The sequence below is a fragment of the Lissotriton vulgaris genome, chromosome 3_1 (assembly GCF_964263255.1).
Source record: "Lissotriton vulgaris chromosome 3_1, aLisVul1.2, whole genome shotgun sequence".
Classification (NCBI taxonomy): domain Eukaryota; kingdom Metazoa; phylum Chordata; class Amphibia; order Caudata; family Salamandridae; genus Lissotriton; species Lissotriton vulgaris.
In genome coordinates this window covers 1,328,844,297-1,328,988,475 of record NC_141689.1, presented here as the reverse complement: position 1 = coordinate 1,328,988,475, position 144,179 = coordinate 1,328,844,297, and positions in this window count along the sequence as shown.

Below are 144,179 nucleotides of genomic sequence, written 5' to 3'. Positions count from 1 at the left end.
GACATGGCCATATGCTAATCAGTAAGACCCTGTGCCTCAATGGAACAGTCCAGCCCGAACTGCCAAGCCACGTCTTCCCTGGACCGGAAACAAGCATCCTGGGACCTGTTTCGGGTTCATAACTCTCATCAGCCAAGCTATCTTGAATCCAGTGGCAGAGTGAGCAAGGGACCCACGTCTGGGCATACCCTGCCAACTTAGGGTGAACAACGCGATACTAAAGGGAATAATGGACGGAGCGTTTGAGTAAATCAAACACTCACCCCTCAGTCAATTGTTCTGAGTTTAATACATCATCATTCTGTAGCTCACTCTAACACCCTAGTTCAGACATGGCCATATGCAAATCAGTCTGACCCAGTGCTCATGGGAACAGTCCAGCCGGAACTGCCAAGCCATGTCTTTCCTGGACCAGAAACAATCATCCTGGGATCGGTTTCGGGTTCATAACCCTCATTAGCCAGGCTATATTGAATACAGTAGCAGAGTGAACAAGGGACCCACGTCTGGGTATACCCTGCCAACTTAGGGCGAAGAACGCGATAACAAAGGGGATGATGGACGGAGCGTTTGAGCATTTCAAACACTCACCCCCAGTCAACTGATCTGGGTTTAATCCATCATCATTCTTTAGTTCATTCCACTACCCCAGTTCAGACATGGCTGTATACAAATCATGGGATTTGTATATTTGTAATCGACGGGCGCGTCGATTGCGCGCCAAAGGCGCGCCTAAGGCAAGCCCGTTTGCGCCCGTCCGCGACTGGCCGGGTCTAGGGGCGCCTCACTCTGCCCCACTCATTACCTACACCCTGGACCTACTTCGTAGCTACCAGGGCCCTTGGCCCATCTCGGCCACAACAAACTCTCGCATCTCTGCTCTTGGCATAACTCCCCCCACCCCCCTTCCTTGCCCTTTTCCCACAGTCGACACTTCTCCCACGATCTGTAAGTCTGCTCCTTTGCCAATCCCTAAAAACTTCACTGCCTTCTACCTTAATACCCGGTCTGCTGTTGCCCACGCGCACGAACTTTCAGTCCTACTGGACCTTCATGCTCCTGATCTCCTCTTCTTAACCGAGACCTGGTTCTGCGACGACTCCCTCCCTGCCCTTCTATCCACCTTACCGGCCTCCTACTATGCCCTCAGGGCGGACCGTTCTTTAGGCAGAGCCGGGGGCGGCGTGGCGGTCATTGCACGTACCGATCTCCCCTTTCAAATTCTATCCCTACCTACCATTGCCACCACCGAATTTCTGGTGATTCGCACAGTCTCCACCTCTCCCCCCCTAACCTGTTTCCTCATCTACCATCCCCCCCAGTCCCCCCTACAGTTTCTCCCCGACTTTTTGGAGGTCCTGGCCACCATTACAGTCAACAATTCTTCCATCTTGCTCCTTGGCGATTTTAATTTCTGGCCCTCTGATCCCGCCGAATGTCCGTCATCAAAGGAATTTTCCCGAAACTCTTCACTCCCTCAACTTTATATCTCATGTTCACTCCCCCACCCACATTAAAGGTCATCGGCTTGACCAGATCTGGTCCCTGAACTGCCCTGTGGAATCACTTTCTATTTCCCCTTGCCCTTGGTCTGACCACCACCTGATTTCTTTTCTCCTCCCTATTCTTCCCCCAGCTAAGCCCCTTCGGCCCAAAAACACCTGGGTCCGATCATGGGGCCGTGTCAACCTTGAGAATCTCTCCTCCCTCCTTACCTGCTCTCTTCCCTCTCTTCAGGGCCTTACCACCGCCTCCCAGGTTGATGCCATAGATCAGTGGCTCTCCTATAGCCGCGACTCCGTTGCCCCGCTCAAGCGCATTACTTCCAAACGCGACAAAGACGCCAATCGGTGGTTTAATAATGAGCTTAAAACCACCAAACTAACAGTTCACCGCGCGGAGCGGGCTTGGAGGAGAAACTATTGCCCCACTTTGAAACTGGAATACACCAACATCCTGAGCCAGTACAAAAAAGGCATCTTGGAGGCTAAAACATCCTATTTCTCCTCCAAAATTTTAGCAGCAGAGAACCAGTCCAAGGAGATATTTACCATCGTCCATAACCTGGCGTTCTCGGACAGAACTACTCTAAAACCAGCCCCGTCCGAAGATCTCTGCCTCTCTCTCAATAATTATTTTATTCACAACATTTCTACCATCAAGGCCAACATCCCTCCTCCTTCCCCATCTTTTGTTGATCCTCAATGTCCTCCCCCTAAAGGCGCACTGACCACCTTTCCCCCTATCACTCGGGAAAGTCTGACCTCTTTAGTGCCCCTGATCAAATCTGGCTCCCCGCTCGACCCCTGCCCTGCCCACATCCTCCGTCACATCTTTGTTTCTTGCCCAGACCCTCCCCTTTACCTCCTCAACAGTTCCCTTTCTCAAGGCATAGTCCCCAGCTCCCTGAAATCCGCGGTAATTGTGCCCATTCTTAAAAAACCTGGGGCAGATCCTTCTGTCCCGGCCAATTTCCGCCCCATCTCCCTTCTGCCATTTTTGGCTAAGGTGCTCGAGCGCCATGTCACCTGCGCTCTGAGTTCCTTTGTGGAGAAGCACGGAGCCCTTGCCCCCCGCCAAGCCGGTTTCCGCCCCGCACACTCTACGGAGTCCGTTGTCATGTCAGTTCTTGACACCCTCAGGGAGGGTATGGACACCAATCAGCACCAGGCCCTTGTGCTCCTCGATCTCTCAGCCGCCTTTGATACGGTGGATTATAACATCTTACTTTCCCGTATCAGGGCGGCGGGGATCGGGGGGCCTGCCCTGGTCTGGTTATCCTCCTTCCTGAGCGACCGCACCCAGGCTGTCCGCCTGGGTGACTTCACAGCGGACATCCGGAAAGTTCAGTGCGGGGTCCCTCAAGGTTCCTCTCTCTCTCCCCTCTTGTTTAATTTGTATATTGCCCCTCTGATTTTCTCTCTTCAACAGATGGAGGTCGCCGTATTTAACTATGCGGATGACCTCCAGCTAGTCTTCAATCTTTCTTCTCCCTCTGCTGTCCTTAATTTTCAAACTGTCATGCTTCATATCAGGGACTGGATGAACCACAACCACCTTAAACTCAACCCTGATAAAACCGAGCTGGTGTTGACGGGTGGTTCATCCAGTCCCTGGTCCCCTCTTTTTTGGCCCCCCTCTCTTGGTCCTTCTCCTGTCCCCTCCTCCTTAGTCAAAACTTTAGGCATAAAACTTAACTCTCAACTCACCCTTCACTCCCAGGTTAGCTCTGTGGTATCTTCTTCCTTCCTCTCACTGCGTACCATACGCAGGGTGTCCCGCTTCTTCACTTTCTCTGCCCTCAAACTTATCATCTTGGCCATGGTGGTGTCCCGCCTGGACTATGGGAACGCCCTGTATGCCGGCATCCCTGCATACAGTTTGCGTCGCCTACAACAGATTCAAAACTAGGCGGCTCGCCTAGCCTTCAATCTCCCTAAATTTCACCACTCTACCCCACTTCTGAAATCACTTCATTGGCTCCCCGTGAGAGCTAGAATTCAATTCAAGCTCGCATCCATCACTTTCCTGGCCCGATCGGGTTTGGCACCAGCCTTCATCTCCTCCGAAATTGTCTCATACGTCCCCACCAGGGCTCTACGTTCCTCCTCCCAGTCCCTTCTCACCATCCCACGCTTCCGGAGAAAGAAGTTGGGTGGATCCAAATTTGCTATCCTTGCCCCCACCCTCTGGAATTCCCTTCCCCTCGAACTTCGCTCCATCACCCTCTACTCACAATTCCGCAAATCCCTTAAAACCCACTTATTCACAAAGTCCTTTGAATAAATGCTCCCTCTGTCCTCCCTATTTCTAACCTCAGTTCCCGTTAGCTATAGCGCCAAGAAACCGCTGGTATACGTGCGCTCTAAAAGTATTTTCAAACTCAAACTCAAATCAGTCTGACCCTGTGCCTCATGGAACAGTCCAGCCCGAACTGCCAAGCCATGTCTTCCCTGGACCGGAAACAAACATCCTGGGACCGGATTCCGTTTCATAACCCTCATCAGCCAGGCTATCTTGAATCCAGTGGCAGAGTGAGCAAGGGACCCACGTCTGGGCATACTCTGTCAACTTAGGGCGAACAAAGCGATACCAAAGGGGATGATGGATGGAGCATTTGAGCAAATCAAACACTTACCCCCAGTCAACCGATCCGGGTTTAATTCATCATCATTCTTTCCTCCACCACCCCAGTTCAGACATTGCCATATGCAAATCAGTCTGACACTGTGCCTCATGGGAACAGTCCAGCCTGAACTGCCAAGACATGTCTTCCCTGGACCGGAAACAAGCATCCTGGGACCGGTTTCGGGTTCATAACCCTCATCAACAAGGCTATCTTGAATCCAGTGTCAGAGTTAACAAGGGACCCACGTCTGGGCATTCCCTGCCAACTTAGGGTGAACAAAGCGATACTAAAGGGGTATATGGATGGAGCGCTTGAGCAAATCAAACACTCACCCCCAGTCAACTGTTCTGGGTTTAATCCATCATCTTTCTTTAGCTCACTCTAACACCCCAAAACAGACATGACCATATGCAAATCAGTCTGACACTGTGCCTCATGGGAACAGTCCAGCCTGAACTGCCAAGCCATGTCTTCCCTGGACCAGAAACAAGCATCCTGGGACCGGTTTCGGGTTCATAACCCTCATCAGCAAGGCTATCTTGAAAACAGTAGCAGAGTGAACAAGGGACCCACGTCTGGGCATACCCTGCAAACCTAGGGTGAACAAAGCGATACTAAAGGGGTATATGGATGGAGCGCTTGAGCAAATCAAACACTGACCCCAGTCAACTGATCTGGGTTTAATCCATCAACATTCTTTAGCTTATTCTACCACCCAAGTTCAGACATGGCCAAATGCACATCATTCTGACCCTGTGCCTCATGGGAACAGTCCAGCCCGAACTGCCATGCCATGTCTTCCCTGGACAGGAAACAAGCATCCTGCGACCAGTTTCGGGTTCATAACCCTTATCAGCCAGGCTATATTGAATCCAGTGGCAGAGTGAGCAAGGGGCCCACGTCCTGGCATACCCTGCCAACTTAAGGTGAACAAAGCGATAACAAAGGGGATGATGGACAGAGCGTTTGAGCAAATCAAACACTCACCCCAGTCAACTGATCTGGGTTTAATCCATCATCATTCTTTAGCTCAATTCACCACCCCAGTTCAGACATGGCCATATGCAAATCAGTCTGACCCTGTGGCTCATGGGAACAGACCAGCCCGAACTGCCAAGCCATGTCTACCCTGGATCGGAAACAAGCATCCTGGGACCGGTTTCGGTTTCATAAACCTCATCAGCCAGGAAATCTTGAATCCAGTGGCAGAGTGAGCAAGGGACCCACGTCTGGGCATACCCTGCCCTCATTTGGGGGATTGTTAGGGCATACCCTAACATTTTGGGGGAGCTGCTAGAGAAGCACAGTCTCCCCCCTGCACGAAGAGGAAAGTCCTACCCTAAGTGTCTCGGGGATTGGAGAGAATAACCCCTCAAAGGATGCATCTTAAACCTTCTGGGCTGGAACTTTAGTTCTTCAGCTGAGGGTGATTGAAAAGTGCTTCATGAAGTGAAGGGCTAAGTTGGGGCTGTCTGGAAGAAGGCATCCCCTGGAGATGAAGAGGTGTAATTGCACCACAAATGCTTTTACAAATGTTATTCCTTATAGAGGGACTGAAGGTCATGTCTGATGTGAAGTACTGGTGCAAGGTGATGGCATACGCAAAGTGGGGGGTGATGTATCAGACATTACTGCTAGGGTGTTTGGCTTTATTATGCATAATCCTGTGATCATCTGTGATGCCTTTAGGGGCTGTAATTGCAATGCATCGTTAATGATATTCAAATGTTATGAATTTTGTCATTCTAAAGTGTGCGTCAACATGTATTCTTGCTGTTGCACTTAGGTTGAGGTGCCAGGTTTTTAGGAACCCGGTGGTGCCAGGGGTAACACCCGGGGACCTCTGAGTTCTCCCTGTTCCGGACCACAGAAACACAGAGTCTTATAGGTGAAGTCAGAGACCAAGTTTTATTGGCTGCAACCAAGAAACATGTGTTCTAGAAGTATGACAGCACGGGCCGTAAGTTCTCAGGAGACTGTTCGTTTTTACAGAACCAGCCTTCTCCTTTTATATACGATATTACACTTCAGGCAAGAATTCTTGAGTTTATGATATGGTAATAGACATATTTACACAATAAAGCAAAGAGCGAAGTCATGACGGCCAACCCATAGTTTAGATGTCCAGTTTGTGATAGATGACCCAGCCCAGCCCGGAATTACAATCAGATATCGATGAAACCCCAATAGAACAGGGCACCTCCTTGTCATTAAACTGGCCATAAACAAGGAACATGGACAGGTGTATGTCTGCAGGAAACATGGTCTGTAGGTGGTGAATGGTTTATGGCATGTTGTGCTTTGATTATTTCTTACTCGGCCACTGGGCGAGGAGCTGCCCAAACAGATTTGGCTGGAGGCGGTAGAGTCAGTTCGGCCAGGTCATGGGGAAGTCAAAATGGAGTCCGAGGGTTTGGAACGGAAACTATGATTTTAAGGGTGTTAGCATCGCCCAATCATGACGCAAATGCACAGGGATAATGTCCTAATCATTACCGGTCTGCTGATACCAAATTCGTCATGGTACGATGAGATTTTGTGACACGAGTGTTGGACCTCGGTACCATATTACAGCAAGGTCCGGAATTTCAGAACCACAGACCCTCCTTTTGCCCTCATATTAGGCAATAACTCATGCTAATCTGAGTCCAAATCTGTATTGATGAATTCATGGAGATGTTGCTGTAGCATCATTCTGTTGCTCAATTCGTCCCTCGACACAGGCTTCCTTGCACATGAAGTAGCACAGAGGCCACATATTGCAGGAGCGCACTGCACAAACAGGCAGAACATAAACAGAATGGCTAAGATCATCCCAATGAAGATCAGAGTTTTCCATCCCCAGGCAGATATCAGTTCCTAGAACCACCCGAGCAAGGACCAATCCCCTTTTCCCAAGTGAAGGGAATCAGAGATTTTGTGTAGTTTGGAGATGGCTTGGTACACCGTCGGAGCATTATCAGGGATGAAAATGCAGCAACTGGATTGGATCACTCTACATACACCACCACGGTCTGCGAGTATGACATCTAGGGCAACCCTGTTTTGAAGGGTCATAAGTCGGTCCGATTGAAGCTCGGCAGTCATATTACTAAGGGCACCGGCCGTCTCAGTCACGGCGGATTCAACTACCCTTGTTAACTGGCGAATGTTCCTGCTGTTCACCATAGGCCCCCAAAACGGCAGAAAACCCTTTGTGAAGTCCCCAAACTCTTGACTCGCAGTGTCGTCTTGACTCACGACACCCCTAACTGTCCTTGTCCGATGGTAATATGCCCCGGCCGTGTAGGTGGGTGGCAGCAGAAACGAGATAAAACATGTGCCCGAGAAGTCAGGTGGCAACCATGTGTATGCTTTGTCATGGCAGACGAAGTATGTACCCTTAGCCGCTAAGAATGGAGGGGAAGTTCGGGATGCGAACACATACGTTTCCGTGCATACGCTCTTCCCCAACTGTGCTTTCGGATCCCTACCAATACCTTGCAGACATAGGTGACCTCGGTGGGGTACTACCCAAACTGGGGAGGATTTCTTCGATTTCTGGCTCTCACTTAAGGAAATCCCATATTTGGTGATGTTCCACCTACTGTACGGGGCAAACTCATCTTTGGGAATCGTTCGATATGTGTCGATATCCCTGCTCATATTCCTTACTCCTGCCACTAGTGCCTTGTTGCTGGAACTGCTCCCTATGGGACGCGGTGGATATGGTTCTTTGGCGAACAGGAACATTGTCTGGAAAGCCCACAGAGAACCATAATAACTGAATGGTAGGACAAAGTACGGGATGCCCTTATCGGTCGTGTGTGGCATAAGTCCACATATCCAACAGTTCGATGTGTTCATTATAGACTGGTGCTGGTGTAGGAGCTGGATGAATGAGTTATTTACAAATTCTAGTCTTCTGGCCGACTCCTGTTCAGGCAGAGGGTGAAAGGAGTGTGTGGGAACAGTAGGAGGAGGTGTGGGCTGAGTGTTATTTACAAGGGTAACTTGGAACGTGGATAGAGTAAAGCTAATCAAGAACATCGTTATGCTGCACAACAGTAGAATACATATTATCAAGAATCTCTTTTTGGCCATCACGGTGCATATTTGCCTTTTAAAGTTCATGGGTCTAGCAGGCCTCTCTACCCTCGGGAGCTCCATCCTCTAGTTGCTGCCCGTGGTGGGAGTTTGATTCTGCCAAGAAGTGCGCTCTGTCCAGTCCGGGGTAATTCCCTCAGACCGACCAGAACCGTTGACCTAGGCGTCCACAGCTGCACTCCTCAGACTTCAACCGCGGCCCTAGCAGCAGAACCGGATGGCGGTTCGAAAATCAAAAATGAGCAAGTTCCCTGGGTGAGAGAGCTGTAAAATCAAAAATAGTTCTTAGGGGAAAGAAAGTCACATAAGTTCACTTTTATTAGTCCTTTTTTCTCGACCTCAGATTATATCGTTGCTTCCCAGGTACGGTGTGGTCTTTAAACAATGTTTCAGGTTCTGTAGTGTCCAACTGTATTGACGGTGGCACAAATCCTTGCAAAATACGATCACTCTCCTTTTCTGTACCAGTTCCTTTCAGTCGTGCATCGCTGAAGAGTGCAAAGCGAGGTACAGCTTTGGTTTCAGAGTCAGCGATTCCGTCCTGGACCCATCGGTCATATGGAAGAGGCAGAGGGACCTGTTTACAGTGGGTCCCGTGGATCCAGTTCTTCTTTCCTTCCACCCGAACGGCTGATCTTGTGGAAAGAAGGACGAGGTACGGTCCGGTCCACCTAGGCTGCTCGTTGTTTGTGCGTTGAAAATTCTGCACCAAAACCCAGGTGCCGGGTTCAATGGAGTGACCTGGATCATCAGAGGCTGGCGGAGAGGAACTGTGAACCTGTTGGTATAAAACACATAATTTAGTTGTCAGTTCGTGTAAATAGTCAAGCAGTACAGGGTGCTCTATTTCACTGAGCCTCCTGGGCCTCGGTACCCCCCATATATTTGCTGGGCGCCCGAACACGATTTTGTGTGGGCTAAGTCCCAGTCTAGAATGGACAATCATTCTGGTAGATAGGAGTGCTAAAGGGAAGGCGTCAGGCCACTTAAGACCTGTGCTGGATTGGATCTTGGCTAGTTTGAGCTTAAGGGTGCCGTTATAGCACTCTACTAGACCTGCTGATTGGTGGTGCTTTGCAGCGTGAAATTTCTGGTGGATGCCTAGACATTCGCACACTCTCTTCATCACCCGTCCCACGAATTCACTTCCATTATCACTCCAGACCATTCTAGGCATCCCAAACCTAGGGAAGAATTCCTTGACAAGGGCTTTGGCAGTTGACAAGGCAGTGTTGTCCTTGAGGGGGTACGCTTCCAACCACCTGGAGAAAGCGCAAACAACAACAAGCACGTATTTCAGATTGTTGCACCTCTCCATGTGGATGAAGTTGAGCTGCAATACCTCGAACGGGTACGTTGGAGGCGCAAAATGACCAGCAGGGGTTGGGGTTTCCCTACCGGGATTGTACTTCAAACACACCACACAGTTCCTGACCAAATTCTCTGTGCATTTTGGGATACCACTATTCTGCCATACTGGGGCCAACAGTTTACAGATTCCTTTCGCACTGATTTGTGCCATTCCATGGGCCATTGTCACCACTGCGAGTACATATGCGTCGGGTAACAGCCATCGTTGGTGCTCTGACAATTCGACCCAACAACCATTCGCATCCAATCTTCCCTTGCTTTCTCTCCATTCATTCACCTCTTTTTCAGTGGCATCCGCTTGTATGGATTTCACACTTTCAATAGTGTCCTCACACATACCCACATCAGGGATCCATCTAGCAGGACCTACAACATACATCCGACTCATTGTGTTCCTTGCAGTCTCTTTCGCAACCTCGTCGGCAAATGCATTCCCACGACCAGCATCATCTTGAATCTTTCTATGTGCACTGCACTTTACAATCGCCACTTGTAGCGGTAAGGTCAGTGGCTCGAGGAGCTCGTTAACTAGCTGACCATGTTGGATTCTCGCACCATGTGACGTCAGGAACCCACGTTCTTGCCTCAATCGTCCAAAACTATGGGCTACGCCAAAGGCGTATTGGCTATCCGTATACACATTCACTCGCTTTCCTTCTGCCAACACACATGCTCTTGTAAGTGCTATTAGCTCGGCTGCTTGCGCAGAATTCTGGGGGATGCGTGCGGTCTCTACAATAGTGTGCAATGTTGTTACAGCATATGCTGCAGTCGTATCACCATTTGGCAACTTGAAGCATGAACCATCAACCCATAAATTATCATTACATTCAGGAAGGGGTGTGTCCTGCAAGTCTACTATCCCTTTTGTCTCTTCTTCCGCCCTGAAGCAGCAATCGTGTTTTTCAACCTCATCTGTCTCTGCCGGAATAGGTAATAACGTGGCGGGGTTAAGTGTATCACACCTCTTTATGTGTATGTGGCTGGCTAACAATGTCAGCTCATAGCTGGACAGTCGAGCACTAGTTAAATACTGTGTCTTCGTTCTGTTTAGTAAAATGTCTACTGCATGTGGGACCATAACGATCAGAGTATTATTCATGACTAACCCAGCAGACTGTCGAATACAGACAGCTGCTGCAGCAGTGGCCCTCAAGCAACTTGGTAATGCCTTAGCTACAGGATCTAGAGTCGCGGAGAAATACGCGCATGGGCGCTGTTTATCTCCAAAGTATTGTGTCAAGACTGATAATGCGCAACCTTCCTTCTCATGGACATATAATGTAAAAGGCTTACTGTAGTCGGGGTTGCCCAACACAGGAGCCGAACACAATGCTTCGCGCAACTCATAGAAACTTGTCTGACAATCTTCAGACCAAGGCATAGGATTGGGTGTGTCTTTGCAGAGTAGTGCCAGCAAAGGTTTGGCCAATAGGGAGAAATTCGGTATCCATTGTCTACAGTACGATGTAATGCCCAAGAAAGCCCGAACTTCTCTCTGTGTCCTTGGGGCACTCAATCTTGCGATTACCTGTATTCTTTCTGGGGTCAGTCTCCTTCCCTCCTTCGATAAGATGTGACCTAGGTAGGTCACTTCTTGTCGGCAAAATTGTAATTTTGGAAGGGAGACTTTGTGCTTCAAGTCACATAAATGACGCAACAACGACAGTGTGGCTTGCTTGCAAATTTCTTCAGTATCTGCAGTGATCAGTAGATCGTCTACATACTGATTCAGAGTCGCACCATCAGACAGAACAATCGTATCGAGTTGTATTTTCAGAGCCTGACTGAATATGGATGGACTCTCACAGTAGCCCTGAGGAGCGCGTTTGAGCGGAAGCTTCGTCCTCCTAAATTTAAGCCAAAAATGTCTCTGCTCTCCTCGGCGATCGGGATGCTGAAGAAGGCATTCTTCAGGTCAATCACCGAAAACCAAGTGGCTGAAGCTGGAACCATTGTCAATAAGGCGGTAATGTCGGGGACGACTGGAAACTGCGGTACAACGATCTTATTTACTTCTCTAAGATCAATCACGAATCTGTATACAGGAGGCTGTGAAGGATCAGTACACTTTAAGACAGGCAAAATAGGACTGTTATAAATGTTGCCTGTTATTTCCTCAATGACGTCATTCTCAATCAGATCGTAAATAATCGTCAACAACGCTTTCTCATATTCGCTAGAGATCTTGCATTGTGGAATACGTGGCAACCTAACATTGGCTTTCAATGTTATGACATACGGTGCTATCTCTAAACAACCTACATCATTAGAACCAGTAGCCCAAAGTATATCCGGGAGGGATGACAATTCAGTCGGAATATCTTCCTTTGACAAATACATTGGGGTAATCACTTTCTTACCAAGGGTAAGTTGTACTCCCGAAGGAGAACAGTACAAAGTCGCATAAAATCTCTTTAACAAATCCAAACCTAACAAATTTTCACCACAACCTGTTGTAAGGATGAGGGGTGCTTCTAATTCGCATGGGCCAACAGAAAGGGGCATAGGACTAGAGATCGGGTTTCTAACAGGGGCGCCAGAGAAACCTACTGAAATATTCATTTCGCCAGAAAAAGGTGCGCCAGGAAGTTTTGAGTGCATAATAGAACTTTTCGTAGCACCAGTATCCAGCAGAAATGGCTCTGACACTCCTGATGTAATCACCTCGACATAAGGTCCATTCTGATCTACTGGAACTGAAACAACTCCCTCTCTTTGTCCATGGCTGTCCTAGCAATTATTGCTCTCATTCTCGTTTTCTGCGTAATAGTCATCAGCATAGTACTGAGCTGACCTAGAAGACGCATTATTCTGTTGATCAAAGCTATTCATAGAATTCTGAGGCGGGAAAGAAGTGGTATTCTGGGGGAAATTTCCACGGCTCCTACCTCTAGTAGCCTGTTGAACACCTCTACTTCCTGCACCGGAAACACCATTTAGACGTCGCTCTAGAGCTGGACAATTATTTTTGAAATGACCCTCTTCTTTGCAATAAGCACACTGATTCGGGCCATACGGAAAACGCTGATGGGAAAACTCGTTTCCTTGCGCGTTCCTCGAATACTGCTGTGGTTGTTGATAATTGGGCTGACTAGGTGTGCGAGGCGGGTAGGCTTGCTGGAGAAGAGCTTTGGTCTTTAAATCTTTAGTCTTTTTGTCTGCCTTATCTAGCTCGTCCTTGCGCCTATTTTCGTAGTACTGGGCTGTGGCTAAAATCTGTGCTGACGTGGAAACAGCCCAAGCACTCTCTGAATCTTTCAATTTATTACACAGTTCAGGAAGCAAATTATGTACGAATTTGTCTAGGAACAATCTTTGGCCACCTTCGGTAGCCATATCCTGACCACTATGATCGACGAAAGTCTCTTCAAATCTCGTGAAAAAGTCAGACACATTCTCATCTTTCTTCTGCTTGCACGCAGATAACTTATCCCAATTGACACGCAATTCAGGCATTAAGGTCTTCATGTGTGTGATAATTCTACCAGGAAGTTCAGCTATTAAAGGCTCAGGTTTAGAACCACCAATTTGTCTAGCATCCGTAGCAGCAATATTAGCCCAAGAGTCACCTAGTTCTTGATCATGATCTGTATGGTGGATCTTACTCCATAAAGGCTGTGGAACGACGTTCCCAAACTGCATTTCTACATCTGCTAAATTCATTATACATGAGCTGGCAGTCTGTGATAACTCCTTATAATACCCTGCGGGATTTTTACGTGGATCGGGTAATGTCTGCTTGAGTGCTAGCACTTCAGATCTTTTCCAGTGGACATGTACCCATACACGCTGGAAATGCGGTGGAACAGGTGGATGCGCATTCGCATCACCTTCCCTCCAAACTGGAGGAACCTCTCTCATGGGGTACTGTCGTGCCTTTTTCCTACCTGACAAATCATCCTCATACAGTGATCTAGACACATTTCCCTTACTCCTATGGGATAATAACAGGTCTATTGCTTTTTCAACATTGGCACCCACAATCATGCCTTCATAGAATTTGAAACGCATACGAAATAATTCCTGCATTTTGCGTTTGGGATAATTTGTTTCCAAATCTTCGCAAAGATATACACACATGTCTTCGAATACATATCTCTGAATGGGTGCATCCCATTGTCGGAAAACTTCCATAACAGACTGAACATCGTATTTAACTGTGTCAGTAACCCATTTACGTGCTAACTCATTCAGCACTTCTCTTTCCTCATAATCAGGCAGTTGACTACGCAACTGTCTACGTCCTGTTTTGGGGGTCGTTTTAGGCGACCCAAAGAAAGGTGAGAACAGACCAGTGACAGTACTTGCCACTCTCTGTCGAACGGAAGGAGAAGCTTGCGGAGAGGCAGACGCGCCGGAAAAGACAGGCTGATGTAAAAAGGAAGTTGAAGCAACAGCAGAAGAAGTCGAGGCAGTGGCAGAAGTAGTATCAGGATAAATAGTTGGAGCAGTAGGCAAGGTTGTATAAGAAGTAGACGGAGTATGTAGCAAAGGCGGAGGCCCTTGAGAAGGCTGTGCCGGAGAAGTAGGAACCAGCTGAAGAGGAGCTGGTGCTTGTGCAAGAGCTGCTTTTCGTGCGCCAGGGCGCGGTATAACGAAACGCTTCGGGGGTCCAGTAATACTCGATGTATATGGGGGTGGTGAATTCAATAAATGGGACATTAATGGATCTTTCTCGGATGTTCCCTTTGAATCTTGTCCTTCATGGGGCAACATCGGGTAACATTTATCTACTGTTAGTTTCTTGCTTCTGAGCATTTGTTCATTTTCCTGCTCTTCCTCATTATCCCTGTATGCGATGGCGGCTTGCACCATCGACATACCTCTTTTATTCTTCTTAGCTAGTTTTATTTCTTTCTGTTTGGCTTCTTTGCGCCATAAGCGAAAAGAGTCAAACATCGCCGGCCGGGCTTTCTTCTTAAACAGTTTGACCTCGAGGTTGTCTAAAACTTCTGAGTCAAAACTACCATATTGGGGCCATTTTAAGACACCATCCTTGCGGGTGTATTTTATCCATACCTCATTATATGTGATAGGGCCTACTCCGTGCTTGATATATAATTCATATGTTGGAGTTCCAATCGGAGGAACCGGACACGAATCCTCTAATCGGGAATCCTTACTACAACCAAAACAAAACAAGTTTCCAAGTCTGCTAAGACCAGGCATCTTTGCTCACTAGTCTAGCTTCAAACTTCAAGGGATTATCTAACTAAGATATTTTTCGTGAATAAACGAATCCCTCGGTTTTGGCGCTTGCAAGTTCCAAACAAAGTGTACCTCAAGGATACCAAAGACTAAGAACCAAACTAAGGACTAGGAGACGCTCCACTTATACTTAACTGAAGTATTGAAGATCGGTGACGTCACTTAGAAGACTCGTCTATCGTTTCGCTCTACCAAGAATCACTGGGTCCAAAACAGGGCGATAGTCAGGGCAGCAGTCCTTCGTAGCCGTCGGGACGCGGGGAACCTCGCAGCAAAGACCTTCGGAACCACGTCGACATACAGGGGTCGCTGAAGTGGCTGGCCGTCCTCTGGAATTTTCACACGAAGCTCCTCACGAACATCTGGCTTGGACCGTCACCGCTTGATACCCCCCCGAGTTGGGCGCCAACTGAGGTGCCGGGTTTTTAGGAACCCGGTGGTGCCAGGGGTAACACCCGGGGCCCTCTGAGTTCTCCCTGTTCCGGACCACAGAAACACAGAGTCTTCTAGGTGAAGTCAGAGACCAAGTTCTATTGGCTGCAACCAAGTAACATGTGTCCTAGAAGTACGACAGCACGGCCGTAAGTTCTCAGGAGACTGTTCGTTTTTACAGAACCAGCCTTCTCCTTTTATATACGATATTACACTTCAGGCAAGAATTCTTGAGTTTATGATATGGTCATAGACATATTTACACAATAAAGCAAAGAGCGAAGTCATGACGGCCAACCCATATTTTAGATGTCCAGTTTGTGATAGATGACCCAGCCCAGCCCGGAATTACAATCAGATATCGATGAAACCCCAATAGAACATGGCACCTCCTTGTCATAAAACAGGCCATAAACAAGGAACATGGACAGGTGTATGTGTGCAGGAAACATGGTCTGTAGGTGGTGAATGGTTTATGGCATGTTGTGCTTTGATGATATCTTACTCGGCCACTGGACGAGGAGCTGCCCAAACAGGTTTGGCTGGAGGCGGTAGAGTCAGTTCGGCCAGGTCATGGGGAAGTCAGCTAAGGTGGACGTGTCCTTTCAGATCAAGCTCGACCTTAATCAATTGACTTATATGAGGGCAAGGCATAAGATGGATGCCGTTCACAAAATGGAGTCCGAGGGTTTGGAACGGAAACCATGATTTTAAGGGTGTTAGCATTGCCCAATCATGACGCAAATGCACAGGGATAATGTCCTAATCATTACCGGTCTGCCGATACCAAATTCGTCATGGTACGATGATATTTTGTGACACGAGTGTTGGACCTCGGTACCATATTACAGCAAGGTCCGGAATTTCAGAACCACAAGGTGAAGATCCCAGACTGTTAGTCCTTAAGATGTAGAGGTGCATACTGTATGGTCAGTAGGAGATGCTCAGTCAGGGTCATGTGTCACCAAGGCAGGTGTACCCCTGCTTAATGCTTGTTGAGGTAATGGGGGGACGCCGCTGGGATGGTGCCAGTGCGCAGGGCCCTCGCTCCAGGTTATGATCCACTAACTGCATTGGGGGCAAGATGATGTGCATACATGGGAGTGGTGGTACTAGACCCCACCCCCCCTTGCGGGAGGGGTGGAGATGTTATGCAATGCCACAAAGTAATTCCAACAGCTTATGTGTATTTGTAAATTGGTGCATAGTATGGAGTAGTGTCTGTGTATAATAAATGTACTCTTACTTTTATAAAGCAAAGTACAGACTGGACAATCAATTATTGAGTGTTATTTCTGCGCACTTGCAAAAGGCAATTACTAGCCCACACCACCTACCTTGAGTAAGCCTTAGACTGCTCAGCAACGCTACCCTCTGAGAGTCAGGCGCTAGAATTGGGTGTTTTGGTTCCCGGTGAAGGACAAATGTGGTCATGGTATTTGTGCAGACCTCACAGATGCTGCCTCGTTTTCCAACAGTCATGAACCAGGAACCGGTCCCAGGATGCTTGTTTCTGGTCCAGGGGAGACATAGCTTGGCAGTTTCTGGCTGGACTGTTCCCATGAGCTACAGGGTCAGACTGATTTGCATATGGCCATGTCTGAACTATGGTGGTGGAGAGAGCTAAAGAATGATGATGGATTAAACCCAGATCAGTTGACTGGGGGTGAATGTTTGATTTGCTCAAGCGCTCAATCCATCATCCGATTTGGTTTCCCTGTGAGACTGTAGGCAGTTTCATGGAGCTCAGAAACCCTTCCAATTCTTGGTCTGGACTGTGCCCTCTAGATTGGTATAACTGGGTGAAGTGGTCTGTCAGGGCCTTGTGTATCTCGCGCTGTGTATATACTAGTGCCCCTTCCGGCGTGCGCATGGCCCCTATCGGAGCGCAGTTGTTTTTCTGTCTTATCAACCAGGCAAGCAGTCGGCCCACTTGATCAGCTGATGCATGAGTGCGAGCTGTGTGTGCTGTGTAATTATGGCATCTCAATCGCTCCAGTAGGTCTGCAAGTTCTGAGCGCATCTTCTCCAGGTGCTGCAAATCCTTCCCCTTCCCCTCCCCCTCACATCCCCAGGAGCTGGGTTTCTAATTTTGTGCGGGAAGACATCAGCTGCTTACGTATGCTCCACGTGGCCCGCAGGCAGTGCCCTCTGATCGTCACTTTAAAAGCCTCCCATTTTGTGACTGCATTACTTGCTGGACCCTCATTTAGTTCCAAATATGTGAGGATGACTGTCCCTAGCGATGAGCGGAATTCTGGATCTTCTAACACAGCTGTTTTGAGACGCCATGTGGATATGGGGGGACGGTTTGCCCCCCAGTGGAGCTGCAACCACAGGGGATTATGATTGGAATGCGTCCGACCAAGGTACTCTATCATCATAATCATAGGGAGTAGTGATTGGGAACTCATTAGTCTATCAAGACGCACATGTAGGTCATGTACTTCTGAGTAATAGAAGTAGACATGTTTTGTAGGGTTTAAGAGTGTGCCAAGAGTTGCAAGCCAGTGCGTAAGTGCCTGGGCATTAGACATGGCGATAGTTTTATGGAGTGGGGGGAATGACCTGTCCAGATCAATGTTGAGCTCCGAATTGAAGCCTCCTCCCACCATCCAGGGGAGCCCAGCATATGTTGTCAATGTTTGTGATAGGTGTGTAAGAAAGGAGGGTTGGTCCACATTTGGGGCGTATATAGAGCCTAGTAAAATTGTCTGTCCATTTAGCCTTCCTCATAGAAAGGTGTATTTACCCTCAGTATCAATTACGGCTTCCTCATGTGTAAATGGGACTCCTGCTCTCACTCTGATTAGTGTGCCTCTCACATGTGCTGAGTATGCAGTGCCGAATGCCTGTCCCCTCCAACGCCTGCGTAGCCACTCCAGTTCTATTTGGGACATGTGTTTTTCCTGTAACAGGGCAATGCCGACTGAATGCCTGTGAAGGTATTGAGTATCGTCACGTGGGTGTTTGCATGTCCCCTATATTCCGTGTTAGTACGTTAACTCGTGCCATTGCAAACATGCACAATTTTTAAGGAGATCAGGCGCAAACACTGTGTTATGAAACATTTGTCATATGTAAGTAGTTTCGGGCTGGTCTTACGTAACCAAAACATCTATTCAACTGTTAACACCTTAGCTGCGTGTAAACATTTCTCCCCAGTGCTGCGCTGTCCATTAGAACTAGTGCTGAATGGACGTTCAATGGTCGTGCGCAGCACTGGGGAGGTAGCGCTGCTGACGACCATTGGCCGTCAGCAGCACTTAAGGGGTTAACATCATAACAACTGGGGCGAACTCTGCAACAATGTCCTGCCAAACTGTGTGTCTAACATTTAACTATTCCAGTACAGTGCCTGGTGGGGGTGTGTATGTAACGTGCGCTCAACTACAGCGTTTCCAATCCCTTCATGTTCAATAGCTTCACCATCCGGTTGCCAGCAAGGTCAGTATGTGGGTTCATAGAAGTACAGGATGTATGGGCAATGAGTCGTGGAAACAGGTATGCGAGGTGTCCGTGGCTACGTTGCATGCCTCTAGAAAGGAACTGGACTGCGCACCGCATATGCTCAGGAAGACATCGCAGTCGCCCCTCTGGTGTAATATCGCTACACTGACTCTTGACCAGTTTAGGAGCGCTCCCCTCCGACCTCTGAACTGAGTAATATGTAATATGGCTGTGCTCCGCTGCAGGGACTTAGACACCGCCTGTCTCTTACTTTGGTGATTAGTTTAAGCATATAGGGAGACGGCACACAGTGTGTCGTGCCAGACCATCACTGGTCGTTCACAAAATTCTACGCAGCAGTGTATGCACTATATTGAGCTCTTACCCCAAGTATTTGTGTGGATTTGGCGTGAGATACTCTGCGCATTACCTAACTCCTAGGCGCTACCCATGCCAACAGCCCACATTTATATACACAAACAAACTTCATGAATAAGTCTCTACTTGCATGCACTGTCTCTGGGAGTGTTCATAGTGATGGTGTCTATTCATTTGATATCATCAGCAGTCTGCGGAGTCACCACTGGTAACCTCACTTCGTCATGATATTCAGGCCCCGGAGACGACGAGTCACTAACCACAGTTGTGTCAGTCGAGCACTCGTCCCTGTGTTCCTGATACTGTGCTGTTCCAAGTGCCGCAACTGTGTCTAAAACGTCCTGTCGCTCCATCCTAATTCCCTCCGGGCTCTGCGCAGTCTTTGCCGGTGCTGTATTTCCCTGCTTCTAGCGTCTCCCCGTCTGCGAGTTCTATTGCCAGTCGCCTTGACAGTGTTTGTGTCAGAAGGGCACATTCCCGCCCACAGCCCAGACTCCTCCAGCCAGTCCCTGGCCTCCGCAGGAAAGTCAAAGAAGCAGACTCCTCTTTTCATAACCACTCTCTCCCTGGCGGGGAATAGTAGGGAATAGGGCAGTTCTAGCTCTCGGAGCTGGCGCTTCACCGCTGTCTAGTTGCTTCTGCATCTCTGCACCAGCGCTGTATAGTCTGGGTACCTCATAATCTGGTTCCCACCCACCATGAGTTCCACAAGTTTCCGAACTTCGCTGTGAGTAGTTGGCCTGGTATATGATGACCACTAATTCTAGTGAGCACCTTGTACCAGTCCAAACGACCCTTATGTTGATTGGTTGTAAGTCAACCTTATAGACCAGCTATCCTAATGGTAGCGTGAACAAAGCAGTCTTAGGCTAAACTCAAGAGGGCATGTGAAGCCAGCTGTTTTACCATATGCAATCCCTTTCATACCAAATGAAAGGACACCACACAAGTTATATATTTGTGAGAAGTTGGCCTGATATATGATGTTTCCAATTCTGGAACCACCTTGTATCAGTCCAAACAATCCCTTATGGTGTCTGGTTGTAAGTCAACCTTATAGACAAGCTATCTTAATGGTAGCATAGACTAAGCAGCCTTAAAGGCTAAACTCAAGAGGTCGTGTTAAGCGAGCTGTTTTACCAATCACAATCCTGTAATATCAAATGAAAGGACACCACACAAGTATATATTATAAAAATATATGTATTTATTACTCAAGATAATCCCCAGTACTCTTTATGAGCAAAGGGGCACAAGCGTTTAAACAAAAGCACAGTATAACATATGAAAGTTGCACAAGTATGGATGAGGGCGGGTGGCCAATCAAACCATATATTAAGAAAGTGGTATAAGAGATACCAATCGAACAGTGGTTAGGCCTAGGGCCTAGGGAATCGCTGGGAACAGTCGGGACTAGCAATGCTGAAGTCGGGAAAAGCCCGCGGGATTCGGGTGCAGCGCTTAAAGCTCACGCATGCACCAATGTTAAGTCAATGGTGCGTAAAAGTTACACAAATAGAGTTTAAGGACACTTCCGCTGAACCTAGAAGGACAAAACTTTAGACACAGACCCTAGAGGTGTGTACCAGTGTGGGAACACCGGCGTTGCAATGTTACCTCACCCACAGGAAGCGGGTGCATAGGGTCGAAGTGGCGTCGGGTTTTGTCGCGCAGGTTTTGGGTGCTTGAAGCTGAAGATGCTGCAGGCGATGGGAAGGAGAAGTGTCCGGTGGGATCCAAGAGTGGATCGGAGTTGTAAAGTACCTGAAAGCAGAGGGGACAGAGTCTGGTTCACTCAGCAGTGACCAGGGTGGAACCAGGACGGAACCAGGCAATGTCGGGCGCAATCAGGTGGTTGTCGAGGAGCTTCTCTCCGCTGCCACGTGGGCTCTGGGGCATCGGGGCGACGTCCAGGAGCGGGTCATGAGCTGTCCCACGCAGGCTCTCACCGTTGGCGCTGTCGGCTTCAAGATTGGAGCAAGCAACACTTGGCAAGAGCAATCCACGCGGGTGCAAGTCTGGAGCAACCAGAATCACAAGTCGGTTTTAGGTTTTCGTCGGCACAGGGGCCACAAGCCAGCTGGCAAGTGACCGGGCCAACGCGTTGAGCCAAAGAAAGCAGAAGGGCCCCACGCCGCACTCGTCGAGTATAGAGGGGTGAGCTTCGGTGCAAAAGTGGCTCAGGGCTGGGGCTTCTCAAACCCCGGTGTACAGCTTCGAGGGTCACTCGTGGGCTGCACAGTCAGCGTCTCGTGGTCTTTTCAAGATGGCGTGCCCCACGCTTCCAATCGGCTCCACGGGTCTCAGCTCTGCAGGGACTGTGGATCGGGCTGTAATAAGGCAGGCAAGCTTGATCTCTTCGATCTCTGTCGCTCGAGTTCCGGCGGGAACTGCAGCAAAGCAGACGTCGAGGTGCTGGATGGTGCCTGTTTGCACAGGGTGGTCACTCCTTGACCACAAGGGAGATTCTTCAGTCTTCTACGTCGAGTAGGATGTCGAAGGGTCCCGAGTTTTGTTTCTTATGTTTCATCAGGATAATCTGAGTTGCATTGGCACTGCTCCCACTCTTATTTGAATCTGGTGGGCGGGATTACCTGCTAGGTCCCCTCCTATGGGTGGGACCCAGGAAGGGGGTGGATACACCCCTTTCCTTTGATCCAGGCCGCGCTGGGACAGGGGCTGATGTGCCCCAGAACCGGTTTGCCCGGATTATGCAAGGGGCAGCCTTGTGCGCCCCAGTCAGTGTCTGGTTTCTTTCAAACCTCCCTGCTACAATCCACTATCTCCTGTCTGGGGTGGTGTAACACCTCCCTGCAACAGGAAAGCCTTTGTCCAGGCCTCCTCTGCTGAGTTTCGGTCAGCAGCAGGAGGTCAGACTTGTGTCTGTGGCAGAAGCATCCATTTTGTGGATCTGAGGCTCTTTTAAAAATCAACCGTGTTTCAGTAAAGTAACATGTCTTCTCCCTCTAGAGGGGTGGAATGCTATCCCCGTCGACAGGACTGTCGAGGGGATAGTATTTCAATTTGTATGACACCTTACACGGCATGTTTTGATAAAGCCAAACCAAAGTTGCTATATAACCGCGAGGATTATAATGCACCTAATAGTATATGGTTTGCCATTATCCCGGAACCAGCTTAGGGAGTTGTTCCTGACAGCTGTAGACAGGCTCAGCTCATGCTCGAGCTCCATCTCACATTAAACCACACACTCTGCCTCCAGGATTGATAAGGCCTTCCATAGGAGTGGCTCACAGGTTTATATGTGTCCAGTTAGGTTAAGATATAGGTATACTATATCTAAGCAAGAGGTGATTACACCAACTTGCCCGAGCTGAGTGATCAGCCAGTTGTGTCAATTTAAGAACCAGCCTGGGGTGGCAAAAGATATGCTGCAGCCCCTGGTAGGCCTTGGTGGCACCTATGCCCTGAGCACCTACAGTGCCTGGTACAGGGGCTGACAAGGAGTCCATTTCCAATTGTGGTATGCACCTATATCACATGTTTTACGAATTTAGAGAGAAAACAGCAGGCTCGGGGTCTCATTAGCAGGCCCACAGCCTCAGTAAGTCAAAAACCAGTGAAGCAAAAAGCAAAAATTTGGGGTGACCATAGGATAGCAGACCCTACCCTCCTACACAACCCCTCCCCCCCCCCCCCAAACGCAGGGACATTAAACTTAACCTTGACCAGATAAGTCTTCATGTTCTAAGTGGAAGTACCTGGAGAGACCATCTGCATTACTATGGTCAGTCCCTGGGCGGTGCTCCACTGTAAAGTCCATCCCCTGTAGGGAAATGGACCACCTGAGCAGTTTGGGATTTTCACCTGATTTAGCCACAAGAGGGGCTCATGGTCTGTCTGAATTAGGAAGTGAGTTCCAAACAAGTATGGCCTCAACTTCTTCAGGTCCTAAACCACAGCAAAGGCCTCCCTCTTAATAGCTGACCAACGTTTCTCCCTGGGGGTCAGCCTTCTGCTAATAAAAGCAATGGGCTGGTCTTGACCATCTACATTAAGTTGTGAGAGCACAGCTCCCACCCCAAACTGAGAAGCATCTGTCTGTACAATGAACTGTTTGGAGTAGTCAGGACTCTTCAGGATAGGTGCAGAGCACATGGCCTTCTTCAGGTCGTCAAATGCCTTTTGACAGCTAACTGTCCACTGAACCTTTTTTGGCATCTTCTTGGATGTCAAGTCATTTAATGGTGTCACAATGGACCCATAGTTTTTCACAAACTTTCTGTAATACCCAGTCAGGCCCAAGAAGGCTCTGACTTGTGTCTGGGTAGTTGGAGGAGCCCAGTCCTTTATGGTCTGGATCTTGCTCTCCAGTGGTTGAACCTGACCCCCACCTACTAGGTGGCCCAGGTACACAACCTTGCTCTGCCCTATCTGGCACTTAGTAGCCTTGCTAGTCAGGCCTGCCTTTTGCAGGGCCTCCAGAACCTTCTTCAGGTGGATCAGGTGATCCTCCCAGGTGGAGCTAAAGACAGCAATATCATCTAGATATGCTGCGCAAAAGTCATCCAACCCAGCAAGGACTTGATTCACCAACCTTTGGAAGGTGGCAGGTGCATTCTTCAAACCAAAGGGCATTACCACAAACTGATAATGTCCACTAGGGGTAGAGAATGCTGCCTTGGCTTTTGACTCTTCAGCTAAACTGATCTGCCAGTAGCCAGCTGTCAAATCAAATGTGCTCAGAAACTTGGAAGAAGCCAATATATCAATGAGCTCATCTGCTCTTGGAATGGGATGTGCATCTGTCCTAGTGACAGCATTGAGACCTCTGTAGTCCACACAAAACCTCATTTCTCTCTTTCCATCTCGGGTATGAGGTTTTGGCACAAGGACTACTGGGCTGGCCCATGGGCTCTCTGATGGCTCAATCACTCCAAGCTCCAACATCTTTTGCACCTCAGCCTTTATACAATCCCTGATATGGTCAGGTTGCCTGTAGATTTTATTCTTGACAGGCAGACTGTCACCAGTGTCCACCTCATGGGTGCACCAGTTAGTTTGACTGGGTGTGAGTGAAAACATGTGTATGTGGGCTTGCAAACCTGTCTGCAGTCCACCTGTTGCTGCCCAGTGAGGCTGCCTGCCAAGGCTACTCCATCAACTGAACCATCATCAGGGTTCTGGGAAAGCAGGTCTGGGAGAGTGTCACTCTCTTCCTCCTGTTCCCCATCTGTGGCCATGAGCAAGCTCATTTCCTCCCTGTCCACAAATGCTTTCAAACGATTTACATGGAGCACCCTGTGGGGGTTCCTAGGGGTTCCAAAGTCAACCACATAGGTGACTTCTCCCTTCTTTTCAACAATTGGGTAGGGTCCAATCCATTTGTCCTGGAGTGCTGCTGGGGCCACTGGCTCCAACACCCACACCTTCTGCCCTGGCTGGAACTCAACCAGAACAGCCTTTTGGTCATGCCAAGCTTTCTGTAATTCTTGACTGGCCTCCAGGTTTTTGGATGCTCTCTCCATGTATTCAGCCATCCTGGAGCGGAGACCAAGTACATAGTCCACAACATCTAGCTTAGGCTTTTTGAGAGGTAACTCCCATCCTTCCTTCACCAAACATAGTGGACACCTCACAGGGTGGCCAAACAAACGTTCAAAAGGGCTGTAGCCAACCCCTTCTGTGGGACCTCTCTGTAAGCAAAGAGCAAGCAGGGTAAAAGGGTGTCCCATTTCCGCCTAAGCTTCTCTGGTAATCCTTTTATCATTCCCTTGAGGGTCTTGTTGAATCTCTCCACAAGCCCATTGCACTGTGGCTGATAGGGTGTGCTAAACTTGCAGTTTACTCCACACTCCTTCCACATTGCCTTTAAGTATCCAGACATAAAGTTGGTACCTCTGTCTGAAAGAACCTCCTTTGGAAAGCCCACTCTTGAGAAAACTGCAATGAGGGCTTTTGCCACAATAGGTGCTGTTGTGGTCCTTAGGGGAATTGCCTCTGGGTACCTGGTGGCATGATCCACTACCACCAGTATAAATCTGTGCCCAGATGCTGTTTGAGGATCCATGGGACCCACAATGTCTATTCCAACTCTTTCAAAGGGTACCCCCACCACAGGTAGTGGTATGAGGGGGGCCTTTGTGGTGCTTCCTGACTTACCACTGGCTTGGCAAGTGACACAGGAGCGACAAAACTCCTTGACATTTTCTGACATATGAGGCCAGTGAAAGTGTGGAACAAGCCTGTCCCAGGTCTTATTCTGGCCTAAGTGTCCTGCAAGGGGAATATCATGGGCCAAGGTGAGAAGGAAACCCCTAAACTTCAAAGGTATAACCAACCTCCTGGTGGTACCAGGCTTGGATTCTCTAGCCTCTGAATAAAGGAGTCCATCATCTCAATATACTTTATGGGCACCTTGAGCATTCCCTGCAGCCTCAGCAGCAGCTTGCTGTCTGAGGGGTTCAAGTGAAGGGCAATCTAATTGGGCCTGCCCCTGGTCTGCCCTTGAGGGTCCCCCTGTACCCAGAAACTCAACCTGATTAGGCTCAAGTTCCACAGAGACAGTCTCCTCTTGGACTGCAGAATCAGCTTCCTGTGAAGGCTGATCCTCAACCTGGGGCAAGTGGGAAGGCACAGCCTTAACCCTCTTGCTCTTTCTCTTGGGTTGTGGTTGGTCTATTGTTCCAAGATCCACCACTGGTTCAGGAAGGCACTTCTTAGCCTGAGTCCTTGTCACTGCAAGGACATGTGCTGAAATCCCTAGCATTTCTGCATGAGTCCTGTACTCCACTTCTGACCTAACTGAGCTTTCAAGATCATTGCCTAACAGACAGTCTACTGGGAGGTCTGCACTCACAACAACTTTCTTTAGGCCATTTACCCCTCCCAAGGAGAAGTTCACAACAGCCACACTATGTGTAGTAGTGGAGTTGCTTGCATTGGTCACTAGGTAATTCTCACCTAGTACAATCTGTCCAGGGTCCACAAAGTCAGGTGTCACCATAGTGACACTGGCACATGTGTCCCTGTAGGCCTGAGCCAGTCTCTCATTTATCAAAGGTGTCTGCCTATATTTGCCCAGGTTACTGGGACTCACTGTAGTGGACAAAGATAAGTCCACATCATATAGGAGAACTGCCCGAGTAGGGACTCTGACTAGGCCAGATTCCATCTCAGTGCCCAGGGTTAACCCTACTATACCCTTTGGCTGTGTACCACCACTGCTAACTGTACTAGGGGGTGCAGGTGCTTTAGGAGCTGCATTGGTGGGGACTGGATTTTTCTTGGTGCATTCACTGCCCCAGTGTGAAACTGATTTGCAGGTATTACACCAAGGTTTCTTTGGGCCATCGTTCTTCTTTTTCTTGTTTCCATTTTGGGAACCACCCTCCTTATTACTAGTTTGGGGGCCTGAAGACTTCTGGTCCTTTTCTTTATCTTTCTGATTCCCACCCTTCTGGTCTGTTTTCTTCTGGTCACCACCTTGGTTCTGGGGTTTCTGCTTAATCCTTGTTCTGACCCATTTGTCTGCCTTCTTTCCCAATTCTTGGAGAGAGGTCAGATCAGAGTCAATAAGGTATTTATGCAACAGCTGGTTCTGACAGTTATTAAGGATCTGCTCTCTCATTATAAGATTGTACAATCCTGTATAGTCTGAGACTTTACTTCCCTGCAGCCAACCCTCCAGAGCCTTAGTGGCACAATCAACAAAATCAGTCCAGTCCTGGTTCTGTGCTTTTTGGGTATCTCTGAACAACAACCTGTATTGCTCAGTGGTTAGGCCAAACCCTTCAATAAGAGCACTCTAACTACTACTCTAACTACTTTTAAGGGGGCTCCCTCAGGAGTTTTTAAAGTTTTCACCTTACCAGGGCTACTAGTTTTGGTGCCCCTAATCTGTTGATGGGGGTGCTTTATTTGACAGGAGGCCCTCTGGGTCTCACTGTCCTTCTTGTCCTCTGCAGCCCTGGGCTGACTAAGGCAAGGTAGAGAGGGGCAGGTTACCTGCTCCAGACTGGGTCCCACCTGAGAAGGGTCCACTGCCATCAGAGGCTCTGTCAGGCCAGGCCTAACAACCTCTGGGGCAGTTCCTTCATCAGGGGTAAGATCAGTTCCCTGAGGAGGCTGATCCTGTCCTAATGTCTGGTGAGGGGAAGATTTCTCTTCCTCCTCCATGCTCTCAGTTTGGGTGGAGTGATCCATCATTTCAGGCTTCACAACACACATATCTGTTTGAGTTTGCGCTGTGGCCATCACAGCCCCAAAAACCTTTTCAGGAGGAGACTCAGTTTGGGTTTCTGCTGTTATCATAACAGCTTTGCTATTCTGTTTAGGAAGAGCTTCTGCTAAAGATGGGGCTGAGTCTTGTACAGCCCTACCAACCTTTTCAGGAAGGACATCTTGAATTGGGGCTGTAGCCATTACAGCCCCACTAACCTTTCCATTGGCATTTACCATTCTAGAATGGATTTCCTGTTCAACCTCAGCCCAGGCTGAGATTTCCAAATCATTACCTAGTAGACAGTCTACAGGCAAGTTTGGTGACACTGCCACTCTCTTTGGGCCAGTGACACCTCCCCAGCTGAGACTTACTACTGCCATGGGATGATTGGTTTGTATTTCATCAATGTTTGTTACTTGGTATGTGGCACCAGGTAAAAGTTGCTTAGAGAAGACTATACAGTCAGCCACCATGGTGATGCTAGCCCCTGTGTCTCTAAAGGCTTCAACTTTCAAACCATTGATGATGGGTTCTTGTCTATATTTGCTCAAGGTATTTTGGCAATCAGAGACGTTAGCAAACCCCATGCCAGTCTCATAAACAAGATCATTTGGTGATGGGGACCTGGATAGGCCAGGGTCCGCCTGTGCTCCAAAGGTAAACCCACCCAGATTTCTGGGGGTGCTCCCACTTCCTGGGGGATTACTGCTGACAGTAACAGGAGGTGTTGGAGTGTTTTTTGGAGGTATATTTTCTTTAATGCCATTCTTGGGACAACAGCTGTCTGTTTTCCAATGGCCAACCTGTTTACAGGCATGACAATAAGGCTTTTTCTGAGTTGAAGAAGTGTCTTGGGACCCACCCCCATCCTTGGAGTTTTGGGGCCCTGGAGAAGTCTTTTCTTTACTTTTATCCCCACCCTTATCTTGAGGCTTGGTAGACTCCTTCTTCTGGTTATTGTCCTGATTCTTAGGCCTAATCCTGGTTCTGACCCATTTATCTGCCCTCTTTCCCAATTCTTGGGGAGAGGTCAAATCCGAGTCCACCAGGTGCTGGTTCTGACAATTACTTAGGATCTGCTCCCTCATAATCAAATTATACAATCCTGAGAAGTCATGTACTTTTCTGCCATGTAGCCAACCCTCCAGAGCCTTAGTAGCACAATCTACAAAATCAGTCCGTCCTGTGTCTGTGTCTTCTGGGTGTCTCTGAACTTCAACCTGTACTGTTCAGTGGTTAAGCCAAACCCATCTATTAGAGCACTCTTCAGGACTTTGTAGTTTTTAGCATCCTCATGTCTGACAGTGAGGAGCTTATCTCTCCCTTTCTCTGAAAAGGAGTACCATAAGATTGCTGCCCACTGTTCCTCAGGAACCTGCTGTACCATGCATGCTCTCTCAAGAGCAGTTATCCACTTGTGCATGTCATCCCCTTATGTGTAGGGGGGCACAATCTTTGTCAGGTTTCTAGTATTATAGGACCTGTCTTTCTCTCTAGGAATATTGTTGCTGCCACCAGTGGCATCTAAGCCACACATTTTCTGTTCCCTTGCTAAAGCAAGTTTAGCTTGGGCCAGGGCTAACTCTTCCCTCTCTATCTGGAGCTCTACAGCTCTCATCCTGGCCTTATGTTCTCTTCTCTGGGGGGAAGTCATTCCCCTTTGAGAGGTTCTGGAGACACTAGAAATGTGAGAATCCACTGAGGGAGATCTCACCCTTCTATTGCCTGGAACAGTTCTGCTTTGTACGTGGGGGGGGGGGGGGGGGGGGTTGCTGGCCCTCTCCATTTTCAAGTAGGTCTAAGTTGGTTTGGCTAAGCCTCCCCACATGTACCTGGATATCCCCTTGATCTGAATCTTCATCATTATGTGGTTCAGGATCCACCTCATTCTCAGGGGTGCTATTCTCATTCTCTTGGGGTTTCACTCTATCTCCTGATCTTAAGGGAGCTATGCTAGCTTGCTCAAGGTCATCCTTCTCCAGGATGGCTATCAGGATAGGAATGGTAGGGTTGTGACCCTTTTTCAGCCCCCTTACAGTACACAAGGTACTCAGGTCTCTGTGGCCGAGGGTGTCATATCTGGAAGTTGCCTTGGTAAGGTCAACTGTCACAGGCAGAGAGCCAGAGGCTACACCTGTGTCAGACATGACTGCTAGTGAGGTGCAAGTGGTGCACTTACCTACACTAAGTGTTTTCCTACTGTACCTTGCTAGTGAGTTGTAGTCAGGGTGTGCTACTGCCTTTAATCTACAACTACTAAGTTCAGTAGAACTTAAATATGCTAAGCTTTTGTTTATATGTACCTGAGGTACTTGATGTGATCTTTCAATTTGATAAAAAGATTGCAATGGTAAAACAACAGCAAGCTCAAATCCACACCGCTGCGCACCAATGTGAGAAGTTGGCCTGATATATGATGTTTCCAATTCTGGAACCACCTTGTATCAGTCCAAAAAATCCCTTATGGTGTCTGGTCATAAGTCAACCTTATAGACAAGCTATCCTAATGGTAGCATAGACTAAGCAGCCTTAAAGGCTAAACTCAAGAGGTCGTGTTAAGCGAGCTGTTTTACCAATCACAATCCTGTAATATCAAATGAAAGGACACCACACAAGTATATATTTTAAAAATATATGTATTTATTACTCAAGATAATCCCCAGTACTCTTTATGAGCAAAGGGGCACAAGCGTTTAAACAAAAGCACAGTATAACATATGAAAGTTGCACAATTATGGATGAGGGCGGGTGGTCACTCAAACCATATATTAAGAAAGTGGTATAAGAGATACCAATCGAACAGTGGTTAGGCCTAGGGCCTAGGGAATTGCTGGGAGCAGTCGGGACTAGCAATGCTGAAGTCGGGAAAAGCCCGCGGGATTCGGGTGCAGCGCTTAAAGCACACGCATGCACCAATGCAAAGTCAATGGTGCGTAAAAGTTACACAAATAGAGTTTAAGGATACTTCCGCTGAACCTAGAAGGACAAAACTTTAGACACAGACCCTAGAGGTGTGTACCAGTGTGGGAACACCGGCGTTGCTAAGTTACCTCACCCACAGGAAGCGGGTGCATAGGGTCGAAGTGGCGTCGGGTTTCGTCACGCAGGTTGTTGGTGCTTGAAGCTGAAGATGCTGCAGGCGATGTGAAGGAGACGTGTCCGGTGTGATCCAAGGGTGGATCAGAGTCGTAAAGTACCTGAAAGCAGAGGGGACAGAGTCTGGGTCACTCAGCAGTGACCAGGGTGGAACCAGGACGGAACCAGGAAATGTCGGGCACAATCAGGTGGTTGTCAAAGAGCTTCTCTCCGCTGCCACGTGGGCTCTGGGGCATCTGCAACGTCCAGGAGCGGGTCACGAGCTGTTTTAAGCAGGCTCTCACCGTCGGCGCTGTCAGCTTCAAGATCGGAGCAAACAACACTTGGCAAGAGCAATCCACGCGGGATTGGAAGATTGCTTCTCACGCGGACCAGGAGGGTCAGAGCGGGTGCTCCTTTTCAGAGGAGCGGGTGCAAGTCTGGAGCAACCAGAATCACAAGTCGTATTTCAAGTTTCGTCAGCACAGGGGTCACAAGCCAGCTGGCAAGTGACCAGGCCAACGCGTTGAGCCAAAGAAAGCAGAAGGGCCCCACGCAGCACTCGTCGAGTGTAGAGGGGTGAGCTTCGGTGTAAAAGTGGCTCAGGGCTGCGGCTTCTCAAACCCCGGTGTGCAGCTTCGAGGGTCACTTGTGGGCTGCGCGGTCAGCGTCTCGTGGTCTTTTCAAGATGGCGTGCCCCACGCTTCCGGTCGCCTCCATGGGTCTCAGCTTTGCAGGGACTGTGGATCGGGCTGTAAGAAGGCAGGCAAGCTTGATCTCGTCATTCTCTGTCGCTCGAGTTTCGGTGGGAACTGCAACAAAGCAGACGTCGAGGTGCTGGATGGTGCCTGTTTGCACAGGGTGGTCACTCCTTGACCACAAGGAAGATTCTTCAGTCTTCTACATCGAGTAGGATGTCGAAGGTGTAGGAGAGTAGGGTCTGCTATCCTATGGTCACCCCAAATTTTTGCTTTTTGCTTCACTAGTTTATGACTTAATGTGGCTGTGGGCCTGCTAATCAGACCCACAGCCTGCTGTTCTCTCTCTAAATTACTGCCAATGCACTCTAGGTGCATTACAAATTGGATACTGGTTCACCTTATAGGCCCCTGTAACAGTGTACCATAGGTACCCAGGGCATAGGTGCATCCAAGGCCTACCAGGGGCTGCAGCATGTATTGTGCCATCCCTGGCCTGGCCTCCATATTTGACACAACTGGCTGATCACTCAGCTGGGGTAAGTTGGTGTAATCACCTCTTGCTTAGATATAGTCTCCCTATGTCTAACCTTAACTGGACACATGTTAACCTGTAATCCATTCCTATGGAAGGCCCCTGCAATCCTGGGGGCAGAGTGCGTGGTTTCATGTGAGATGGTGCTCTAGCATGAGCTGAGCCTGTCTGCAGCTGTCGGGAACAACTCCCTTAGCTGTTCCGGGATATTGCCATACCATATACTCTTAAGTGCATTATAATCCTCGCGGTTATATGCTAACTTTTGTTTGGCTTTATCAAAACATGTCGAGTAAGGTGTCATACGATTTGGAATACTATCCCCTCGACAGTTCTGTCGACGGGGATAGCATTCCACCCTTCTAGAGGGACACGACATGTGCATAGCGTTAACCCCGGTTAAAGTTAACCAGAGCCTCAGCATCACAAAATGGATGCTGCCACCACAGACACAAGTCTGACCTCCTGCTGCTGGGAGTCCTTCCAGCGAGGGAGGCTTGGACAAAGGGTTTCCTGCCTTGGGATGTGCGAGCACCACCCCAGACAGGATTTTGTGTATTGGGTAGGACAGGGCTGAATAGAATCAGACATGCCCTGGGCACACAAGGTGTCCCAGTGCATAAGCCAGTCCAAACCGGTCCTGGGACTTTCCAGACCCAGGCCTGGCGAGGAGCTGGACAAAGGAGAGGGGGTGTAACCGCCCCCCTTCCTGGTCCCACCCAGAGTAGGGACCTAGCAGGTGATCCACCCCTCAGATTGGGAATAAGAGTGGGAGCAGTGCCATAGCACCTCAGATCATCCTGAAATCAACTTTAAATTAAGAAGACCCCAGACTTCGACATTCTGCTGCACAGAAGACTGAAGAGCATCTCCCTTGTGGCCATGGAGTGGCCACCCTGTGAACACAGGCACCATCCAACAACTCGACGTCTGCTTTGCCGCGGCCTCCTGCCAGAGCCCGAGCCAGAGCCTGACAAGACCCAGACTCCCAGACTTCTCACAGCCCGATCCACAGTCCCTGCAAAGAAGGGACCTGTGAAGGCATCGAGAGACGTGGGACTGGACCTCTTGAAAGACCCTTGAGAAGCTGACTGCGCAGCACCCGAGGCACCCTTGACGCTGTGCTTTGGGGATTAAGAACCCCTACCACCGAGTAGCCCTTGCACCGAAGATCAGCCCCTCAGCATCTCCATGATCTGCGTGGGGCCCTTTTGCATTGTGCCACTCGATGCGCCATCCCGGCCACTTGCCACGTGGTCAGCGGCCATCTTGGCGACTAAACCTACAATCTACACTGCGGGTCTGGTTGCGCCAGACTTGCCCTCACTCCTGTAAAAGGGAGCACCCGCTCTGACCTTGCTGGTCCGAGTGATAAGCCTTTTTCGATTCCCATGTGGCTTGCATTAGCCAAGGCCTGTTTGCTCCGATCAAGTTGTCGACACCGCCATCAGCTCGAGCCTTTGTGAGACAGCTCGTGACCGATGCCTGGACGTCCTCGACCTTTTCGTGTCCATGTGGCTGCAGAGAGAAACAACACCTCATCGCCTGTTTGCACCAGACATCGCCTGGTTCCATCCTGGTTCCACGGTAGTCACTGGCTAGTGACTTTGAACATTAGCCCCTCTACTTTCAGGTCTTCACCACTTCAGATCCACCCTTGGATCCACCAGAACTCTTCACATCGAGCCGCCTGCAGCATCTTCAGCTCCAAGCACCATCCACCTGCGTGACGAAACCCGACACTACTTCGCACCTGTGCACCCGCTTCCTGTGGGTGAGGTAACTCATCAACGCCGGTGTTCCCACACAGGTACACACCTCTAGTGCCTGTGTCTAAAGTTTCACTCTTCTTGGTCACTCGGAAGGTTCCTAAATAACTAACTTTGTAACTTTTACGCACCATAGACAATGCATTGGTGAATGCGTGCACTTTAAGCACTGCACCCGAGTCCCGCGGGCCTTTCCCGACTTAGTCACTGCTAGTCCCGATCAGCTCCAGCGATTCCCAAGGCCCTAGTTCTACTTCCTTTTCGATTGGTATCCCTTATACCACTTTCTTAGTATATAGTTTAGGTGGCCCCTAGGGCTCATCCATATTGTGCAACTTTTGTGTATTTTAACTGTGTTTTGTTTTAACGCTTGTGCTTCTGTGCTCATAAAGAGTATAGGGGATATTTGGAGTTAATAAATATATATATATTTTCAATATATATCTGTGTGGTGTCCTTTCATTTGGTATTCAAGGGGGTTGTATATGGTAAAACAGCTTGCTTCACATGCCTTACTGAGTTTAGCCTAAGACTGCTTTGTCCACGCTACCACTAGGATAGCTGGTCTTTAAGGTTGACTTACAACCAATCATCATAAGGGTTGCTTGGCATGGTACAAGGTGATCACTAGAACTAGTGAGCATCATATACCAGGCCAACTTCTCACATTGGTGAGCAGCGGATTGGGATTTGAGCTTGCTGTTGTTTTACCATTACAATCTTTGAGAGTATCATTTGAAAGATCATACAGGTACCTGCTAGGTACATATAAAACAAGACTAGTATACTTAAGTTCTACTGAACTTAGTTGTTGTAGAGGATAGGGAGTAGCACACCCTGACTACAACTACTAGATAGGTTTAGTAGGTAAACACCAGTGTAGGTAGATTGCAACATATCCACCCACACTAGAGCAATGTCTGGAGCAGAGGGTTCCACTGGGAATGTTTCTGTTGAGAGTGACCGTCCAAAGGCACCATCCAAATTTGCTATATTCTTCTTTAAGGAACTAAGGCAGTTTTGTGCCTTAAGAGGTCCAAAGACAGGGCCATCCCCTACTACAGACCACCTTAGAGAGCTCTTAGACCAGTCTGAGGCTCTAAAGACCTCTACAGCAGACCCCACAGGGAATGCTGATGGAGGCTCTCCCACTGAAGATGACAATACTGACCGCCCTGTCCCCATAGTCCAGGTAGATGAGGATGACCAAGTCACTGGAGCTCCTCGGGTAGATGAGGAGGAGGAAGAAGAAGAGACAGAAGGGGAGAGCAGTGATTCTGATGATGGCAGAAATAGTCAGGTGCTAGTCAGCAGGCTTAACCAGACTAACTTAAGTGTATTTGGGACTGAAGCAAGGATGACCTTGCCCAAACACCCAGGTGGACTTAACAGGGAGCATAGGAGGAGGAGGAATCACTCAGGTGAATCCAATACCTCCCAGGCTTCCAGAGGTTCTCATGGTCACTCCAGAAGGGAGATGACTAGCCCTCAGAGAAGGGAACATGAGGCCAAAATGAGAGAGGCTGAGCTTAGGATCCAGAGACAAGAATTTGAAGTTGCCCTGGCCCAAGAGAAACTTGCTAGAGCAAGACAGCCTAGAGAGAGTGGGGTAATAGAACCCACTGGTGACAGCATTATCCACAAGGATAAAGACAGGTCTTGTGATAACAGAAGCCTGAGTAAGATTGTGCCCCCCTACAAAGCTGGGATGATATCCACAAATGGATGACTGCACTTGAGAGAGCCTGCAAAGTACAACAGATCACTCAGGAGCAGTGGGCAGCAATCTTGTGGCTCTCCTTTGAAGGTAGAGGCCGAGACAGACTCCTCACAGTTAGTGATGGGGATTCTAGAACCTACCAGGTCCTGAAGAGTGCTCTGATAGATGGGTTAGGCTTAACCACTGAACAGTACAGGTTAATGTTCAGAGACACCCAGAAGACACAGACTCAGGACTGGACTGAATTTGTTGAGTGTGCCACTAAGGCTCTGGAGGGATGGTTGCTGGGAAGCAAGGTTACAGACTATGAAGGATTGTACAATTTGCTTATGAGAGAACAAATTTTAAATAATTGTCAGAACCCGCAGTTGCATCAACATTTGGTTGACTCAGATTTGACCTCTCCCCAAGAATTGGGAAAGAGGGCAGATAAATGGGTTAGAACCAGAGTTAAGCAAAAGAACCAGAACCAGAACCAGGGTGGTGACCAGAAGAAAACAGACCAGAAGGGTGGGGAGCAGAAAGCTAAAGACCAGAAGTCTTCAACAGGGCCCCAAACTAATACAGAGGGTGGGTCCCAAACTTCCAAGAAGAAGAAGAAAGAAGGTCAAAGAAAACCCTGGTGTAGTACTTGTAAAAACACCTCTCACTGGACAAGTGAGTGTAAAAAGGGTGGAGCCCCCAACACTGCAGCCCCTAAGGCACCTGCACCCACTAGTACAGCTAGCAGTGTTGGACTACAAACTAAGGGGGTAGTGGGTATCACCTTGGGAACTGAAGGAGATTCTGACCTAGTCAGAACCCTTACACAGGCTGTTCTGATTTGTGAGGGGGACATAGATTTGGCCCCTGCCATGAGTCCCAGTAATCTGGGCAAATACAGACAGACGCCTTTGATTAATGACAAAGTGGCTCAAGCATACAGGGACACATGTGCCAGTGTCACTATGGTGACACCTAACTTTGTGGACCCTGGACAATACATGCCAGGTGATAATTACCTGGTGACCAATGCCAGCAATGTCACCACTACACATAGTGTGGCAATTGTTAACTTTTCCTGGGGAGGGGTAACTGGCCTAAAAAGAGTTGTTAGGGAACTCCCACAGATGGATTCTGTTGGGCACAGCCAAACCTGGGACCCAAAGGGCCCAAACCTGAACTGTCCCTCCAGTAAACCAAAACAAGGGACCCAGCCTCCAGCTTTAGGTAGCCAGAGGTTGACCCTGAGAGCACAGTGCAACTCAGTTGAAAAATAAAAGGCACACATGGTGGAAGATAATTGGAGGAAGCTGAGCCCTAAATTAGTGGAGCCTCACTTCAATACTCCATATCCAAACCAGCCTTTAACTTTGCATAAACACACCCAAGGTAGTGATTCCCTATGGTGGAGACCCTCTAATACCCCAAGGGTGCGGGACTGCTTAGTGGACCATGAGACAGGGGGTACCCATGCTAGTGCAGGTACTTCCTTATATGGCCACTCAGGCAATATAGGCTTACCTGGACAAGGTTAGCCTTATCTCCTTTCGTTTGGAGGGGGGGGGGGGTTGTGTAGGAAGGTGGCTACCTGACTATGGTTACCCCAGATTTTTTGCCTTGTGTTTAGCTGGTTTCGACTTAGTTGGCCTGGTTCCCTGCTAATCAGGGCCCCAGGCTATCTGCTCTCTCTGTAAAATGGATTCAATGTACCCTAGGTGCATAACTAATTTGGCTTGGGTCACCTTATCAGCCCCTGTACAGAGCACTATAGGTGCCAAGGGCATATGTGCATCCAAGGCCTACCAGGGGTTGCAGCATATCTTTTGCCACCCCTGGCTGGCTATCCAAAATTGACACAACTGGCTGATCACTCAGCTGGGGCAAGGTGGTGTAATCACCCCTTGCTTAGATATAGTATGCCTATATCTAAACCTATCTGGACACATATAAACCTATAAGCCACTCCTATGGCAGGCCTTAACAATCCTGGAGGCAGAGTGCTTGGTTTTATGTGAGATGGTCCTCTACCATGAGCTGGGCCTGACTGCAGCTGTCGGGACCAATTCCCTAAGCTGTTCCGGGATATTGCCATACCATATACTATTAAGTGCATTATAATCCTCGCGGTTATATGTTAACTTTGGTTTGGCTTTATCAAAACATGTCGTGTAAGGTGTCATACGATTTGGAATACTACCCCCTCGCCAGTCCTGGTAACAGGGGTAGCATTCCACCCCTCTGGAGGGGTACAACATGTTACTTTGCTAAAATGCGGTTGATTTTAAAAAGGGCCTCAGATCCACAAAATGGATGCTTCTGCCACAGACACAAGTTTTACCTCCTGCAGCTGACCGAAACTCGGCCAAGGAGTCCTGGACAAAGGATTTCCTGTCACAGGGAGGTTTGAAAGAAACCAGACAGTGCCTGGGGAGCACAAGGCTTCCCCTTGCATAATCCTGTCAAACCGGTTCTGGGGCATCCCAGCCCCAGTCCCAGCGTGACCCTGGACAAAGGGGAAAGGGGTGTAACCACCCCCTTCCTGGGTCTCACCCATAGGAGGGACCTAGCAGGTAATCCAGCCCACCAGATTCGAATAAGAGTGGGAGCAGTGCCAATGCAACTCAGATTATCCTGATGAAACATAAGAAACGGAAATCTGGACCCTTCGACATCCTACTCGACGTAGAAGACTGAAGAATCTCCCTTGTGGTCAAGGAGTGACCACCCTGTGCAAACAGGTACCATCCAGCACCTCAACATCTGCTTTGTTGCAGTTCCTGCCGGAACTCGAGCGACAGAGATCGACGAGATCAAGCTTGCCTGCCTTCTTACAGCCCGACCCACAGTCCCTGCAGAGCTGAGACCCGTGGAGGTGACCGAAAGCGTGGGGCACGCCATCTGGAAAAGACCACAAGACGCTGACCGTGCAGCCCACGAGTGACCCTCGAAGCTGCACACCGGGGTTTGAGGAGCCCCCGCCCTGAGCCACTTTTGCAACAAAGCTCACCCCTCTATACTCGACGAGTGCTGCGTGGGACCCTTCTGCTGTCTTTGGCTCAACGCGTTGGCCCGGTCACTTGCCAGCTGGCTTGTGGCCCCTGTGCTGACGAAACTTGAAATACAACTTGTGATTCTGGTTGCTCCAGACCTGCACCCGCTACTCTGAAAAGGAGCACCCGCTCTGTCCCTCCTGGTTCGAGTGAGAAGCAATCTTCCAATCCCGCGTGGATTGTTCTTGCCAAGTGTTGTTTGCTCCGATCTTGAAGTCAACAGCGCCAACGGTGAGAGCCTGCATGGGACAGCTCATGACCCGCTCTTGTACGTCGCAGATGCCCCAGAGCCCACATGGCAGCGGAGAGAAGCTCCTCAACAACCACCTGATTGCGCCCGACATTGCCTGGTTCCGTCCTGGTTCCACCCTGGTCACTGCTGAGCGACCCAGACTCAGTCCCCTCTGCTTTCAGGTACTTTACGACTCTGATCCACCCTTGGATCACACCGGACACTTCTCCTTCACATGGCCTGCAGCATCTTCAGCTTCAAGCACCAACAACCTGCGTGACGAAACCCGACGCCACTTCGACCCTATGCACCCGCTTCCTGTGGGTGAGGTAACTCAGCAACGCCGGTGTTCCCACACTGGTACACACCTCTAGGGTCTATGTCTAAAGTTTTGCCCTTCTAGGTTTAGCGGAAGTATCCTTAAACTCTATTTGTGAAAATTTTACGCACCCTTGACTTTGCATTGGTGCATGTGTGTGCTTTAAGCGCTGCACCCGAATCCCACGGGCTTTTCCCGACTTCAGCATTGCTAGTCCCGACTGCTCCCAGCGATTCCCTAGGCCCTAGGCCTAACCACTGTTCGATTGGTATCTCTTATACCACTTTCTTAATATATGGTTTGAGTGGCCACCCGCCCTCATCCATATTTTGTGCAACTTTCATATGTTATACTGTGCTTTTGTTTAAAGGCTTGTGCCCCTTTGCTCATAAAGAGTACTGGGGATTATCTTGAGTAATAAATACATACATTTTTATAATATATACTTGTGTGGTGTCCTTTCATTTGATATTACAGGATTGTGATTGGTAAAACAGCTTGCTTAACATGACCTCTTGAGTTTAGCCTTTAAGGCTGCTTAGTCTATGCTACCATTAGGATAGCTTGTCTATAAGGTTGACTTACAACCAGACACCATAAGGGATTGTTTGGACTGATACATGGTGGTTCCAGAATTGGAAACATCATATATCAGGCCAACTTCTCACAACTGATGAGTGTCAGGGTCTGGCCGAGTTCACTAATTCCTGTCTGAGCTGATTAATCCCCGTCCGGACTATTTGTTGGTTCACACCATTCTTTTCTGAAGGTTATCTTATCTGCTTTCATTCGCTGCACGTCTCATGCATTCTCCTGTTTCATGACTGTCTTTCTAGGGCATACAACTGTGTTTTCTCTACTTGTAAACTGAATTGTGTGGATTCACTTGTAATTTACTTAAGGGGTCGAGTAACAAACATAATCACGGGAACTTGGGTTACTTTAGACTTAAAGTATTGTCTACAACATTTGCTTATGCCTCGTGCTCTTGTGTGTTTGTATTTTGCATTGTATTGTACTGTATATAAGCCTGTGCGCCACGGAGTTAAGTGGCAGTCTCTTTTGAACCTCGTTATATCAACGACTTCTAAGACCACTATACTAGCTGCAGCTAATAAATACGATCTTCTACGCCAGACGAAGAGTCCGTGTCTCTGTATTTGACAAGGCAGGTGAATTCCGGGGATTTAAGGTATACCCTGCGCCGCCGAGCCTTAAGGCTACGGTTCTCCAACTGGCGCCCAACTGGAGTTCTGGACTTTTTGGTTCCGTCCAGAGGTGTCAGGGAACAACACCCAAAGACCCCGGAGTTCCACCTGCCTTGGTGCACAAATGAACAGAAACACGGGCTTCTCGATGGTGGCGTCAAAGACCAAAGGTTTATTACTGCAGGGACACAGAAGTCACAGAAACTACGCATGGGCAGTAACCAGGAGCCTGTTCAAATTGTACAAAGTGGGTTGCTCCTTATATACTAAATTTTGGCCTTCAGGCGAATTCTTCACATGTTGGTACATTCCCAAAACCTTTGTGTCATAAACAATAAATATTTGGCGTACACAGGAACCGTTGATAAAATCTGATACGAAACATCTACGAAGAGGGGTTCCCACTAGTTCATCACAATCCCTTGTCAATATTGCATTCAAGAGCCGGACCGCCTCATCGTAAATTTCGTTACCTCCCCCTAATAAAGATTCAGAAAGAAAGGAACGGAGCCAGGTGTGGAAGATAGGAAAGCGGGATAAGAGATGCTTGTGGGTTGTAAATGGGCAAGGCTACCGGCTTCGGCCGCCTAATCGTGATCAGAACAATGGACACGAAGACCAGTTTAGCAGGACTGGCCTCGGGCAGAGGAGGCAGCCTTTGTCGAGTCATGCAGCTACAGCGTGATCTGGTTTAAGGTGCACGTGTCATGAAAGAGGTGAATCTCCGGCTAAGGCTACGTGTCCTTAATCGAAATGAAGTGATCAGAGGTTATTGCGTATGTGAGGGCAAGAAACACAAAATGGCTGCCATGATCTAAGATGGGTGCCGTGGGTAGATCAGAAATGTGTTCATAAAAGGAGTGCTCTTGCTCGTAGCGTAGCGAAAACACCAGGGTATGCTAAATGGATCATTTGCGGTTCGCTGATACCAATATTATGTATTTCCGACAAATTTGAAAACACGGGTTCAAATCGTCACGGAACCTCAGACCCTCCTTTTGCCCTTACATAGGCAATTACTCAATCTATGTCAGAATCCAATTCTATGCTCATCAGGTCAGTGACATGCTGTTGTATCATCATCTTTTCTCGTGCCTTTTCTCCAAACGCAGGTGGTTTTCTGAGACAAGTTGCAGCACAAAGACTACACAGAGCAGGACCACACTGGATAATCAGGCAGCATGAGAATAGGAATACTAAGATGACACCAATGACCATTAGAACCTTCCATCCCCACGCTGAGATCAGAGTCCAAACCCACTCCATAAAGGACCAGTTTCCCTTATCTACGTGTATAGAGTCGGAAATCTTGTGTAGCTTAGAGATCGCCTCATAGACTGTTGGAGCATTATTAGGAATAAAGACACAGCAGCTCGATTGGATCATTCTGCATACCCCACCTCGATCTGCAAGTATAACGTCTAGAACCATACGATTCTGCAACGTCATGAGTCTATCCGCCTGAAGCTCAGCTGTCAGATTGTTAAGGGCACCAGCAGTTTCGGTAATAGTAGATTCAACTACCCGTGTTAGCTGACGTATATTTCTACTATTGGCCATAGGCCCCCAGAACGGGAGGAAACCTTTGAAGAAGTCTCCAGCTTCCTGACCAGCGGTATCTTCCTTGCTGAAGACACCTCTCGCTACTCTGGTTTTGTGGTAATCAGATGTAGCAGTGTACGTTGGAGGTAACAGTCGAGCAATATAACATGAACCTGAAAAGTCGGCAGGCAACCATGTATAAGCTCTGTCTCGACAGATGAAGTAGGTACCCCTAGCAGTGAGAAAGGCAGGGGAAGAGTTAGCCGGAAACACATAAGTCTCTACGCACTCACTCCTCCCTAGCTGAGCTCTCGGATTTCTCCCATTACCTTGCAAACAGACCTGACCTCGGTGAGGTACGACCCAGATTGGAGTTGAGCTTTTACGCTTGCTTTCTCCTAAACTAAGGCGATACTCTGAAGTATTCCAACTTAAATATACTCGCAATTCGTCTCTAGGGTATGATGGAGTATTATTGACGTCCTTGACCATGTCAATAATTCCCTGGACTAAGGCTTTGTTGGCAGAGTTATATTTAGTGGAACGTGGTGGACGTGGAGGATAGGTTTCAAGGGCATAAGCAAAGATGGTTTGAAGGGCCTGAAATGATCCATTGTAGCTGAAAGGCAAAACCAGATAGGGAATACCTTTATCCATAGTGTGGGGTATCAAGCCACACACCCAGCAGTCTGTAGTGTTAACTACCAGTTGGTGTTGGTGCAAGAGCTGTACAAAAGTGTTGTTAATGAATTCTGAGCGTCGGGCTTGCTCATGTTCGGGAAACGAGTGAAAAGAGTGTATAGAAGAGACAGTAGAAATAGCAGGATCAAGGGGAGGTACTGTAGTAACTGGCACAAAAATCAAATTTATACTAAAGACGATCCCACCCACCAATGTTGCTAAAATAATCAAGAATGTAATGGCACATTGCATCAAAAAGCATTTGCTATGAAGAATTCTATAAAGTCTGTTTCTGCGAACATAAATCACATTTTCTCGTTGCAGCGCAGGAAGCTCCATCTTCTACAATCCGCTCGCGACCACTGATGATGTGTACGTAGATGAAAATGCCTCTATCAGCCCTGGGAGTTCCCAGAACCAACAGAAAGATCGACCTTGTGTCAGACCCCCGCAGATTCAACTAGGCACACAGCCACGACCCTACGGCTACCCAGACGGCAAGGCAATTTTAAAACAACAAAACAATAGCAAACTTCCTGGCTGAAGGCAAAAAGTTCAATATTTCAAAACATCACAGTATGCAGTTGCCTGCTTTATTTGTCCATTTTACGGCTTCGTAAGTAATATCTTTGCTTCGCAGGTACTGTCTGATCAGCAAAAAGCGTTTCACTGGTAACTGTTGTAGTGTTCAAGTTCGCAGATGACAGAGTTCTTTCTGATGCAGGGGACAAATGTTCAGTGTTCAAAGGAGTCTTTTCAGAAGGAGAGTCAGAACTTGGAGTGTCGGTGATCAATTCGGCATCGCTGAAAGGGATGAACTTCGGCGTGTTTTCAAATTCGGAGGAACCAATTCCCTTCTTCACCCAGTCGTCGTAAGGAAGTGGCAAGGGTACACGCTTTACATGTGACGCGTGCACCCAGTGCTTGCGTCCGGCCACACGAACTGCTGTCCTCGTTGAAAGTAGGATTTGGAAGGGGCCGACAAATCTCGGCTGAAGGTTCTTCGTCCTCGCGAAGTTTCTGATGACCACAAACTCGCCTGGTTTCAGCTGATGCCCTGGACTCTCCAGAGGCTTTGGCAAAGCATCGAAAACCTGTTGGTGAATAAGACTCAATTTAGCAGTCAAGTCGTAAAGGTAGTCTATCAACATAGGATATTCTAGAGAACAAAACTTTTTAGGCCTCGGCACACCCCAAATATTTGCCGGACGGCCAAAAACTATTTCATAGGGGCTAAGCCCCACTCTAGAATGTACAGTTGCTCTCGTTGATAACAAGGCCAAAGGAAGTGCGTCTGGCTAGGCTAAACCTGTGGATGCTTGTATTTTAGCTAGTTTCAGCTTGAGGGTGCCATTGTAACCCTCCACTAAACCAGCAGACTGGGGATGGTTCGCACTGTGGAACTTCTGTTTCAGCCCTAGGCCGGCACACACACTCTGCATAACTTTCCCTATAAACTCACTTCCGTTATCTGACCATACAATCCGTGGCATTCCATACCTAGGGAAATATTCCTTGAGAAGAATTTTGGCAGTTGATAGAGCAGTGTTGTCCTTTAGTGGGTATGCTTCTATCCACCTGGAAAAAGCACAAACCACCACTAGGACATATTTTAAATTATTACAGCGGTCCATGTGAATAAAGTCTAATTGAATCACTTCAAAAGGGCAGGAAGGAGGAGCGAAATGACCAGCTGGAGTTGGAGTTCCCTTGCCAGGATTATGCATCAAGCACACCATGCAATTTTTCACCACTCTCTCTGCACACTTACTGATCCCAACATTCTTCCAGACCGGAGCCAACATCTTACAGATTCCTTTAGAACTTATATGCGCTACTCCATGCGCCATCGTCACTACTGCAAGCACATACGCATCAGGCAACATCCAACGCTGCTGTTCTGTCAAATCAATCCAACATCCATTCGAGTCCAACTTGCCCGTACTTTCTTTCCATACACGTTTCTCTTCCTCAGTTGCTTCTTTCTGAATCTCTTTCACACTTTCCATAGTATCCTCACACATTCCAGACTCAGAAATCCATCTTGCAGACGTAGCAACATACATTCTGCTCATCGTGTCTCTAGCTGTCTGTTTAGCAATTTCATCAGCAAAAGCATTCCCGCGACCAACGTCATCCGTGATTGCTTTATGAGCACTGCACTTTACAATCGCAACTTCAGTCGGCAAGGTTAGAGATTCCAACAAGTCGTTAACTAGCTGACCATGTTGGATCTTGGTCCCATGGGACGTAATGAAACCTCTTTCTCTCCACAAACGGCCAAAACTATGGGCCACGCCAAATGCGTACTGACTGTCTGTAAACACATTCACTCTCTTTCCCTTAGCTAAAACACACGCTCTCGTTAGAGCTATTAATTCTGCAGCTTGGGCAGAATTCTGACTCACTCTTGCAGTCTCCACAATCGTCTTCAAAGTCGTTACTGCGTAAGCAGCAGTCACATCACCATTCTCCAATTTAAAACATGACCCGTCCACATACAGCGTACCATCTGGATCGGATAACGGAGTATCCTTCAAGTCAATACGTCCTTTTGTCTCTTCCTCCGTTTTAAAACAGCAATCATGTGGCTCGGAATCACTCGACTCTTGATCAGTCGGCAACAGTGTTGCTGGATTCAATACATTACATCTTTTGATCTGAATATGACTCGCTAGTAATGTCAGCTCGTAACCAGATAGTCTCGCACTGGTAAGGTGTTGTGTCTTCGTTCGGTTCATGAGTGTATCCACTGCATGAGGAACCATGACCACTAGCATGTTGTTTATCACCAAACCAGCAGATTGTCGAATGGAAGCCGCAGCTGCCGCTGTAGCTCTCAAACAACTAGGCAACGCTCTGGCTACTGGATCTAATGTTGATGAGAAATACGCACAAGGGCGTTGTTTATCACCAAACTTCTGTGTCAGAACACTCAACGCGCAACCGTCTCTCTCGTGAACGTAGAGCGTGAATGGCTTACTGTAATCAGGTGTACCCAATACAGGAGCTGAACACAATGCTTTTCGTAATTCAGTAAAACTCTCTTGACATTCATCAGACCATGGCACCGGACTCGGAACATTTTTCCCAGTCAAGGCTACCAATGGTTTCGCTAAAAGAGAAAAATTTGGGATCCACTGCCTACAGTAAGAGGTAATACCTAGAAAGGCACGTACTTCTCTCTGTGTGCGTGGAACACTCATCTGTGTAATTGCTTTTATTCTTTCTGGGGTCAACTTCCTTCCCTCCTTTGACAAGAGATGACCTAGGTAGGTCACTTCTTGGCAGCAATATTGCATTTTGGAAGGCGACACCTTGTGATTCAAATTAGACAAATGATGCAATAAGGAAATTGTAGCTGCTTTGCAAGTTTCCTTGTCATCGGCAGCCACTAGAAGATCATCTACGTACTGTACTAGGGCAGAACCTGGAGGAAGGACAAAGGAATCTAACTGGCTTTTTAATGCTTGACTATAAATAGATGGACTTTCACAATAGCCTTGTGGAGCTCGTTTAAATCTGAAACTTCGACCTCCTAAACAGAAGCCGAAAATATCTCTACTTTCTTCGGCTATCGGAATGCTGAAAAAGGCATTCTTTAAGTCGATAACTGAGAACCATGTGGCTGTAGCAGGAATCAATGTTAGCAAGGCAGTAATGTCCGGAACCACAGGAAACTGCGGAACCACAATCTTATTAACTTCTCTGAGGTCTATGACAAACCTGTACACTGGAGGTTTTGTAGGATCAGTTCGTTTCAAAATCGGTAGTACAGGACTGTTACAGACATTTCCTCTAGTTTCTTCAATCACATCTTTCTTAATCAAATCTTGCACAATCAATAAAAGTGCACGCTCTCCTTCACTAGATATCTTATATTGAGGAATTCTTGGAAATTTTACATTTGCTTTCAAAGTTACCACATACGGTGGAATTTCTAAGAGACCTACATCATTAGGACCAGTCGCCCAAAGAGAATCAGGGAGTGAGCGTAGCTCTGGCGGGAGTGCATCCATTGACAAGTACATCGGAGAGGTGATATTTTTACCCAACGTGAGTTGTACTCCTTCCGGAGAACAGTACAATGTCGCATATAGTCGTTTTAACAAATCTAAACCAAGCAGATTTTCATTACAACCTGTCGTTAAAATCAGGGGTGCTTTCAATTGGCACGGTCCAACAGAAATAGACAGAGGACCAGATATCGGGTTGTAAACAGGGGCGCCTGAAAAACCTACGGAAACATTTGTTGAGCCGGACAAAGGTGCGCCAGGGAGTTTCGCATGAATGATAGAACTTTTTGCGGCACCAGTATCCAACAGAAACGGTTCGACTACACCTGATGTTGCTACTGCGACATAAGGCCCACTCTGATCCACTGGAACTGATACTACTCCCTCTCTTTGTCCATGGCTGTCCTAGTACCCATTCTGCTGAAAACCCTCATCTATTTCACAATAGTCCTCAACAAGATATTGTTGAGATCTATTTTGCTGAGTAGACTGTCCATTTCGTTGATCAAAGTGATTGGAGGGACGATCATTCGTTTGTGGAGGCATAGCACCTCGTCCTCGACCTCTAGAATTCTGCACAAAACCACCACGACCTCTCTGAGCTGCTGCTGCATTATTTTGCGCTAAGATCGGACATTCATTTTTATAATGGCCCTCTTTCTTACAGTACGCACACTGATTCCACTGATATTGAGGTCTCGATGAACTATAATCTGTCCTTTGGTACGAACCTTGCTGCGTATTAGATTGATTCGTGCGAGGCGGATACGCCTGCTGCAAAAGAACTTTAGTTTTTAAATCTTTCGTTTTCTTCTCTGATTTCTCCTTTTCCTCTTTATCCCTATTTTCGTAGTACTGTGCAGTCGCAAGTATTTGCGCAGTTGTGGATACAGCCCACGCACTTTCTGAGTCTTTTAATTTATTGCATAATTCAGGTAACAAATTATGCACAAATTTATCGACAAACAGTCTTTGTCCTCCTTCTGTGCTCATGTCCTGACCACTATGATCTACAAAAGTCTCTTCAAACCTCGTGAAGAAGTCGGAGACACTTTCGTCTTTCTTCTGCCTGCATGCGGACAACTTGTCCCAATTAACACGCAATGCGGGCATCAGAGTCTTCATTAGATCAATTATTCTACCTGGAAGATTAGCAATTAGGGGTTCGGGTTTTGCACCACCTATTTGCTGACCATCTGCTGCAGTGATAGCTGCCCAATCACCACCTAAGGCAGCTTGATGATCCTCTCTACGAATTTTAGCCCAAATTGGTTGTGGAACTACATTGCCAAATAACATATCGATGTCCGCTAAGTTCATTATACAAGCCTCAACTGTCTGTGTTAATTCCTTGTAATATCCAGCAGGATTCTTACGTGGATCTGGCAAGGCCTGCTTCACCGCTAGCACTTCAGCTCGCTTCCATGGAATGTGTATCCACACTCTTTGGAACTGTGCTGGAACAGCTGCAATACCAGCAACATTATCAGCTTGCACTGCTTCGCGCCAAATTGGAGGAACCTCTCTCATAGGATATTGGCGACTTAGCTTCGTTTTTCCTTTCTCTAAATCTCTCGGCGAACGAAGAGATGGATCATTCCTAAAACTTAAAATAAGTTTTATCGCTTCTTTTATATTATCACCCACTATCATTCCTGCAGCAAACTCTTTCTGAACTTTAATTAAATCTTCCAAATCTGATTCAACATCATCTTCTTCTATTTCTTCACGTAACAACGAGCACATCTCATCAAAGACATACCGTTGCGTTGGTTCCTTCCACTGCATAAATGTATCTAGCACATCTCTCGTACTATATCTTCTACTCTTCGAAATCCATCTGAGAGCCGTGGAATCTAAAATTCCCCGTTCCTCAGCACTTGGAAGCTGACTACGTCTCTGAACAGAGTCAGGAGTAGGAGTCTTAATTAAAGTTTTATATAAAGGAGACAGCATATTAGTAACAGAATCAGTGATTCTTCGACGAACAGAAAGTGGAGTTAACACACTCGCAGACGTAGAGAACGCAGTAGAGGTAGGAATAGACAAGGGAACAGTAGGAGTATCGAGAAAAATAGTTTGTGGAACAGTAGGTGCAAGTGACACAGATATAGGTATAGAAGTCGGCAATCCAGGAAGAGGAGGAGCTGTAGGAACATTCACATTGATCACAGGAGGTACGGGAACTTGATTCGGAGGGACAGGAGCAGGAACACCAGGTTGTCCAGCAACCGGCAATTGAACATTTGGTACAAGTGGAGCCGTAGCACCTTGTGCATACGGTGGAGGTGACCGTAACAGATAAGACAACAGAGGATCGTTTTCGGAATCCTCCAGTATCTTAGCCATTTTCGATGGCAAGGCAGGATAGCACTTGTCAATCGCTAAATTATGCTCTCTAATGGCCACGTCTATGGCCTTCTCACACTCGTTAGCCTGCAACTGCTTAGCCGCTTGCTCTAGAGTCAACTCTTCTTGTTCTTTCTGTTCTTTCTTCAACCTTTTCATTTCTCTCTGTTTGGATTCTTTTCGCCAGTAACGGAAAGAATCAAACATTGCCGGCCGGGCTTTCTTCCTAAACAATTTCGCTTCTAAATTGTCGAGAATCTCGGGTTCAAAACTACCATGCAGTGGCCAACTAAGGACACCATCCTTCTCAGTGTAACGGACCCATACCTCGTTATAAGATATAGGACCCACACCATGCTTACAATATAAATCATATAGGGGAGCCCCAATCGGAGGAACCAGACATGAGTCCTCCAATCGTGAGTCACGGTTGTAACCAAAGCAAGACAACATTTTCCGACTTACCATTTTTCAGTCCGGAACACAAAACAAACAAAACACAAAACAGATATGTGCACTTAAACCAAGAATTTAGGCCTACCAAAACGAACTGTTGTATCGATACCCAAACTAAACCAAATAGATTATCGTAACCAGAACAACCGGTGATAATCCTACCAAGAACCAAACTAAACCAAGAACCAATCAAGGATTTTAACAATCCTCACAAAGTAACCAGCTAGCTATCACTAAATACTTAACTGAGTCACTGAAGACGTCACCAAGGAGAAACCCGTCACGTTTCGCCGTACTAAGGACTGCACCTCGGGTCCAAGACAGGGCGACGGTCAAGGCAACGGCCCACTGCAGCCGTCCTGAACGGGAACCCTCGTGGAAGAGAACTTCGGGCCACTTTTGCGATATGCCGGGATCGATGAAGTGGGGCGCCTCCCTCAGGAATCTTCACACGAAGCTTCTCGAACTCTTCAGGCTTTTGGACCGGTACCGAATGACGTCGCCCCACGTTGGGCGCCAATTGGAGTTCTGGACTTTTTGGTTCCGTCCAGAGGTGTCAGGGAACAACACCCAAAGACCCCGGAGTTCCACCTGCCTTGGTGCACAAATGAACAGAAACACGGGCTTCTCGATGGTGGCGTCAAAGACCAAAGGTTTATTACTGCAGGGACACAGAAGTCACAGAAACTACGCATGGGCAGTAACCAGGAGCCTGTTCAAATTGTACAAAGTGGGTTGCTCCTTATATACTAAATTTTGGCCTTCAGGCGAATTCTTCACATGTTGGTACATTCCCAAAACCTTTGTGTCATAAACAATAAATATTTGGCGTACACAGGAACCGTTGATAAAATCTGATACGAAACATCTACGAAGAGGGGTTCCCACTAGTTCATCACAATCCCTTGTCAATATTGCATTCAAGAGCCGGACCGCCTCATCGTAAATTTCGTTACCTCCCCCTAATAAAGATTCAGAAAGAAAGGAACGGAGCCAGGTGTGGAAGATAGGAAAGCGGGATAAGAGATGCTTGTGGGTTGTAAATGGGCAAGGCTACCGGCTTCGGCCGCCTAATCGTGATCAGAACAATGGACACGAAGACCAGTTTAGCAGGACTGGCCTCGGGCAGAGGAGGCAGCCTTTGTCGAGTCATGCAGCTACAGCGTGATCTGGTTTAAGGTGCACGTGTCATGAAAGAGGTGAATCTCCGGCTAAGGCTACGTGTCCTTAATCGAAATGAAGTGATCAGAGGTTATTGCGTATGTGAGGGCAAGAAACACAAAATGGCTGCCATGATCTAAGATGGGTGCCGTGGGTAGATCAGAAATGTGTTCATAAAAGGAGTGCTCTTGCTCGTAGCGTAGCGAAAACACCAGGGTATGCTAAATGGATCATTTGCGGTTCGCTAATACCAATATTATGTATTTCCGACAAATTTGAAAACACGGGTTCAAATCGTCACGGAACCTCACAACGTGGGTCGACTTCAGCGGTAGCAGTTGAGCCCGAGGGTCATGAGGAGCCCCGAAAAAAATTCCTGAGGAAGCGCACCACATGATCGACCCCTGTATGTCGAAAGTGGACCGAAGGTCCTCTACAGCACGGCTACTCCTTTCTGACGGCTGCTGACGACTGCTGGCCTGACTTTCGCCCTGCCTTGGACCCTTTGATGACGTTTGGTAAAGCGAGACGATATACGAACCTTCGCTGGTGTAGGATGATCCTTAGTTAAATATTTGGTGGGTCGCTCCCACAAACTTTGTTTTGTTTTGTTTTTGGTTTTTATTCAGTTGTTGAAATACCTGAAGCCAAGGGGTGAGTACGTTTGTGCTGTTTTGTTAATTCATACCCCTTGTTGTTTGTGAGCAGTCTAGAGAAGTAACGATGCCTGGAGTGAGTAAGTTTAAAAGAATTTGTTGTTTGGGTTGTACTAGGGATTCCCAGTTGGAGGATTCATGTCCGATTCCTCCAGTTGGAACTCCCACTTATGAGCTTCATTCAAAACATGGTATTGGTCCCATTACCTTTAATGAGACATGGGTCCGATACACGAGAAATAGTGGAGTTTTAAGATGGCCTCAAAATGGTAGTTTTGACCCCGCCATATTAGATAATTTGGAAGCGATTCTGTTTAGAAGGAAAGCCCGGCCGGCAATGTTGGACTCTTTTCGCCTTTGGCGTAAGGAAGCCAAACAGAAAGAAATTAAGCAAGCAAAAAAAGATAAGAAAGCACAAGATATGTCAGTTATACAGGCTGCGCAGCAGTTTAAAAATAATGAAGTAGATGGTGCGAATGAGATACTGGAAAGACAACATCGCATGGCGATAGATAGATGCTATCCGATGTTGCCTACTTCTCCGTCAGATAAAAGTAAGGAATTGGAAGAAGATTCCCTAATGTCTTGTTTATTGAATTCACCTCTGCCCTATGTCCAAACTCCTAACGTACCTCCATTACCCCCTCCTGTTGCTCAACAAGTGGTTGCTCCATTTCCGGTTGTTCAGCAACTGGCTCAACCTATTAATGTTACTTTGCCTGCCTCTGCTCCGCCTTCACATTCTGTAATTCAGCCCCCACCTTCTCTACAATCCCCTGCTCCTGTTCCTCGATCGGCTACGTCTCGGTCTCCGTTGCCTTCTACATCTGTCATGTCTCCTGCTCTTTTGAGGGATTCTCCTACCTCACAGAGGAGAATAGCAGATGCTGCCTCGAACTTCTACTCCACTTTTCTTTGGTCCTTGAATATGTCTCCAGCTTTTTCTAGACGACAATCTCGTTGTCAACTTCCTCTTACGGACGAGAAAGTAGTTTTGGGATCTATTGCTCGTAAATGGATTGAGAAAGGACTAGAATATAGTACAGAGGACATTATGAGTTCTTTTCATCAGTGGGTAGAGCCCACACAGAGATATGTTTTTAATGTTATGTGTCAAGCCCTTATTAAAGTATGGGAAGATATGGAGTTAGATTCAGTTCCTTCGGAGCTTTTGAAGTTACAAGCTGATTTTGATAAAGGTTTTATTGTAGGACCACAAGTTGCAGACGCAGTGAATAAACTTGTTGCGTTTCAGGGCATGTTTCTTTCCCTGACTCTTTCCGAGACTGATTCTGTTCATAAAAAGGGTATTAAGAATTATCCGATGCGTGAAGTTCCTCCCGTATGGAGATAAGAGGTAGTTGGTCCACCACAGATACCTGCCCATTTCCAGCGTATATGGGTCCATGAACCCTGGAAAAGGTCTGAAGTATTGGCGCTTAAACAGACTCTTCCGGACCCTCGTAAAAATCCTGCTGGGTATTATAAAGAATTGTCTCAAACAGTTGAGGCTTGTATTATGAATTTGACCGATATTGATATGCTATTTGGAAATGTTGTCCCGCAAGCATTATGGGCGCGTATTCGTAGAGAAAATCATGTTGCTGAATTAGGTGGTGATTAGGCTGCTCTTAGAGCCGCCGATGCAGGTCAAGTGGGTGGTGCGAAGCCCAATGATCTGATTACTGCCTTACCTGGCAGAATAATTGAATTGATGATGACACTGATGCCTGCGGTGCGAGTAAATTGGGATAAGCTGGCCGCATGCAAGCAGAATAAAGATGAAAGCGTTTCAGATTTCTTCACTTGTTTTGAAGAGACGTTTATTGACCATAGTGGTCAGGATCTGAGTGTAGAGGGTGGTCAGCGATTGTTTGTGGATAAGTTTGTATATAATTTACATCCCAAATTATCGAATAAATTGAAGAGTTCCGTAAGTGCATGGGCTGTTTCTTCCCCTACTAAATTATTGGCTACTGCACAGTATTATGAGAATAGAGATAAGGAGGAGAAAGAGAAACAAGAGAAGAAAAATAAAGATCTGAAAACGAAGGTTCTTTTGCAGCAGGCTTATCCTCCATGTCATGCACAGTCTCAGTTTTCTCAACATCTGCAGTTTCAGAAGGTGTTCCAGAAGCCTGAGTCTTTTGTACCGCGATCTTTGGTAGGTCCTAATCAATGTGCGTACTGTAAGGAAGAAGGACATTTTAAGAATAGTTGTCCGGTTTTATTACAGCGTAATAATGGGATATCTGCTCCACGAGGTCGTGGTAATTTTCAGTCAGGATCTAGAGGTAGAGGACGAGGTGTGTCCCCTCAAGAGCAGCGTTCTTTCCCTCCATCTGCGACGAATTTCTTTGATCAGCAGAGAGTTCAGTCTGCGCAGTATTATAATGATGATTATCGTGTTGAAGATAGGATTGAAGATTTCCATACTGAATAGGACAGCCAGGGACGAAGCAAGGGAGTTGTGTCGATTCCAGTAGATCAAAAAGGACCGTATGTTACTGTCAATGCTATGGGTGTTTCAGAGCCATTTCTTTTGGATACTGGTGCGATGAGAAGTTCTATTATTCATTCTAAACTCCCTGGGGCACCTTTGTCTGGCTTAATAAATACTTCTGTAGGATTTTCTGGCACCCCAGTTAGTAATCCAGTTTCTTGTTCCTTGCCTGTTTGGATTGGTCCCTATGAATTGGATGCTTCACTTATTCTGACAACTGGTTGTGGTGAGAATTGGTTGGGTCTGGATTTGTTGAAAAGGCTACATGCAACATTGTATTGTTCCCCTTCTGGTGTGCATCTTACATTAGGGAAGAAATTGACATCTTCTATGTGTTTATCCCAAGATCAGTTTCCACCTGAGTTGCTCTCTCTTCCTGAAAGTCTTTGGGCTACGGGTCCAAATGATGTGGGTCGTCTTGCGATCCCACCGTATGTTGTCACAGTTAAAGAAAACATTAGAATGCCACGCATTCCCCAGTACCGTATTTCTAGCGATGGTGAGTAAGCGCTTTTGGCTATTGTTGATGACTTTATTCAAAAGGGCGTGGTCGAAGAAAGTAGAGGCAATGTTTGTAATAGTCCTGTTCTCCCAATTCTTAAGAGAACTGATCCTTCATTGCCCACTGCTTATCGATTTGTTATTGACCTTAGGGAAGTCAATAAAATTGTTGTGCCATAGTTTCCTGTTGTTCCAGACATTTCAGCTTTATTGACGATGATTCCTGCTTCGGCAGCTTGGTTTTCAGTGATAGACCTCAAAAATGCTTTCTTTAGTATTCCTATTGATGAAGAAAGTAGGGATATTTTTGGTTTCTCTCTAGGTGGCCGAAGTTTCCGATTCAAAAGAGCACCTCAAGGTTATTGTGAAAGTCCCTCCATCTATAGTAAGGCTCTTAAGTCACAACTTGATGCTTTTTCCTTGCCTCCAGGTGCTTCGCTCATTCAGTATGTGGATGATTTGTTGGTGGCTGCTGATACGGAAGACGTGTGTAAGAGTGTGACTGTTGCGTTGTTGCATCATTTGTCTGCTCTAAATCATAAGGTGTCGCCCTCTAAGTTGCAATATGCCCGCCAAGAGGTTACCTATTTAGGTCATCTCTTGTCGAAGGAGGGACGGCGATTGACCCCTGTGAGAAGTTTTCCTGATATATGATGTTTCCAATTCTGGAACCACCTTGTTTCAGTCCAAACAATCCCTTATGGTGTCTGGTTGTAAGTCAACCTTATAGACAAGCTATCCTAGTGGTAGCATGGACTAAGCAGCCTTAAAGGCTAAACTCAAGAGGTCGTGTTAAGCGAGCTGTTTTACCAATCACAATCCTGTAATACCAAATGAAAGTACACAACACAAGTATATATTATAAAAATATATGTGTTTATTACTAGAATAATCCCCAGTACTCTTTATGAGCAAAGGGGCACAAGCATTTAAAAAAAAGCACAGTATAACATATGAAAGTTGCACAATTATGGATGAGGGCGGGTGGCCACTCAAACCATATATTAAGAAAGTGGTATAAGAGATACCAATCGAACAGTGGTTAGGCCTAGGGCCTAGGGAATCGCTGGGAGCAGTCGGGACTAGCAATGCTGAAGTTGTGAAAAGCCCGCGGGATTCGAGTGCAGCGCTTAAAGCACATGCATGCACCAATGCAAAGTCAATGGTGCGTAAAAGTTATAGAGTTACTGTTTAAGGAGACTTCCGCTTAACCTAGAAGGATGAAATTTAATACACATACACTAGAGGTGTTTACCAGTGCGGGAACACTGGCGTTGTTGCGTTACCTCACCCACAGGAAGCAGGTGCATAGGGTCGAAGTTGTGTCGGGTTTCGTCACGCGGGTTGTTGGTGGTTAAAGCTGAAGATGCTGCAGGCGATGTGAAGGAGAAGTGTCCGGTGTTATCCAAGGGTGGATCAGAGTTGTAGAGTACCTGAAAGCAGAGGGGACAGAGTCTGGGTCACTCAGCAGTGACCAGGGTGGAACCAGGACGGAACCAGGCAATGTTGGGCGCAATCAGGTGGTTGTTGAGGAGCTTCTCTCTGCTGCCACGTGGACTCTAGGGCATCTGTGATGTCCAGGAGGGGATCAGGAGCTGTCCCACAAAGACTCTCGCCGTCTGCGCTGTCGGCTTCAGGATTGGAGCAAACAACACTTGGCAAGAGCAATCCACGCAGGACTGGAAGATTGCTTCTCACTCGGACCAGAAGGGTCAGAGCGAGTGCTCCTTTTCAGAGGAGCGGGTGCAAGTTGGGAGCAACCAGACTCACAAGTTAGATTTCGTAGTTCATTGGCACAGGGGCCACAAGCCAGCGGGCAAGTGACTGGGCCAACGCGTTGAGCCAAAAGAAGCAGAAGGGCCCCACGCAGCACTCGGTGAGTGTAGAGGGGTGAGCTTCAGTGCAAAAGAGGCTCAGGGCTGGGGCTTCTCAAACCCCGATGTACAGCTTCGAGGGTCACTCGTGGGCTGCACGGTCAGCGTCTCATGGTCTTTCCAAGATGGCGGGCCCCACGCTTCCGGTCGCCTCCACGGGTCTCAGCTCTGCAGGGACTGTGGATCGGGCTGTTAGAAGGCAGGCTCACTTGGTCTTGTTGGACTCTGTTGCTCGAGTTTTGGCGGGGACTGCAACAAAGCAAATGTCGAGGTGCTGGATGGTGCCTGTATGCACAGGGTGGTCACTCCTTGACCACAAGGGAGATTCTTCAGGCTTCTACATTGAGTAGGATGTCGAAGGGTCCAGAGTTTTGTTTCTTATGTTTCATCAGGATAATCTGAGTGCGTTGGCACTGCTCCCATTCTTATACCAATCTAGGGGGCTGGATTACTGCTAGGTCCCCTCCTATGGGTGGGACCCAGGAAGGGGGTGGTTACACCCCTTTCCCTTTGTCCAGGGTCGCGCTGGGACTGGGGCTGGTGAGCCCCAGAACCGGTGTGACCGGATTATGCAAGGGGAAGCCTTGTGCTCCCCAGGCAGTGTCTGGTTTCTTTCAAACCTCCCTGCTACAATCCACTATCTCCTGTCTGGGGTGGTGTGACACCTCCCTGCGACAGGAAAGCCTTTATCCAGGCCTCCTCGGCTGAGTTTCGGTCAGCAGCAGGAGGTCAGACTCGTGTCTGTGGCAGAAGCATCCATTTTGTGGATCTGAGGCTCTTTTAAAAATCAACCGCGTTTCAGTAAAGTAACATGTCTTCTCCCTCTAGAGGGGTGGGATGCTATCCCCGTCGACAGGACTGTCGAGGGGATAGTATTCCAAATTGTATGACACCTAACACGACATGTTTTGATAAAGCCAAACCAAAGTTAACATATACCCGCGAGGATTATAATGCACTTAATAGTATATGGCATGGCATTATCCCGGAGCAGCTTAGGGAGTTGTTCCCGACAGCTGCAGACAGGCTCAGCTCATGCTCGAGCTCCATCTCACATTAAACCACGCATTCTGCCTCCAGGATTGATAAGGCCTTCCATAGGAGTGACTCACAGGTTTATATGTGTCCAGATATAGGTTTAGATATAGGTATATTATATCTAAGCAACAGGTGATTACACCAACTTGCCCCAGCTGAGTGATGTGCCAGTTGTGTCAATTCAAGAACCAGCCAGGGGTGGCAAAAGCTATGCTGCAGCCCCTGGTAGGCCTTGGTGGCACCTATGCCCTGAGCACCTATAGTGTATGGTACAGGGGCTGACAAGGAGTCCAGTTCCAATTGGGTTATGTACCTATAGTACATGTATGTGAATTTAGAGAGAGAACAGCAGGCTGGGGGTCTGAATGTGAGAAGTTGGCCTGATATATGATGTTTCCAATTTATCAAAGGCGTCTGCCTATACTTGCCCAGGTTACTGGGACTCACAGTAGTGGTCAAAGATAAGTCCACATCATAAAGCAGAACTGCCTGAGTAGGGACTCTGACTAGGCCAGATTCCATCTCAGTACCCAGAGTTAACCCTACTATCCCCTTAGGTTGTGCACTACCACTGCTGACTGTACTAGGTGGTGAAGGCGCTTTAGGAGCTGCAGTGGTAGGAACTGGATTTTTCATGGTGCATTCACTCCCCCAATAGGAAGTGGACTTACAAGTATTGCACCAAGGTTTCTTTGGGCAATCATTCTTCTTTTTTTTGTTACCATTTTGGGAACCACCCTCCTTATTAGAATTGTGTGGGCCTGAAGAAGACTTCTGGCCTTTTTCTTTATCTTTCTTATCCCCACCCTTCTGTTCTGTTTTCTTCTGGTCACCATCATGGTTCTGGGGTTTCTGCTTAATCCTTGTTCTGACCCATTTATCCGCCTTCTTTCCCAATTCTTGGGGAGAGGTCAGATCAGAGTCAATAAGGTATTGATGCAACAGCTGGTTCTGACAGTTATTAAGGATCTGCTCTCTCATTATAAGATTGTACAATCCTGTATAGTCTGAGACTTTACTTCCCTGCAGCCAACCCTCCAGAGCCTTAGTGGCACAATCAACAACATCAGTCCAGTCCTGAGTCTGTGCTTTTTGGGTGTCTCTGAACAACAACCTGTGTTTGGTTAGGCCAAACCCTTCAATAAGAGCACTCTTCAGGACAAAGTAGTTTTTGACATCCTCAGGTCTAACTGTGAGGAGCCTATCCCTCCCTTTCTCAGAAAAGGTGTACAATAACATTGCAGCCCACTGATCCTAAGGAACCTGCTGTACCATGCAGGCTCTCTCAAGAGCAGTCATCCATTTGTGGATGTCATCCCCTTCCTTGTAGGGGGGCACAATTTTTGTCAGGTTTCTATTATCATAGCCCCTATCTTTCTCTGTAGGAATTATGCTGCCACCAGTGGCATCTAATCCACACAATTTCTGTTCTCTTGCTAAAGCAAGTTTAGCTTGAGCCAAGGCTATCTCTTCCCTCTCTATCTGAAGTTGGACAGCCCTCATCCTGGCCCTATGCTCTTTTCTCTGGGGGGAAGTCATTCCCCTTTGAGATTCCCTGGAGACACTAGAAATATGAGAGTCCCCTGAGGGAGATCTCATCCTTCTATTGCCTGAAGGAACTATTTTATAGGATCTGGGGAGGTGCTGGCCCTCTCCATTCCCATGTAGGTCTAAGTTGGTCTGGTTAAGCCTGCCAACTTCCCATTCACCTTCGCCTCACTCAGAACCACCTAGCATTCAGAAAGCAACTTAAAACCTGGATATTCGACATGTAATTCCCACCCTTCTTCAAGCGCCTTGAGACCCTCTGGGTATGTAGCGCGCTATATAAATTAATTGACTTGACTTGACTTGACCCCTCTGATTCTGATCAGACTCATCTACTTTTGAGCCCTCCTCCTCCTCTTTTTCTTCTTACTCCTCCTCTGGGGTGGTCTCATTCTCAGGGGGGTTATTCCATCTCCTGTGTCTAAGGGAACTGCACTCTCCTTATCTAAGTCATCCTTTTCCAGGATAGCTATCAGGGAAGGAATGGTGGGGTTGTGACCCCTTTTTACCCTCTTGCATTGCATAAGGCACTCAAGTCTTTATGGCTAAGTTTGTCATAGCTGGAAGTTGCCTTGGTAAGGTCAACTGTCACAGGGGCAGAGCCTGAAGCTCCTCCTGTGCCAGACATGACTGCTAGTGAGGTGCAAGTGGTGCACTTACCTACACTAAGTGTTTTCCTACTGTACCTTGCTAGTGAGTTGTAGGCAGGGTGTGCTAAGCCCTTTGATCTACAACTACTAAGTTCAGTAGAACTTAAATATGCTAAGCTTTTGTTTATATGTACCTAAGGTACTTGATGTGATCTTTCAATTTGATAAAAAGATTGCAATGTAAAACAACAGCAAGCTCAAATCCGCAGCGCTGCACACCAATGTGAGAAGTTGGCCTGATATATGATGTTTCCAATTCTGGAACCACCTTGTATCAGTCCAAACAATCCCTTATGGTGTCTGGTTGTAAGTCAACCTTATAGACAAGCTATCCTAGTGGTAGCATAGACTAAGCAGCCTTAAAGGCTAAACTCAAGAGATCGTGTTAAGCGAGGTGTTTTACCAATCACAATCCTGTAATACCAAATGAAAGGACACAACACAAGTATATATTATAAAAATATATGTATTTATTACTAGAATAATCCCCAGTACTCTTTATGAGCAAAGGGGCACAAGCGTTTAAACAAAAGCACAGTATAACATATGAAAGTTGCACAATTATGGATGAGGGCGGGTGGCCACTCAAACCATATATTAAGAAAGTGGTATAAGAGATACCAATCGAACAGTGGTTAGGCCTAGGGCCTAGGGAATCGCTGGGAGCAGTCGGGACTAGCAATGCTGAAGTCGGGAAAAGGCCGCGGGATTCGGGTGCAGCGCTTAAAGCACACGCATGCACCAATGCAAAGTCAATGGTGCGTAAAAGTTATAAAGTTACTGTTTAAGGAGACTTCCGCTTAACCTAGAAGGACGAAATTTAAGACACATACACTAGAGGTGTGTACCAGTGTGGGAACACTGGCGTTGTTGAGTTACCTCACCCACAGGAAGCGGGCGCATAGAGTCGAAGTTGTGTCGGGTTTCGTCACGCGGGTTGTTGGTGCTTGAAGATGAAGATGCTGCAGGCGATGTGAAGGAGAAGTGTTCGGTGTGATCCAAGGGTGGATCAGAGTTGTAGAGTACCTGAAAGCAGAGGGGACAGAGTCTGGGTCACTCAGCAGTGACCAGGGTGGAACCAGGACGGAACCAGGCAATGTCGGGTGCAATCAGGTGGTTGTCGAGGAGCTTCTCTCCGCTGCCACGTGGACTCTAGGGCATCTACGACGTCCAGGAGTGGATCACCAGCTGTCTCACGAAGGCTCTCGCCATCTGCGCTGTTGGCTTCAGGATTGGAGCAAATAACACTTGACAAGAGCAATCCACACAGGACTGGAAGATTGCTTTTCACTCGGACCAGGAGGGTCAGAGCGGGTGCTCCTTTTCAGAGGAGCGGGTGCAAGTCTTGAGTAATCAGAGTCACAAGTTAGATTTCGTAGTTCGTCAGCACAGGGGCCACAAGCCAGCGGGCAAGTGACCGGGCCAACGCGTTGAGCCAAAAGAAGCAGAAGGGCCACACGCAGCACTCGGTGAGTGTAGAGGGGTGAGCTTCGGTGCAAAAGAGGCTCAGGACTGGGGCTTCTCAAACCCCGATGTACAGCTTCGAGGGTCACTTGTGGGCTGCACGGTCAGCGTCTCGTGGTCTTTCCAAGATGGCGGGCCCCACGCTTCCAGTCGTGTCCACGGGTCTCAGCTCTGCAGGGACTGTGGATCGGGCTGTTAGAAAGCAGGCCCGCTTGGTCTTGTCGGACTCTGTCGCTCAAGTTCTGGCAGGAACTGCAACAAAGCAAACGTTGAGGTGCTGGATGGTGCCTGTATGCACAGGGTGGTCACTCCTTGACCACAAGGGAGATTCTTCAGGCTTCTACGTCGAGTAGGATGTCGAAGAGTCCAGAGTTTTGTTTCCTATGTTTCATCAGGATAATCTGAGTGCGTTGGCACTGCTCCCATTCTTATACCAATCTAGGAGGCTGGATTACCTGCTAGGTCCCCTCCTATGGGTGGGACCCAGGAAGGGGGTGGTTACAACCCTTTCCCTTTGTCCAGGGTCGCGCTGGGACTGGGGCTGGTGAGCCCCAGAACCGGTTTGACCGGAATATGCAAGGGGAAGCCTTGTGCTCCCCAGGCAGTGTCTGGTTTCTTTCAAACTCCCTGCTACAATCCACTAACTCCTGTCTGGGGTGGTGTGACACCTCCCTGCGACAGGAAAGCCTTTATCCAGGCCTCCTCGGCTGAGTTTCGGTCAGCAGCAGGAGGTCAGACTCGTGTCTGTGGCAGAAGCATCCATTTTGTGGATCTGAGGCTCTTTTAAAAATCAACCGCGTTTCAGTAAAGTAACATGTCTTCTCCCTATAGAGGGGTGGGATGCTAGCCCCGTCGACAGGACTGTCGAGGGGATAGTATTCCAAATCGCTGGGAGCAGTCGGGACTAGCAAATCAAGGGGCTGGATCACTTGCTAGGTCTTTCCTATGGGTGGAACCTGGGAAGGGGGTGGTTACACCCCTTTCCCTTTGTCCAGTTTCGCGCCAGAGCTGGGGCTGGAGTGCCCCAGCACCGGTTCGAACTGGGCTATGCATGGGACGCCTTGTGCGCCCCACGCAGTGTCTAGTTTCATTCATCCCTCCCTGCTACAATCCACTATCTCCTGTCTGGGGTGGTGTAACACCTCCCTGTGACAGGATACCATTTGTCCAGGCCTCCCCTGCCGGAGTTTCGGTCAGCAGCAGGAGGCCAGACTTGTGTCTGTGGCAGCAGCATCCATTTTGTGATGCTGGGGCTCTGGTTAGATTTAACCGTGTTTAAGCAGAGTAACATGTATTCTCCCTCTAGAAGGGTGGAATGTTACCCCCGTCGCCAGGTCTGGCGAGGGGGTAGTATTCCAAAGTGTATGACACCTTACACAACATGTTTTGATAAAGCCAAACCAAAGTTAGCAAGTAACCGCGAGGATTATAATGCACTTAAGAGTATATGGTATGGCAATATCCCGGAACAGCTAAGGGAGTTGGTCCCGAAAGCTGCAGACAGGCTCAGCTCATGCTAGAGCACCATCTCACATAAAACCAAGCACTCTGCCTCCAGGATTGATAAGGCCTGCCATAGGAGTGACTTATAGGTGTATATGTGTCCAGATATAGGTTTAGATATAGGTATACTATATCTAAGCAAGGGGTGATTACACGTTCTTGCCCCAGCTGAGTGATCAGTCAGTTGTGTCAGTTTGGATAGCCAGCCAGGGGTGGCAAAAGATATGCTGCAGCCCCTGGTAGGCCTTGGATACACCTATGCCCTGGGTACCTATAGTACACTGTAACGGGGCTGATAAGGTGACCCAATGTCCAATCGGGTATGTACCTAAAGTACAAGGACGTGAATTTAGAGAGAGAACAGCAGGCTGTGGGTCTGATTAGCGGGCCCACAGCCACATTAAGTTGAAAACCAGTGAGGCAAAAAGCAAAAATTGGGATGACCATAGGAAAGCAGACCCTACTTTCCTACATTCGCGCAATACTGCATCTCTGTTCCTGTAGTTCAGGAGTCTGAAGAGAAACAGGCATGGCCGGGTTACCGGTGAAGGTCTTTGTGCCGGTACCCGATGCGCCCTCTCAACTGCAAACTGCAACAATTGCGTTCCTTGGGGCAGTATGGGGAGGAAATTATTGCGGTAGGAACACCCTTCCCCATCATCAACTCTATCCTCCAGCGTGTGCATGAGATCAAGGATGTCCTGTAGGGCAGCAGTGTGGCTCTGGGTGATAGGCTTTTGTTCCGGAGGTGACTGATTATGCAGGTTGACTTTCTCAGCTAATTTACGGTGGTCCACCTGTAGCAAGGTAAAGTCTGAGGTGACCTTATCAATCCTGGATTCTAGGGAAGCTCTAGTTTGCTCCAGCGTGTTACCAATCTTTTCCACTGCCACCAGTACTGAGTCTATTTTGGCCAACAATACTGTGTTCGCCGAATCTGCAGGCACCTCTCCTCTGGCGCGCAGTAGCTCCAAGCTGCTTGCGTGCAGCGAACCCTGATGCATATTGGCACATATGCGGCCCATCACTAGCTGTTATGCAGTAGGCATCCACGTCCAACAGGTGCTTGCTTCACTCTACTTCACTGGGCTGCGCCACGCAGCTCAAAGCTGTGGTGTTTTGGTATGCTCCTGGTGATTAACCCAGTTATCAGGGCTTCGCCGGGAGTCCTCAATGTGCCCACACTGATTGTTCAAGGGTGACTGATAGTGAGCTTATAGTGGGGACGAATCGTGTCTTGAGCCCCAGCACGGCGTACGAGGATCAGCACTGTAGTCACGGGCGCCTCACAATATGTGTACCACCGACTTAGGAAATGGTCTCCACTTTCGCTGCACCCGTGCTGCTCTTCCAGTGGTGAATTGGCCTCACGGCGGGAGGGGATCAGTGGTTTACTGCTTCTAGCGCCACCCACGACGGCCTTTATAACAGCGCAGGGTTTCTCACAAAAGTAGGGTGATCGTCTCCCCCACCACGAAGCGCAAGATCTTATGTTACTCTGTAATCCCAGCTAGTGATTCCCCTGTTGTATCCAACTGCAGGTCGTGTACAGGTGATCATCTGATCACACCCGTTGCTGTGCCACCCTGGGATTTGAGGGGTGCTTACAGGGGGACTCCCCTCGCACCATCACTGGTCATCTTACAATGGTGCCCTAGGTGGTGAGTAGTGTGTATAGGGCCCAGATGCTCAACTCTCGTCACTGGGTGGTGGATGGTCAGCCATATATCATGCAGCAGGTGCAGGTGCCCCGTTATGGCCTTAGGCCTATCTGTTGGTGCTTAGATTTCCAGTAGCGTTGGGCTTGGCCTCTCTGTTGCCCTGAATGCTTTGTGTTGGGGATTGGAGTCTGTGGGCTGGAGTGGGTCTGTGATCCCTTGCTACAGCGTCTTCAGGCCTGTTCAGCCTGCACTGCTCATGGAGTTAAATATCACTGAAGTCAGCTTTGGAGAGTCTATTTCTGGGGGCCCCCTCCGGTGGGAGCGTCATGTACAGGCCACAGATACCGAGCACTCACACCACCCTACCTGTACACTGTACGCGCCTTACAATGTCCAGTCAGGGTCCGCTGTGACTCCCCCGGTTGCAGTGGTGATCTGTGGCAATCGATGACCCCTTTTAAGGCCCCAGCCTCCTCGTAGGCGAGGTCAGGCGTTCAGGTCTGCAGGCGCATAGATTCGATGTGACGCTTAGACTTCACTATGGTTTCCCTTGTTGGCGGCGGCGCACAGTGCTAATTGGCGTTATGCAGATGCGCTGTTGGAGGCCCCGGTCTCCTCATAGGCTGCAACCGGCTCCTCTCGTAGAGGAGGTCGCGGTGGGAGGCAGCGGTGCTGGGTGTGAGGGAGTCTATGTGCCGCTTAAGGAGTGTCTTGTGTGGGCGGTCGTATACCCTTCTGGGCAGTCAATGGGGAGCACTGCATCTAGTCAAGGTCCATCTTGGCTGAGTGTGCAGTAGGGAGCGGCTATTTGCAAAGGTGCTGTCAGAGGCCACGAGATCTTCAACAGCCGGGATCGGGTTCTCCGCGCAGATGGTGCCGCAGTGTGAGGCATCGGCCTTCCGGTGCAAGGTAGGCTACTCTCCGCCTGCAGGGTGCTTTATGAGGGCGGACGCATGTCTTGGCATATCCGCTGTGCTTGTCACTGCCAGGTGATCATTGGGGAGTACAGGGTTCATGCAGGGTTGTCCCGCTCCAGCTTTCGGGGAGCGATCGGTATCCCCAAATGGGCGCCGCTGTGCCGCCCCGTTCACAAGGGCTTCATTGGCAGTGGGCGGCTGTACGTTCAAATCAATGCGCACTTCTCTCAAGCGGTGGCAGTGGAGATCGGTCTGATCGGCTACTGCCCTTGCTGGGTTCTTCTCCATGTTGCGGCCGGGTGTGCAGGCTGCAGAGCTTGCAGCGGCAATGATGCGAGCTCTGAACGTCTGCCAGGTGACTACAACATTGTTTCAGGAGCCGCAACTCATCGCTCACCAGATTCCGCACTTTCCAGGTTTGGATGGCACAGATAAACGAGTAACGAAGGGTTTATGGACGGAGCTATAACCCTCGCATGTGCCTATTCCGTGGAGACCCAAGCATACATACCTACCGGTCCCCCGCATCCTGCTGTTGCCAATGGTGGGAAATAATGTCAGCCAACAATACTGGTATTAGTGGTGGTCGTTGTTGGCCGCAGTTTATTAATAACCAAAGACATATTAATACCACAAACTGGTTTTAAGCAATCTTCCATTTTGCGAACAGTAATCATCAATCATACATGTCATATTTACAAATTATGACACCATCTTGTGATAACAGGTGTCAGTCTTTTTGTGCCCTCCTTAGTTCGAAAATGGGACTTGTACACAAACCAGTTTGTTGCCAGTCTATTGGTGCTCCAGTGGTTGGTTGCCCACGCCTTCTGCGTGTTGCGGAGGGGAGCTTACCTGTCGGGAGTTAGGTCCCCAGCTCGCTACCATTTGCGCCCTGCCGTCTGGCCGGGTCTGGGCCGCGAGTGCCGTCTCCTCCTGTTACTCCCCTCCTTTATGCCGCCACGTCACCCTGCCGTGCGGCATTCAAAAGTGAGTGGCCATCCTCTTACACACCGCCCGTCGGTGTGTTTTCTTAGCCAACCAGTGTAGGATTTCCGCTGACGCCCCTTCCCTTATCCAGCACTGCGACTTTGCTGTTCCTTAGGTGTGGGTGGGTGGGCTTCAGTCGTTGTTGCTGTCGCGCCGTTCTCCCAGCTCCTCGAAGGCGTTGTGCTTCTGCTGGGAGGGCGGCGTCGCTTAAATCCTCTTGGGCCCTCCATGAAGGCCTCAGGTGAGCCCCCCTGATTGGGGGGTTCAAATAACGCCAGGTTGACCATTGGGCGCCCTCTGGGGGCGCCCGGGTCAAGAGGTCACTTCTGGTCGGGTGGCTGGTGCGCACCCCGCTTCCGCTGGTTCCTGGGCGCATCAAGGCGCCCAGAACCAGTTTACCCCACTGGTGGCACCACGAGGATTATGGCGCCGGCCTTCAAGCCTCCCCCCTCCTACGGGGGGGTGCGGCGGCCTCTGCAATAACCCTCGCATGTGCCTATTCCGTGGAGACCCAAGCATACATACCTACCGGCCCCCCGCATCCTGCTGTTGCCAATGGTGGGAAATAATGTCAGCCAACAATACTGGTATTAGTGGTGGTCGTTGTTGGCCGCAGTTTATTAATAACCAAAGACATATTAATAACACAAACTGGTTTTAAGCAATCTTCCATTTTGCGAACAGTAATCATCAATCATACATGTCATATTTACAAATTATGACACCATCTTGTGATAACAGGTGTCAGTCTTTTTGTGCCCTCCTTAGTTCGAAAATGGGACTTGTACACAAACCAGTTTGTTGCCAGTCTATTGGTGCTCCAGTGGTTGGTTGCCCACGCCTTCTGCGTGTTGCGGAGGGGAGCTTACCTGTCAGGAGTTAGGTCCCCAGCTCGCTACCATTTGCGCCCTGCCGTCCGGCCGGGTCTGGGCCGCGAGTGCCGTCTCCTCCTGTTACTCCCCTGCTTTATGCCGCCACGTCACCCTGCCGTGCGGCATTCAAAAGTGAGTGGCCATCCTCTTACACACCGCCCGCCGGTGTGTTTTCATAGCCAACCAGTGTAGGATTTCCGCCACGCCGCAGGGAGGCTCACGTCTTACTGCGGCTCCCCCCCTGCACCTGTTCGTGGCTCCCACCTTTTTTCCCCCTTATTATTATTATTATTTTTTTTTTAATTGCAACCTGCGAGTGTTATTGCACCCCACAAGTTATCCCAGAACACCTTCATCCCCTTTTCGGAGAGGTGCACCCCATCTTGCCCGTAAAGTTCAGGGCGGCCCGGGTGGATGAGGCCGTGCCGGATTGATTCCAGGCCATTGGCGTAGCAAAACTTGTGCATCGCGATATTTAATTTCCTCCTTGCGTTATCGACGGCCTTGTTGGTATCATCACCTCTGCAATGTTTCCTGCTGATCATTTCGGACCAGACTACCGTTGTGGGGCCCAGCCACGCTGCTGCTTTGGTGAGATCCTTTTGGATGGCCTGCGCGACTGCTTTTCGCCCTAGCCGGGTCAGGTCGTTGCCCCCAAGGTGGATGATCAGGACGTCGGGCAGCCAGGCCGAATCTGCCATGAGGCCGTCCAGCGTCGGCAGTAGCTGCTCCCATCTCATACCTGGCTGCCCTATCCAGCGGATGTACGTTGATTTGGGCCTGCTTGTGCTGTGACCCAATTGCCGCCACCAAGACTCCATTCGGGACACGAATGAATGTCCCACCACCCAGACCAGCCGCGGGCGTCCCCCTGTCGAGAGAAAGCATTCTGTTAAGGTGGCCTTCTGCGCACCGGGTGTGGTTGAGGGGGGGCTATCACCCTGCCGTGGGGCATCCCAAAGTGACTACCTCCCCTTCTCCCCCCTTGGGTTTTTTTTTTTTTATACAAGGTGAGGGCGTATGTATGACTTGTACGCCCTGGAGCGCCATCTGCCCACCGCCTGGATCCTGTCCTCGGGCATGCCATGCTTCGCTGCCGAGGTCGCTGCGCCGATCCTGAATGAGTGAGAGGCAAACGATGCCGTGCGATACCCCGCTTTACCAAGGCCTTGGCGCAATATGGCCGTAAACTGGAACTTACTCAGGTTTCTTCCATCCTTATGTATAAAGAGGGGGCCCTCGCCAGCCGGGCGAGCCCCCATGTACTTAAATAGCCAGCATACCGCGCAGAGCCCAGCCTCTGGGATGCAATGGAGACGTATCGTCGTCCCCCTCCTTGCCCTGTCTGTCTTGGACTGTCTCAGTGTTAAATCCACAGCCTTCACCATTGGTTTGATGTCCCTCGCCTGCAGGCAATGCTGCGCTGGGCCCGATTTGTTGGGAGCTACCAATTCGCTGATTCGGAATGCTCCAAAGAAGGCCGTGGTGAACGCCGCCCTGAATAATAGCAGCTCGTATTTATCTGATATTATGCCTGCGAGGGCTCCTAGGAGCTGCCCCAGCTTGGTGAAATCGATGGGACGCCTGTCGTCCTTCTTTTTCCCCTCAACCCTTCTCCAACCTTTTAAGGCTGTCTTTAGATATGCCGAGGTATTGGGGTCCTCGCCTGTGTAAAGCCTGGCAAAGTGGGCGATGGCGGCCAAGTGCGCCTGGGCCCACGATCTCGTTTTCTTCGAGTTGAATGCCCATTGTACGAATTTCTCGACTGCTGTGCGAGTTTCTGCCCTGTCTTCCAGCGATTTTATGCCCCCAACTCTCATTACCGTGCTCGCGTAGGTCCTGTATCTTCTGTTTGCCTCTGCGGTAAGTGAGTGCCCTATTAGCCAGGACAAGTCTACTCCCCCAGGTCCCACAGGCACAGTGGAAAGGAGGTCATCTCCCTGTCCGCCCCGGGTACCAGTTCTCTGAACCGCTTCATTTGGGACCGGGAAAGTGCATCTGCTGCCGTGTTCTCTGACCCTGGCACGTGGCGTGCCTTCAGCTCCAGATTCCCCTCCAGCTGTAATTTAATTAACCGCCGCATTAACCTCAACATGTCAGGGCATCTCGCTGCGCTTCTGTTAATGGCCTGCACTACTCCCATGTTATCTGACCAAAGCGTGAGTTTCAGGTTTTTTATATTTTCCTTCCAGATGGTCAGTGCCACAATTATCGGGAACAGCTCGAGAAACGTGATGTTCCTAGTGAGCCCCTGCGCATGCCACTAGTCCGGCCACTGGCTGGCGCACCAACTGTTTTCCAGGACCCCGCCGAACCCCAGGCTTCCCGCTGCGTCCGTGTAAAGAGTTATCTGTTCGGCCGTCACCCAACCCTCTCTCCAAATCCGCACCCCATTGAAATCCTGTAGGAACTCATCCCACACCTGCAGGTCCTGTTTCACGCCTGCACTCAGCCGGATGTGGTGGTGTTTGTGGGTGACGCTGGCCGTTAGCCCTGTTAGGCGCCTAGAAAATACCCTGGCGGGAGGGATTACCCGAGCCGCGAAGTTAAGTCTACCTATTACTCCTTGGATATCCCTCAGGGTGGCTTTCTTCCGACCCTGTAGCTTCGACACTTCTTCGCGAAATTCCTTTACTTTGTCTGGAGGCAGCCTGTCCGTTCCTGCTATAGAATCCAATTCTATGCCCAGGAACGTGAGTCTCGTGGTCGGGCCTGTCGTTTTCTCCTTTGCGAGTGGGACCCCTAGAGACCTGGCTAATTCCTCGAACGCTGCCAGTTTACTAGCGCACACCGAGGATCCTGCCGGGCCTGTGAACAGGAAATCGTCTAGGTAGTGCAGTTTTCCACCTTCCTGGTGCCGGTCGTGAAGCGCCCATTCTAAGAAAGTGGCGAACTGCTCAAAATAGGCGCATGATATCGCGCAGCCCATGGGCATGGCCTTGTCAATAAACACATCCTCCCCCCATTGGAAACCCAGTAGGTGAAAACTGGAGGGGTGGACCGGCAATAGGCGGAACGCTGATTCAATATCCGCTTTTGCCATGAGGGATCCTATGCCCGACGCCTTCACCAGCTCAATTGCGTCGTCGACTGATGCGTAGCCCACTGAGCAAGCTTTGGGGTCAATACCGTCGTTCACGGAGGAACCTTCCGGAAATGATAGGTGGTGTATCAGCCTGAATTGCCCTTTTTCTTTCTTGGGGACCGCGCCCAGCGGGGAGACGACTATGCCTCCGTGCAACTCCTTTGGGAGAGGGCCCTCGACTCTACCCAGGTTCAATTCTTTCTCTATCTTAGCGCTAACAACCTCGGGGTGTTGCATTGCTGACTTCAAGTTGCTCGCCCCCGCTAAGGGGAGAGGGCCCTGGAATGGGATAACAAAGCCTTCCTCAAAGCCATCCACCAGTAACCTGGCATCTGCTCTGTTCGGATATTTGTTCGCCAATCTGCGCAGCTGTTGTGTACTAATGGGGGATCTGGCCAGCTGGCACTTACGAATGTCCACCAGGTCCCCTCCTCTACCTGCGTTGGGGCTAACGCTTCTTGCTCTTCTCTTTCTTTTCCCCTTTTGACTCGCGCTTGGAACTTTTGCATGCAACGGTAGCGTGCCTGCCCCCGCAGCTAGCGCATGCATGTTGGAACTTACAAGAAGAGCCCCATGAGCAATCCCCCGCCTCGTATCTCCAACAGATCGCCTTAGTTGCGGTTGGGGAGTAAGATCTCCCAGTAGACCGCCTCTGATATGTACTATTCTTCCCCTTTTGGTACGAGCTCCGAAAGGGCTGATCGCTTTTGCCCGCCCAGGCCCTAACCTCTTTGGCTGTAAGCATCTTGTGGATAAACCCAGAGACATCTTCCTCATTCCACTCCATTTCGGGGTGCCTCTGCATTTTCAATCTAAACCCTTTATCGTACTCTAACCAGGCATCCCCAGGGAACTGCCTCTGTGCTAGGTGGATGTTGGCCTCGTACAGCCACAAATCAGCAGCTCAATGGGGGAACCTTTCCACTATAATGCATGCCATGATTCTGAATGCGTCTAACCAATTGTCGAAAGTGCGCTCCTTTCTGGCCCCGCGCCTTTCTCTCCTGTCCTTGTCCTTCCTGTCGCACGTGGTTAGATCGAGCCCCTCTAGCTGTATTTCCAGTAGCGAAAATATGTCTATGAATTCCTTGCGCCATATCCTCTCTTTAACCGCAAGGGGGATGAGACATGCTAAGCCGGTGGCTTTCGTAGTCAGGGACGCCGGACCCGGGGATGGCCTGATGTAAGGGTCGCTGACTAGCCCGCCAGGAGGTGGGCTTCCCGACACGGGGCCGTAACCCCACCCGGGTAGCGGGGAAATTTGTTCACCTTGGGCGGACAAGACTACCTGCTCTTGCACTCTTGTCTGCCGGGCCCACCCCGGGTCGACCATATGCCAAGTCAGACCTGCCGCTTCTTCTGCGCGCTGCTCCCTAGGCCCTGCTAATACTTGCCCTGTGCCATTAAGTAACCCCGGCGCCAGCGATTTCAAGCATTCTTTTACGATGTTGCTAATATGCTCACCCTTTTTCTTTTTGCCGGTCGTCTCACCCTGGTCGCCGCCCTCCGGTCTCGACGGAAGAGGTTTCTGACGTACTTTCCTCGGAGGGTTCCTCTTGGATGTTCTTTTCATCGGCGTGCTTTTGGGCTTCTTGGGTGCGGAAGGCCCTGGTTCTTCGTCTGCCTGGTCCACTGGTCTGTTCTCCTTCCCTTTACCCAAGTGAGGGTGGAGCCAGTCCTCACCGTGGATGGCCGATAATTCGCGGATCTTCTTCAGTACCTCTGCCATCTCGTCTGGCTGGCCTTCCGACATGTCGTGAGTCTCTGCGCACTTTTGTGTGGCTTCTTGGTTTCTCGCGTCTGCGTCAGGCCGTCGGCTGGGGCACAGCCAAATGCGTGTGCTCACCCCGGGCTCTGAGCTTGCTGCCGCTTTACCTGATGCGATCTGGCGCCTTCGAAACCTTCGCGCTAATTCTTTGCTTCGGGGGAGCTGGCACGGCGTGCCGTACTCCACGAGGTGTCCTCGGCGACGGTGACCTGGATCTCCGACAGGGCCTCGCCTTCTTCGGCTACGTCCTCCGCCGCGTCGACTCCTTCCCTTCAGTCGTTGTTGCTGTCGCGCCATTCTCCCAGCTCCTCGAAGGCGTTGTGCTTCTGCTGGGAGGGCGGCGTCGCTTAAATCCTCTTGGGCCCTCCATGAAGACCTCAGGTGAGCCCCCCTGATTGGGGGGGTTCAAATAACGCCAGGTTGACCATTGGGCGCCCTCTGGGGGCGCCCGGGTCAAGAGGTCACTTCCGGTCGGGTGGCTGGTGCGCACCCCGCTTCCGCTGGTTCCTGGGCGCATCAAGGCGCCCAGAACCAGTTTACCCCACTGGTGGCACCACGAGGATTATGGCGCCGGCCTTCAAGCCTCCCCCCCTATGGGGGGGTGAGGCGGCCTCTGCAATAACAGCTCGTGTCTGACATGTTGACCTGCTAGTCATGCCCCCCCACTGTTGGAGAGTAGGATTTGCTTCTTAAAGTTACCCCCACTTTTTGCTGATGCTTCACTGTTTTCGACTTAGTCTGGCTGGGATCCTGCTATTCAGGATCCCAGCCTAGCTGATTTCTCTTATAAACTGATTGCATGTACTTTAGGTGCACTCCAGATTGGACTCTGGGGTACCCTTATAAGTCCCTAGCATAAGGTATCCTATATATCTAGGGCATAGGTACCCCAGAGGCCTCCTAGGGGCTGCAGCATGTATTATGCCACCCCTGAGAGGCCACTCCAATTGATACCACAGGTCTGCTACTACAACCTGTGTACGGTGGTGCATGCACCCCTTACTTAGATATAGGTTTACTATATCTACCTTATGGCTGCACATATAAACCTATCAGTAACGCCTATGGCAGGCCTTATAAATCCTGAAGGCAGGGTGCTGGGTGAGCAGGGCCTCTCTGCAGCCTTCAGAATCTATTCTCCTGGGTTGTTCTGTGATGCAGCCATACCATATACTCTTAAGTGCATTATTACCTCGTGATAAATGCTAACTTTAAAACGGCTGCACAGAAAACTGTTGTGTTTGGTGTCAAACACCTTGGAATCATACCTCCCCGCCAGTAACTGGCGGGGGAGGTATGATTCCATCCTCCTAGAGGGAGAAATATGACACGACTGGTACACCCGGTACCAGCTTTATCGACCCTGGCATCACAAAATGGATGCTGCCAGCAACAGACATGAGTATGCCCCCCTGCTGCTGGATGAAACTCCGGCAGGGGAAGGCTGGACAATAGGTTTCCTGTCACAGGGTGGTGTAACCACCTCTCAGACAGGCTTTAGTGTATTTGGCTGGGTGGGTGCACTCCAAGAGTGCTTTTGTTGTCTGCACTGGGGGCACATTTTGTGTCCCTGTGCATAGGCCAGCTCAAACCGGTTCCAGGCGCTATCAACCCCTTCTCTGATGCAAAACTGGACAAAGGATATGGGTGTAGCCACCCCTCTGACCTGACCCACCCCTTCCTTGGGTATAAAGTAGGAGACCCTGGCTACAGGACTTTAGATTTACCTGGATGAAACTCTGCTACAGAAACCAAGTCCTTTGACGATCTACACTGCACTAGATGACTGAAGAATCTCCCTTAAAGCATTGCAGCACTATTCTCAGGTTAGAGCTGATAATACATTATTGCAGCAGACCCTGTCTGAAATAATTGACCCAGGGCCAGATATACAACCCTTCCATTTTGCGACTCGCAAATTGCATCGTTTTGCGACTCTCAAAATGGAATTTAGAACAGTGTCTCAGACAAATGGGGTCACAAACGACCCGCTTCATTAATATTCATGAGGCAGGTCGCAATTTGCGACCACATTGGGAATGGCCAGCCTTCACAGGGATGGTGGCCTACTGGGGTCAGCAGGCCACCATGTCTCTGACTGCTTTTTAAAGCAAAACGGGATGCATTTAAAAAACTGAAAATGACAAATTTCTGTTTCATTTGTTGAGAGTAGGCAGTGGTCCATAAGACCACTGCTTGATCTTGAAAAATATTTTTGCTACCAGTCACAAAGGGTAAGGGGTCCCCTGGGGACCCCCTCCTGTTTGTGAGTGACTTAACAACTTTTTGAAATGGGCGGTAAACTGCGAGAGTTTTGCGATCCACAATGGTCGCAAAACAACTGTACATTGAAGTGCAACTCGCTATTAGGAAAGGACGCCCTTGGCACGCCCCTTCCTAATAGTGAATCGCAAACCAAATGTGTGAGTCGGTAATAGGTTACTGACTCGCAAATAGGGTCTTTACATAGGGCAGATCTATGTTGCGGTTTCAAATCGGCCAATTTCCCGCTTGTGATTGCAAAAAAACAGTTGTACATCTGGCCCAAAGTGACTACACTAACTTTGCAGATGCTTGAGCTGTAACAGAGGGTTGCGGATTCTGAGGCAGTGGGAACAGTGACTGCAAAATCAGTTAGGGAACATGAGATCAGAATTTCACTGATGGAATCCAAGCTGGAGGACTTGGAGAATCGACGAGATGGAATAATCTCAGGGTTTTGGGGATTCCTGAGGGAAAAGGAGATGATCCAAGTACATTTTTCATGCAGCTCTTTCAATGTGATTGGGATATTGACTGCCAATTATAAAGAGTGCATTGTTTATCGGTCTTCCATAATGGGGTTAATACCAATCTAAACAACTCTAGACCAAGGACATTCTGGAATATACTGGGAACTTCTTACTGAGCAGGCTACATAATTGAAAGCATGGTCCACTGCATCAGATGTTGGTGATTCGATCTAATGTCATGCTCGCTCTTACTTTTGTAAGCCTGCAATGGTTTGAAGGTGGAAGCTCCGGCAAATAATTAATCTTCTTTATTTAATTGTTCATCTTCAACAACAATGGAGACATTATGAAAGCATATAAGGCAGAGTCCGAAGCATATTGAGCATATAGATGTCACATCATGTCATTATATCATAGACAATAACATCCAGTCAGGAAAATAAATAGTACAGAAACAGTCACAGAGTAGTGAGGGAGGTGAAAACTGCTTAAAAAGCAGTGTGTGGGGTCTCAAGCAGGGGTCTACAAACAATCCTCTAAATGTGGTTAGAGCACAAGTTTTTTGTCTCGTGGCTAGCCCCTACCTACTTTTTGTTCATTGATGACAGGCCCTTGCCATTGATTTGTTTGTGTAGGTTTGATGGCAGTTTGTTGGTCGGGACACATGAGCCAGTGCCTGCAGGTGACTGTTCTCCCCAGTTAGGGCACCATCTACCTTTGTCATCACATGGGATTTTAAAAGCTACTGTGTGAGAAGTTGGCCTGATATATGATGTTTCCAATTCTGGAACCACCTTGTATCAGTCCAAGCAATCTCTTATGGTGTCTGTAGGAGAGTAGGGTCTGCAATCCTATGATCACCTGGACTTTTTGCTTTTGTTTCACTAGTTTACGACTTTCTCGGGCTGTGGGCCTGCCAATCAGACCCACAGCCTAGCTGTTCTCTCGCTAAATTGCTGTGTGTACCCTAGGTGCATTACCCAATTGGAACTGGGCCACCCTGTCAGACCCTGTAACTCAGGGCATCGGTGTACCCAGGGCCTACCAGGGGCTGAAGCATGTATTATGCCACCCCTGGCTGGCCACCTAAATCTGACACAACTGGCTGCACGACAGCTGGGGCCATGTGGCGTACTCGCCCGTTGCTGTAGGTATAGTATCTCTATACCTAACCTTAAAATGGACACCCGAGTTCCTATCAGTCACTCCTATGGCAGGCCTTGACAATCCTGAAGGCAGAGTGCATGGCACCGTGTGAATTGGGCTCTGGCATGAGCCGAGCCCGGTTGCAGCTTGCGGAACCAAGACCCAATGGCTGTTCCATGATAACGCGTATCATATCGGTAACTTTGGTATCGCGTTATCAAGACATGTCGAGTAAGGTGTCATACGAATCGGGATGCTGCCCCCTCACCAATACTGGCGACGAGGTTAGCATTCCGCCCTTCTAGAGGGACACGACATGTACGTAACTGTGAACCCCGGTTAAAGTTAACTGAAGCCTCAGCTCCACAAAATGGACGCTGCCACCACAGACACGAGTCTGGCCTCCTGCTGCTGGGAGTCCTTCCAGCGAGGAGAGCTTGGACAAAGGGTTTCCTGTCAGGGGCGGTGTTCGCACCATCCCAGACAGGGTTTGTGTATTCTGGGTAGGTAGGGCTTTGCAAGAAGGTGACTGCGGAGTGGCACCCCGGTGCTCACTACGCATCTGCCGGCTAGAACCAGTTCCAGGGGTGCGCAGCCCCTGACCTGGGGAAAGTCCAGCAGGGGGAGAGGGGTGTAACTACCCCCCTTCCTGGTCCCACCCCTAGGGCAGGACCTAGTCATGTACCCACCCCTTTCTTTAGGATAAAGGCCGGAGCGGGGACCCTTCCAAATTAGATCATCTTTGAATCAAGAACTACTTTCTACGAAAGGACATTCGAGACTCTTCTCAAGATTTCTCCCTTGTGGCTAAGGAGTAGTCACCCTGCATCCGCAGGCACCATCTAAGAACTCTGCGGTTTGCTGCAAGTCCTTCCTCAGGAATCCGACGACCCAGCTCGACGAGAACCGGCTTCCCTGGCACCTCTGACCTCTACCCACATCGTCAGCTCAGCTGAGATCTGTGGGTGCGACGAGACCTCGAGGGACTGGCCATCATCAAAACCTGCACGCTTTCTTAATCCAGCACGACCACCGAAGGAATCCTCTGGTGAGTGCTCTGGGGTCCGAGAAGCCCCGCCCCTGAGCCGCTCCAGCACCGAAGTGCAGCCTCCCAGCATCTCCACGATCTGCGTGGGGCCCTTCTGCTCGCCGCTCCGCACGTTGTCCGATCACTAGCCGCTGGCTTGTGATCTCCTTGACGACATCCGACAACCAACGCTGCTGGTCTGGTTGCTCCAGACCGGCCTTTGCCCCCTTTTCTGAGAGGAGCACCCCGGACCCTCCTGGTCCACTCAAGACGCCATTTTAGGCCCACCACGTGGCCCTGAAATCTGCCAAGGCTTGTTGCCCCAATCCTGGGCCCAGCGACGCCGACAGCATCAACCTTCGTGGGACAGCTCGCACCTCCATCCTGGTCGCCGACAACGCTTCCTGGTCCGTGAGACTGCAGAGCCTAGCGTCGCCCACTCACCTAGTCGAGGTGACGGCCATCCGGTGTCTTCCTGGTACCCTCTGACTACTGGCTAGTAGTACGAACTTGGTCCCCTCTGCTTTCAGGTATCATCGATCACTGATCCAGGCTTGGATCTCTATGAACTATTCTTCACTGGTCGCCGGCCAGCAACTCCTTCCTTCTGGCTCCTGGCTCGTCAGCGAAGACCCCCGACGCCTGTAAGACTTGTGCAGCCGCAGCCCTTGTGGCTAGGTAACTCCGGCATTTCGGTGCCCGCATAGCCTCCTTCCTTAAGGGTCCTGAGTCCCTCGCTTCCGACTTGCCTTATCGGGCTCCGCCCGAGACCACTAAACTTTCCGTGCCCTCGGGCACTTGTATTGATTGTGCACTTTAAGTATTTTCCTAAGAGTTTTGTTCTGTGCTTAGTACCCTGTCCTCATAAAGAGTACAGGGCTGTTGTGATTCTAATAAATATACTGTTTATTTTCATAACACTTGTGTGGTGTCCTTTCACTTGGTGTTCAAGGGGTATGTGATGGTATAACAGCTGGCTTAACACGCCCTCTAGAGTTTAGCCCGAAGACTGCTCGTATCCACGCTACTAGGATAGCTGGTCTAAGGTTGACTTACAACCAATCACCATAAGGGTCGTTTGGAACGATACATAGTGGTCACTAGAATAGTGAACACTGCATATCGGGCCAACTTCTCACATTGGTGAGCAGCGGTTGGGATTTGAGCTTGCTGTTGTTTTACCACGCGTATCCTAAGAATATCTTGTGAAAGATCGCATAAGTACTACAGGTACATATAACTTAGCTTAGAATACTCTGAGTTCTACTGAACCAGCTGTTGTAGCTCCGCAAGGCTTAGCACACCTTGGCTGCAACTCTTAGCAAGGGATCAGTAGGTAAACATATAGTGTAGGTAGGTGCATCACTTACACCACACTAGAAGCAGCATGTCAGACAAAGGAGGAAACTCTGAGTCTCCCCTCGTGTCAGTCGACCTTCCACAGGTCACCTCCAGATATGCTGCACTTAGCTTCCAAGAGATGCGACAGATCTGTACATCTCGGAAGTTAAAACAGGGTGCAAACCCTACCATTCCGTTTCTGATTGGTCTCTTGGAGACTTATGATGCAAGGAGGGCGGGTAACACCGACCCTTCTCATCCAGAAGTGGATATGCCCCCCCTCGAGGGAACCCGAGGTGACCCTGACCTTATCCATCTCTCCGCAGAAGGTGAAGAGGAGGACGAGGAACCAGAGACATCTGGGGACGAGGCAGACAAAGGTCCAGAGGTAGTTAGTCAGCTAACTAGGGACAACTTAAGCCGGCACGAGAATGGTACTAGGAGACCCCTGGGGCCTCTCTCAGGCCAGCTTAACATTGGGAGTGGACGAGTTAGGTCTCTATCGAGAGGCTCTAACAGATCCATTCAAACCAATAGCTCTCGAGGCTCTGCTCGAAGAGGGATGACATCCCCTCAGAGGAGAGTGTACGAAGCGACGGAGCAGGAAGTCAATCTGCGGATCGAGAGGGAAGAACTTGCCCTAGCCAAAGAAAGACTCGCCTTTGCTCGAGAGCAAGAATTGAGTGGGACAATTCCCACTGGTGGCAGCATTCCCCCACGGGAACCCAGGAGTTTAGACACATACAGCCTAATTCATGAAGCCTAAATCGGCTCGCAAAGGGCCAGATTCTGAGAATCTGGCCCTTTGCGAGTGCGATTTTTGCATTTGGGATTCAACATCCCAAAAGCAAAAATCGCTATTTGCTAATTCGCATATTTGCGAGGAATTACATTTAAGGAATCTCTATTTGAGATTCCTTAAATGTAATTCATCATCCATTTTCCAATTGCGAAATCGCAATTTCGGCCCGCAATTTACCGCGAGGTCAAACCTCGTGGTAAATTGCGAAAACTCAGAAAAATGCGTTTAAATGCATTTTTCTGAGTTGCATGTTACACACACACATGTCCTTTGGACATGTGTGTGTGCAACACCTGTGTTAATTTCCATTGCAGGGGTGCTACAGGGTGTCCTTTGGACACCCCTGGCACCCTTGTACTCGCAATCTCATTTGCGATTAGCTAATTGCTAATCGCAAATGAGGAATGACTCCCCATGCATTCCTATGGGTCTTTTGGCCCATAGGAATGCATGGGGAGTTATTCCTTATTTGCGATTAGCAATTAGCTAATCGCAAATAAGGAATCAGTGGGAATCGCTATTAATATTGCGAGTCCTACATGAATACTGTTTTGCGAGTCTCAAATAGCGATTCCTTATGATTCGCTATTTGAGCCTCGCAAAACGGCCCGTTCATGAATCAGGCTGTAAGCACCTGAATAAGATAGTGCCCCCCTTTAAGCAAGGGGACGACATCCACAAATGGATTACTGCTTTGGAGCGGGCCTGCACTGTACAGTGCGTCCCCCAGAGTCAGTGGGCAGCTATCTTGTGGCTCTCCTTTGAAGGTAAAGGTAGAGATAAGCTTCTCACTACTAGAGTCGAGGACGCTAACAATTACCAGGTCCTGAAGAACACACTGATTGATGGGTTCGGCCTAACCACTGAGCAGTACAGGTTGCTGTTCAGGGATACCCAGAAAACTCAGTCTCAGGACTGGTCTGATTTCGTTGATTGTGCCACTAAGGCTTTGGAGGGCTGGTTGCTGGGCAGTAAGGTTACTGATTACACAGGATTGTATAATTTGATCATGCGAGAACAGATTTTAAACAATTGTCAGAACCAGTTGTTGCATCAGCACCTTGTCGACTCGGATCTGACCTCTCCCCAAGAATTGGGAAAGAAGGCAGACAGATGGGTCAGGACAAGGGTTAAGCAAAACCAGGGCCAGAACCAGGGTGGTCAGAAGAAAGCAGACCAGAAGGGTAAAGATTCGAAAGGGGAACAAACTGACCAGAAGTCTTCGACAGGTCCCCAACAACCCAAAGAGGGGGGGGGGTCAGGCTTCCCAGAAAAAGAAGAATCAAGAAGGCCAATCGAAAAGGTGGTGCCAATACTGTAAAAGTAAAACTCACTGGTTTAGTGAGTGCACCAAGAAAGGAGGGCAGACTCCTGCTACTGCAGCCCCTAAGGCATCTGTGCCCCCTAGTACAGCCAGCAGTAGTAGTGCGCCTCCCAAGGGACTAGTTGGGTTAACCTTGGGTTCTGAGGGGTGTGACAACTTAGTTGGCACACTCACTCAGGCTGTCCTTGTCTGTACAGGGGATGTGGATATATCCCCTGATGTCAGTCCCAATACTTTGGGCAAATACCGACAGACGCCTTTAATAAATGGAAGAATGGCTCAGGCCTACAGGGACACTTGTGCCAGCGTCACCATGGTGACGCCTAACTTTGTGGACCCTGGACAGATCATGCCAGGTACAGATTTCCTGGTAACCAATGCCAGCAACGTCACTACCAGTCATAGTATGGCGATTGTTGCTTTCTCCTGGGGAGGGGTAAATGGCCAGAAAAAGGTTGTTGTTAGTTCAGACCTCCCAGTGGATTGTTTGTTGGGCAATGATTTGGAGTCATCGCAATGGTCAGAAGTGGAGCAACGGACTCACATGGAGATGTTAGGCTTGCCAGCACATGTGTTTGCTGTGACCAGGTCACAGGTCAGACGATGCCCCACTGAACAGGTGCTGGATCCTGGAACAACGGACCAGACACCTCCCAAGAAGAAGAGCAGTCGGGTTAAGGCCTCGCCATCCCCCTTGCCCCAGGTCGAGGATCAGGTCTCAGAGGAGGCTGGCTGACCTCCAGGAATTGCGGGAAACTGAACCTAAAGAACTCGAACTTGATCAAGTTGAGTTTCTGGGCTCAGGGGGACCCACACGAGAAGACCTGGGGAAGGATCAGTTAGACTGCCCTTCCCTTGAACCCCTCAGACAGCAGGCTGCTGCTGAGGCTGCTGGGAACGCCACAGGTACCCACAAGGTATACTGGGAAGATGGACTCCTGTACACTGAGGCAAGAGACCCCAAGCCTGGCATGACCAGGAGGCTGGTTATCCCCTTGTCTCAGCGTGGTTTCCTCCTTACCTTGGCCCACGAGATTCCCTTAGCAGGACACTTAGGCCAGACGAAGACGTGGGACAGGCTTGTCTCGCACTTTCACTGGCCTCACATGAACGAAGATACCAAGGAGTTTTGCCGCTCCTGTGTCACTTGCCAAGCCAGTGGTAAGTCAGGTGGCACGACAAAGGCCCCACTTATACCAATGCCTGTGGTGGGGGTGCCCTTTGAACGGGTGGGGATTGACATCGTCGGTCCCATGGAACCACCAACAGCATCAGGGCACAAGTTTATACTGGTGGTAGTGGATCATGCCACCAGGTATCCTGAAGCTATTCCCCTTAGGACCACTACAGCCCCTGTGGTGGCAAGAGCCCTAGTTGGAGTATTCTCCAGAGTGAGCTTCCCTAAGGAGGTCGTCTCCGACAGAGGTGCAAACTTCATGTCGAGCTACTTAACTGCTATGTGGAAGGAATGTGGTGTTAACTACAAGTTCACTACACCCTATCATCCACAATGCAATGGGCTTGTTGAGAGATTCAACAGGACCCTGAAAGGGATGATTCATGGACTACCTGAAAAGCTTCGGCGTAGATGGGACGTCCTGATCCCCTGCCTTTTATTCGCTTACAGAGAAGTCCCACAGAAGGGGGTTGGCTACAGCCCTTTTGAACTTTTGTACGGGCATCCTGTAAGAGGACCCCTGTGTTTGGTGAAGGAAGGATGGGAGAGACCTCTCAAAAAGCCTGCAACCAGCATAGTGGACTCTGTGCTTGGTCTCCGCTCGCGGATGGCTGAGTACATGGAGAAGGCATCTGAAAACCTTAAGGCCAGCCAAGAACTCCAAAAAGCTTGGCATGACCAAAAGGCTGTCTTGACTGTTTATCAGCCCGGACAGAAGGTGTGGGTGTTGGAGCCAGTGGCCCCAGCAGCACTCAAGGACAAATGGTCCGGGCCCTACACCATCCTGGAGAAAAAGGGAGAGGTCACCTACCTGGTGGACCTTGGAACTCCCCGGAGCCCCCACAGGGTGCTCCATGTCAACAGGCTCAAAGCATATGTCGACAGGAAGGACATGAGTTTGCTCATGGCCATAGATGAGGGACAGGAGGAGGAGAGTGACCCTCTCCCCGACCTGCTCACTCAGAATCCTGACGATGGATTGGTAGACGGTGTTGTCTTTTGTGGCAGCCTCTCCGAACATCAACAGGAGGATTGTAAACAGGTTCTTCAATCCTTCCGGCATATGTTCTCTCTAACACCCAGTCAGACCAATTGGTGCACCCATGAGGTTGACACTGGTGACAGCTTGCCCGTCAAGAGTAAAATCTACAGGCAGCCCGATCACGTTAGAGACTGCATCAAGAGTGAAGTGCAGAAAATGTTGGAGCTGGGAGTCATTGAACCCTCGGATAGCCCTTGGGCTAGTCCCGTAGTTCTAGCGCCGAAACCTCACACCCCGGGTGGTAAGAAAGAGATGAGGTTCTGCGTAGACTACAGGGGTCTCAATGCAGTCACTAAGACTGATGCCCACCCAATACCAAGGGCAGACGAGCTTATCGATAGATTGGCTTCGGCCAACTACTTAAGTACGTTTGACCTGACAGCTGGGTATTGGCAAATCAGGTTAGCTGAGGACGCCAAGCCTAAGACCGCATTTTCTACCCCTGGTGGGCATTATCAGTTCGTGGTGATGCCCTTTGGTTTGAAAAATGCACCAGCCACCTTCCAACGGTTGGTGAATCACGTTCTCACTGGGCTGGATGACTTCTGTGCGGCGTATCTTGACGATATCGCTGTCTTTAGCTCCACCTGGGAGGATCACCTGGTCCACCTGCGGAAAGTGTTAGAGGCTCTGCAAGCAGCAGGTCTCACTATCAAGGCTACCAAGTGCCAGATAGGGCAGACACAGGTTGTGTACTTGGGCCACCTTGTCGGTGGAGGCCAAGTTCAACCACTGGAGAGCAAGATACAGTCAATCAGGGACTGGGCTCCTCCAACCACCCAGACTCAGGTTCAAGCTTTCTTGGGCCTGACTGGTTACTACCGGAAGTTCGTCAGAAATTACGGATTGATTGTGACGCCGCTCAATGAACTGACGAGTAAGAAAATGCCAAAAAAGGTTCAGTGGACAGCGAGCTGTCAAAAAGCATTCGATGACCTAAAACAGGCCATGTGCACGGCACCTATCCTCAAGAGTCCAGACTACTCCAAACCATTCATTGTCCAAACAGATGCTTCTGAGTTGGGTGTGGGAGCTGTTCAATCTCAACTGAATTTTGATGGTAATGACCAGCCCATTGCTTTTATAAGCAGACAGCTCACCCCCAGAGAGAAAAATTGGTCAGGTATAGAGAGGGAGGCCTTCGCTGTGGTGTGGGCCCTGAAGAAACTGAGGCCATACTTGTGTGGCACTCATTTCAAGATTCAGACCGACCATAAGCCCCTCCTATGGCTAAATCAGATGAAGGGTTGTAGGAAGGTGGCTACCTGACTATGGTTACCCCAGATTTTTTGCCCTGTGTTTAGCTGGTTTTCGACTTAGTTGGCCTGGTTCCCTGCTAATCAGGGCCCCAGGCTATCTGCTCTCTCTGTAAAATGGATTCCATGTACCCTAGGTGCATAACTAGATTGGCTTGGGTCACCTTATCAGCCCCTGTACAGAGCACTATAGGTGCCCAGGGCATAGGTGCATCCAAGGCCTACCAGGGGCTGCAGCATAGCTTTTGCCACCCCTGGCTGGTTCTTAAATTGACACAACTGGCTGATCACTCAGCTGGGGCAAGTGGGTGTAATCACCCCTTGCTTAGATATAGTATACCTATATCTAAACCTATATCTGGACACATATATAGCCTGTAAGCCACTCCTATGGAAGGCCTCATCAATCCTGGAGGCAGAGTGCGTGGTTTTATGTGAGATGGTGCTCTGGCATGAGCTGAGCCTGTCTGCAGCTGCCGGGAACAACTCCCTAAGCTGATCCGGGATAACGCCATACCATATACTCTTAAGCGCCTTATAATCCTCGCGGTTATATAGCAACTTTGGTTTGGCTTTATCAAAACATGTCGTGTAAGGTGTCATACGAACTGGAATACTACCCCCTCGCCAGTTCTGGCGACGGGGGTAGCATTCCACCCTTCTAGAGGGAGAAGACATGTTACTTTACTGAAACGCGGTTGATTTAAAATGAGCCTCAGATCCACAAAATGGATGCCCCTGCCACAGACACGGGTCTGACCTCCTGCTGCTGACCGAAACCCGGCAGAGGAGGCCTGGACAAAGAGTTTCCTGTCACAGGGCGGTGTCAAACCACCCCAGACAGGAGATAGTGGATTGGAGTAGGGAGGTTTCAATGAAACCAGACACTGCCTGGGGAGCACAAGGCTGCCCCTTGCAGGATCCGGCCAAACCGGTTCTGGGGCCTCCCAGCCCCTGTCCCAGCGCGGCCAGGATCAAAGGAGAGGGGTGTAACCACCCCCTTCCTGGGTCCCACCCATAGGAGGGGACCTAGCAGGATGTCCAACCCCCTAGATTCGAATAAGAGGGGGAGCAGTCCCAACGGACCTCAGATCATCCTGAAGAAACATAAGAAACGAAATCTGGACCCTTCGACTTTCTACACGACGTGAGAAGACTGAAGAATCTCCCTTGTGGTCAAGGAGTGACCACCCTGTGCAAACAGGCACCATCCAGCCCTCGACCCTTGCTTTGTTGCAGTTCCCGCCGGAACTCGAGCGACAGAGATCGACGAGATCAAGCTTGCCTGCCTTCTACCTGCCCGATCCACAGTCCCTGCAGAGCTGAGACCCGTGGAGGCGACCGGAAGCGTGGGGCAAGCCATCTTGAAAAGGCCACGAGACGCTGACCGTGCGGCCCACGAGTGACCCTCGAAGCTGTACACCGGGGTTTGAGAAGCCCCAGCCCCGAGCTCCACTTGCACCAAAGCTCACCCCTCCACACTCGCTGAGTGCTGCGTGGGGCCCTTCTGCTTGTGTGCGCTCGACGCGTTGGCCCGGTCACTTGCCAGCTGGCTTGTGGCCCCTGTGCCGACGAACTTTGAAATCCGACTTGCTTTTCTGGTTGCTCCAGATCTGCACCAGCTCCTGTGAAAAGGAGCACCCACTCTGACCCTCCTGGTTCGAGTGATAAGCAATCTCCCGGTTCCGCGTGGATTGCTTTTGCCAAGTGCTGTTTGCTACAATCTTCAAGCTGACGGTGCTGACGGCGAGAGCCTACGTGGGACAGATCGTGACCTGCTCCTGGACGTCGCAGATGCCCCAGAGCCCACGTGACAGCGGAGAGAAGCCTATCGACAACCGCCTGATTGCGCCCGACATTGCCTGGTTCCGTCCTGGTTCCACCCTGGTCACTGCTGAGTGACCCAGACTCTGTCCCCTCTGCTTTCAGGTACTTTTCTACATCGATCCACCCTTGGATCGCACCGGACACTTCTGCTTCACAGCGCCTGCAGCTGCAACAGCTCCAAGCACCCAGAACCTGCGTGACAGAACCCGACGCCACTTCGACCCTGTGCACCCACGGCCTGTGGGTGAGGTAACTTTGCAACGCCGGTGTCTTTACACTGGTACACACCTCTAGGGTCTGTGTCTAAAGTTTTGTGTTCCTAGGTTCAGCGGAAGTATCTTTTTATTCACTTTAACTAACTTTTACGCACCATTGACAGTGCATTGGTGCGCGCCGCACTTCCCGTGCTGCACCCGTCTCCTGTGGGCTACTCCCGACTTCTTCATTGCTTGTCCTGACTGCTCCCAGCGAATCTCTAGGCCCTAGGCCTAACCATTGTTCGTAAAGTGTTACTTATACCACTTTTTTGATATATGGTCTGAGTGGCCACCCGCCCTCATCCATAAACGTGCAACTTTATATGTGTAACAGTGCTTTTGATTTAACGCTTGTGCCCCTTTCCTCATAAAGAGTACTGGGGAGTAATTTAGAAATAAATACATATATTTTTATAATATATACTTGTGTGGTGTCCTTTCATTTGATTACAGGATTGTATGTGGTAAAACAGCTCGCTTAACACGACCTCTTAAGTTAAGCCTTTAAGGCTGCTTAGTCCATGCTACCACTAGGATAGCTTGTCTACAAGGTTGACTTACAACCTGACATCTTTGGGGTTTGTTTGGACTGATAACCAGTGGTTCCAGAATTGGAAACACTACCTATCAGGCCAACTTCTCACATTGGTGTGCAGCGGTGCGGATTTGAGCTTGCTGTTTGTTTTACCATTGCAATCTTTATCAAATTGAAAGATCACATCAAGTACCTCTAGGTACATATAAATCAAAAGCTTAGCATATTAAGTTCTACTGAACTTAGTAGTTGTAGAAAAAAGGGATTAGCACACCCTGACTACAACTCACTAGCAAGGTACAGTAGGAAACCACTTAGTGTAGGTAAGTGCACCACTTACACCTCACTAGCAGTCATGTCTGATACAGATAGAGCCTCAGGCTCTGCTCCTGTAATAGTTGATCCTATAGGGACAACATCCAGATATGACAACCTTAGCCACAAAGACCTGAGTGCCTTGTGCACAGCCAGGGGGCTAAAAAAGGGCAGAGGCCCTACCATTCCTTCCCTAATAGCTCTCCTAGAAAAGGATGATCTAGATAAGGTGAGTCAGGCTCCCTTAGATTCAGGTGAAGGGATAAACTCCCCTGAGAATGAGGATCTTCCTGACAATGAAGTAGTGGAGGAGGAGGAAGAGGAAGACTCTGATTTAGAAGAGCCTGAAGATCAGGATCAGAGGGGAAACCAGGTACAGGTTGCCAGGCTTAACCAGGCCAACTTGGACCTACATGAGAATGGAGAGGGCCAGCACCACTCCAGATCTCATAACCAAATTCTCCCAGGTAACAGGAGGGTGAGATCTCAATCAAGGGACTCTCATCTTTCTAGTGCCTCAAGAGAATCTCAGAGAGGGATGACTCCCTCCCAGAGGAAAGAGCATAGGGCCAGAATGAGGGCTGTCCAACTCCAGATAGAGAGGGAGGAGGTAGCTCTGGCTCAAGCTAAACTTACCTTGGCTCAAGCTAAACTTACCTTGGCAAGGGAACAGAAATTAAGTGGCTTAGATGCCACTGGTGGCAGCAAAATTCCTAAAGAGAAACCCAGGTCCTATGATAGTAGAAACCTGACAAAGATTGTGCCCCCCTACAAGGAAGGGGATGACATCCACAAATGGATGACTGCTCTGGAGAGAGCCTGCATGGTACAGCAGGTTCCTGAGGAACAGTGGGCAGCGATCTTATGGTACTCCTTTTCAGAGAAAGGGAGAGATAGGCTCCTCACTGTCAGACATGAGGATGCCAGCAATTACAAAGTCCTGAAGAGTGTTCTGATAGATGGGTTTGGCTTAACCACTGAACAGTACAGGTTAAAGTTCAGAGATACCCAGAAGACACAGACTCAGGACTGGACTGATTTTGTTGATTGTGCAACTAAGGCTCTGGAGGGTTGGCTAAATGGCAGCAAAGTACATGACTTCACAGGATTGTATAATTTGATTATGAGGGAGCAGATCCTTAGTAATTGTCAGAACCAGCTCTTACACCAGCACCTGGTGGACTCAGATTTGACCTCTCCCCAAGAATTGGGAAAGAGGGCAGATAAGTGGGTCAGAACCAGGATTAGGCCTAAGAATCAGGACAATAACCAGAAGAAGGAGTCTACCAAGCCTCAAGATAAGGGTGGGGATAAAAGTAAAGAAAACACTTCCCCAGGGCCCCAAAACTCCAAGAAGGGGGGTGGGTCCCAAGACACTTCTTCAACAGAGAAAAAGCCTTATTGCCATGCCTGTAAACAGGTTGGGCATTACAAAACAGACAGCTGTTGTCCCAAGAATGGCAATAAAGAAAACATACCTCCAAAGCCAGCTCCAACACCTCCTGTTACTGTCAGCAGTAATCCCCCAGGAAGTGGGAGCACACCCAGGAATCTGGGTGGGTTTACTTTTGGAGCCCAAGGGGACCCTGGCCTATCCAGGTACCCATCCCCAAATGATCTTGTCTATGAGACTGGCATGGGGTTTGCCAACTTCTCTGTTTGCCCAAATACCTTGAGCAAATATAGACAAGAACCTATCATCAATGGTTTGAAAGTTGAAGCTTTTAGAGACACAGGGGCTAGCATCACCATGGTGGCTGACTGTATAGTCCCCTCTAAGCAACTTTTACCAGGTGCCACATACCAGGTAACAAACATTGATGGCATCCAAACAAATCATCCCATGGCAGTAGTAAGTCTCAGCTGGGGAGGTGTCATTGGCCCAAAGAGAGTGGCAGTGTCACCAAACTTGCCTGTAGACTGTCTACTGGGTAATGATTTGGAAATCTCAGCCTGGGCTGAGGTTGAACAGAAAATCCATTCTAGAATGGTAAATTCCAATGGAAAGGTTAGTGGGGCTGTACTGGCTATAGCCCCAATTCAAGATGTCCATCCTGAAAAGGTTGGTAGGGCTGAGCAACTCTCTGCCCCATCTTTACCAGAAGCTCTTCCAAGACAGAATAGCAAAGCTGTTATGATAACAGCAGAAACCCAAACTGAGTCTCCTCCTGAAAAGGTTGGTGGGGCTGTGATGGCCACAGCCCAAACTCAAACAGATACGGTTGTTGTGAAGCCTGAAATGATGGATCACTCCACCCAAACTGAGAGCATGGAGGGGGAAGATAAATCTTCCCCTCACCAGACATTAGGACAGGATCAGCCTCCTCAGGGAACTGATCTTACCCCTGATGAAGGAACTGCCCCAGAGGTTGTTAGGCCTGGCCTGACAGAGCCTCTGATGGCAGTGGACCCTTCTCAGGTGGGATCCAGTCTGGAGCAGGTAACCTGCCCCTCTCTACCTTGCCTTAGTCAGCCCAGGGCTGCAGAGGACAAGAAGGACAGTGAGACCCAGAGGGCCCCCTGTCAAATAAAGCACCCCCATCAACAGATTAGGGGCACCAAAACTAGTAGGCCTAGTAAGGTGAAAACTTTAAAAACTCCTGAGGGAGCCCCCTTAAAAATAGTTAGGGACCTCCCACAGATGGATTCTGTTGGGCACAGCCAAACCTGGGACCCAAAGGGCCCAAACCTGAACTGTCCCTCCAGCAAGCCAAACAGAGGGACCCAGCCTCCAGCTTTAGGTAGCCAGAGGTTGACCCTGAGAGCTCAGTGCAACTCAGTTGAAGAAAGAAAGGCACATATGGTGGAAGATAATTGGAGGAAGTTGAGCCCAAAAATAGTGGAGCCTCACTTCAATACTCCATATCTAAACCAGCCTTTAACTTTGCATAAACACACCCAAGGTACTGATTCCCTATGGTGGAGACCCTCTAATACCCCTAGGGTGAGGGACTGCTTAGTGGACCATGAGACAGGGGGTACCCATGCTAGTGCAGGTACTTCCTTATATGGCCACTCAGGCAATATAGGCTTACCTGGCCAAGGATAGCCTTATCTCCTTTCGTTTGGGGGGGGGTTATGTAGGAAGGTGGCTACCTGACTATGGTTACCCCAGATTTTTTGCCCTGTGTTTAGCTGGTTTTCGACTTAGTTGGCCTGGTTCCCTGCTAATCAGGGCCCCAGGCTATCTGCTCTCTCTGTAAAATGGATTCCATGTACCCTAGGTGCATAACTAGATTGGCTTGGGTCACCTTATCAGCCCCTGTACAGAGCACTATAGGTGCCCAGGGCATAGGTGCATCCAAGGCCTACCAGGGGCTGCAGCATAGCTTTTGCCACCCCTGGCTGGTTCTTAAATTGACACAACTGGCTGATCACTCAGCTGGGGCAAGTGGGTGTAATCACCCCTTGCTTAGATATAGTATACCTATATCTAAACCTATATCTGGACACATATATAGCCTGTAAGCCACTCCTATGGAAGGCCTCATCAATCCTGGAGGCAGAGTGCGTGGTTTTATGTGAGATGGTGCTCTGGCATGAGCTGAGCCTGTCTGCAGCTGCCTGGAACAACTCCCTAAGCTGATCCGGGATAACGCCATACCATATACTCTTAAGCGCCTTATAATCCTCGCGGTTATATAGCAACTTTGGTTTGGCTTTATCAAAACATGTCGTGTAAGGTGTCATACGAACTGGAATACTACCCCCTCGCCAGTTCTGGCGACGGGGGTAGCATTCCACCCTTCTAGAGGGAGAAGACATGTTACTTTACTGAAACGCGGTTGATTTAAAATGAGCCTCAGATCCACAAAATGGATGCCCCTGCCACAGACACGGGTCTGACCTCCTGCTGCTGACCGAAACCCGGCAGAGGAGGCCTGGACAAAGAGTTTCCTGTCACAGGGCGGTGTCAAACCACCCCAGACAGGAGATAGTGGATTGGAGTAGGGAGGTTTCAATGAAACCAGACACTGCCTGGGGAGCACAAGGCTGCCCCTTGCAGGATCCGGCCAAACCGGTTCTGGGGCCTCCCAGCCCCTGTCCCAGCGCGGCCAGGATCAAAGGAGAGGGGTGTAACCACCCCCTTCCTGGGTCCCACCCATAGGAGGGGACCTAGCAGGATGTCCAACCCCCTAGATTCGAATAAGAGGGGGAGCAGTCCCAACGGACCTCAGATCATCCTGAAGAAACATAAGAAACGAAATCTGGACCCTTCGACTTTTTACACGACGTGAGAAGACTGAAGAATCTCCCTTGTGGTCAAGGAGTGACCACCCTGTGCAAACAGGCACCATCCAGCCCTCGACCCTTGCTTTGTTGCAGTTCCCGCCGGAACTCGAGCGACAGAGATCGACGAGATCAAGCTTGCCTGCCTTCTACCTGCCCGATCCACAGTCCCTGCAGAGCTGAGACCCGTGGAGGCGACCGGAAGCGTGGGGCACGCCATCTTGAAAAGGCCACGAGACGCTGACCGTGCGGCCCACGAGTGACCCTCGAAGCTGTACACCGGGGTTTGAGAAGCCCCAGCCCCGAGCTCCACTTGCACCAAAGCTCACCCCTCCACACTTGCTGAGTGCTGCGTGGGGCCCTTCTGCTTGTGTGCGCTCGACGCGTTGGCCCGGTCACTTGCCAGCTGGCTTGTGGCCCCTGTGCCGACGAACTTTGAAATCCGACTTGCTTTTCTGGTTGCTCCAGATCTGCACCAGCTCCTGTGAAAAGGAGCACCCACTCTGACCCTCCTGGTTCGAGTGATAAGCAATCTCCCGGTTCCGCGTGGATTGCTTTTGCCAAGTGCTGTTTGCTACAATCTTCAAGCTGACGGTGCTGACGGCGAGAGCCTACGTGGGACAGATCGTGACCTGCTCCTGGACGTCGCAGATGCCCCAGAGCCCACGTGACAGCGGAGAGAAGCCTATCGACAACCGCCTGATTGCGCCCGACATTGCCTGGTTCCGTCCTGGTTCCACCCTGGTCACTGCTGAGTGACCCAGACTCTGTCCCCTCTGCTTTCAGGTACTTTTCTACATCGATCCACCCTTGGATCGCACCGGACACTTCTGCTTCACAGCGCCTGCAGCTGCAACAGCTCCAAGCACCCAGAACCTGCGTGACAGAACCCGACGCCACTTCGACCCTGTGCACCCACGGCCTGTGGGTGAGGTAACTTTGCAACGCCGGTGTCTTTACACTGGTACACACCTCTAGGGTCTGTGTCTAAAGTTTTGTGTTCCTAGGTTCAGCGGAAGTATCTTTTTATTCACTTTAACTAACTTTTACGCACCATTGACAGTGCATTGGTGCGCGCCGCACTTCCCGTGCTGCACCCGTCTCCTGTGGGCTACTCCCGACTTCTTCATTGCTTGTCCTGACTGCTCCCAGCGAATCTCTAGGCCCTAGGCCTAACCATTGTTCGTAAAGTGTTACTTATACCACTTTTTTGATATATGGTCTGAGTGGCCACCCGCCCTCATCCATAAACGTGCAACTTTATATGTGTAACAGTGCTTTTGATTTAACGCTTGTGCCCCTTTCCTCATAAAGAGTACTGGGGAGTAATTTAGAAATAAATACATATATTTTTATAATATATACTTGTGTGGTGTCCTTTCATTTGATTACAGGATTGTATGTGGTAAAACAGCTCGCTTAACACGACCTCTTAAGTTAAGCCTTTAAGGCTGCTTAGTCCATGCTACCACTAGGATAGCTTGTCTACAAGGTTGACTTACAACCTGACATCTTTGGGGTTTGTTTGGACTGATAACCAGTGGTTCCAGAATTGGAAACACTACCTATCAGGCCAACTTCTCACAAGGGTGAAAACCCCAAACTGCTTAGGTGGTCCATTTCCCTACAGGGGATGGACTTCACAGTGGAGCATAGACCTGGCACTGATCATGGCAATGCAGATGGGCTCTCCAGGTATTTCCACTTAGAACAAGAAGACTCACCTGGTCAAGGTTAGCTTATTGTCCCAACGTTTGGGGGGGGTCATGTAGGAGAGTAGGGTCTGCAATCCTATGATCACCCGGACTTTTTGCTTTTGTTTCACTGGTTTACAGTTTTCTCGGGCTGTGGGCCTGCCAATCAGACCCACAGCCTAGCTGTTCTCTCGCTAAATTGCTGTGTGTACCCTAGGTGCATTACCCAATTGGAACTGGGCCACCCTGTCAGACCCTGTAACTCAGGGCATCGGTGTACCCAGGGCCTACCAGGGGCTGAAGCATGCATTATGCCACCCCTGGCTGGCCACCTAAATCTGACACAACTGGCTGCACGACAGCTGGGGTCACGTGGCGTACTCGCCTGTTGCTGTAGGTATAGTATCTCTATACCTAACCTTAAAATGGACACCCGAGTTCCTATCAGTCACTCCTATGGCAGGCCTTGACAATCCTGAAGGCAGAGTGCATGGAACCGTGTGAATTGGGCTCTGGCACGAGCCGAGCCCGGTTGCAGCTTGCTGTTCCATGATAACGCGTATCATATCGGTAACTTCGGTATCGCGTTATCAAGACATGTGGAGTAAGGTGTCATACGAATCGGGATGCTGCCCCCTCACCAATACTGGCGACGAGGTTAGCATTCCGCCCTTCTAGAGGGACATGACATGTACGTAACTGTGAACCCCGGTTAAAGTTAACTGAAGCCTCAGCTCCACAAAATGGACGCTGCCACCACAGACACGAGTCTGACCTCCTGCTGCTGGGAGTCCTTCCAGCAAGGAGAGCTTGGACAAAGGGTTTCCTGTCAGGGGCGGTGTTCGCACCATCCCAGACAGGGTTTTTGTATTCTGGGTAGGTAGGGCTTTGCAAGAAGGTGACTGCGGAGTGGCACCCCGGTGCTCACTACGCATCTGCCGGATAGAACCAGTTCCAGGGGCGCACAGCCCCTGACCTGGGGAAAGTCCAGCAGGGGGAGAGGGGTGTAACTACCCCCCTTCCTGGTCCCACCCCTAGGGCAGGACCTAGTCATGTACCCACCCCTTTCTTTAGGATAAAGGCCGGAGCGGGGACCCTTGCAAATTAGATCATCTTTGAATCAAGAACTACTTTCTACGAAAGGACATTCGAGACTCTTCTCAAGATTTCTCCCTTGTGGCTAAGGAGTAGTCACCCTGCATCCGCAGGCACCATCTGAGAACTCTGCGGTTTGCTGCAAGTCCTTCCTCAGGAATCCGACGACCCAGCTCGACGAGAACCGGCTTCCCTGGCACCTCTGACCTCTACCTACATCGTCAGCTCAGCTGAGATCTGTGGGTGCGACGAGACCTCGAGGGACCGGCCATCATCAAAACCTGCACGCTTTCTTAATCCAGCACGACCACCGAAGGAATCCTCTGGTGAGTGCTCTGGGGTCCGAGAAGCCCCGCCCCTGAGCCGCTCCAGCACCGAAGTGCAGCCTCCCAGCATCTCCACGATCTGCGTGGGGCCCTTCTGCTCGCCGCTCCAAACGTTGTCCGATCACTAGCCGCTGGCTTGTGATCTCCTTGACGACATCCGACAACCAACGCTGCTGGTCTGGTTGCTCCAGACCGGCCTTTGCTCCCTTTTCTGAGGGGAGCACCCCGGACCCTCCTGGTCCACTCACGACGCTATTTTAGGCCCACCACGTGGCCCTGAAATCTGCCAAGGCTTGTTGCCCCAATCCTGGGCCCAGCGACGCCGACAGCATCCACCTTCGTGGGACAGCTCGCACCTCCATCCTGGTCGCCGACAACGCCTCCTGGTCCGTGAGACTGCAGAGCCTAGCGTCGCCCACTCACCTAGTCGAGGTGACGGCCATCCGGTGCCTTCCTGGTACCCTCTGACTACTGGCTAGTAGTACGAACTTGGTCCCCTCTGCTTTCAGGTATCATCGATCACTGATCCAGGCTTGGATCTCTACGAACTATTCTTCACTGGTCGCCGGCCAGCAACTCCTTCCTTCCGGCTCCTGGCTCGTCAGCGAAGACCCCCGACGCCTGTAAGACTTGTGCAGCCGCAGCCCTTGTGGCTAGGTAACTCCGGCATTTCGGTGCACGCATAGCCTCCTTCCTTAAGGGTCCTGAGTCCCTCGCTTCCGACTTGCCTTATCGGGTCCGCCCGAGACCACTAAACTTTCCGTGCCCTCGGGCACTTGTATTGATTGTGCACTGGAAGTATTTTCCTAAGAGTTTTGTTCTGTGCTTAGTACCCTGTCCTCATAAAGAGTACAGGGCTGTTGTGATTCTAATAAATATACTGTTTATTTTCATAACAATTGTGCGGTGTCCTTTCACTTGGTGTTCAAGGGGTATGTGATGGTATAACAGCTGGCTTAACACACCCTCTAGAGTTTAGCCCGAAGACTGCTCGTATCCACGCTACTAGGATAGCTGGTCTAAGGTTGACTTACAGCCAATCACCATAAGGGTCGTTTGGAACGATACATAGTGGTCACTAGAATAGTGAACACTGCATATCGGGCCAACTTCTCACAGTGTCTGGTTGTAAGTCAACCTTATTAGACAAGCTATCCTAGGGGTAGCATGGACTAAGCAGCCTTAAAGGCTTAACTTAAGAGGTCGTGTTAAGCGAGCTGTTTTACCACATACAATCCTGTAATATCAAATGAAAGGACACCACATAAGTATATATTATAAAACTATATGTGTTTATTTCTAAATTAATCCCCAGTACTCTTTATGAGCAAAGGGGCACAAGCGTTAAATCAAAAGCACAGTATAACATACAAAGTTGCACAATTATGGATGAGGGCGGGTGGCCACTCAAACCAAATATCAAAAAAGTGGTATAAGAGATACCAATCGAACAGTGGTTAGGCCTAGGGCCTAGGAAATCGCTGGGAGCAGTCTGGACTAGCAATGCTGAAGTCGGAAAAAGCCAGCGGGACTCGGGTGCAGCACGTAAAGTGCGGCTTGCACCAATGCAAAGTCAATGGTGCGTAAAAGTTACACAAAGTTAGTTTAAAGATACTTCCGCTGAACCTAGAGGAACAAAACTTAAGACACAGACCCTAGAGGTTTGTACCAACGTGGGCACACCAGCGTTGCAATGTTACCTCACCCACAGGAAGTGGGTGCACAGGGTCGAATTGGCGTCGGGTTTTGACACGCAGGCTCTTGGTGCTTGGAGCTAAAGATGCTGCAGGCGATGGGAAGCAGAAGTGTCCGGTGTGATCCAAGGGTGGATCGAAGTTGAGATGAATCTGAAAGCAGAGGGGACAGAGTCTGGGTCACTCAGCAGTGACCAGGGTGGAACCAGGACGGAACCAGGCAATGTCGGGCTCAATCAGATGGTTGTCGAGAGGCTTCTCTCCGCTGTCACGTGAGCTCTGGGGCATCTGCGACGTCCAGGAGCAGGTCACGATCTGTCCCACGCAGGCTCTCGCCGTCAGCACTGTCGGCTTCAAGATTGCAGCAAACAGCACTTGGCAAAAGCAATCCAAGCTGAACCGGGAGATTGCTTCTCACTCAGACCAGGAGGGTCAGAGTGGGGACTCCTTTTCACAGGAGCTGGTGCAGATCTGGAGCAACAAGAAAAGTGAGTTGGTTTCAAGTTTTCGTCAGCACAGGGGCCACAAGCCAGCTGACAAGTGACCGGGCCAACGCGTCGAGCCAACACAAGCAGAAGGGCCCCACGCAGCACTCGTCCAGTGTGGAGGGGGTAGCTTTGGTGCAAGTGTAGCTCAGGGTTGGGGCTTCTCAGACCCCGGTGTACAGCTTCGAGGGTCACTCGTGGGCTGCACGGTCAGCGTCTCGTGGCCTTTTAAAGATGGCGTGCCCCACCACGCTTCCGGTCGCCTCCACGGGTCTCAGCTCTGCAGGGGCTGTGGATCGGGCTGGAGGAAGGCAGACAAGCTTGATCTCATCGATCTCTGTTGCTCGAGTTCCGGTGGGAACTGCAACAAAGCAAGGGTCGAGGTGCTGGATGGTGCCTGTTTGCACAGGCTGGTCACTCCTTGACCACAAGGGAGATTCTTCAGTCTTCTACGTTGAGTAGGATGTCGAAGGGTCCAGAGTTCGTTTCTTATGCTTCTTCAGGATTATCTGAGTTTCATTGGCACTGCTCCCACTCTTATTCGAATCTGGTGGGCTGGACATCCTGCTAGGTCCCCTCCTATGGGTGGGACCCAGGAAGGGGGTGGATACATCCCTTTCCTTTGATCCAGGCCATGCTGGAGCTGGGGCTGGTGTGCCCCAGAACCGGTTTGGCCAGATTATGCAAGGGGCAGCCTTGTGCTCCCCAGGCAGTGTCTGGTTTCTTTGAAACCTCCCTGCTACAATCCACTATCTCCTGTCTGGGGTGGTGTAACACCGCCCTGTGACAGGAAACCCTTTGTCCAGGCCACCATTTGCTGAGTTTCGGTCAGCAGCAGGAGGCCAGACCCGTGTCTGTGGCAGAGGCATCCATTTTGTGGATCTCAGGCTCTTTTAAAATCAACCGCGTTTCAGCAAAGTAACATGTCTCTCTCTAGAAGGGTGGAATGCTACCCCCGTCGCCAGAACTGGCGAGGGGGTAGTATTCCAATTCGTATGACACCTTACACGACATGTTTTGAGAAAGCCAAACCAAAGTTGCTATATAACCGCGAGGATTATAAGGCACTTAATATTATATGGTATGGTATTATCCCGGATCAGCTTAGGGAGTTGTTCCCGACAGCTGCAGACAGGCTCAGCTCATGCCAGAGCTCCATCTCACATTAAACCATGCACTTTGCCTCCAGGATTGTTAAGGCCTGCCATAGGATTGGCTCACAGGTTTATATGTGTCCAGATAGGTTTAGATATAGGCATACTATATCTAAGCAAGGGGTGATTACACCACCTTGCCCCAGCTGAGTGATCAGCCAGTTGTGTCAATTTTAGATAGCCAGCCAGGGGTGGCAAAAGATATGCTGCAGCCCCTGGTAGGCCTTGGATGCACCTATGCCCTGGGCACCTATAGTGCTCTGTACAGGGGCTGATAAGGTGACCCAAGCCAATCTAGTTATGCACCTAGGGTACATGGAATCCATTTTACAGAGAGAGCAGATAGCCTGGGGCCCTGATTAGCAGGGAACCAGGCCAACTAAGTCGAAAACCAGCTAAACACAAGGCAAAAAAATCTGGGGTAACCATAGTCAGGTAGCCACCTACCTACACAACCCCCCCCCAAACGAAAGGAGATAAGGCTATCCTTGGCCAGGTAAGCCTATATTGCCTGAGTGGCCATATAAGGAAGTACCTGCACTAGCATGGGTACCCCCTGTCTCATGGTCCACTAAGCAGTCCCTCACCCTTGGGGTATCAGAGGGTCTCCACCATAGGGAATCACTACCTTGGATGTGTCTTTGCAAGTTAGAAGGCTGGTTTGGATATGGAGTTTTGAAGTGAGGCTCCACTAATTTAGGTCTCAGCTTCCTCCAATTATCTTCCACCCTGTGTGCCCTTCTCTCTTCAACTGAGTTGCACTGTGCTCTCAGGTTCAGCCTCTGGCTACCTAAAGCTGGAGGCTGGGTCCCTCTGTTTGGCTTGCTGGAGGGACGGTTCAGGTTTGGGTCCTTTGGGTCCCAGGTTTGGCTGTGCCCAACAGAATCCATCTGTGGAAGGTCCCTAACTACTTTTAAGGGGGCTCCCTCAGGAGTTTTTAAAGTTTTCACCTCACTTGGGCTACTAGTTTTGGTGCCCCTAATCTGTTGATGGGGGTGCTTTATTTGACAGGGGGCCCTCTGGGTCTCACTGTCCTTCTTGTCCTCTAAAGCCCTGGGCTGACTAAGGCAAGGTAGATAGGGGCAGGCTACCTGCTCCAGACTGGGTCCCACCTGAGAAGGGTCCACTGCCATCAGAGGCTCTGTCAGGCCAGGCCTAACAACCTCTGGGGCAGTTCCTTCATCAGGGGTAAGATCAGTTCCCTGAGGAGGCTGATCCTGTCCTAATGTCTGGTGAGGGGAAGATTTCTCTTCCTCCTCCATGCTCTCAGTTTGGGTGGAGTGATCCATCATTTCAGGCTTCACAACAGCCGTATCTGTTTGAGTTTAGGCTGTGGCCATCACAGCCCCACCAACCTTTTCAGGAGGAGACTCGGTTTGGGTTTCTGCTGTTATTATAACAGCTTTGCTATTCTGTTTAGGAAGAGCTTCTGTTAAAGATGGGGCAGAGAGTTGCTCTGCCCTACCAACCTTTTCAGGAAGGACATCTTGGGTTGGGGCTATAGCCAGTACAGCCCCACTAACCTTTCAGTTGGAGTTTACCATTATAGAATGGATTTCCTGTTCAACTTCAGCCCAGGCTGAGATTTCTAAATCATTACCCAGTAGGCAGTCTACAGGCAAGTTTGGTGACACTGCCACTCTCTTTGGGCCTGTGACACCTCCCCAGCTGAGACTTACTACTGCCATGGGATGATTTGTTTGGATACCATCAATGTTTGTTACCTGGTATGTGGCACCAGGTAAAAGTTGCTTAGAGGGGACTATACAGTCAGCCACCATGGCGATGCTAGCCCCTGTGTCTCTAAATGCCTCAACTTTCAAACCATTGATGATGGGTTCTTGTCTATATTTGCTCAAGGTATTTGGGCAATCAGAGAAGTTGGCAAACCCCATGCCAGTCTCATAAACAAGATTATTTGGGGATGGGGACCTGGATAGGCCAGAGTCCACCTGGGCTCCAAAAGTAAACCCACCCAGATTCCTGGGTGTGCTCCCACTTCCTGGGGGATTACTGCTGACAGTAACAGGAGGTGTTGGGGCTGGCTTTGGAGGTATATTCTCTTTATTGCCATTCTTGGGACAACAGTTGTCTGTTTTGTAATGCCCAACCTGTCCTGTTCCCATCATGCACTGGGACAGGAACAGACTAATTTGCATACAGTCAGGTTCTGAAACTGGGATGGTGCAGTGAGCTAAAAAACGGTGTTGGATCTAGCCCTGATCTATTGACAGGGTGAGAGCTTTCTGCTTAATTCAGAGACTCTGTCCCTCACCACCCCTTGTTGTAATTATTTTTGTCCACCCTAAGCGTGGAAGGGTATTCTCAGATGTGAGACCCTTGCTCATTGCACCATCAGGATTCAAGCAAACCGGGCCGAAGACGGCTGTAATGCCAGAAACCGGTCCCCGGGAGCTTGTTTCCTTCCCAGTGTAAGAATTGGCTTTTGTAGTTTGGTTTGTCCTGTTCCCATCATGCACTGGGACAGGAACAGACTAATTTGCATACAGTCAGGTTCTGAAACTGGGATGGTGCAGTGAGCTAAAAAACGGTGTTGGATCTAGCCCTGATCTATTGACAGGGTGAGAGCTTTCTGCTTAATTCAGAGACTCTGTCCCTCACCACCCCTTGTTGTAATTATTTTTGTCCACCCTAAGCGTGGAAGGGTATTCTCAGATGTGAGACCCTTGCTCATTGCACCATCAGGATTCAAGCAAACCGGGCCGAAGACGGCTGTAATGCCAGAAACCGGTCCCCGGGAGCTTGTTTCCTTCCCAGTGTAAGAATTGGCTTTTGTAGTTTGGTTTGTCCTGTTCCCATCATGCACTGGGACAGGAACAGACTAATTTGCATACAGTCAGGTTCTGAAACTGGGATGGTGCAGTGAGCTAAAAAACGGTGTTGGATCTAGCCCTGATCTATTGACAGGGTGAGAGCTTTCTGCTTAATTCAGAGACTCTGTCCCTCACCACCCCTTGTTGTAATTATTTTTGTCCACCCTAAGCGTGGAAGGGTATTCTCAGATGTGAGACCCTTGCTCATTGCACCATCAGGATTCAAGCAAACCGGGCCGAAGACGGCTGTAATGCCAGAAACCGGTCCCCGGGAGCTTGTTTCCTTCCCAGTGTAAGAATTGGCTTTTGTAGTTTGGTTTGTCCTGTTCCCATCATGCACTGGGACAGGAACAGACTAATTTGCATACAGTCAGGTTCTGAAACTGGGATGGTGCAGTGAGCTAAAAAACGGTGTTGGATCTAGCCCTGATCTATTGACAGGGTGAGAGCTTTCTGCTTAATTCAGAGACTCTGTCCCTCACCACCCCTTGTTGTAATTATAACCTGTTTACAGGCATGACAATAAGGCTTTTTCTCAGTTGAGGAAGTGTCTTGGGACCCACCCCCATTCTTGGAGTTTTGGGGCCCTGGGGAAGTCTTTTCTTTACTTTTATCCCCACCCTTATCTTGAGGTTTGGTAGACTCCTTCTTCTGGTTACTGTCCTGATTCTTAGGCCTAATCCTGGTTCTGACCCATTTATCTGCCCTCTTTCCCAATTCTTGGGGAGAGGTCAAATCTGAGTCCACCAGGTGCTGGTGTAAGAGCTGGTTCTGACAATTACTTAGGATCTGCTCCCTCATAATCAAATTATACTATCCTGTGAAGTCACATACTTTGCTGCCATTTAGCCAACCCTCCAGAGCCTTAGTTGCACAATCAACAAAATCAGTCCAGTCCTGAGTCTGTGTCTTCTGGGTGTCTCTGAACTTTAACCTGTACTGTTCAGTGGTTAAGCCAAACCCATCTATTAGAACACTCTTCAGGACTTTGTAATTGTTTGCATCCTCATGTCTGACAGTGAGGAGCTTATCCCTCCCTTTCTCTGAAATGGAGTACCATAAGATTGCTGCCCACTGTTCCTCAGGAACCTGCTGTACCATGCAGGCTCTCTCAAGAGCAGTTATCCACTTGTGGATGTCATCCCCTTCCTTGTAGGGGGGCACAATCTTTGTCAGGTTTCTACTATCATAGGACATGGGTTTCTCTCTAGGAATATTGTTGCTGCCACCAGTGGCATCTAAGCCACACAATTTCTGTTCCCTTGCTAAAGCAAGTTTAGCTTGGGCCAAGGCTACCTCTTCCCTCTCTATCTGGAGTTGGACAGCCCTCATCCTGGCCCTATGCTTTTTCCACTGGGGGGAAGTCATTCCCCTTTGAGATTCTCTTGAGACACTAGAAACATGAGAGTCCCCTGATGGAGATCTCACCCTTCTGTTGCCTGGGAGAATTAGGTTATGGGATATGGGGAGGTGCTGGCCCTCTCCATTCCCTAGTAGGTCCAAGTTGGCTTGGCTACGCCTCCCCACTGGGACCTGGTTACCCCTCTGACTCTGAGCAGGCTCATCTACCTCTGAGCCTTCTTCCTCTTCTGGAGTTATCTCATGCTCAAGGGGGTTCACTCCATCTCCTAAATCTAAGGGAGCCTGACTCGCCTTATCTAAGTCATCCTTTTCCAGGATGGCTATCAGGGAAGGAATGGTAGGGCCTCTGCCCTTCTTTAGCCCTCTTGCAGTGCACAAGGCACACAAGTCTTTGTGGCTAAGGTTGTCATATCTGGAAGTTGCCTTGGTAGGGTCAACTATCACAGGGGGCAGAGCCTGAAGCTCTTCCTGTGTCAGACATGGCTGCTAGTGAGGTGTAAGTGGTGCACTTACCTACACTAAGTGTTTTCCTACTGTACCTTGCTAGTGAGTTGTAGTCAGGGTGTGCTAATCCCTTTAATCTACAACTACTAAGTTCAGTAGAACTTAATATGCTAAGCTTTTGATTTATATGTACCTAAGGTACTTGATGTGATCTTTCAATTTGATAAAAAGATTGCAATGGTAAAACAACAGCAAGCTCAAATCCACACTGCTGCCCACCAATGTGAGAAGTTGGCCTGAGATATGATGTTTCCAATTCTGGAACCACCTTGTATCAGTCCAAGCGATCCCTTATGGTGTCTGGTTGTAAGTCAACCTTATTAGACAAGCTATCCTAGGGGTAGCATGGACTAAGCAGCCTTAAAGGCTTAACTTAAGAGGTCGTGTTAAGCGAGCTGTTTACCACATACAATCCTGTAATATCAAATGAAAGGACACCACATAAGTATATATTATAAAAATATATGTGTTTATTTCAAAAATAATCCCCAGTACTCTTTATGAGCAAAGGGGCACAAGCGTTAAATCAAAAGCACAGTATAACATACAAAGTTGCACAATTATGGATGAGGGCGGGTGGCCACTCAAACCATATATCAAAAAAGTGGTATAAGAGATACCAATCGAACAGTGGTTAGGCCTAGGGCCTAGGGAATCGCTGGGAGCAGTCTGGACTAGCAATGCTGAAGTCGGGAAAAGCCCGCGGGATTCGGGTGCAGCACGTAAAGTGTGGCTTGCACCAATGCAAAGTCAATGGTGCGTAAAAGTTACACAAAGTTAGTTTAAAGATACTTCCGCTGAACCTAGAGGAACAAAACTTAAGACACAGACCCTAGAGGTGTGTACCAATGTGGGCACACTGGCGTTGCAATGTTACCTCACCCACAAGAAGTGGGTGCACAGGGTCGAAGTGGCGTCGGGTTTTGACACGCAGGCTCTTGGTGCTTGGAGCTAAAGATGCTGCAGGCGATGGGAAGCAGAAGTGTCCGGTGGGATCCAAGGGTGGATCGAAGTCGAGATGAATCTGAAAGCAGAGGGGACAGAGTCTAGGTCACTCAGCAGTGACCAGGGTGGAACCAGGACGGAACCAGGCAATGTAGGGCGCAATCAGATGGTTGTCGAGAGGCTTCTCTCCGCTGTCACGTGGGCTCTGGGGCATCTGCGACGTCCAGGAGCAGGTCACGATCTGTCCCACGCAGGCTCTCGCCGTCAGCACTGTCGGCTTCAAGATTGCAGCAAACAGCACTTGGCAAAAGCAATCCACGCGGAACCGGGAGATTGCTTCTCACTCAGACCAGGAGGGTCAGAGTGAGGGCTCCTTTTCACAGGAGCTGGTGCGGATCTGGAGCAACCAGAAAAGTGAGTCGGTTTCAGGTTTTCATCGGCACAGGGGCCACAAGCCAGCTGGCAAGTGACCGGGCCAACGCGTCGAGCCAACACAAGCAGAAGGGCCCCACGCAGCACTCATTGAGTGTGAAGGGGTAGCTTTGGTGCAAGTGTAGCTCAGGGTTGGGGCTTCTTAGACCCCGGTGTACAGCTTCGAGGGTCACTCGTGGGCTGCACGGTCAGCATCTCGTGACCTTTTCAAGATGGCGTGCCCCACGCTTTTGGTCGCTTCCATGGGTCTCAGCTCTGCAGGGACTGTGGATCGGGCTGGAGGAAGGCAGGCAAGCTCGATCTCGTCGATCTCTATTGCTCGAGTTCCGGCGGGAACTGCAACAAAGCAAGGGTCGAGGTGCTGGATGGTGCCTGTTTGCACAGGGTGGTCACTCCTTGACCACAAGGGAGATTCTTCAGTCTTCTACGTTGAGTAGGATGTCGAAGGGTCCAGAGTTCGTTTCTTATGTTTCTTCAGGATTATCTGAGTTTCATTGGCACTGCTCCCACTCTTATTCGAATCTGGTGGGCTGGACATCCTGCTAGGTCCCCTCCTATGGGTGGGACCTAGGAAGGGGGTGGATACACCCCTTCCCTTTGATCCAGGCCGCGCTGGAGCTGGGGCTGGTGTGCCCCAGAACCGGTTTGGCCGAATTATGCCAGGGGCAGCCTTGTGCTCCCCAGGCAGTGTGTTTGGTTTCTTTGAAACCTCCCTGCTACAATCCACTATCTCCTGTCTTGGTGGTGTAACACCGCCCTGCGACAGGAAACCCTTTGTCCAGGCCACCATTTGCTGAGTTTCGGTCAGCAGCAGGAGGCCAGACCCGTGTCTGTGGCAGAGGCATCCATTTTGTGGATCTGAGGCTCTTTTAAAATCAACCGCGTTTCTGCAAAGTAACATGTCTTCTCCCTCTAGAAGGGTGGAATGCTACCCCCATCGCCAGAACTGGCGAGGGGGTAGTATTCCAATTCGTATGACACCTTACACGACATGTTTTGATAAAGCCAAACCAAAGTTGCTATATAACCGCGAGGATTATAAGGCACTTAATAGTATATGGTATGGTATTATCCCGGATCAGCTTAGGGAGTTGTTCCCGACAGCTGCAGACAGGCTCAGCTCATGCCAGAGCTCCATCTCACATTAAACCACGCACTCTGCCTCCAGGATTGTTAAGGCCTGCCATAGGAGTGGCTCACAGGTTTATATGTGTCCAGATAGGTTTAGATATAGGCATACTATATCTAAGCAAGAGGTGATTACACCACCTTGCCCCAGCTGAGTGATCAGCCAGTTGTGTCAATTTTAGATAGCCAGCCAGGGGTGGCAAAAGATATGCTGCAGCCCCTGGTAGGCCTTGGATGCACCTATGCCCTGGGCACCTATAGTGCTCTGTACAGGGGCTGATAAGGTGACCCAAGCCAATCTAGTTATGCACCTAGTGTACATGGAATCCATTTTACAGAGAGAGCAGATAGCCTGGGGCCCTGATTAGCAGGGAACCAGGCCAACTAAGTCGAAAACCAGCTAAACACAAGGCAAAAAAATCTGGGGTAACCATAGTCAGGTAGCCACCTTCCTACACACTGTCACCCCAATGTAGGGTCCCTGAGGGTAGTGCTATATTGGGGTGTCTCTTGCTGTGTTGTTTGCTGTGCCCCACAGCTTGTTTCACATGAATGAGTTGGGATCCCACCCACCTGATGATGCCTGCTTGCCCAACAAGGAATGCCCAGTTCATGAGTTGTGTACTTGCCTGGGGACACTGGGACACACACACACACATGTTGTGTATGATCTGCATTGTGGGGCTGCCTATCTGTGTTTGCGCATCTGCTCCTCTGCATTGGTATGGATTTCGCGGTCCATTGGCTGTGTTGTTTGGAGGTTTTTCCCTAGTGTCCCTGCGTCTCCTGGCTCATCAGTTTGCACATTCATCATGTTTGGTGTGTTCCATTGCTGCCATGGTATGGGACTTGGTCACCTGACAGCTACAGTCTCCACAGGATTACTTAGTGTGTTTGTTTTTATAGATTTGTGTGTATGCCTCATTGTGCTCACTTGTCGCATTGTCTAATTGTACAGTAGTGTTATCATCAGAGCTCATGGCCATTGCTTGTCTGTACATGGCAGAGGGTGTTCGTGTGATACACAGCAATCTTTGCCTCACCAAATCTATGTTTGTATGTGACACGACCACTACATTGCCACAACATTGTTTGTGGTGTTGGGACCCGGAATCATGCATGCTGGTTTGGAGATGCAGCTATTTTCATGTCCACACTCACCTTACAGTCACTGTAGTGATGGGGGTTTAGACCTCATTACCACATTGCTCTTGGGATGCTGGTTTTCTGAACCACACTAACACCTTTTGGTCACTGTTGTGATGGGGGTTTAGACCCCATTATCACATTGCTCCTGAGATGCTGGATTTTTGAACCCCACTAACACCTTTTGGTCACTGTAGTGATGGGGGGTTTAGACCCCATTGCCACATTGCTCCTGAGATTCTGGGGGTGATGGATATTCTACCCCCTATGGCTGGGGGTACTTGCTGTGATAAGCATACAGCCCCTATGAGTGGGGATGTTAATAGTGATGGGCATCCAACCTCCTATGGGTGGGGGTACTGGTGGTGATGGGCATTGTGTCCCCTATGAGTAGGGGTTACTGGGGGCGATTGACATTTTACCCCCTATGGGTGGGGTACTGGTTATGATGAGCATACAACCCCCTATGAGTGGGGATGGTAATAGTGATAGGCATCCAGCCTCCTATAGGTGGGGGTACTGGTGAGGATGACATTGTGCCCCCTATGAGTAGGGGGTACTGGGGGTTATGGGCATACAGCCCCTATGGGTGGGGGTACTGGTGGTGATGGGCATTGTGTCCCCTATGAATAGGGGGTACTGGGGATGATGGACATTCTACCCCCTATGGGTGGGGGTAACGATTGTGATGAGCATAGAGCCCCCTATGAGTGGGGGTGGTAATAGTGATGGGCATCCAGCCTCCTATGGGTGGGGTACTGGTGGTGATGGGCATTGTCCCCCCTTGAGTAGGGCGTACTGGGGGTAATGGGCATCCAGCCCCCTATGGGTGGGGGTACTGGTGGTGATGGACATTGTGTGCCCTATGAGTAGGGGGTACTGGGGGTGATGGACAATCTACCCCTATGGGTGGGGGTACTGGTTGTGATGGGCATACAGCCCCCAATGAGTGGGGACGGTAATAGTGATGGACATCCAGCCTCCTATGGATGGGGGTACTGGTGGTGATGGACATTGTGCCCCCTATCAGTAGGGGGTACTGGGGGTGATGTACATTCTACCCCTATGGGTGGGAGTACTGGTTGTGATGGGCATACAGCCCCCTATGAGTGGGGATGGTAATAGTGATGGGCATCCAGCCTCCTATGTGTGGGGGTACTGGTGGTGATGGGCAATGTGCCCCCTATGAGTAGGGTGTACTCGGGGTGATGGACATTCTACCCCGATGGGTGAGGGTACTGGTGGTGATCGGCATTGTGCCCCCTATGAGTAAGGGGTACTGAGGGTAATGGGCATACAGCCCTCTATGGGTGGGTGTTGTAATAGTGATGGGCATCCAGCCTCCTATGGGTGGGGGTACTGGTGGTGATCGGCATTGTGCCCTCTATGACAGTGGATATTGGTGGTGATGGGCATCCAGGCCCCTATGAGTGTGGCCTGATGGCTGTGATGGGCACCCCCCTATATGTGGGGCCTTCTGGTAGTGATGGCCATGCATCCCCTATGGTTTGGCTGTTGCTGGAGGAAGGGATAGCCACCCCCTATGTGTGTGTAGCATTTCGCGGGTTTGTGACGTTTGTTTGTGTGGTGGACTTTGGACTTACTGTCTGCAATGTATGCGCCTGTTCCTGATCCGGTCATCGATGTACAGTACTAGGATGACCTGCGCAATGGGATTCATCTTTGGCTAATTTCGTCATTGCTGATTGCTGCTCCGTCTCGTGCAAGTTAAGAGTTGGTCCGCCTCGTAGCCGTGGATCGTGTTGTGGCGCGAATCGTATCTGCTATTCAACTCTCGCGGATGCTGTGACGTGCTGGACGTGGCGGCGTGTTCGGCGCTATGTAGTACGGATTGTACATGTGCGGCCAGAAACTGCTGTGTGCAAGCTTCTGGGCGACTCAAATCGGCGTTTATGGTACCGGCTCAACGGGAAATGTTGCTGGAATCAGTCAAGACTCTCTATGTGCCAGTCGGGATTTTTCCACATTTGCGCATCGTACTTCATTGCCCGGACGGACTGGCTTCCGGAACGCGTCAGTCGCAAGGTAAGGCTACGGACAGCTCTCGGAGGACGGTCCAGGCGAGATCGGAATCGGCCAATTGTATCCATACAAATACAACAATGACTGTAAGATATGGTAGAAAAAGGGGAAAAGACAAATCCTATCTTTTCTATGGAGAGTTTTCGTAGTAGCGTACGCCCAGTGGGATTTTGGGTAGCTCGGGTGCGCCATGCACTGGCAGTCCACCTTCAACAGCTTCAACAGGCGAGTATCCTGCAGGAGGAGGATGTCAGGGTCATGGTGTAAAATATATCGCCATACTTGTTTGCGCTGATCAGGGAAATTTAGGGCCCGGACATTCAGAGATAACAATTTAATACTACCCGCCATTAGTGCAGGTGTAGCCGGAACTTGAGCGTGCCATGCACCAGTTATGGGGTTTGTTCCAAGAAGTAATCCGGCACCATAAAATAGGGGAGGGCGAGGTCAACCCTTCCGTCCCCAGTGAGGAGCAGAACTCCTGTGTTTATTGCCATCCCAAGCCTAAATAATCTTACAGTAGGTGCAGGGGAGGCGAGGAGTAGTTGTGCGCATATTTTACATCTTCTAGCACTCATCATGCAGATAGGAACACATACCAAGTGTGGCAGAATTCCCCTACTGTAATTTGACCTAAAAGGGAGGAAAAAGGGAAGCAAAAAAACAACAAAAGTCAACAGGTGGCCTAGAGGGCCCAACAGTGACCTCGACTTGTCACAGAAGCCATCACGTTGTTCTCCAAGCTCCGTGGAGGGGTCATCCTCCGGGAGGGGCAGTAGTTGGGGGTGGCAATCGAAGGCGAGGCAGAGGTCTCTCAAGATTCTACCCCAAGACTGCGAAGATGGTGTATAATGTCTCACTTGTTTTTTTTGCATGGATGCCTCTGTTTGTCATTTGACGTAGGGTTTAGGCTTGACTGTGGTCAAGGCTGGACGAAGATCTGTTCCCGGGAGGAGCCCATGACGGGGAAATAACTCAGTTGTATGCTTCGACGGGGAGGCCGATCAGGCGCTGTGTTTCCAACAGTGATCTCAATGATCTGCATTTACCCTCCCACAGGAAGAGGAGGGCAAAGGGCTGTCCCCACTGATAGTGAATTTTACAATTTAATACATTTTGTCAGTGATTGATTTAAAGAGTTAGCTCAGTTTTGCTCCTAGCAGCCAGCATAATCGCTTCCATCTCGGTAAAGAAGTGCACTCAAGTCAGGATGTCCAGTACTGAGTTTTTCTGCCCCAATGTCACGGCCACACGGTGTGCTCCATCAAGGGTCGGAAGGGTGGCATAATCATCTCCCTCAGTCACATGGAGGATATCAGCAGTGTAAGACATGATGTTGATGCCCTCAGAACCTCTGGGGACTCCTTGTATGCACATATTGTTGCACAGGCTTCTATTATCCAAGTCTTCCTGCTTGGGTTGGATTTCAGTGTTCTGTTCTCTAGGGTCGCAACCCATTGCCACAACGCCTCCTAGTCCTCCCATCTGGCATCCACTGTGCGCTCAAGATCATCCACCCGCTCTCCTGTCTCAGTGACTTCCATGCGTATATCCTTCATATCGGCTGTTAACTCTTCTTTAAGGGAGCTAATATCTGAACAAATTTCTTGTAAGAAGCGGTCCAAGTAGCCCTGTGTGATTGGAGCCTTGGCTGAGGGCTCCATTGTCAAGGCCCAGGGAGGTGTCAACCCATCCGGATTTATGGGGTTCACTTTAGACTAAAGGGACGTCACTGGATTTTCTTTTGTAGATTTACAACATGGCATAGCAGGTGTGTATCCGCAGGGTATTGCACAGGGCCCTCTGAAGTGTGTCCACCAGCAGAGATAGTGGGAGAGGCTATTAGCTGCAGCTAACCGTATATTGTTCTAGATTTCTTACTGTCCAGGTTCTCAGAGAAGGGATGCGGCAGCCTCGCAGAACCTCCACTGCCAAGTGGCCCTTCCCACCACTCTGCCCAGTTTTGCCGAATGGACGGAGGACAGGGCCTACCAGTTTGCAGAGGCAACGGGGGCCAAGCCAATAAGAAGTGTGATGCCCACACCCAGGGGTCTACCACGGCTCAGAGCGCCTGCACTGGGGCTGATGCAAATCTCCTCAAGAGGTCAGAGTGAGCAGAATGTTATATGCCTCCTAAGACTCAGTTCTAAGGCTGTTGGCAGGAGAGGAATAGATGACCAGGTGATGACACCTCCCCCCAGGCATATGCCGTGGGGGAGCGAGGGGGCCCCCACATGCCCGCCACCACTCCACAGGCAAACTTGGTGTACAAGGTCTGTTGCATCAGCAACTGAAAGTGGGGCTGGCAATCTCTCCTGCCACCCAGGCCTGCAGTCTAGTCTCTGACCACCTATGGGCCCAGCAGCACTGCCTCGTCACCCCGCGGCTCAGCCAAGCTGTGGGTCAACCTGCCGACCCCACACTCAATGCAGAGGGACCTCCCTCCGCAGCCTTTACGTTAACGTTTATCTGGAGGTGCCCAGGAGGCCTGTGGAGGCACCAGGCCTCCCATCTGCTGGACGGGTTACTAGGCTTATGAGGCTGCAGGTCGGGGTGCTCCCCGGGAGGCCAGTCGCACAAAGTCAGCCACTTCAGTGTGGCCCGCTTGGCCCGCCAGGCCAAAGTAGAACAGGGCCGGCGATGACGCAAGCTGCACGGGTATGTGTCACAGACCTCATCTGCCTGTGGATCACTGCACCCCTCACCCCAGACTCGCCGCGGGCCGATCTCTCCCACCAAACTCAAATTCCAGGCGGGATGGGTCTCCCCCCACAGCCCCGATCCTTACAGTGTAGGGAGGCAGCATAGACTCCCGGCCGGCTCATGGAAGAGGGAGACGGGCCCACCCAACCGCCGGCACAGGCCCCAAGCTCCGGAGTCCTGGTACGGGCATCAGTGCTGCATTGGGGCATCGGAAGTCGCCACCAGGCTGCAGTGTCAGGCCCTCACCCTGCTCCAGATTCTTGTCTCCGCCTCAGCAGTGCGATGCTGGCCACCGTCTGTCATTGGCAGCAAGAATGCAGGCAGCACTGCAAAATGGCGGGCCATTCTCCAAGGCAGAGCACCATGCCCAGGCCGAACAGCAAGATGGCGGCTCTCAGCCCGCTGATGATCCCCGCTCAGCAAGGTCGGTCCCCTGTGCATCACTCCTTTTGCATCTCAAGGATGTCAAGCCGCCCTGACGCGCTTGATGATGACCGATGGACTCCGGGGCACCGGAGAGCAGGCAAAGCACGTCCTACTCCATTCGCCTCCTGGCCACGCCACCCACTTTATTTTATTTTGTGCATTTTATAAGTCAGTGTGAACTAGATTTCTGCTCCATTTATTAAGAAATCTTCGCCCTTGTAAGTACAGCTTGCTTCCAGTGATATCTGTATAGCGGTAACTAATTTAATCAGGGGTGCCACTGTAATCAGAAAGCCTTATGAGTAAAATTATGCACTAGTTGACCAGCAAATGACATCACCAAACCAAGCTGTTTTTTATAAAGAGAGGACTGGTCGAGCTTGGACTTGATATGGACGCACATTTAATGTTGTTTATGTCCCTTTCTTAATATTTTAATATACTATATTTAATGATTTCTGGTCAGTTTTGTTATATCAGTTTAGTTTTGGAGACTTATTTTATCTTCTACTGCATTATTATGATATTTACATGGAATGTCATTATGTCTGCCAAAGTCTTTTATGAATTTTATATTTTAATATTGTGCACATTTATGGTTCTTCTGAATTGAAATAAAGTTACTTGACTGCTGACTGATTAGCCCTTCATTTTCCATGAGCCTTTGAAAACGACATGCCACACATTTTTGTTTCACCACTGCTATCAATCATGAAGCAAAAGGTAAAGAAATTAAAGTTAAGAAAATCTCAAATTGCTTCACAACATTACTCTTTCTCTTAGTCATATGAATTAAATGCAATTGACTCTTTCTTTTTGTTTCTCTTTTTGTGACGCTTTTTCTATCTCTTGTGCTCCAAGATCCCAGCAACAAATCGCTATAAATGTATCATTTGTTATATAAAATAGTATTAACACTGCTAATTACCAATATGAGGTTTGCCAGACTAGTGTCCCAATCAAAGACTGTAGTCACAAAAAGTTACGGTAGAATTTTTTTCAAACTAGTTCATCTAATGCAATCCGAAGCTGCAAGTGATAGTTGTTTGCCGTAGTTTTTTCTGAATTTTTTTTTTTTAAGCCTGTAGAGACTTCATTGGCACTAGGGGGTGGGGAAGGCTAAAGTTTTGGCAATGGTAAGTGTTCTAATAGCTCAGAGGATTTCAGTGGGGGCATCCTGCTGACAAGTTTATGTCTCCCCAGGATAATACTCCTCTGACTAAAGTAACCAGTTCTCTCTGGGAAATGAAGCAACCAATTTACTGAACGTAGCCGCAGAACTCTCAAGGGAGCAGTTCAGCGATCATGTGATGATACAATGTTTAAGTCAGGAGGCATTCATCAGAATTAAATGGGTGGGAAAGCACATGCTGGCACTCAAGAGACTCTTGCATCACCCATACCAACCAAGGATAGTAATCCCAGTAAGGTAGGAGCAGCCTGACCTAAGGAGAATCCAAAAAGGCACTAGGTGTTTCAAATAAAAAAGACGGTGGTGGCTACATATACGTTGGATATCAATCAGCATGATCAGCAATCTGCTATCTCTGAGCTGGTAAATGGGCGGGAGGCTCCCATCGATGCTAACATGGTTCATACAGCTGCATTGGGTGGAAAACGCTGAGAAATCTAAGCCTACACAGACTACTATTGCTCAGCTTATACTGTTGCATCGATTGGCAGCATTGCAGCACTATTCTCATATCAGAGCTGATAATACATCATTGCAGCAGAACCTGTCTGAAATAATTGACCCAGGGCCAGACATACGACCCTTCCATTTTGAGACTCGCAAATTGCATCGTTTTGCGACTCTCAAAATGGAATTTAGAACAGTGTCTCAGACACTGTTTGCGATTCCCAATGGGTTCACAAACGAACCGCTTCATTAATATTCATGAGGCAGGTCGCAATTTGCGACCACATTGGGAATGGCCAGCCCTCACAGGGATGGTGGCCTACTGGGGTCAGCAGGCCACCATGTCTCTGACTGCTTTTTAAAGGAAAACTGGATGCATTTAAAAAACCGAAAATGACAAGTTTCTTTTTTTTGATTTCAAAATTTTTTATTTATAAAGAAGTGATAAAGAATAGGAGGAACAAAATACAATACAAGTGATACAATTGAATCGAGATAAATACACAATCAGGGGCTAAAATGGAGAAGTAAGCAAAGTAAATGCGTATAAAAGTAAAAGTAGCCTGTTATACAGTGTAGAATCCGATTAGGTAAAAGCTACTATCAAAGCAATAAACAAACGTATCTCTATCAAATTTTGAGATGGGGACAGGGGAGGAAATAGAATAAAAGAAAAGAGGAAAGAAAGGGAGAGCAATAGGAAAGATGAAAGGGAATAGAGGACAGGAAAGAGAAAAAAGAAGAAGAAAAAAGAAGAAAAAGAAGAAGGATTCCCACAGGACTAACCCAACCTAGAAAATTATAAGACATCAATTAGACAGACAGACCAAAAGGAAACTGAGCAACCAACCCTTTTGATGACAAATCCATATAATCATCCAAAGCTTTCCAAACTCCACTAGAAATAGATGGAGAGAGGTGAGCTTGATCAACCGAAGTGTGATCAGGACAATTAAAACCTCCCATATCACAAGGACGACGCAAAAATTTGCATGCAAGTCGAGCACGTTTGTCATTCCACAAAAATTTAGATGTCAGAGCATCAATTTCGCGAAAAAAGGAATCTGATAATTTAACCGGGAGCATGGATGAAACAAAATTAATAATCAGCGTGATCATCATTTTGAGAGTCTGGAGGCGACCCCACCAGGAAATATGTTTTGGAGACCATGAATCCAAAAGATGACGCACTTTAAGGAGAGTCTGGGATTCATTATAGGCAGTAGTGGCATAAAGGGTAGAACAGAAATAAATCCCTAAATATTTCAGGTGTGTAGACTGCCACTTGAAACCCGCAGAGCCCATATGAGAAGGGAAACAATAAGCATTCAAAGGGAACATTTCCGTCTTATCTCTATTTAGGGTATAACCTGAGACCAATGAGAAGAGGGAAATGATATTTGAGATAGCAGGTACTGCCAAGGCGATATCATCCGAAAAAATAAGAACATCATCTGCGTATGCAGCAGTTTTAATACAGTGAGGCCCGAAAGAAAAACCTTTAATATCAGGGTGTAACTCAATTAATCGAAGAAGAGGATCAATAGATAATAAAAATAAAAGTGGGGATAAAGGACACCCCTGTCTAGTGCCCTGACGAAGATTGAAAAACGACGACGTAGCGCCATTAACTCTAATGTTAGCTCTAGGTTGAGAATATAAAGACATTACCATATTAATGAAAGAGTCGCCAAGGTTGTGGGCGCATAAAACAGCACGAAGAAATGGCCAAGAGACCTTGTCGAAGGCCTTTTCCGCATCAAGGGCCAAGGCCGCGGCAGGAAGTTGAGACCGTTTAGCAGCACCGAGAATATGACAGAAAGTGCGTATATTGTCTCGCGCAAGACGACCTTTCACAAAACCGGTTTGAGAAGGATGAAGATGAGGGATAAAGGATTCTAATCTTTTGGCCAGAATTTTAGCAAAAACGTAGCTTCCATGTTAAGAAGAGAAATAGATTGAAAGTTTTTGGGATCCGAATGGTCTTTCCCTTCTTTCGGGATCACTACTATAGTAGCTTCAGCAGCCGTACCAGAGACAGACCCATCCTCAACAAAAGAGTCAAAGACAGATTGCAATTTGGGAACAAGCGCAGGGAGAAAAGTTTTATAAAATAAAATAGGATAACCATCAGGGCCTGGAGCCTTGCCAAAACGAGTAGCCTTAATTGCGGAAACGATTTCCTCAGGGGAGATTGGCTTATTTAAAAAAGTACGATCATCCTCAGAGACCGACTGAACCGGAACCGATTTCAAAAAATCCCGACACTGGTCAAAAGAGGATTGATTAGAGGGAGTATACAATTTATTATAAAAATCACGAAAAACCTCAAGTATTTCCCCTGTTAGGAATTTTTTAGAACCCGAGTGGTCAGTAATAGAAGAAATTTGCGAGGACTTAAAAGAGAAATCCTGGAATTTTAATGTAGCAGCCAAAATCTTCCCAGCTCGATTTTTTAACAATAATTTCTTGGATTTTTTGCGCTTGTACACCAATATGGGCTCTTTTAGTAACAATAGTATTATATTTGTATTTTAGTTGTTTTATTAACTGTAAACAAGATGAGTCCTTAGATTGCCTAAAGGTGGCTTCCAGAGATTTAATTTCAGATGATAGATCTGTAAGCTCCTTTTTAATATCAGAATTCCGTTTGGACATGCATTTAATGACTTGACCACGGAAAGTGCATTTAAATGAATCCCATAGAACGATTGGGGAAGAGACAGAGCCTTCGTTCTCATGGAAAAAAGTATCTATAGCTTTAGAAAATTCATCGACCTGAGAAGCATCATGTAAGACTTCGGTATTCAATCTCCAGGAACGAGCACGCGATTTAGGGGCAAAGGATGATAGCGTAAAAGTGACCGCAGCGGGATCAGAAATCAAAATAGGATGTATAAGCGGAGAAGAGGAAGAAGAAACAAGAGAAGAATGAACCAGGAGATAATCAATACGAGAAAAGGAAGAATGAGGCGAAGAGAAGAAAGAAAAGTCACTACCAGTGGGATTATGAAGACGCCATATATCCTGAAGGTGAGTAAAGGAACACATGTTAAGCATTTGTTTGTGAGATTTAGGAGGACGAAACTGAAATGCAGAGTTCCTATCTAAAAGAGGGTCCATTGGTAAATTAAAATCTCCGCCCACAATAAGATTGCCAGAGTGAGGGGTGTCATTTAATTTTTTGGTAACCGATTTCCAAAAGGTCGGATCATCAACGTTAGGAGCATAGATATTCATCACATACAGATCATGCTGTCCATCCGACAATTTAGATAACAACCAGCGACCCTCAGAATCATGATCAGAAGAAAGTATAGATAAACCAGAATTCTTTGAAATTAATGTGATAACCCCATTTCGTTTGCCAGAGGCATCAGAACAGCAAACATCCGAAACCCACTCCTTCTTCAAAAACAACGCTTGTCTGTTAGTGACCTTGGTCTCTTGAAAAAAGAACCAGGTCAGAAGACAGAGATTTACAGTAATCTAAGATTTTCGACCTCTTCACCGGATGATTCAAACCCTTAACATTAAGGGATAATACATTTAAACCTGGCATGGAAATACATAAAAATAGAAAAAAGACGACATGGATGACAGAAAAAGAGCCAACCTCATAGATACAAGGAACTAAACAGCAAACATAAGAAACAAGGAGGGAGAATCCATGTGGGGAATCCAAGATAGAGAGAAAGAAAGAAAAGAAGAAAAGAGAAAGGAAAGGAGGGAGAGAGAGAAGAAGCAGGAGGGGAGGCCTAAAAAAGACCAAATTCATACTAGGGAGAACGTGGAAAGGCGAGTAAGGGACCCGTACAAGGAGGAAAAGTAATTGATAACAATAGCCCCAAAAATATACCATACTGATAGCATTACAATAAGAACTGGTAACAATCAAAAGTAGTAACGCAAAGCAGCTTAATAATGTAAATAGTCATAATGTAACTAAGAAGTTTGCAAAATCACATTTAGTTCTCAGTCCAATATCAAGAGTCATATCTATACTAAGTAAACATATCAGACAAACTGATAAGGAAACAAAAGCATGAGGTAAAGCATGAACAGTAGATGAATGCATGAAGATAAATATGTATATCCTAGAAATAAATACGTAGTTAATGAACAAACTATAACTGTATATAATTGACAATATGTAGCTGAAGTGGAAAAGGTAGGAACATAAAGATATGTAAGAAAAGAAAGGAAGAAAAATAGAAAGATAGAAAGAAAAAAGAAAGATAGAAAATGACACATATCAGAAAAAGCAAGGTAACTATTTTAAGAGATAAGCATCAAGAAAAGAGAAAATTGACTTGAAATGAACATTGACATAAAATAAAGACAAGAAGAGCTGAAGACAAGTTAAAGAGAAAAAATAAAAGGCATGACTCTGAAAGAGGTAAGAATACAGAAAGGAGAAATGGTAAGAAGAGGAGTAAAATAGAAGAACGAGAAAACAATAGAGAGATAAGTAGGAATAATATTGGAAAGAGAACCAGAGAAAAATCTAACAAGTATAAACCAAGGAAGAGGGATAGAACAGAAGACCGTGTGAACATAAAGAGAACAGAGAAATTCCATTAACGGCCTTGGAGGTTTAAGACCGACATCGAAGCTCAACAGGAGAGAGGAGAGAGCCAGGCATACAGAAAAATACATCAAGAAGAAAGAAAGAGACATTTCAAGTGCCCGAGGCACCAGGAGTCTGCGAAGTCGCTTTCTGAATCTCCTTCTCTATCTCCAACTGGTTGTCCAGGAATTCAGCTAAGTCGGCCGGCTCATCGAAAATTCTGGAACGTCCTTTGTAAGTAATGCGGAACTTCGATGGTCCAGAAACGAAAAGGGAATGCCCATCTCAGAAAGACATTTCCGAAGATTAAGGAAGCCCTTTCTCCTTATGACCGTATCTCTGGCAAAGTCCTGAGAAATTGAGATTCGATGACCATCCCAGATGACCTGTTTAGCTTTCCGCATATGAGAGAGAATCTGTTCAGTATGCTGATGCCGCAATGGCTTAAAAATGATTGCTCTTGGCTGGGTTGCCGATTTAGACCGAAACGTTGGAACACGATGGGCTCTTTCTATCTCAAATTCTCTGTGGAATGAGATTTGTAAGGTGTCCGGAATCCAATGAGATAAGAACTCTATCATAGATGAAGATGATTTCTCTGAATCTTCCGGCAGACCAAAAATGCGTTGGTTAGATCTACGATTACGGTCCTCCTGCTCAGTGAGATCTCTTCGCAATGCTGCCATTGAGCGCTCCAAGTGGTTGAGGGATCTGGAGTGTTTCTGCATACCATCCTCTGCACTACTGATTCGTGATTCCGTAGCAGATACACGAAGAGAGAGGACTTTAAAGTCATTCCTGATAGCAGACATCTCCACTTGCAGTAAATCTGTATTAGTTTTCGTTGACTGCGCAATATCATGCACTTCATTAAGGCGCGTTAATATTGTGTCCAGCGTGGAGTTAGTGTCTGACTGAGCAGCCTCAGGCGTAGGGGACACTGACTTAAGTCTCTTCAGCGAAGTGCCAACATCTTTTGAGTCTTTGTTGCTCGAGGAACGACCCATATTTGCAGCCATGAAGGAGCAGCCTTCAAGAAAAAATACACAACCACTTGAGGGGAAGAGGAGAGCAAAAACTGCGTAGTTTGTATCCAAAAAGAGAGATATAGCACACTTAGCTCAATGGGCGCAAATTAATTAAAAGCGGCGGACTTATATGCAGAGCAGGCAGGTATCAAATTAATGATATAGCTACAATGAGAGCAGGAGGGCACGGCAATGAGTTCGTAGGAAAAAGATCTACACCTGTATGAAATAACTGCACTGAGAAAAACAGCGCGTGGGCAACTTAGTATCCAGCCAAGCAGCAAGAAAATAGCAGAAAAAAGAAAGAAATGTTACCAGCTTTAGGCATCGTAGAGGAAATGTCCTGGACAGCCATCACAACCGGCAAGATTGTATCCAAAGCGGCACTTCTGAAGAGAAAATGCCAGCTGCGTCAGAAGCGGGAAAATGGCGGCCGCTAGTGAGGGAATCGAGCGTCACTGGAGCCTGACACAAAAGTCATTCAGCCGGTGACCAAAATGTCAGAAAAACATCTTCAAACAGCTCCCTGCATGTTCCGCTGCAGAAGGCTGCCGTTTCCGCACACAGGGGCAGTCAGGAAACGGAGGAATTAGTCCGACGGGACACTCTCGCCTCGGAGCTCAAGCGCAACACGCCATGCTGTAGCGGCGCGCAAGCCACGCCCCGAAAATGACAAGTTTCTGTTTCATTTTTTAAGAGTAGGCAGTGGTCCATATGACCACTGCTTGATCTTGAAAAATATTTTTGCTACCAGTCACAAAGGGGAAGGGGTCCCCTGGGGGCCCCCTCCTGTTTGCGAGTGACTTAACAACTTTTTGAAATGGTCTGTAAACTGCTAGAGTTTTACGATCCACAATTGTGGTCGCAAAACAACTGTACATTGAAGTGCAACTCGCTATTAGGAAGGGACGCCCTTGGCACGCCCCTTCCTAATAGCAAATCGCAAACCCAATGTGTGAGTCGGTAATAGGTTACTGACTCGCAAATAGGGTCTTTACATAGGGCAGATCTATGTTGCGGTTTCAAATCGGCCAATTTCCCGCTTGTGATTGCAAAAAAACAGTTGTACATCTGGCCCAAAGTGACTACACTAACTTTGCAGATGCTTGAGCTGCAACAGAGGGTTGCGGATTCTGAGGCAGTGGGAACAGTGACTGCAAAATCAGTTAGGGAACATGAGATCAGAATTTCACTGATGGAATCCAAGCTGGAGGACTTGGAGAATCGACGAGAAGGAATAATCTCAGGGTTTTGGGGATTCCTGAGGGAAAAGGAGATGATCCAAGTACATTTTTCATGCAGCTCTTTCAATGTGATTGGGATATTGACTGCCAATTATAAAGAGTGCATTGTTTATCGGTCTTCCATAATGGGGTTATTACCAATCTAAACAACTCTAGACCAAGGACATTCTGGAATATATTGGGAACTTCTTACTGAGCAGGCTACATATTTGAAAGCATGGTCCTCTGCATCAGGTGTTGGTGATTCGATCAAATGTCATGCTCGCTCTTACTTTTGTAAGCCTGTAATGGTTCGAAGGTGGAAGCTCCGGCAAATGATTAATCCTCTTGTTTTTATTTAATTGTTCATCTTCAACAACAATGGAGACATTATGAAAGCGTATAAGGCAGAGACCGAAGCATATTGAGCATATAGATGTCACATCATCTCATTATATCATAGACAATAACATCCAGTCAGGAAAAGAAATAGTACAGAAACAGTCACAGAGTAGTGAGGGAGGTGAAAACTGCTTAAAAAGCAGTGTGTGGGGTCTCAAGCAGGGGTCTGCAAAGAATCCTCTAAAAGTGGTTAGGGCACAAGTTTTTTGTTTTTGCAGGAACCGGCTCACTTAAAACTAGTTCAAGGCGGACAAATGCAGATTTGTTCTAATGAGGATGAAGCTGCTAGTGTTCTTAACAATGGCAAGAAGATGTCTAAGATTTGTATTATAAGTATGATTTTGCATCTGAATGATATCATTTTCTTAAGAGGGGGGGTTGTTTGTTTATTCTCAATTTTGTCAGTACAAGCTGGGACGGGAGGGCAGTGGTTCACTAATGTGCTAGAATGTGGTAGGCTGAAACACTCTTTAAAGCAATGCTTCATCAGAAAAGAGATCTGCACTTATAAAATACAGATTTTCAGCTTAATAGAAACAAGTGGCTACACGAGGGGTAGCTATTTTGGTTGCTTGTGTTTTTTTAATATACTTTTCTTATAAGCTCATCAGATTCTAAGTGGAGGTGGCAAATCACACAGGTTAAAATAGGGCATAGTATAAGCACTATTTGTACAGTCTGCTGCTCAAACAAGGATTACCCAAGTATGTTTGACATGCTGAGCATAGAGCTTGCACACTCGACTTAAGACTTGATAATTAGGAGTGATTTTTAAAAGTGTTATGAACTACCAAATTGACATAAAACATTGGTTTGCCTCCCCCGTATGGTTAGAACTAGGAAATCTATTTTGGATTTAGTAATTGTGCACGGTCTGGTTGACTTGTGGAGTGTATTTTATGCATATAAACTTGGTTATACTTTTTTCTGTCTGCCACATCAGCACTGTTCAAGAATCTATAAGACCTTTGTTCCAGATGGTCAAATACAACAAGTAAACATAGAGGTGTATTCTAAGATTAAGTCGGAATACAATCCTATCATTATTAGAGTCCCCTTGAGTAACACAGTAACTGCGAAAAGCACTGTTTCACATTTCCAAGATTGATTTTATCGAATCCCGATTACAGAGCCTCGATGAGAAATTTATTGAGTACGTTTATCTGGATGAATTTGGACTCCGTGCCACCACAAGCGGTGTGGGGTACGTTAAGGCCACATATTGGTGGGGCTACAATGCAACATATCTCACAGAAGAATAAACATGAGAAAGATAGGTTTTGCAAAATATGTTTAGTGGCTCAGAAACTGGAGCAATTACAAACCATGGCAGTCCTGCATAAAAATCAGAGTAAGCAGGGGATATATCTGACGTTACTAGAAAATCGATCTATACTTGACTGTGATTTTAGAAAGAAGGTGGCAGCTATGTATAATTCTAATAAGGAACTTCAGTATAAGTATGGGGATAAAATTGGGAGCGTATTAGCACATCAGATCGCAGAAAAAAGGCATAGGAACTCAATAAAATGCATTAGGGACTCAGGGGTTGTCATTACTGTATGCAGGCTATTCTAAAGCAATTTAGACATTATTATGAATAATTATATGGCGCCGATATGTAAATAATGCAATCTGATATATATGGATATCTACAGATGGTGTGCTTACCATGTTTATTACCACTACAGGTACAAGCCTTAGTGGACAACATTACTGAAGTAGATATTGTTAAGGCAATTAGACCATTACCATCTGGGAAGGTGACTGGTGAGGGTGCTATCCTCACCAAATTCCATTTATGGATATATTACTGGATGTCTTTATGCAGATAGCATCGAATATTGATAATGGCAGTGAAATTCCTGAAACTATACTAATATCACTGTCTTCTTAAAGAAGGAGAAACTGCTTGCGAATCGGGGATCTTGTTGGCCTATTTTGTCATTGAATACCGAGCAAAGATGTATGCTAACATATTTGAGTCCTAGCTCTCTCCAGAGATCAAGTGCCTCGTTTATGAAAGCCTTGCGCCACTGGTGTGCGTCACTTTTTCCCATGTTAAAAGTGGCACACCAGTGGCGCAAGGCCTTCATAAATAAGGCCCCAAGTGTTTAGTCTCATCACAAAACAACATGGGTTTATCCCGGTAAGAGATACAACTATTTAGAATGGCGCCCGTGTTGGGCCGGTGACGTAACATAACCTTTCCACAGTGCATAGGCGCAACTAGAGCCACATTTCGGAGGGGGGGGGGGGGGGGGGGGTCTAAGACTAAATTGCGGGGTGGGGCTGAAACTTTAAGCAGAGTGGAGCGGCTGGGGCTCTTGGAAGGGGTAAAACAACAACAAAGCCTCATTAACATGCACATGGTCTTTTAAAGACCTGTGAAGTGCTCGGGTGCATCTGTGTGCGTGCCTGTGAGCTGTCTGAGCCCGGGCTGCCACACACGACGGGATGGGCTGAAGCCCTTTTATTAGGGCTCGCCTGGTGTTGCAGCGCGAAGCGCTGCCGCTAGCAAGCCATATTGTCGTTGTCTTCCCTCCCCAAGTGGCACAGACCGGTGCACGTGCAGACTCCGGTCTGTGGACGCGCTTCTAAGACGCGCTTGTTTCTCTGCACTCCGCCCGCGACCTTAGCCAAGGCGCAGGTGGGTGGGTCGGTGGGAGGGGCCTGGAAGCTCTTGCTGCCTGTGCCTGTGCACAGCATCAACAGCGCGAGCCCGGCTGCTTCTCACATCACCATCGCCCTAATCAAGAGCTCTCATGTCAAGGTACTGTGCTGGGGGGGGGGCTGGCCCACCTCCTGCACCACGGGGGCTTTGTTACCCTTGTTTAAATATATGTATGAAAACTTCCCAACGTGCTTAATTTCTTCTCACCACTCTACTCCCCAAGTGCCCCTTGCTAGACCCGGGGACCTCACCTCTCATTTACACCCGCCATCTTCATGACGAAGGCCTACTCTTTCCCATCACGTCGATGACTCATTTGATGAAATTTTGAGTGCCTTTAATCACGTTTTTAGCAGCAGGGTGACAACTGTGGCCATCTTTTTGCCATTCTTTGCATTCCCAAGATAAGCGCATTACTTATGTTTGGGGCTTGTTTTGTCTGTAGTGCCAAGAATGCTCCGGGTGAATGTTGTGCTTGGATAAGATGAACCCCAAATGTGGGAACATGCTGAGGTGTTGGGCCTCAAGGGACTGGAGTTCAGAATAGTCTTGCTCAAGTGACAGGACAGATGGCTGTTTAGTCCTGGGAGTAGATTGATACATGTACTTCTGTTGGCACCTTTTGATGGCACGTGGCATCTCCGTAACTTGGCTAATGGGGTGCGCGGTCCCCTACTCAGGGAAACCTTGTTGTGGGTGTTGGCGCCGTGTGTGTCGCCCCCGTTTAACGGAGTCACCCTCACTCGCACTGCTGAGGCAGATGCAAGGTCCAGCGCGAGGAAGCCTGGACATCGAGGCGTCCACTAAGTGGTGTCAGGGGGCGAGGGCCCTGTATCTCAGTTAGCAGTTCTAAGCATGCTGGGACTTGTAGTTTCAGTTCTGTCACAAGTGGCGACCTACTCGTCCCTGCATGCCTAGCGCTACTGATTGCTCAAGACTGGCCTACCCCCGCCTCTCCCCTAGGGAACACGAAGGTGCACACGAGCCTCTCTCTGGCCTCCTGGTTCATTATTCATATGATATTAAGCACTGAACAACAGCACAACCACCTCCAGTAAACACTGCACGATCGCCCATAGCTCAGCGGCTTAATGCACCTGCTACAGAGTATGTTCCGGTTTCAGAACTGTCTTCTTCAGCGCCTCACAACAGCCAGCATCAAGTGCCATATTCTAATTTATATATTGTACCCGGCTCAAGGGAACTGCGGGAAGTCCTCGAGGATCTGGGGATAAACCCCGCCTGCAGCTAATGGCACAAAAATAACCATTAGGCAGCGACTGCTTACCTCCTCCTGTGGCTTAGTAGTGATGCGCTAACTTGTACTGACCCTTCCCCCACCCCCAACTAAATAGTACTCTTGTTATCGACATAGGAGGATTAAACGTGCATTAGTGCGCGAACCAGTGAAAACCCACACATCTCTGTTGTCAGTGCATTCGCCATCCGAGCTATTACGCCAAAGCCACCTTCAAAAAGAGTCAAGAAGCAGCGTCATCTGCGCACATTTCTTAGGCAATCAGACTGCTCAAGTCTTCCTGAACTTGGGAAGATTTCCCACCTGGTAATCAGGGCTTTAAGTAGGCCGGTGTTCTCACCGGGTCCGTGCACCAGCAATTTTTCAAAGGGGGCCTCAAAACGGGACTCTATCGGGCTCTTTTTTTCCGGACTGCAGTGCAGCAGGCACATCGGTGTGCGAGTGCTCACACTTCTCACTACTGGAGAAGTTAAGGCATGACGTCATGCCAGGTGAGCGTTGTAGGGGAAGTAAGGGACATATTATCAAGAAAGGGCCTTACATTATCGCCGCTTTTATCGGCAGGAAACTGCCGACAAAGCGCAATAATGGGCTTGATAATATGCTCTATGAATTCCAATCGAAGCCCATGTTAGATGTAAAGACATGTAACATGGGCTTCGATTGGAATTCCATAGATCATATTATCAAGCCCATTATCGCCGCTTTATCAGCAGTTTCCTGCCGATAAAAGCGGCGATAATGTAACGCCCTTTCTTGATAATATGCCCCTAAAATCCTCTAAAGAGAGTAATTTTCTCTCTGGATTTCCCTTCTTTTGTTTGAATGTCGCCTGGATTCCCACACGGGTGATTAGCAGCCCTTTACAAATACTGATTGATTGACTGATTACCGCGTGGCAGTCAAAAGGCATGCTTTCTCCAAAATGTTCTTTGTCTGCCTAGCTTACCGACCCTGATTTGCCAACTCTATCCCTCGTGCACATTCTAAGTACACTCAGTGCAACATTCTTTCCAGTATATCGAACCAGTCACATGTATCAACTTGTGAGTGCATTGGACACAAAGACCAGCAGACTCACGCTGAACCCAAACATCGATATCATGCTAACCCTTGTCACAAGGACACCTCTCATGTTATGAAATATGCAGGAAAATACAACTCACTCGTGTTCCTGAAACATGATAGATTGCACACACTGACCTTGTCCACCGTTGAACATGTGTAATGTCTGTTGACCCATCAGTCTTTAGGCCACTGTAGACAAAGCAGTGCCAGCGGAATGACATTGTCAGATTAAGACTTGATTTTCTGGAACATGAAAGTCCTGCCCTAAGTCACATGCTGACGTTTCTGTCCTACCTCTATGAGCTGCATGCACATTGTAACTCCTTAATTGCAGATGCATTCAGCATGTGGGTAGTGCAGGATTAGTTAGTTCAATACAGTTTCCTTCTGCAGTGCCACCTTAGTTGTGAGCCAATTGCCTTGAGTTCTTCTAAAAATACGCCAGTAGGCACACATCTATTCATGACGGAAGGGTTGCTACAAACGTGAATGTCTTAGACTCAGTCCTCATGATGATCACTTGCACCTCAGCTATCGGGGTCGAAACATTGTCATCATTAGAACTTTAGACTGGCTTAAATTACTCTGACCAAGGGAATGAATTACTGCAGCTATTTTAAAATCTTCAACAAAATCTCGAAGAGCCATTGCTTGTCACCTACTGCACCGATGTCTTTTAGCGCTTTTTGCTCATTAAAATCAAGTGAACACTATGCTGCTTAACCCTTCACTATTGTATCACGTTTTCTGCCAATTTAGCTATGACTGATTATAATATAAATACTTATTTTCGTATGAAGCCTTGTTCTTCTTTGTGGGTCCAATATGTGTTTTTACATTTAATGTAATTCAATTGCAGTTCAGTTTCCTGTTGAACAACTGAAACCAGTGCTTTAAATGGCCCGATACTGTCTGGTATTAAGTACTGGTACTTTTTTTTATTTTGAGAGAGTACCTGCACTTCTCAAGAGTGACGTGATATTTTTAATTGGAGTCGGGAAAGGGGGTGTTACACATAGTGTTAAACGATATGTACATAAAGTGCTGCATGGCTAAATACTTTAAAGTTTCCTGAAGGCGAGACCGTTGCATTGTAAATGCTTGTTCCAATGGGTGTTGCGCGCCTGCCACAGTGGGTCACGAGACAACGCTCTTCCAGTACACGCACTTGAAAATGTAGACCAATGAGTGATGAAATACGCCGGAATGAGATAAAGCCTAAAATACTGACAGACGCGGTAAGAGTATGCGTGCGGTTATGAAGACCAGTGTGAGGAATGATATATGTAATTATTAAACTAAATATTAATGGAAAGGGGCTTTTAATGTGCTCTAGCGAGTGATTGTGTGGACGATGTTCTCAAGAAGTGCAGCATGAATGGGCTGACATGGCAGTAAAAGGACGACTTGCACAGCTTAGTTGTGTGAATTTTTTGGGTAACAAGGCAATGTTTGATGCACCGCAATCTTGTGAACTAGCCAGTTGGTGATTTTTATTTAATTTTAGAACGGAGTGAACATTTGTAGCATATCTTCGCAGGTATATTAAGGGCAATTGTGAGAAGTTGGCCTGATATATGATGTCTCCAATTCTGGGGGCAGCTTGTATCAGTCCAAACAATCCCTTATGGTGTCAGGTTGTAAGTCAACCTTATAGACAAGCTATCCTAAGGGTAGCATGGACTAAGCAGCCTTAAAGGCTTAACTCAAGAGGTGAGGTACTGGGTTTTTCAGAACCGGTACTGATCCGGTAACCCAGCGGTGTCAGGGATAACACCCATAGACCTCGAGTACTTTCCTGATTCAGACCACAGAAACACGAGTCTTCTAGGTGAAATCAAGGATCAAATTTATTGGCTGCAACCAGGTAACAAGCGTCCTAGAAGTACAACAGCATGTATGTTCTCAGGAGACTGCTCAAATGTACAAAGCCTGGTCTCTTCTTTTATACATCTTTCTAGGCTTCAGGCAACATTCTTAAGTTTACGGTGCAAACATTCTAGAATTTACAGTGAGCTATTCACATATTTTCATTACAAGAGAAAAAGCAGAGTCATGGTGACATGTATACATTTAGGGGCAGATTTATGAGGCCCTTGCGCCACGTTTACGCCGCTGTTGCGTCACGCAAGGCGGCGTAAACGTGGCGCATCCCTACGAACGATTTACAACGTGACGCATCTAGGCAGATGCGTCACGTTGTAAAGCCCTGCGCCGCTTGTGGGCGTTCTGGCGCAGGGTGGGCGTTCCGGGGCAGGTGCGCCTCGCAAAAGTGGCTGAGTGAAATCTATGAGATTTCACTCAGTCGCTTTTAAGCCAATGCTGCGTCAAAAGCCTGCGCCTGCTTGAAGCAGGCGTAGGTCTTGACGCAGCATTGTTAAAATGGGGCACCCCCGAGCCTTGCTGGAGCTGCGTCGCGCTTGCAACGCAACTCCAGCAATGCGCCACATTTCCGGCACAGATGCGTCACGCATCTGTGCCGTTTTTGCACCATGGTGCGCCGCATTATAAATGTGGCGCACCATGGCTGGCGGAGCTGTGGCGCACTGTGGCGCATGTTAACTGGCGCATCCCTGGGGATGCGCCAGTTAACATAAATCTGCCCCACCGTGTGTCCAGTTCGTGATCAATTACCCGGCCAGGCCCAACATTTCCATCAGATATCGGTGTACCCTCAATAAAACCGGGCTCCTCCTCATCATAAATAAAAAGAGAAGAAAAGAGCAGAGCCAGGTGTGAGCAAGATTTGGGCAGGGTGTGTGTGCGATGTACGCGATTTATGGCCTGTTGTGTGTTGATGCTATCTTGTTCGGCCACTGGGAGAGGAACTGACCAAACAGGTTTGGCTTGGGGCGATGGCTTCAGCTTGACCAGGTCACAGGGAAGTCGATTAAGGTGTACGTGTCCTTGATATCAAATTCAGCTGCAGTTGCAAGCCTATGTGAAGGGCAACATATAAGATGGATGCCAAAACGCAAAATGGCGGTCAAGGGTTCAGAAACAAAAATGGTGATTTCGTGGTGAAATCGTTACCTAATGGTGACGCAAATGCTTGTGCACAATGTACTAGTCATTATCGGTATTTTGGCATAAAAATCGTCAAAATACGACAAAGTTTATTTCACGGGTTCCAGAAATTTTCAGGAACTACAGAGGTCGTGTTAAGCAAGCTGTTTTACCAATCACAATCCTGTAATATCAATTGAAAGGACACCACACAAGTTATATATTATAAAAATATATGTATTTATTACTAGAATAATCCTCTGTACTCTTTATGAGTGCAGAGGCACAAGCGTTTACACAAAAGCACAGTTAAACATATAAAAGTTGCACAATTATGGATGAGGCCCAGGGGCCACGCAAACCATATATTAAAAAAGGTGTATAAGTATCACTAATCGAGCAGTGGTTAGGCCTAGGGCCTAGGGAATTGCTGGGAGCAGTCGGGACTAGCAATGCTGAAGTCGGGAAAAGCCCGCAGGATTCGGGTGCAGCGCTTAAAGCACACACATGCACCAATGTAAAGTCAATGGTGCGTAAAAGTTACAAAGTTACTATAAAAGGAGACTTCCGCTTAACCTAGAAGGACTAAACTTTAGACATATACACTAGAGATGTGCACCAGTGCAGGAGCACCGGCGTTGCTGAGTTACCTCACCCAGAGGAAGCGGGTGCAAAGTAGTGTCGGGTTTCGTCATGCAGGTTGATGGTGCCTGAAGATGAAGATGCTGCAGGCGTCGAGAAGAGAAGTGTCCGGTGTGATCCAAGGGTGGATCGAAGATATAGATGATCTGAAAGCAGAGGGGACAGAGTCTGGGTCACTCAGCAGTGACCAGGGTGGAACCAGGAAGGAACCAGGCAATGTCGGGCGCAATCAGGTCGATGTTGGGAAGCTTGTCTCCACTACCACGTGGACTCTGGGGCACCGAGGATGTTCAGGAGTGGATCATGAGCTGTCCCATGAAGACTCTCGCTGTCGGCGGTGTCGGCTTCCGGATTGGACCAAACAAACCTTGGCAAGCGCACCCCACGCAGGATTCAAAGATTGCTTAATACTCGGACCAGCAAGGGCAGAGCGGGTGCTTCTTTTCAGGGGAGCGAGGGCAAGTCTGGAGCAACCAGACTCACAAGTCAAATTCAAAGGTTCGTCGGTACTTGGGCCGCTAGCCAATGGGCAAGCGACCGGACCAACGCATTGAGCCAAAAGATGCAGAAGGGCCCCATGCAGCACTCGGTGAGTGTAGAGGGGTGAGCTTCGGTGCAAGAGTGGGTCAGGGCTCGGGCTTCTCAAACCCTAATGCACAGCTTCGAGGGAGCCTCGGAAGCTGCACGGTCAGCGCCTCGTCGTCTTTCCAAGATGGCCAGCCCCACGCTTCAGGTTGCCTCCATGGGTCTCAGCTCTGCAGGGACTGTGGATTGGGCTGTTAGAAGGCAGGAACGCTGGGTCTTGTCGAACTCTGTCGCTCGAGTTCCGGCGGGAACTGCAACACAACAAACGTTGAGGTGCTGGATGGTGCCTGTTTGCAAAGGGTGGTCACTCCTTGACCACAAGGGAGATTCTTCAGTCTTCTACGTCGAGTAGGATGTCGAAGGGTCCAGAGTTTTGTTTCATAAGTTTCAGTCAGGATAATCTGAGTGCGTTGGCACTGCTCCCATTCTTATACCAATCTAGGGGGCTGGATTACCTGCTAGGTCCCTCCTATGGGTGGGACCCAGGAAGGGGGTGGTTACACCCCTTTACCTTTGTCCAGGGTCGCGCTGGGACTGGGGCTGGTGTGCCCCAGAACTGGTTTTACTGGATTATGCAAGGGGAAGCCTTGTGCGCCCCAGGCACTGTCTAGTTTCTTTCAGCCCTCCCTGCCCCAATACACTATCTCCTGTCTGGGGAGGCGTAGCACCTTCCTGCGACAGGAAACCCTTTGTCCAGGCCTCCTCTGCCTAGTTTCGGTCAGCAGCAGGAGGTCAGACTTGTGTCGGTGGCAGCAGCATCCATTTTGTGATGCTGAGGCTCTGGATAGGATTAACCGCGTTTTAGTAAAGTAACATGTCTTCTCCCTCTAGAACAGTGGGATGCTATCCCCGTCGACAGGACTGTCGAGGGGATAGTATTCCAAATTGTATGACACCTTACACGACATGTTTTGATAAAGCCAAACCAAAGTTAGCACATAACCGCGATGGATTATAATGCACTTAAGAGTATATGGTATGGCATTATCCCGGAACAGCTAAGGGAGTTGTTCCCGACAGCTGCAGACAGGCTCAGCTCATGCTCGAGCACCATCTCCCGTAAAACCAAGCACTCTGCCTCCAGGATTGATAAGGCCTGCCATAGGAGTGACTTATAGGTTTATATGTGTCCGGATATAAGTTTAGATATAGGTATACTATATCTAAGCAAGGGGTGATTACACCAACTTGCCCCAGCTGAGTGATCAGCCAGTTGTGTCAATTTAAGAACCAGCCAGGGGTGGCAAAAGCTATGCTGCAGCCCCTGGTAGGACTTGGATGCACCTATGCCCTTGGCACCTATAGTGCACTGTATAGGGGCTGACAAGGTGTCCAGTACCAAATTGGTTATGCACCTAGGGTGCATGGAGTCCATTTTAAGGAGAGAGCAGATAGCCTGGGGCCCTGATTAGCAGGGAACCAGGCCAACTAAGTCGAAAACCAGCTAAACACAAGGCAAAAAAAATCTGGGGTAACCATAGTCAGGTGTCCACCTTCCTACAGCAATGGACTGTGCCGGCGGGGGACTTGCAGTTGAGGAAAACGCACTCCCGGATACGGTGGGAAACTGATACAATTGCCTTTGGCTACCACCTGGTAAATATAAGCCAACTACTGTGCAGTATACGACAGATTTATCGTACCGGTCGCCATTACAAGAGGACGTTGGGAGCTCATACTACTATTAAGGAATACTTTTTGAACGATGTAAGAAGGTTGTATTAAACAGATCTTTGGTGAAACAGCGAGGGACAAGGTTGATGTTATAAATATTAGGAGAGGTAGACATGTAACTTATGGAACTGAACTGAAATTTGAGTCCCGAATAAACATCACTGAATGGAAGGAGGCAACGTATAAGAGGGATATAGGAGAAGTTTGAATTAGCGATTTGGTGACATATAAGGATTGGTTGAGGATGATACGATCCATGGGGTCAAAATCCGATTTTGGGGACACCATAATATTGTTCTAAGCCCTGATGATGTCCCTGAGGGGATGAAACGCGTAGGCTGTAGCAGAGGGAAATAATTTTTGCCTTTGAACAATTTCTATGAATGACGAAAAATTGATTCTTCAATGCTATTGGATGAAATCATCAAGCAAGCCTGCTGAGAATTCTTTTGTCTACATTTGAATAGCAGAAATTGTACTAAAGTTCGTTTGTTGACTTGGACACTCCTTGGTTCACATTGTTTACTGTGCAGTATATGCCTTTTTTGGATGTGATGGAGGATGTCCTAATTGGTTGGAAGTTGTAATTAGTGTCTCTTTTGTTTATCAGTTATTCTTCATATAAAAGTTGGAGTCCAGTGAGGTATCTATCGACCTGGATCCCTAATGAAATTGCCGCAACAGAGTACAGGCAATGAAACATGTTGGCCCTGCTTAAAATGCTCTGCAGCATGCAGTTTGTTTTTAAATTTTGAGTAATCTCACAATTTTGAATACAATTGGAACCTGGTACATTTGAGTCTCAACCCAATTTTAACTGGAGGAATACTTCATTCTTATGCACTTTACGTTTTTTTTTTTACATGCACAAATTACTATTTACACCTCTTTATTCTGAGACTGGACACTTTTTCTTTCTTTGGTGAGAAAGTTGCCGATTATGAAAAAACGTGGGCACACTGGTGAGAACCTACCAGTAGACCCAGTGGGGAAGCGCATGTGAGGTACTTTCTCACCTTCACACACATTGTTTTACAAATTCTTCTTGCAGTAGGGGGTATATTTATATGGAGATGACTGATAAACATATGTTTTAATAAGAAGTATATGAGTATAATTGTTCTGGACATTTCGGACTAGATAAGACTGGTAATTATTTACAACCAGCGATCGGGTTTAGGTAGTAGCCCCCCGCCCCTAGTCCTACAAAGGAAATTGGTTTTTGCCCTTATCAATCAGGTCTTGGTTGCTTATTGTTAAAGATACAACCAGCCTTATTAGCCCTGTGTGAGAAGTTGGCCTGGTATATGATGTCCACAATTCTGTGGGCGCCTTGTATTAGTCCAAACAATCCCTTATGGTGGTGGTTGTAAGTCAACCTTAAAAAGACAAGCTATCCTAGGGATAGCATGGACTAAGCAGCCTTCAGGCTAAACTCAAGAGGGCATGTGAAGCCAGCTGTTTTACCATATGCAATCCTGTAATATCAAATGAAAGGACACCACACAAGTTATATATTATAAAAATATATGTATTTATTCTCAGAATAATCACCTGTACTCTTTATGAGTATAGAAGCACAAGCGTTTAAACAAAAGCACAGTATAACATATGAAAGTTGCACAATTATGGATGAGGCCGGGGGGCCACTCAGACCATATACTAAAAAAGTGGTATAAGTATCACTAATCGAACAGTGGTAAGGCCTAGGGCCTTGGGAATTGCTGGGGCGACTCGGGACTAGAAATGACGAAGTCGGGAGAAGCCCGCGGGACTCTGGTGCAGCGCTAAAAGCACACGCATACACCAATCCAAAGTCAATGGTGCGTAAAAGTTACAAAGTTACTCAGTCAGTCAGTCATAAGCTTTTATTCGATATGCAGAGATATCTTATAAGCACATTCATAATACAATCAATACAGTATACAAAAATTTATGCCATAAGAAGTCAGTAAGAAATATTAAAATATTAAAAGTGATAAAAGGATATAAAGTCCGTTAATAAATTAGCTAAAACGAGGATTAAACAGCTACTGACAATCTCTTAGATCGAATGAGCCAAAACTGCTTTAAAAATTTAGCTATTCCACAGACTATGGGGGGGGAAGTGTCCGTACTTAGGATACGCAAGGCTACTAAATGACTGCGTGTGCCCATGTTACGGCAGAGTGGTTTCAGCCAAGAGCTCCTAGGCCTTGCATAATCCGGGCATTCAAATAAAACGTGCGCAATAGACTCAATCTTACTCGGGCAACATGCACAGTTGGGAGAAGTGCGATCCGCTGTTGACCATTTCGATACCAGGGCACCTAACGGGAGGGAACCAACTCTAAATTTAAAGTAAAGAGCACGGTCAAAGGGGAGAGTCATCAAGTCCAAGTAAGGTTCAATGGCCACAGTGTCTTTAATTTGTAAAAAGGTGGCAGTGGACCTGCAGTGATTGGAGCTAGAGATTAGACGCTCAGCAGTCCATTTCCAAAAAAGCGCCTTGACAACTTCTTTTGGAGGGGCTGAGCGGGATGACCAACAATCCCCTAGTCCTATATTCTCCAGCAGCTTTTTGGTGTCCTTTAACCATTTTATCTTGGCCCAACCCCCCTGGCTCATTATGTCTCTCAGGGCATCAGCATAGGATTTTAATTCTTCGCACCTCCAGATCCGTGTCCACAACAGGAGCGGGCGAAGCTGGGCCTGATCTTTAATGTTTTTACATCCCATGTCCATCCTCACAGGTACTGACGGTGTGCTCAGAGGAACAGCGATGAAGGATTTTAATAGCTTGCTCTCAGCAGTAACTAGGGCATCCAAACGGCAGTGGCCCCACAGTTCTGCCCCATACAAGGCTGATGTCGCTACTTTGGCCTTGTAGATGTCGAGTACTGGGGTAAGTGATCTCCTAGTTGACGCCCTGTATTCCCTCATGAGAGCTCCTCCTACTCTCCTGTGATTAAGGACCATTTTTTCAATGTGGTTTGCCCAAGTCATCCTGTCCGTAATCCGAATGCCAAGGTAGTCGAATTCGGCTACTTTCTCCAGGGGGATAGAGTTGAGTGTAGGTGGGCGGCCCAATTTTTTAGGTGGGTTAACAACTAGGTATTTTGTTTTGTCCACATTTATTATTAGCCCTTTTGCAACACAGAACTCCTGGAATCGTGTTAGAAGTTTCTGTAGTCCTTGTGGGGTCTTCGAAATCAGGAGCGTGTCGTCCGCAAAAAGCAGGGTTGGGATACGGACACCTCCAAGACAGGGGGCGTCAGCTGGTTCTTGTTGAAGATGTTTTACCACCCCATTCAGATATAACGAGAATAGGGTGGGTGCCAAGACGCAACCCTGTCTTACGCCCCTAGACACTGGTATTTTTTCCGTGAGCTCTCCGTTATTACCCCAGCGGACCTGTGCAAAAGTGTGGGCATGAAGGCTTATGAGAAGGGACAAGATGTAAGGTGGTAGCCCCAACTCACAAAGGACCCTCCAGAGCTCTTCCCGGGGAACTAGATCAAAGGCAGTCTTCAAGTCTATAAAGGCTAAATAAAGACTACCCTTGCCTAGTTCCACCACCTTCCACCCCAGGAGAGACAAGCTAAACACCTGCTCTATAGTCCCCATACCAGCCCGGAAACCTGCCTGAAAGTCTGATAGGATTTTGTTCTCCTCCACCCAATGGAGGATCCTACCAAGGATAGCTTTGCCAGCTATCTTTTGGGTGGAGTCTATCAGACTTATTGGGCGATAGTTTCCCGGGGTTTCCCTGCACCCTTTTTTATAAATGGGGACAACCACCGCCCCTTTCCAAGATTCTGGTACTACTCCTCCCCTCATAATATCATTTAGGAGAGCTGCTATGATCCTTCCCCATTCCGCTGGGTAAGCCCTCATCAAATCACCCGGAAGGCCGTCCGGGCCCGGTGCCTTACGTGGTGCCACCCAGCCTATAACCCCCTCAATCTCTAAGGGAGTGAAGAGGTCATAGGCATGAGGTTCGATTGGTAGTGTGAGATCCATCCCCACAGACAGTTCCCCATCTGGTGGGAGGTATAAAGACCCAAAGTGTTTTGCCCAACTTTGAGGCGGGATGCTGCAGGGTCTCATGGCTGCATCGGATTTGCTCCGTTTCCTTATGAGATTCCAAAACACCCCTGAATCCCTAATTTTGCTAGCCTGGAGTAGGTCTTCCCAGTAATTTTCTTCCCACTCCCTTCTAGCCAAACTAAGGGTCTTTTTGTAAGCCTTCCTAGCTTCCTGGATCACACTTTGGGATTTAGATTTAACTGCCTCAACTAGCTTTGCCTTATGGGTCCTGCATGCTTGGGTATACCACCCCTCAACAGATTTTTTAGTTCCTGTATTGCCCGGCTTTTTGGAGTACAGGGTAAACACGTTGGTTAGGGCTTCAACCAGGGAGAGAAATAACCCACTCACTTTACCCACCCCTTCTAGCGAGGATTCCAGAGATATTACCGCGTGGTTTAAATGGGATTGAATTTCCCCAACCTTCGCCTCGGATAGGACCAGTTTCGCCCATTTAATTCTTCTACCACATGGGGAGACTTCAGATTCATCTAGTGGTACGAGTGCCTCTTTAATGTTGGCCTTCCTTAGGGGTTGCCACCATTGTTCCATTTCTAGGGAGAGAGGGTTGTGATCGCTTTCTGTCGAAGGGACCACCTGCATGTCCCTTACATAGGGCCATAAGCACACGTCTATTAGGACATAATCCAGCCTAGAGGTGTGCCCTGGTCTGTTGTAGGTATGTGCACCCCCCCTATCCAAGGAAGTCCTCCCATTCGCTGCCCTTAGATTAAATTCAAGAGTAAGGGAGTATATTTGGAGCGCCACTTCTGTCCACCTTTTAATCGGTGCGATGTCCAGAGCCGGGATCCCCCACCTAGCATCCTCCTCATCCTGGTCGATGGAAACGTCCGAGCCCAAAGGCTCGAACGTGCAGTTCATATCACCTACAACCAGGGTGCGGGTCTTATGGGGGGTGTTGTTTAACAGGGTCTCGAGGAGAGCTATTACAGGAGACTTTCTCCCACCCTTTGTACCCCGAGCATACACATTAAAGATGTTTAAAACAATTCTTCCCCTTTCGTCTATACGGGTAATATTTTGTATGTCCGGGGAACCTGTGGGATAGTCCACTACTCTACAGTTTAGAGAAGCAGCGACCCAAATAAGAAGGCCGCCCGCTGGGCGGCCTCTCCCGGATTCCGAGACCCGCGCAGGAGTGGAGTATGAGGAAAAACCCAGCCGATGGACCGGTATCAGGCTCCAGGTTTCCTGGAAGAGGCACAAGGAGTGCTTATCAACCCATGCAGTAAAGTCTGGGAGGGCCAGTTTTCCAGCAATCCCTGCGATGTTCCAGCTGAAAACCTTAAAGACTAGGTCCGTCACAGCTGGAAGGTCGCTGGGCGCTTGGAAACCCCTATCTATAGGGCTCCCCCTATATATCCGAGGAGAGCAGGGATCTTGTGGAATTATTATAGGGTCTCCCATTCCACTTACAGGGTTTATTTGGGTGGGTGGTGCTTCTACTTGTTCTGCTCTGCTCGCTGATTCCAGTCAGCAGGGGCCAGTTGCCCACATTTGTTTCTCCCTATCGCCTCCTACAACCCCGGCCCAGTTTTGGCCAGAATTAAGAGAACTTTCACTTCCTCCATTTGGGCTAACAAGGTGCCTAGGGTAAAAATATGAGAGGTCTACCAGTTTAACCCCCGGGGCCCCCATATTTTTAATAGGAGTACAAATGGATGGCACCACTCTGTAATCTTGGAAGTTTATAATTACACAGTCTCCCTCCAGCATTTTTTTCCCTTGCCCTACCCATCCCACTCTACGGACACTTAGAATAATGCCGTCCATACCCGGGGGGATTGGTTTATTTGCCTTCAGCCAGTGTATACACTTGTTCTTGAGTGATTGATGGTTTTCCAACTGACCATCCTTTAGGGGAGGCACATTAACCATGACAGCAACAAATGGTTGACAGTCTGGTGGGAGATTAATTGGGGGGATCCGTCGTGGGGGGATACTGGGGGCCTGTGGGGAGATAGTTGGGGCAGAACATTGTGTTGCAGGCCTGGGGGCTTTCCTAGTCGTTGGGCCGCTGGGTTTACTGCTACCTTCTAATTTTTGTTGGACTTCCTTATTACCATCAGTTGTCTGTTGCTGTTTTTGAGGAAGAGATTTTGGCTTATTTTTCTCAGGCTCTTTATGTGTTGGAAGTCCCTTGTGGCTTGGACCTGGTTTCAGATGGGGAGGAGATTTAGGAGTTGGGATTACTAGATTATTAGGAGCAGCTTTGTTTTGGGTTGTTGGGGGCTTAGGGCCTTTCTGCGCTGATAGATCATTCCCTTTTGCACCCACATCCTTATTTACAGTCACTCTAGTTGCTTGTTTGATTGTTGTTTTGAGTGAGTGTAACCCATCCAGAGTTGACTGCTCTAGTTTGTCAATCCTCTCCCCTAGACCCTTCACTTGAGTTAGTAACGGTTTCAAGAGGGTATATACTTTCTCCAGAATATTTTCGACCGCTACTAAGTCAGCTCGCTTTGAGACCTTGGTTGTGAGAGGGCCCTTTGGAGAAAACAGTACATCCCCTTCTGTGTCGGTTTCATTCAGCATAGGGGCACCCCTTGTAATTCTTGTGTTAGGTACAGGAGACTTCCTTACTCTTTGGTAGAGGGCGGCCTGTCTCACTAGCCTACCCTTCTTATGTTTGCGCGATTTTTTACCTACGAGGGGAAACTCCTGCCTAGTATCAGGAGTCACGGTGATAGGTGAAGCCCCAACTAGCTTTCCATCTGGTACAACTGTGGTGGGTGCAGGGGAATTTGGGGACTCGGGATCTCTAATGACATCACTTGACGGAATAGGAGGTAGTGATGTGGAACGGTTACTAGGGCCACCTTCATCCATTGTGACTATAGGAAGAAGAGCGGCCAGAGTTTCCAGCCTATCTATATTTTGCTCAATACCAGTCAGATGGAGGGGTTCTGAAGGAGCACTGACCATACTAGGTGGGGTATCTGCTTGAACCCGGGTAGTGGCTGGTGTGAGCGACTGGGCGACTGCCCCCAATGATGAGCGTCTTGCGGGGAGGTATACTTCAGATAGACGCCGCTCAGACATGGCGATCTCCTTTTCAATCACCGCCGCTACCCTGGTAATGAAACGGTCCATTGACCCTATGACAGGGCTCGCGACATTAGATCCCCTTTCGACCTCACCCCTGAGAGGCTTACCAGAGCGTGTAGACATGGTTTGAGCAACAGAAGGGCAACAGGCACCAAGCGTGAATCGTCGCGGTTAGTAAGAAGAAAGGGACGGGGCCCAGCCCAGCCTCTGTCAGCCCCTGACGGCCACAGACGGCCCGCCCTCTGCCCGGGCTCCGCCCGGCGTCGCCCGCGCGCGTCCGCGACGCGGAGGTCGAGGCTCCGCTTTGTAGCGCCTCCGGGCGCGAAGACAGCGGTGACAGGAAGTCCGCGCAAAGCCCACTGGGAGCTGTAGTCTCTAGCCGCTCCTGGATGTCGATGGCGGTGAGACTCACAGCGTTGGCAACCCAGGGGCTGAGGCAGAGTGCTGGCGTGTGGATAGGTAGGCTGTGAGCGCTGTGTGCCCAGCTTGTGACCCCCGCTCCACCGAGGTCGAGGCTCCGCTTTGTAGCGCCTCCGGGCGCGAAGACAGCGGTGACAGGAAGTCCGCGCAAAGCCCACTGGGAGCTGTAGTCTCTAGCCGCTCCTGGATGTCGATGGCGGCGAGACTCACAGCGTTGGCAACCCAGGGGCTGAGGCAGAGTGCTGGCGTGTGGACAGGTAGGCTGTGAGCGCTGTGTGCGCAGCTTGTGACCCCCAAGTTACTGTTTTAGGAGTCTTCCGACTGGACTAGAATTACCAAACTTTAGACATAGACACTAGAGGTGTATACCAATGCAGGAACACTGGCGTTCATGAGTTACCTCACCCACAGGAAGCGGGTGCATAGGTGCCAAAGTGTGTCGGGTTTTGTCACGCAGTCTGATGGTGCCTGGAGATGAAGATGCTGCAGGCGTCCAGAAGAGGAGAGTCCGGTTAGATCCAAGGGTGGATCGAAGATGTAGAGTACCTGAAAGCAGAGGGGACAGAGTCTGGGTCACTCAGCAGTGACCAGGGTGGAACCAGGAAGGAACCAGGCAATGTCGGGCGCAATCAGGTGGTTGTTGAGAGGCTTGTCTCTGCTGCCACGTGGACTCTGGGGCACCGAGGATGTCCAGGAGTAGATCACGAGCTGTCCCATAAAGACTCTCGCTGTCGGTGGTGTCGGCTTTTGGATTGGAGCTAACAAGCCTTGGCAAAAGCAACCCACGCAGGATTCAAAGATTGCTTCCAACTCGGACCAGCAAGGTCAGAGCGGGTGCTCCTTTTCAGGGGAGCAAGGGCCAGTATGGAGCGACCAGACTAGCAGTGTAAATTTAAAGGCTCATTGGTACTGGGGCCGCTAGCCAACGGGCAATTCCCGGACCAATGTGTCAAGCAGGAAAATGCAAAAGGGCCCCACGCAGCACTCAGTGAGTGTGGAGTGGTGAGCTTTGGTGCAAAAGCTGCTTCGGGCGAGGGCTTTTAAAAAAAACCCAAAGCACAGCATCAAAAGAGCCTTGGTAGCTGCACGGTCAGCACTTTGTGGTTTTTACAAGATGGCCCGCCCCACGCTTCAGGTCACATCCACGTGTCTCAGATTCGCTGAGACTATGGATCGGGCTGATGGAATGCAGGAAAGCTGGGTCTTGTTGATCTTTGTTGCTCGAGTTCTGGCGGGAACTGCAACAAAGCAAACATTGAGGCACTGGATGGTGCCTGTTTGCACAGGGAGGTCTATCCTTGACCACAAGGGAGATTCTTCAGTCTTCCACTTCGAGTGAGATGTCAAAGGGTCCAGAGTTTCATTTCATAAGTTTCAGTCAGGATAATCTGATGTGCATCTGCACAGCTTCTACCTTTATTCCAAATCTGTGGGCTGGATTACATGCTAGGTCTCTCCTATGGGTGGGACCCAGGAAGGGGGTGGTTACACCCCTTTCCCTTTGTCCAGTTTCGCGCCAGGACTGGGGCTGATGTTCCACAGAACCGGTTTGACTGGATTATGCATGGGAAGCCTTGTGCATCCCAGGCAGTGTCTAGTTTCTTTCAGCCCACCCTGCCCCAATCCACTATCTCCTGTCTGGGGAGGTGTAGCACCTCCCTGTGACAGGAAACCTTTTGTCCAGGCCTCCTCTGCCAAGTTTCGGTCAGCAGCAGGAGGTCAGACTTGTGTCGGTGGCAGCAGCATCCATTTTGTGATGCTGAGGCTCTGGTTAGAATTAACCGCGTTTTAGCAAAGTAACATGTCTTCTCCCTCTAGAAGGGTGGAATGCTACCTCCGTCACCTGGACTGGCGAGGGGGTAGTATTCCAAATCGTATGACACCTTACACGACATGTTTTGATAAAGCCATACCAAAGTTAGCAAGTAACCGCGAGGATTATAATGCACTTAAGAGTATATGGTATGGCAATATCCCGGAACAGCAAAGGGAGTTGGTCCCGACAGCTGCAGACAGGCTCAGCTCATGCTAGAGCACCGTCTCACATAAAACCAAGCACTCTGCCTCCAGGATTGTTAAGGCCTGCCATAGGAGTGACTTATAGGTATATATGTGTCCAGATATAGGTTTAGATATAGGTATACTATATCTAAGCAAGGGGTGATTACACCAACTTGTCCCAGCTGAGTGATCAGCCAGTAGTGTCAATTTAAGAACCAGCCAGGGGTGGCAAAAGATATGCTGCATCCCCTGGTAGGCCTTGGATGCACCAATGCCCTGGGCACCTATAGTGCACTGTACAGGGGCTGATAAGGTGTCCAGTACCAAATTGGTTATGCACCTAGGGTGCATGGAGTCCATTTTAAGGAGAGAGCAGATAGCCTGGGACCCTGATTAGCAGGATCTCAGGCCAACTAAGACGAAAACCAGCTAAACACTAGGCAAAAAATCTGGGGTAACCATAGTCAGGTATCCACCCTCCTACATAACCCCCCCAAACGAAAGGAGATAAGGCTATCCTTGACCAGGTAAGCCTATTTTACCTGAGTGGCCATATAAGGAGGAACCTGCACTGGCATGGTTACCCCCTGTGTCATGGTCCACCAAGTAATCCCTCACCCTAGGGGTATCAGATGGTCTCCACCATGGGGAATTACTACCTCTGGTGTGTTTTGGCAAAGTAAAAGGCTGGTGTTGAGATGGAGTACTGAAGTGAGGCTCCACTAATGTAGGGCTCAGCTTCCTCCAATCATCTTCCAACATGTGTGCCTTTCTTTCCTTGATTGAGTTGCACTGTGCTCTCGGGGTCAACCTCTGGCTACCTGAAGCTGAAGGCTGGGTCCCTTTGATTGGCTTACCTGAGGGACAGGTCAGGTTTGGGGCCTTGGGGTCCCAGGTTTGGCTGTGCCCAACAGTGTCCATTTGGGGGAGGTCCTTAACTAGTGGTAAGGGGGATCCCTCAGAAGTTTTTAAAGTTTTCACCTGGCTAGGGCTACTAGCTTTGGTGCCCCTAATCTGCTGATGGGGGTGCTTTATTTGACAAGGGGCCCTTTGGGGCTCACTGACCTTCTTGACCTCTGCAGCCCTGGGCTGGCTAAGGCAAGGTAGAGAGGGGCAGGTTACCCGCTCCAGACTGGGTCCCACCTTGGAAGGGTCCACTGACATCAGGGGCTCTGCCAGGCTATGCCTGACTACCTCTGGGGCAGTTCCTTCACAAGGGGTAAGATCAGTTCCATGAGGAGGCTGATTCTTTCCTAATGTCTGGTGGGAGGGAGATTTCTCTTCCTCCTCAATGCTCTCTGTTTGTGTGGAGTGATCCATAGTTTCGGGCTTCACAACACATGAATCAGTTTGAGTTTGGGCTGTGGCCATCATAGCCCCACCAAGCTTTTCAGGAAGGGACTCAGTTTGGGTATGGGCTGGTACCATAACAGCTCTGCTAACTTGTTCAGGAAGGGATTCTGCTGAAGATGGGGCTGAGACTTGCACAGCCCTACCAACCTTTTCAGGAAGGACATCTTGGATTGGGGCTGTGGCCATCACAACCCCACCAACCTTTCCATGGACATTTACCATTCTAGAATGGATTTCCTGCTCAACCTCAGCCCAGGCTGAGATTTCCAAATCATTTCCAAGTAGACAATCTACAGGCAAGTTTGCTGACACTGCCACTCTCTTTGGGCCAGTGACACCTCCCCAGCTGAGATTTACCACTGCCATGGGATGATTGGTTTGTATTCCATCAATATTGGTCACCTGGTATGTGGCACCAGGTAAACGTTGCCTTGAGGGGACTAGATTCTCAGTGACCATAGTGATGCTAGCCCCTGTGTCTCTATAGGCCTCAACTTTCTGACCATTGATGAGGGGCTCCTGTCTATACTTGCTCAAAGTGTTTGGGCAATCAGTGAGGTTGGCAAACCCCATGCCATTTTCACAGACAAGAGTAGCTGTGGTAGGGGACCTGGTTAGGCCAGAGTCCACCTGAGTTCCAAATGTAAACCCAACCAAATTCTTGGGGATGCTCCCACCACCTGGGGGATTACTGCTAACAGTAACAGGAGGTGTTGGAGTGTTACTTGGAGGTATATTTTCTTTATTGCTATTCTTTGAACAACAGCTGTCTGTTTTCCAGTGGCCAGTCTGTTTACAGGCATGGCAGTAAGGTTTCTTCTGGGTAGAGGATTTGTTTTGGGACCCACCCCCTTCCTTGGAGTTTTGGGGCCCTGTGGGAGACTTGTCTTTAGATTTATCCCCACCCTTCTCTTGAGCCTTGGAAGTATCCTTATTTTGGTCATTACCCTGATTCTTAGGCCTAATCCTGGTTCTGACCCATTTGTCTGCCCTCTTACCCAATTCTTGTGGAGAGGCCACATCTGAGTCCACCAGGTGCTGGTGCAAAAGCTGGTGCTGACAATTACTTAGGATCTGCTCCCTCATAATCAAATTATACAATCCTGTATAGTCATGTACTTTGCTGCCAAGTAGTCAACCTTCCAGAGCCTTAGTAGCACAATCTACAAAATCAGTCCAGTCCTGAGTCTGTGTCTCATAGGTATCTCTGAACATTAACCTGTACTGTTCAGTGGTTAAGCCAAACCCATCAATTAGAGCACTCTTCAGGACAATGTAATTTTTAACATCCTCCTGTCTAACAGTGAGGAACTTATCTCTCCCTTTCTCAGAAAAGGAGAGCCATAAGATTGCAGCCCACTCGTCTTGAGGAACCTGCTGTACCCTGCAGGCTCTTTCAAGAGCAGTTATCCACTTGTGGATGTCATCCCCTTCCTTGTAGGGGAGCACAATGTTGCTCAGGTTTCTGTGATCATAGGACCTGTCTTTCTCTCTAGGAATAATGTTGCTGCCACCAGTGAAATCTAATCCACTCAATTTTTATTCCCTTGCTAAAGCAAGTTTAGCTTGGGCCAAGGCTACCTCTTCCCTCTCTATCTGTGGTTGGACAGCCCTCATCCTGGCCCTATGCTTTTTTCTCTGGGGGGAAGTCATTCCCGTTTGAGATTCTATTGAGGCACTAGAAATGTGAGATTCCCTGGAAGGAGATCTCTCCCTTCTTTTGCCTGGAACTATTCTGTTATGTACTCTGGGGAGGTGCTGGCCCTCTCCATTTCCATGTAGGTCCAAGTTGGCCTGGCTAAGCCTCCCAACTGGTACCTGGTTGTCCCCTTGATCCTGATATAACTCTTCCTCTTCAGATTCAGAGTCCACCTCATCTTCTGGGGTGCTATTCTCAGTATCTGGGGGGTTCACTCCTTCTCCTGACCCTGAGGGAACTGCACTAGCTTTTTCAAGATCATCCTTCTCCAGGATGGCTATCAGGATGGGAATGGTAGGGTTGTGACCCTTTTTCAGCCTCCTTGCAGTGCACAAGGCACTCAAGACCCTATGGCTGAGTTTGTCATAGCTGGAGGGTGCCTTGGGGAGGTCACCATCCCCAGGCAGAGCAATGGGTTGCTCACCTGTGCCAGACATGACTTCTAGTGAGGTGTAAGTGGTGCACTTACCTACACAAAGTGTTTTCCTACTGTACCTTGCTAGTGAGTTGTAGGCAGGGTGTGCTAAGCCCTTTGATCTACAACTACTAAGTTCAGTAGAACTTAAATATGTAAGCTTTGTTTATATGTACCTAGGTACTTAATGTGATCTTTCAATTTGATAAAAAGATTGCAATGGTAAAACAACAGCAAGCTCAAATCCCAACCGCTGCACACCAATGTGAGAAGTTGGCCTGGTATATGATGTCCACAATTCGGTGGGCGCCTTGCATCAGTCCAAACAATCCCTTATGGTGGTGGTTGTAAGTCAACCGTAAAAAGACAAGCTATCCTAGGGGTAGCATGGACTAAGCAGCCTTCAGGCTAAACTCAAGAGGGCATGTGAAGCCAGCTGTTTTACCATATGCAATCCTGTAATATCAAATGGAAGGACACCACACAAGTTATATATTATAAAAATATATGTATTTCTTCTCGGAATAATCCCCTGTACTCTTTATGATTATAGAAGCACAAGCGTTTAAACAAAAGCACAGTATAACATATGAAAGTTGCACGATTATGGATGAGGCCGGGGGGCCACTCAAACCATATACTAAAAAAGTGGTATAAGTATCACTAATCAAGCAGTGGTAAGGACTAGGGCCTTGGGAATCGCTGGGGAGACTCGGGACTAGCAATGACGAAGTCGGGAGAAGCCCGCGGGACTCGGGTGCAGCGCTAAAAGCACACGCATGCACCAATGCAAAGTCAATAGTGCGTAAAAGTTCCAAAGTTACTGTTTTAGGAGTCTTCCGACTGGACTAGAATTACCAAACTTTAGACTTAGACACTAGAGGTGTATACCAATGCAGGAGCACCCGCGTTCATGAGTTACCTCACCCACAGGAAGCGGGTGCATAGGTGCCAAAGTGTGTCGGGTTTCGTCACGCAGTCTGATGGTGCCTTGAGATGAAGATGCTGCAGGCGTCCAGAAGAGGAGAGTCCGGTTGGATTCAAGGGTGGATCGAAGATGTAGAGTACCTGAAAGCAGAGGGGACAGAGTCTGGGTCACTCAGCAGTGACCAGGGTGGAACCAGGAAGGAACCAGGCAATGTCGGGCGCAATCAGGTGGTTGTTGAGAGGCTTGCCTCCGCTGCCACGTGGACTCTGGGACACCGAGTATGTCCAGGAGTGGAGCACGAGCTGACCCACTAAGGCTCTCGCTGTCGGTGGTGTTGGCTTTTGGATTGGAGCTAACAAGCCTTGGCAAAAGCAACCCACTTAGGATTCAAAGATAGCTTCCTACTCGGA